The sequence below is a fragment of the Sorex araneus genome, chromosome 5 (assembly GCF_027595985.1).
Source record: "Sorex araneus isolate mSorAra2 chromosome 5, mSorAra2.pri, whole genome shotgun sequence".
NCBI lineage: Eukaryota > Metazoa > Chordata > Mammalia > Eulipotyphla > Soricidae > Sorex > Sorex araneus.
The window spans coordinates 193,315,179-193,439,471 of record NC_073306.1 but is presented as its reverse complement, the minus strand read 5'-3'; the positions used below and the strand labels follow the sequence as shown (position 1 = coordinate 193,439,471).

The 124,293-nt window shown below is 39.4% G+C and overlaps 2 protein-coding genes and 2 pseudogenes across 2 annotated transcripts; all 4 read left to right on the top strand.

The window, feature by feature from the left end:
• Positions 1–10,117: 10,117 nt before the first annotated feature.
• LOC129405044 (UDP-glucuronosyltransferase 2B31-like) lies at positions 10,118–31,092 on the top strand. The gene is made up of 6 exons (XM_055140005.1): positions 10,118–10,841; positions 11,977–12,125; positions 17,883–18,014; positions 21,696–21,783; positions 29,725–29,944; positions 30,813–31,092. The coding sequence occupies exons 1-6, from the start codon at positions 10,118–10,120 to the stop codon at positions 31,090–31,092; spliced, it is 1,593 nt and encodes a 530-aa protein (XP_054995980.1).
• A 6,659-nt stretch (positions 31,093–37,751) lies between these two features.
• LOC101549421 (UDP-glucuronosyltransferase 2B31-like) lies at positions 37,752–60,144 on the top strand. The gene is made up of 6 exons (XM_055140004.1): positions 37,752–38,475; positions 39,613–39,761; positions 46,009–46,140; positions 51,066–51,153; positions 53,470–53,689; positions 59,865–60,144. The coding sequence occupies exons 1-6, from the start codon at positions 37,752–37,754 to the stop codon at positions 60,142–60,144; spliced, it is 1,593 nt and encodes a 530-aa protein (XP_054995979.1).
• A 4,770-nt stretch (positions 60,145–64,914) lies between these two features.
• On the top strand, positions 64,915–84,503 carry LOC101547013 (UDP-glucuronosyltransferase 2B31-like; annotated as a pseudogene).
• Positions 84,504–91,290: 6,787 nt separating this feature from the next.
• On the top strand, positions 91,291–115,861 carry LOC129398777 (UDP-glucuronosyltransferase 2B31-like; annotated as a pseudogene).
• Positions 115,862–124,293: the final 8,432 nt, after the last annotated feature.

Below are 124,293 nucleotides of genomic sequence, written 5' to 3'. Positions count from 1 at the left end.
CTTTCTCACTAAATTTTCTCTCTTCCCAGTATACTTTATCAGGTCATTTGTACTTGGACACTTGGGATATTTCCACATCTTGGCTGTTGTGAATATTGCTGCAATGACCATGAGTGCAAATATCTTTTTGAAATATTGTTTTTGAGGGGCTGGAGCGATAACACAGCAAGTAGGGCATTTGCCTTGCACACGGCCGACCCGGGTTTGATTCCTAGCATTCCATATGGTCCCCTGAGCACCGCCAGGGGTGATTCCTGAGCTCAGAGCCATGAGTAACCCCTGTGCACCACCAGGTGTGGCCAAAAAATTAAAAGAAATAGGGTTTTTGAGCCTTTCAGTTGGATGCCTAGAAGTGGAATTGCTGGATCATATGAAAGTTGAATTCTTATTTTTTAAATAAGTATATATATTGTTTTTCAAAGAAATTGAACCAAATCTCCGTTGCTACCAAAAGTGGAAGAGGGTATCATTTCTTTGGATTCATGCCAACACTGGCTGTTTTTGCTCTTTTGTGTGTGTGTGCCAGCATTACTGGTGTGAGGTGACAGCTCAATATTGTTTTGATTTGCATTTCCCTGATAAGTGATGGGCAAATACTTTCTCCCAATCTGTGTGATATCTTTTTATGCTAGTCAGAATTTCTTTGCATGCATAAACTTCTTAATTTGAAGGTCCGTACATTTATCTTTGCTTCTATTTACTTGGCCAATATGATTCAAGGTGTCTTTAGATTCAATTGCTTATGTTTTGTCCAATTTAATTTCTGGATTTAGGACTCATATAAATTCCTGTAGGTCATTTTTGGGTTTTCTTTCTTGAATTGTCTTTAGTGCATGGTGTGATATAGGGGTCTGAATTAAGTTACTTTTTAACATGTGGCAGTTTTCCATACCAGTCTTTCCAGCATCGCTTATTGTACCTTTCCTTGCTCTGCTTCATTGTGTTAGCAGCTTTGTCAAAGATTAGTTCTTCATAAACCTGAGGATTCACATCCGGATTCTCAATACAGTTCCACTGTTCTAACAGTTTATTCCACTGACATACATTTTTGAAATTACTATAGCTTTGTGGTATGCTTCAAAGTTGAACCCTAACATTCTATACATTCTATAACCATTGTCGAATTCAATGACAAAGTAAAAAATAAGCAATCTATCACATCAGTCTTCCATCTTCCCTTTAGTTTCTTAAATTAGTATCATCCTTTTTGTTTTGTGTTATATCTTGACATAACCATGTTTTTTTTTTAAATTCATGTTTTCTAACACCTACATAGTATTCCATTGAGTAGATGTACCAGAGTTTCTTTAACCAGTCATCTGTTTTGGGGCACTCTGTTTTTTTCCAGATTGTGGCTATTGTAAACAGTGCTGCAATGAACATAGAAATGCAGATGTCATTTCGACTATACCTTTTTGCCTCTCCGGGATATATTCCCAGAAGTGGTATTGCTGCGTCAAATGGAAGCTCAATTTCTAATTTTTTTAGAATCGTCCATATTGTTTCTCAAAAGGGCTGAACCAGTCGGCATTCCCACAGCATTGAAGGAGAGTCCCTTTCTCCCCACATCCACACCAACACCGGTTACTTTTGTTTTTTGGGATGTGGGCCAGTCTCTGTGGCGTAAGATGATATCTCATTGTTGTTTTGATCTGCATCTCCCTGATGATAAGTGATGTTGAACATGTTCTCATGTGCCTCTCAGCCATTGGAATTTCTTCTTTGGGAAAGTTTCTGTTCATTTCATCACCCCATTTTTTGATGGGGTCGGCAGTTTTCTTCTTGTGGAGTTCAATCAGTGCATTGTATATCCTTGATATCAACCCTTTATTGGATGGGTCACTGTCACTGTCATCCTGTTGTTCATCGATTTGTTCGAGAGGGCACCAGTAACATCTCTCAATGTGAGACTTATTGTTACTATTTTTAGCATATCCAGTACACCACAGGTAGCTTGCCAGGTTCTGCTGTGTGGGCGCGATACTCTCAGTACCTTGCCAGGATCTCCAAGAGGGGCGGACAATTCGAACATGGGTCAGCTGTGTGAAAGGCGAACTGCTGTGCTAAAGCCCTACCACTGTGCTATCGCTCCAGCCCATTGGATGGGTACTGAGCAAATATCCTTTCCCATTCTGTAGATTGTCTTTGTATTTTGTATTTAACCATGTTTTTAGTGGCCCTCTCCTTCTAAAGAGCTCGTGTTGGGAGTTGGGGTGGGATTGGGCACACCCATTGATGCTCAGGGCTTACTCCTGGCTTTGTGCTCATTCCTGGTGGTGCTTGAAGGACTATATTGGTTCCAGTGTTCGAATGCAGGCCAGCCACATGCAAGGCAAGAACCTTACCCACAGTACCATCTTTTGGGCCCTAACACTCCTATTTAGAGCACAAGCTATGATGACATCTCAGAATGTAGTATTTCATTTGTAATTCTCTGGTATTTATTCTGATCCACTGTACAAATTGTTTAGGTCAATAAATTGCTTCGGCAACACAATTTCCTTTTAGTATCTATTTTTTTTGTTTCCATCTTTTATATATAAAGAGAATGTGATGAAATTAAAGCCATTTGAGCATGATCAGCCAGTGAAGCCTCTGGACAGGGCGGCCTTCTGGATAGAGTTCGTCATGCGCCACAAAGGAGCCAAACACCTGCGGCCCGCCTCCCACGGCCTCACCCTGCTCCAGTACCACTCTCTGGACGAGATCGGCTTCCTGCTGGCCTGCGTGGCAGCTGCCCTGTGGCTCATCACCAAATGCTGCCTGTGCTGTTGCCGGCTGTTTTCTAAAGCAGGGAAGAAGGAAAAGAGGCACTAGTTGCATCTGGGGTCCAGCGATGCTCTCCCTCACAGGCAGGACCCCTCCGGTTTTTTCCCAGGAAGAAGCTCAAAGGCCTGGATTCATTTCTCCTCTGACAAAAAAAAATACACTTTTCTGGTTTGATTTCTTATTTTGATATTTGCTTGTCAATTATTAACTACCAGTTAGATTGCTAAATATGTCATTCCAAGAAAAAAAATAAAGATAAGGTAAATAAAATTTTTCTGTGTTATATGTTATTGGGTAACATTGGGTTGTCCTTTGTCCTCCCTCAGGTTTATTGAGCTAGTCTCACAACGTCCCTGAGGCACACCTGTTTCCATCAGGAACTAATAATCTTATATTGCTTTTCTCTTTCCTTCATGTCACCTGCATGGTTTAGCAATGTCCTTTCTGTATAGACACAAGAAGACAGTTGATGCTATGCTTTGTAACATGGGAATTAATTGACTCCAAAATAATATTTACTCCTGAGCATCCCTATTTACTTGACTTAAACCTCAGCTGCCCTTTGTTCCTAGCACTCCAAAATCAGGGTCCCGAACAAAGGCACTGGATAGACCTAGGGAAAGCTGCAAGCTACCCTGGCATAGAAAGGAGAAAGAAAAAGACTAGGTGACAATGATGACTGGAAGTAGAGGACTATGTGACTACTATGAGACAAGTAAGAAGATATAACGAAGTGGAAGACTTCGAGGTCTGTGTGGAGGCTAGGATGATAGAACTATGATGATGGGGAATACAACCAAAACTAAGACTTCTTTGTGCAGTATGGGGAGAGATCGCACTAGGCTGGGGAGGAGAGAGATATAAACTGACTGACCACCTGCCTGGGGCCCAGACCCTGTTTCTCCGTTCCCTCGTCTATCCATCTGCTGTTGCCATGGGCCAACCTGGGAAAGCAGCTCTTGGTCAATGAAAGTTCACATCCCACGTGTCCCACCCCTTACCCCCACGCCTTTTTGTTTGAAACTCACAATATGTATTGAGGCATATAATTCAATTTATAAAAAAAAATAACTATAGAAATTACTGCAATAAATTTCAATTTCAAAATTCACTATGTGCAGATAAGCAATTTTAAACTATTATTAAAGGTATTATATACAATATTATTGCACATGACTCTGTATTACTTTCGATATCATGTATACTGTTTCATGTGTGTAATAACACTATTGTGTACTCAATATAAAAAGGGAATATTCTACCCTCATTTTCGATTTACATACGTAGTTGTGAGTTTTACTGTCCTATGCGTACAGTGTTCTGGGGAAGTGACAAAGAAATTTTACACAGATGCTATCAATGTCTCCTCTGGGCAGGGATGCTTTATCAGTGATTGATGCTAATGGCTGGGAAAAGATAATAAACTAAGGCTGCATTTTTAGAAAGTTGTTTTCCATTGAACAGTAAACATCCTGTCACTCAGAGACCAACAGGCTTCATGAGGACAGAGTTGCATGTCCTTCTCCTTCACTGGGCCCCAGTTCTTCCTGTCCCTCTCAGTCTCCAGAGACAAAGGACTGGCTTCGCTCCTGTGTCCTGGTTTCTGCTCCTAGGCTCCATCAATGTTCTGGAGTTGCAGAGAGCCAGACAATGACAAATCAGCAGAGGATTATTCAAACAAAAATGCCTTAGGAGAGAGCATGGACCTGTAAGGGCAGTCCACTCTGTTCTCTAAGACCTGCATCCACCAACGATCTGTGGAGTGAAAAAGGAAGGAACTTGCAAGTGCTGGGACATGCAGCCTTGGTTATCTGTCGTCTCCTGGCAGAAGGCAGAAGTGAAGTCAGGTGGGAAGGAGGTGCACGACCTTCAAACTCTGCTCTGGCACTTTCAAACTCGGCCCTCTCTTAAAAAGAGCTAATAATCCCTGGGGCCAAAGTCCAGGTAAGAACTAGTAAGGTCAGGTTGATAAAAGCTTCTTGCTAAAAGACTCCTTGTTATTAAAATGTAATCCAGGGCTGGAGCAATAGTGTAGTGGGTATAGCGTTTGCCTTGCACATGTCCAACTTGGGTTCGATCCTCAGCATCCCGTATGGTTCCTCGAGCACCACTTGGAGTAATTCCTGAGTGTAAAGCCAGGAGTAATCTAACCCATGAGCATCACCAGGTGTGATCCAAAAAAGCAAAAATTAATTAAGTAAGTAAGTAAGTAAGTAATTAAAAGCACAGCGGGAAGGGCATTAGCCTTGCATGCAGCTGACCCAGGTTCAATTTCTCCGTCCCTCACAGAGAGCCTGGCAAGCTACTGAGAGTACGCCGCCCACACGGCAAAGCCTGGCAAGCTACCCATGGCGCATTTGATATGCCAAAAACAGTAACAGCAAGTCTGACAATGGAGACATTACTGGTGCCTGCTCGAGCAAACCGATGAGCAACAGGATGACCATGATACAGTAACACAGTGATGTTTAAAAGTATAAAATAATGCACATGCTTCTGTTTGAGGGGTTACTAATGATGTTTGGCATGTGTGTGTTTCTGTGAGTGTGAAGAAAATAGTTTTGTTCAAAAGACATTTAGTTACTTGAGGGGGGAAAAAGGAAATATATGTGCTCAAGAGAGAACACAGATTCTCGAGAATTCAAAAAGCAGAGAAAACAAAGAAGAAATCCCAATGGTGAAAGGAACATGAGAAAATGCTCTACATCACTAATCATCAGGATGATGCAAAGCAACAATGAGATATCATCTCACACACAGCGACTGGCCCACATCCAAAAGACAAAAGCAACAGGTGTTGGCGCAGATGTGGGGAGAAAGGGATTCTCCTTCACTGCTGGTGGGAATACCAACTGGTTCAGCATTCTGTTTGGAAAACAGTAAGGATGATTCTCAAAAAATTAGAACTTGAGCTCCCATTTGACCCAGCAATACCACTCCTAGGAATATATCCCAGAGAAGCAAAAAGGTATAGTCGAAAGGACATCTGCACTCCTATGTTCATTGCTGCACTGTTTACAATAGCCAAAATCTGGAAAAATACCAGAGTGCCCAAGAACAGATGACTGGCTAAAGAAACTTGGTACATCCACACAATGGACATTGTGGATATTGGATGGATATTGATTTGGCATATTTTTCATCTATTTTATGCAGCTGTTAGAAAAGATGAAGTCATGAGATTTGCATATAAGTGGATCAACATGGAAAGTATCATGTTAAGTGAAACTGAGTCAGGAACAGAGGGACAGGCATAAAAAGATTGCACTCATCTGTGGAATATAAAGTAACAGAATGGGAGACTAACACCCGAGAGTAGTAGAAATAAGGACCAAGAGGTCTTCTCCACGGCTTGGAAACTGGCCTCACACGCTGGAGAAAAAAGCAGCTCAGATAGAGAAGGGAACACCAAGTAAAGGATGTTGGGAGGACCCATTGGGGCTGAAAAATGCGTGCCAAAAGTAGACCATAACCGAACATGATGGCCACTCAATATCTCTATTGCAAACTATGACACCCAAAAGGAGAGGGAGCCAAAGGTTATGCCCCGCCACAGAGGCAATTCGGGGTGCTGGGGACGTGGTGGGGGTGGTGGAAGGGCTACTGAGACCATTGGTGGTAGAAAATGGGCACTGGTGGAGGGATGGGTAGTAGATCATTGTATGACTGAAACGCAAGCATGAAAGTTTGTAAGCCTGTAAGTAAGTGTAACTCATGGTGACTCACAAATAAAAAAACTTTAATAAAGCAGAGAAAAAAATAGAAAAATGATTCTCCATAGATTTTAAAAATGAAATATATGATTCTTATAAATAGTACAAGTTATACATTATCTTTGGGGAGGGGGAACTCCAAACAATAATACTGAGTTATTTGTTGAAATATTGAATGCAATCAAAGTAAAGAGAAAGGAAAATGAGATTTATCAGCTACATAGGTGGGGGGATGGTCTGGGGGGTGGGGGAGGTGGGGAGCTAATAGGGAGGTTTACTGTGGTTCTTGGTGGTAGAATATGTGCACTGGTGAAGGGATGGGTGTTTGAGCATTGTGTAACTGAGACTTGAGCCTGAAAGTTTTGTAACTTTCCCCATGGTGATTCAATAAAAAAGTAAATAATTAAAATTAAAGTGATTGTATTTAATATGTTTTAACCCAACTTAAATCTTTAAACTAGCTTTTCTCCCAAGCAAATATCTACTTCAAATATGCATCTTACAGCACTGACGATGAGAACAATTACATACAACAAAAATTCTCTACAAATAAATTAAAAATTTTACCTAGGTAATTTAAATAAAGATACTTTAAACACCTATGGCCAAACTCACAGAAAATAGTAAGAAAGAAGTAGAAGTTATAGAACAAATTTTAATAGAGGCCAGAAAGACACGTTGGTGGGGTGCTGGCTACGCATAAGCTGAACCAATTCAATCCCAGCACCCCATATGATCCCCAAGTCTATCAGGATTGCTCCCTGAGCACAGTCAAGAGTGAGCCCTAAGAACTTCAGGTAAGTCCCCCTAAAATAAATGAAAGTAACTATATGCAATGAAATTCAAATGTTTACGTAGAATATTTCCCATTTCTTTCACTAGGAAGCCCTGAATCTATATTGTATCTCAGCTTATTACCTTCTTATGGTAATTTCTGGTAACACAATTTTATAAAACATAGTCTCATTTTAACTTCTTTCAGATAACCTAGGTCTTTTATTTTTCTAGAAAAATAAAAAGCCTTTTAGCTGATAAAAAAAAGGTCGGTGCATTATAGTCATACTGCCCTTATCCATGAATTTAATTTGAATGCATCCACATATGACCTTTATGAACATTGAAGAACATGTTTTTATTCACTGTTGTTGTTTTATCAAAGGGACACACCAGTTGTTACAGAACCTGTACTCTGGCAGATATTTGAAGACCTTCAATGGTTGCAGGGATCGAACTCAGCGGAGCTGGGGTCATAACAGACACCTTGCCTGCTGTGTGATTTTTTCTGTCTGCGATATGTGTTCTCATGTGTACAAGGAAGCCACAATTGGTAATTCTCACTCTGCTTCTCTGCTGTTTTCTCCTCACTCTTCCCAGACTGAAGACCTGTGTCTTCAGGTGGGTACCAGACTGACATGGCAGCCACACAGAGGGAGAGAGTCCTTTGGGGGTTTTGCACTGAAGATATAAAGCCAGCCACTATGTACCCATGACTTGAGATGGAGACAGAAAAATCCTGCTACTTACAAGGCAGCCAATGATAAATCCCAGACTTTGACACAGTGTGTAGTATAAAAAGGCTTATAGCCTTGTTCAAGAAAGCTCTGGGGCTTAAAGAATCTGAGTTACCCTCTGCCTCCTGGGGATATGTGACTGAGCTGTGTCCTGGCTGCCCATCAGCACCCATTCCTCTCTCAGAGATGCTCAGCACTCTCTCCAGCTGGTCTCGGTCAAGGAAACTTACAAAACTCTCTTACTAATTGATATTTTCACATTTGAGGGGCTAAGAAACACTCTCACTTCACAGCTTTTTCCGATCAAGTCCCTGCCTCCACAACTTCTTTATCTACTCTCTGTTGGCTACTTGACTGCTTCCAGTTTTTTGTAAGGTAAATATCACTGTATCACTGTCACTGTCATCCTTTTGTTCATCAACTTGCTCGAGCAGGAACCAGTAATGACTCCATTTGTCCCAGACCTGAGATTTTAGAAGCCTCTCTTTACTCATCTTTCCCAACGATTGGAGGCTCTATCGGGGTTAGGGGAATGAGACCTGTTATTATTACTGTATTTGGCATATTGAATACTCCACGGGTAGCTTGCCAGTTTCTGCCATGTGGGCAGGACTTGCTGGGTGGCTTGCTGGACTCTCCAAGAGGAACGGAGGAATCAAGGGTAAATAGTATTACACTAAACATACTTGTGTACATTCCAAAGCAGTCCTTCACAAACTTTGATTACATACATAGGAGTGGATTTCTGTGATTTAGAAATACTGATACCTTTCATAGATTTCACCCCTTCAGACCCAATTCATATTAATAAAGTAGGGGTGCTCCTATTGCCCACAAATCTATCCTCTGTCCTTTTAACATAAAGCACTCAAAAAGTTTTGTTCTTAATTGTGAGATAAGATTTTACAGTCTTAAATTGCATTTCACTTATATTCAGACCTGATGTGCAATATTTTTCTGTGCCCTTTGACCTATATATTTCAGTTTTGGAGATTGCATATTTAAAGAAAACTGTGTTTTTCAGAGAACATTTATGGAGTTACTCTGCGAATCATATGGCACCTGAGCCAAACCGGGCCATTGTCAACAGTCAAGTGGTTAGTTGCATGCAGTCAACCCAAGTTTTATCCCCAGCATGGCCTCTGGTCCCCCTAGCACTGTCAGCAGTAACTTCTAAATGCCACTCTAGGTGTGAAACTGGAGCAATGCAATTTGTAGCCAAAAAATAAATGAATAAACCAAGCAAACACAAAATCTCAGAGTACACTGGAAAACAACATGTAGTGCCAAGAATCAAAGACCTGATTTTCTGTGCCCTTTGACCTTTAGTCTATCTCAAATTAAGAGGAGACATATTGAAAGAAAACTTTATTGTTCAGAGAACTTTTATGGAGTTGCCCTGAGATTCATATTGTACCTGAGCTGAATAAGAGCCAAACGAATAATATAGTGAAGTCACACAGACACTTGGCTTGCAGTCAACCCAAGTTCAATCCACAGCATCCCCTCTGATCCTCCTAGCACTGACAAAAGTAACTTTTCAGTGCCAATCTAGGAGTGACCCCTTAGAATTCAGGTGTATCCCAAATAAAAACAAACACAAAATCCCAGAGTATACCTGGCCAACCACATGTAGTGCCAAGAAACAAACACGGGTTAGCTTCTTGCAAGACATTTCACTTACCTACTACAATATCTCAGAGCTCCTCTACAGTGCTTATAAAAACAAATCGAACAAATTCTCAAAGCACCACTTTTCAAACATTTTGATTGAAAGTAGAAAACAGCTTTTGCTTGAATTAATGTGTCGTGAAATGATACAGTGTCATCTCACTACCAGTACACTTACAAAAATATCATGTAATGGTAAATTGCACACTAGGTCATTTCTTCATTTCTTCATCTCTTCATAATCCTCAGAGATATTGAATACATTTACTCACAAACCAGGTCATCTAGACTTTGAATTTTCTAGGTATTTGAAATGTGCTGATTGAGGAAATCATGTACTTGCTTTGGAAATAAGTTATATATTAACTTTCTTCTTTATTTATTGCTCAGACAAGAATATAAGCAAAGCCACAGGAAAAAGTTGTTTTCAAAAAAGCCTCACTTTCTGCCATAATGTCTAGGAAATGGATATCAACTCTTCTCCTGCTGGAGCTGGGTTATTACTTCGGTTGTGGGAGTTGTGGAAAAGTGCTGGTGTGGCCCACGGAATACAGCCACTGGATCAACATAAAGACGATCATCGAAGAACTCATCCAAAGAGGTCATGAGGTGGTTGTTCTGACATCTTCAGCTTCCATTCTTGTAGATCCCAACAAAACATCCACTATTAAGTTTGAGATGTACCCAACATCTTTGTCTAAGGATGATTTTGAGGGTATTTTCAAGAAACTCATCAGTTCATGGACATATGATATGCCAAAACAATCACTTTTTACATATTTTTCAAAAATGCAAGATGCGCTTTGGGAATATTTTGATAGTTTTCAACAGCTTTGTAAAGATGTAGTTTTCAACAAGAAACTAATGAAAAAACTACAGGAATCAAGATTTGATGTCGTTTTGGCAGATCCCGTTGGACCCTGTGGTGAGCTTCTAGCTGAAGTACTGAAAGCCCCTTTAGTGTACAGTCTCCGTTTCTCCTTTGGCTCTAAACATGAAAAGTATGCCGGAGGACTCCCACTCCCACCTTCCTATGTGCCAGTTGTTTTGTCACAATTAACTGACCATATGACATTCATGGAGAGAGTGAAAAATATGATTTATGTGCTATATTTTGACTTTTGGAGCCACAAGTTAAATGAGAAGAAATGGGATCAATTTTGTAGTGAAGTACTAGGTAAGTCAGATTTCACTTAATAAGATTTCTAAAATAGAATAAAACCTGGGAAAGTTTTGATGATTTATTATGTATTTCTAAATGCATAAAGATTTAGATTTTATATACTAATGTAATATCATATAAAATGTCTGTCATGCACAAATTATTATGGAAAGATTTCAAATTTAGTGTGAATGTTAGAGCATTATGTCCCATAGTTTCTAGCACATTCCACAGAGTGATACGAAACAAGTTTAATAATTGTACATGTCAAAATGTATAAATGTCCATTTTTATTTGTTTACTGGATGCCTTTTAATTTAGACACTTGAGACTCTTGGGGATGTTGGGTAGAGATATATAAGCTTCAAGAAAAATTATAAACTTACTTCAACAATAAAATTATTTCATTTAGAAGCAAAGGAAAAGCAAAGCTGCAGAGTGCATTCATGGAAAGATCCAGAGTCTCACTCCTGGACATGGGTAAAACTTCCCCATATAATTTAGAGGGCTCTCTCAATTCGGAGAGAGAAATAAAGATCACCAACTCCTAAAAGAATGCATGGTCCATTTTGTCCTGGTTTTTGTTAGTTCACCACTGCAGGACATGCTCTTTTGAGTGCCATAAACAGTACACTCGATTTCTTGCTTCTGATGCAGAGCAGTGCCAAGAGGATACTCCTGGGTCTGTACTAAGGAATTACTCTGAAGTGCTCGGGGACCATATGGGGCTGCATGAATAGAAACTGGTTGTCTATATTCAAGACAAGTGCCTATCCTATAACTCTGTTCCTGATTCATAAACAGTTTTAAAAGGAGATTTACTGATTATTTTTTTAATTTTTTTCTATTTTATCTTATATTAAAAGATGTGACAACATGCTTCGAACATTTAAATTCTATGCGTGGATTACAGTTGCATCACAAGCAACTATAATCTACAATACATTTTATGGTAGATGACATGAAATTAAAACTTAAATGTATCTAGATAATTTGCATCAACAAACCACAAGTGATATTGTACCTTTGACTCTGTTGTAGAAAGATCATGGCAGAAAATTTCTTGGGATATTCACATTCCTTTTTTTCATTACCTTTACATTTATGACTTATTTTGTTGTTGTTGTTGTTTTGTTTTGTTATCTTTCAGGAAGACCCTCTACGTTATCTGAGCTAAGGGGGAATGCTGACTTCTGGCTCATTAGAACATACTGGGATTTTCAGTTTCCTCACCCAATCTTACCAAATTTTGAGTTTGTTGGAGGACTGCACTGCAAGCCTGCCAAGCCCCTACCCAAAGTAAGCCTGGTCCTGTTTTTTCTTTTTACTTTAAATTTCATCTTCAGAAATCAAGCAAAGGGGCTGGAGTGATAGCACAGTGAGTACAGTGTTTGCCCTGCACGCTGCTGGCATGGGTTCAATTCCCAGCATCCCATATGATTCCCCGAGCACTTCGAGGAGTAATTCCTGAGTGCAAAGCCAGGAGTAACCCTTGAGCATTGCAGGTGTGACCCAAAAACAAAACAAAAAAAAACAAAACAAAACAGAAATCAAGCAAAAAGAAAAGTTTATTTTAAAAAATAAGTCAGCGCTGTAGCACTGTCTTCCCTTGTTCATCTATTTGCTCAAGCAGGCACCAGTAACGTCATTTGCTCAAGTGGCCACCAGTAATGTCTCCATTGTGAGACTTGTTTTTACTAACTTAGCATATCAAATATGCCACGGTTAAAAATAAATCTACAACAAAATTGTTTGAAACAAAATATCAATTTTATTTGCCCTTTCCTATTCAAAAACCCTTCATTTGAGTCCCTAGGATTTTACACAGACTATTACCCTTTGAGTGGCTATTTTCAGCCATGGAAGAAGGCTGTAGCAACCCTCAAAACAAGCCTATATGGGGCTGGAGTGATAGCACAGCAGGTAGGGCATTTACCATTCACGCGGCCGACTAAGGTTCGATTCCCAGCATCCCATATGGTCCCCCAGCACTGCCAGGAGTAATTCCTGAGTGCAGTGCCAGGAGTAACCTCTGTGCACAGCTGGGTGTGTCCCAAAAAGCCAAAAAAAAAAAGCCTATAGAACATGGCTTTTAACATCTTATGGAATTCAAGACAATACAAGGGTTAAGTTACTGGACATAGAGGTAAATAGATAAAAATATAGATATATAGATTTATATATAAAGATTTTAATCATGTTGTAATAGAAAAGACTTATAATTTTTCTATGTTTAAAAACTGCCCATCATATAACATGCCAAGAAGATGACTTTTGAATGCAAAGGATGAGAAGATTTGTGATGGAAAGAAAAAAACCTAATATGATCTGAAATGAAACCAATTATTTTTTTTCTTCACTATTCGGCCCACACCCCATGCTGCTTCAGGTATACTCCTGACTCTGCACTAAGGAATTTCTCCTGGTGGTGCTCAGGGAAACATATGGGATGCCGGGAATTGAACCTGGTCAGCCACATGCAAGATACATGCCGTATCCGCTGTGCTATCATTCCAGCTATAAAAACATTCTGTTAAGATATAATTTAAAATCAGTATCCATTAAAAAAAATTATAAATTTTAAGATTGGTCTACTTTGGATTGGCAGCAACATAAAACTGAGATTGCATTCAAGATATTATTACCTTAAAATAAGAGCTTAAATATAAAATTCTAATAGCCTTAAAGCATATATCCTGATGATCCTAGTGAAATTCTGCATGATCCTTCTCTCTTCTCTTCTAATTACCTAACACACACATCATGGATTTGTAAGTTTATTGTGAACATCATGGGTGGTGGACTTTTGACCTTGAAAATGGTCAAAAAAGAGACCTTGAAAAGTCTCTCAGTGGTACATGCATTCAGATATTTAGGGGAGCAGACAGCAAGGACACCCATAAGCTGCTTTTCTATTGAAGCCAAACCCAATATGAACCCTGTACCACACAGAATCACTGTCTCCTGAGTGTTGTCTGGAGTGACCTCTGAATAGAGAGCCAATAGCAATCTCTGAATACAACCCCTGACCACTGAAGCTGACCTTGAGGATGGCGCAAAACCCGTCGAAACATACAGAAACAAGTCTGGCTGGCCATTTCCCAACCAGGTAATATATCAGGTGTTGAAAATGACCAAGAAGTCATGTCATGAACACACACAAGCATCCATGGACCTGACTAGACAACCGTGAGAGGATTAGACAACCATGAGAGGATTTTTTTCAGTCTGAAACTTACCAGCAGCCGTAGATGTGAGAAAAGTGTCTGACTGTCACACCCAGGCAGGGGTAGGTTTAAGAGCAAATGAATAGGATTCAATCCCATCTGGCACTAAAGTAGTATTCAAGAACATTTTGTGTCGCAAGAGTTGGAGGAGGCCAAGCAGAAAGACATGGTTCAGCATGTCAGCTATATGTGCTCTTCTGAGAGCCAATCTAGATGCTGTCCAACCATAATGGTGTGCCTCTTAGGAGTTCTCATGGGCAGCTTCAAGAAGCGGTGACCCCCAATGAGCATGCTGAAGGGATTTGATCAGGAGTATGTGGATTCCACTCGGTGGTGGTACTTACTGAGACCTGCAGCCTCTCTGGAATGCAGCAGCAGAAAGAGGAACTTAGAGATCCACACCTACATAGTAAAAATCGAATGCATTACAAAACTTTCACACAGAATCACAACCCCTAAACCATGTGAGGCCACGATAGGAATTAGAGGCCTTTGCAGTCTTCAGAGAGGACACGTGCAGGAGCGTTTTGTGCTTAGCACAGTGACTTACTTGCTGTTAGTCACATGACCTTTGGCAGAAGCTAATCTGCTCTACTACTAATACAGCAGCTTTAATATTTGTCTATACCCTCACAGAAAGCTTATCTCTTTTTCTTGGATAGGGGGAGCTGTGTTCAGCTATTTACTATAGAGATCATTTCATTGGAATGAAATACACAATAGAGGCTTTAGTAGTTCACCAGGATTTTTTCAACCAAAAATTCCAAGCTTCTATATAAACTAATGACTTTTACACTTATTTAGGCTGCAGGGACAGGAGAAGGAAGAGTGAAATGGAAATTATTGCCCTGTTTTACAGATTCTAATATTAGAAAATAAAATAAGATTTTAAAATTATTTTTCTACATATTATTTGCAAAATAAAAGGCGAATATAGTTAGCACCACTGATGGAGTATGTTTGAAAACTTTCCTGTAGCCAGAAATGGTATGTGATTCATGCTCAATTAAACAGTATGCATACTCCTTTAAAAATTAAAGCAGAAGGGGCAGGAGATGCAGGACAGAGGCAGAGGTGAATGCTTCACATGCCCGAACCCTGGATCAATCACCAACAACACATAATGCTGAATATCTCTGAGGGCAGCCCTGGAGGACCTTGAGCATCTCCTGCTAATTCTCTGAAGTCTTTAGAAGCACAGGTGGGGCAGTTCATGTCACTCTTCACATGGCAGAGCACTTCCAGACGCCCTTGCATTGAACTGCTGTCCACATTGGCAAAAGATCATTCTGAAAAACTCCTGGTCTCCTCAGCACCATGTGAGAGAACATGCCTTCCCAAGGTGAAAATTTAACTCCCTTTGCCTCAGTGATTTTATTCTTGGGTCCGTACCTAAGAACACAAGCTCATTCATGAAAAATATATGACACATCCCCTTTGCATGGATAGGGGAATGAACATTATCAAGATGGCGATAGTGCCCAAAGCACTATACAAATTTAATGCAGTCCCTATCAGGATACCCATGACATTTTTCAAAGAAATAGACAAAACACTCTTGAAATTTATATGGAACAATAATCCCCCACGAATAGCTAAAGCAATCCTTGGGAAAAGGGAGATGGGTGGCATCATCTTCCCCATCCTCAAACACTACTACAAAGCAGCAGTAATTAAAACAACATAGTATTGGGATAAAAACAGACCTGCAGACCAATGGAACAAGTTGAATATTCTGTCACAGAACCCCAAATCTATGGCCACTTAATCTTTGACAAAAGAGCAAGAAATGCAAAGTAGAGCAAGGAAAGCCTCTTCAGCAAGTGGTGCTGGGAAAACTGGATAGCTACCTGCAAAAAAATGAACTCTTACCTCTGTCTAATGCCATGCACAAAAGTCAGATAAAAGTGGATAAAAGACCTCAATATCAAACATGGATATATAAGGTTCACAGAAGAAAATGTAGGCAGAACTCTCCATGACACTGAAGCTAAAAGCATCTTTAAGGATGAAGCAGCACTGCCCATGCAAGTGGAAGCAAACATAAACAAATGGGACTACATCAAACTAAGAAGCTTCTGCACTTCAGAAGATACAGTAACCAAAATACAAAAAGAGTCCACAGAATGGGAAAGAATATTTACCCAATGCCCATCTGATAAGGGATTAATATCCATAATATCCAAGACACTAGTAGAATTGTATAAGAAAAAACCTCCAACCCCATTAAAAAATGGGGAGAAGAAATAAACAGAAGTTTCCTCAAAAAAGAAATATAAATGGCCGAAAGGCACATGAAAAATATGCTCCACATCGCTAGTCATCAGGGAGATGCAAATCAAAACAACAATGAGATAACATCTCAAACCACAGAGACTGGCAAACATTCAAAAGAACAAAAGCAACCAGTGCTGGCATGGATGTGGGGAAAAGAGATGCTCCTTGACTGTTGGTGGGAATGCCGACTGGTCCAGCCTTTCTGGAAAACAATATAGACAGTCCTGCAAAAACTAGAAATTGTGCTTCCATGTGATCCCGCATTACCACTTCTGGGAATATATCCTGAGGATGCAAAAAAGCACAGTAGAAATGACATCTGTACCTATATATTCATTGCAGCACTGTTCACAATAGCCAAAATCTGGAAACAATCCGAGTGCCCTAAAGCAGATAACTGGTCAAAGAAACTTTGGGACATCTACACAATGGAATACTATGCAGCTGTTAGGAGAGATAAAGTCATGAAATTTGCTTATAAATGGATAGGCATGGAGAGTATAATGCTAAGTGTAATGATTCAGAAAGAGAGGGACAGACATAGAAGGACTGCATTCATTTGTGGAGTATAAAATAACATCACATGAGGCTGACACCTAAGGACAGTAGATACAAGAGCCAGGCTGATTGCCCCATTGCTGGAAGACTGCTTCATGAGCAAAGAGGAGAAGGCAGATGGAATAGAGAAGGGAATCACTAAGAAAAATGATGGCTGAAGTAAAGAGTTAGGATGAAAGATGCATGCCGAAATTAGATAATGGACCAAGCATGATGACCTCTCAGTGTCTGTGTTGCAAGCCATAATGCCCAAAAGTAGAGAGGAGTGTGGGGAATATTGTCTGCCTTAGAGGCAGAAGGACGGTGGGAAAGGGAGGGTATACCTGGGATACTGGTGGTTGGGAATGTGCACTGGTGGAGGGATGGGTGTTTGATCATTGTGAGATTGTAACCCAAACATGAGAAAGCTTGTAACTATCTCACAGTAATTCAATAAAATTTAAATTTTTTTAAAATATATATATGTGCACACCTATATTCACAGCTGCTTTATTCACGATACTCAGTTTTGGGAAACTGTGTGATGACAACAAACTCTTGAAAATTGTAAACATAAGTGAGGTTCTCATGTGGTGGCTGAGAAGCTGGTGAAAGAGGATTGAGGGACAACCCTGAAGTGACACTGGGGAAGTGGTAGAAGGTCTCAGGCACTTTGACAGAAATGAAGGACAGCAACGTTACATGCCTAAAAGCATAAATGCAGTATTGCAATTATGTTAAATCATCAGAAAGATAATAATGTCTACAATGCTTATCATATGTGTGTATTTTGCAAAAATTTTAAATATCTCTTTTACTCTAATAAAAACATTAAGATGTTTTATTTGTGTACTTTTATGTAGAACACCTTTAGATATCATTGTATGTGTTGCCAGGTTTGAACAAAGAGCCCCAAATCTGGATGCCAAGTGCTCTATCCCTGAGTCACAACTCTGGCCCAATAACGTGTGACATGGTCTTGCTCCCCATGGAGGAGAAAATTCTTTCTTCCTAGGAAATGGAAGAGTTTGTTCAGAGCTCTGGAGAAAATGGCATTGTGGTGTTTACTCTGGGGTCAATGGTCAGTAACATGCCTGAAGAGAGAGCCAATGTGATTGCATCAGCCCTCTCCCGGATTCCACAAAAGGTTAGAATTAAAAAAAGTACTAATACTGTGTTAAATTTGCAATTGTAGATTATGGTTTATAAAAGATAATTGCATATTTAGGGTTTATCAACCTGTATAGTGTCTAAATTGGAGTGATGGATTGCATGTATCTATCCAGTTTTCCCAGTACCATTTGTTGAATAGGCTTTCTTGGCTCTACTTTCCATTTCTTGCTTCTTTGTCAAAAATTAAGTAATCATGTGCTTAAGTGTCTGTGTCAGTATATTCACCACTATTCCATTGGTCTGCAGGTCTGTTTCTACTGCAACACCACTGTTTTTGTTACTACTGCTTTTCAGTGCAGCTCGAAGTTGGGAAAGGTGATGCCACCCATCTTCTGTTTCCCAGGGATTGTTTTAGCTATTCATGGGGGGTTATTGTTACACATGAATTTCAGCAGTGTTTTGTCTATTTCTTTGAAAAATGCCATGGGTATCTTTATAGGGACCACAATGAATCTGTAAAATGCTTTGGTGTGTTTCTATTTTGATGATGCTAATCCTTTCGATCCATGAAAAGGTGATATATCTCCATTTCCTCCTGCCCTCTTTTATTTCTCAAGTGGTGTTTTGCAGTTTTCTTTGTTCAGGTCATTCACCTCTTTAGATAAGATGATTCTGAGGTACTTGATTTTCTGAGGCATTATTATGAACAAGATGTGTTTTTTAATATCCTTTTCTTCTTCATTACTTGTACATAGGAAGGTCATGGGCTTTTGGGTACTGATTTGGTAACCTGCCACTTTACTATACAAACCAATTATTTCTAGGAGCTTTTTTGTAGATTCTTAAGGATTTTCTAAGTATAGTATCAGGGCTTTGCAAACCATGATAGGTTGACTTCTTCCTTTCCTATCTGGATGCCCTTGATATCTTTTTCTTGCCTAACTGCTTTGGCAAGTACTTCTAGCTGTATATTGAATAGAAGTGGCCAGAGTGGGAAACCTTGTCTTGGCCATGCTCTTAGAGGACAGCTCTTAGTTTTTTCCCCAGTGAGAATAATGCTTGCTGTGGGCTGTGGTAGATGGCTTTGACTATACTGAGGACAGCTCCTTCAACTCCTGCTTTGTGGAATTTTGATCATAAATGGGTGATAGCTGTTGTCAAGTGCTGTTTCTGCCTTGATATGATAATATGCTTTTTATCTTTTCTTTTATTGATATGATGCATTTTGCTGATTGACTTGCAAATATTAAACCATGCTTTCATTCCTGGGGCAAATCCTACTTGGTCGTTATGTATAATCTTTCTGATGAGTCTTTGGATTCTATATCCCAGTATTTTGTTGAGGATCTTTGTATCTGGATCTTTGTAACAGGAATATAGGCTTGTAATTCTCTTTTTGTGTGATCACTGTCTGCTTTTTGTATCAGGGTGATAGTAAGCTCATAGAAACTGTTTGGAGTGTTTCTGTTTTGATAATTTCCTGGCGAAGCTGGAACGGGATTGGGAGTAGGTCCTCTTTTTTTCTTTTTACTATTTGAGGGGGGCGATTATGTGCTCTTTAAAAGTTTGGAAGAATTCACTAGTGAATCCATCTGGACCAGGATTTTTGCCTTGGAGGAGACTTTTGACTGCTATTTTAATTTCCTCCATAGTGATGGGACAGTTCAGGTATTCCTAATCTTCTTAGGTCAGTCTTATGAGATAATAGGAGTCCAGGAAACTATCCATTTCATTAAGGTTCTCTTGTTTCATAAAGATTCTCAAAGTAATCTCAGATGATACTTTAAATACCTGCGGTTTCTGTGTGATGCCCCCTCTTTCATGTCTCAATTTGTTTATTAGGATTCTTTCTTTCTCTGTGTGTCTTGCTAGTAGTTTATCGGTCTTGTTTTTTCTCATTTTACCAACTCTTGGCTTCATTAATCTTTTGTATTGTATTTGATGCTTCCAGCTCATTAATTTCTGCTCTAAATTTTATTATTTCCTGCTTCCTGTCTGTTTGGGGCTGCGTTTGTTGTAATTTTCCAAGATCTTAAGCTGTAAGGTTAAATTACTTATGTAGGCTTGTCTTTCTTTTGAAGAAATGCTTTCAGAGCTATAAACTTTATTGTTAAAACTGGTTTTGCTGTGTCCCCTAAGTTCTGGTAACCCATGTCTTCATTTTTTTTTGTTTTCAGGAATCTTTTGATTTGCTCTAAGTCAATGGTTGTTCAATAGTGGGCTATTTAATTTCAGATATTTAGTCTGATTCTCCATCTCTATGTGACTCACTTATATTTTCAGCGCATTGTGGTATTAAAAGATCCTTGCTATATTGTGTATCCCTTAAATTTTTTAGAGCTACATTTTGTGCTCCAGCGTATAGTCTCTCTTGGAGAATGTCCCTTGTGCATTGGAGAAGAATGTGTATTCAGCTTTTGGGGGATTAAATCCCCCCACACACACACACACACATACAAAGCCCTTCTTCCACTTCTTTCCACAAATAAAGTATGTCCTTTCTGAGCTTTAGTCTGATTGATCTATTGAGAAGTGACGAAGTGGCATTTAAATCTCAAACTGTGGCATTGTGTTACTATCAATGTCTCTTTTCAACTCGATGATCAGTTTTTCTAAGTATTTTATTGATCTCTCATTAGTTGCATATATATTTAGGACTGTGAGTTCTTCCTGATCAACAGATCCCACGATCATTTAGAAATGACCTTCCTTGTCTTGATATAGTTCTTTCTTAACCTCTGTATTCATTTTATTGTTGAAGATCTGGAGTGAACAAAAGCATAACATGGAGATTGGCAATTTCTAAATTTTAATTCAGATTGTGAGGAATACTGGGAAATGTCCAGATCAGAATCTATTGCTATGGATACAGAGAAGGTTGTTGTACATACTATAGAATTGAAGAAACGATAGTGGTACTTTTTGCTATGTGCAGAAGTGCTAATGGTCAGTGGGGAAATAAACTCGATAATCTTACATTTCTTTTCACTATGCATTCCATTTTTAGAGCCGATATTCATTCCTTTCCGATATTTCTGCAATTTTAAGCTGTAAAAATTATAAAATATCAGCCAGAATATAGAAAAACTTACTTCCTTAAGGTTTTTCTGATAAAGATCCTCATATTAGAGAGCCGCACTAGCTAACATTTTCCAAAATGTGCATGATTATTTAAAAATTATTGATTAAATTATTATTTACTCTAGTGAGCAATTGATGTTATGCAGCAATCTTTATTCAATCCTAAAGTATTGGTTGATAATGAAATAGTGAGTCAGATCTGATAATGATATAAGTAAATTCCTTTACTGAATAGTTATTTAAAAATCAAGCAATAATGAACGGTCAGTAAATTTCAATAATGATAAAGAAATATACCTATACCTTAAAATTTTTTGCTATCTCAATAAATTTTTAAGGTCTAAAATTTCATAAATGCATTAATTGATTTTTATAACCACATTACTTGATGTATCAATGTGAAGCATATTATATTTATATTTTCTTGATATAACCTAATCGCTGTGCATGCTTTTCTATTATAACTGTGTTCTAGCAGTATTTACTCTAACCACTTCTTTCCCTTTTAAAGTACCTTCTGTAGAAGGATTATAAATTTCACCAAACCATCTTTTGTCGTCTTAGCATTAAAACATGCAAATTCATCATTTAAAGTGTAACTAGTTGATTGACACCTTTGTCTTAACGTTTATAGGTCATCTGGAGGTTTGAGGGCAAGAAGCCTGAAACTTTAGGGGCAAATACTCAGCTGTACAAATGGATCCCACAGAATGACCTTCTTGGTAAGATTCTGGAACACACACACTGAAACAAGAATAAATCCTCCTGGAGTGACATCCATTCACAAGAAATGAAAATTACCACACATAGCAACAAAAATCGATCGACAAAATTTAACTAACATATTTATTTTTCCAGGTCTACAGTGGGAGGGTGATACGTACTACTTGGCATTTTCTAATGTTTATTTCCTTCTGGCCCCATCAAGGTATCACATTTTAGATGGCATTGTTTTCCACAGACAAGTTTTCTTTAATACTGAATTAAGTCTTTCTTCTAGTTCTATCTCCGGTTTCAATTCTTTCCTCTTCCTTGGGGGTCTTCATCACAATTGAAGCCACTTATTTTCTGCTAATGACTCTACTTCCTCTAGAAAAATGTCCATGGTATCTTTCATGAAATGAACATGTCATGAGAAATACGTCATCTTTCCTTTCCTCTAATTGCAGTATATTTCCTGGATACCTTAGACTTTCTATCCTGGACAAAGTTGCTTTACTATTCCTCTTAAGGAAGACAATGATAATTTTAATTTTCATCCTTTCGTTGCCCTCAAAATTATAAAATATCATCACTCCTTATATAGTCTTGCCAACATTTACTAAAACAAACAAAAATCCATACTTTTTAATATTTTCAAAGAATAAAGCAAGAATGCAAGGAAATGCAAAAGCTGCAGGGTGATAAGAGTTGGAATACTTAAGTTGTGTTTTCAATGATCTGAGTGGGATTCCTGGCATCACAGGGTCCCAGAGTCACATTTGTGTCAGTCCTCTGTGCCCCAGGCCAGCAGCCTTGCATCACCTGCCACTATATCTAACCCTCCCTGTCTGGACAATATCTCTGGAATAAAGGGCCCCTCTAAGATGAGGACGGCTACAAAAAACCATCATTCTTTTCTCAGTAACTGTGGTGTAATACAGTAAGAGGTGGCAGTATGAGGAAAGGTCCTAAAAGCAAGGTCTTATATGCTATTAATAAAACATTCACAGGATTTAAAAAACTTGAGCTACTCTGTATTTCCCAGGTTTGTGAAGAAAAAGATGTCCTTCATTTAAACACTTGGGCCTCCTAGTTATAAGGAACAAGAGAAAAGAAACTACTTTGGGAGCCAGAGGGATAATACAGCTGATAGGGTGATTTTCCTTGTACACTTCCAGCCCATGTTTGATCCTCTGCACCCCATATGGTCTCTCAGCCACAACATGAGTCATTCCTGAGCGCCGAGTCAGGAACAAGTTCTGAATGCTGCCTGGAATTGCCCTAAAATCAAAACACTTATTCTTATTTGATAAGTAAAATAAAAGATAAAAAAATAAAATGACTTTCCATGATATACACCTGAAATTCATATGCAATATTATAATGCCTGTCACTTCAAATATAAAAATGATCAAATACCTGAAAATTCTAAATAGGGACTTTGTAATAAAACAATATATATAAGGAAGCACAGTTCCATAGGTGACTCATATACAAAGGTAATTCATATAAACGTCACTTTCTGTAAGAAATAGCAGTTCCTTTGTGTATATTATTTTTTTTTAATTTATTTATTTTTAATTAGAGAATCACCGTGAGGGTACAGTTACAGATTTATACACTTTTGTGCTTATACTTCCCTCATACAAAGTTCGGGAACCCATCCCTTCACCAGTGCCCATTCTCCACCACCCGTAAACCCAGTGTCCCTCCCACCCTCCCCAATCCCATCTCCCCCCCACCCCACCCTGCCACTGTGGCAGGGCATTCCCTTCTGTTCTCTCTCTCTAATTAGCTGTTGTGGTTTGCAATGAAGGTGTTGAGTGGCCGCTGTGCTCAGTCTCTAGCCCTCATTCAGCCCGCAACTCCCTTCCCCCACATGGCCTTCGACTACAATGTAGTTGGTGATCGCTTCTCTGAGTTGACCTTTCCCCGGAACGTGAGGCCAGCCTCGAAGCCATGGAGTCAACCTCCTGGTACTTATTTCTACAGTTCTTGGGTGATAGTCTCCCACTCTGTTATTCTATATACCATAGATGAGTGCAATCTTTCTATGTCTGTCTCTCTCTTTCTGACTCATTTCACTCAGCATGAAACTTTTCATGCCCATCCACTTAACTACAAAATTCTTGACCTCCTTTTTTCTAACAGCTGCATAGTATTCCATTGTATAGATGTACCAAAGTTTCCTCAACCAGTCATCCGTTCTGGGGCATTCGGGTTTTTTCCAGATTCTGGCTATTGTAAACAGTGCTGCGATGAACATACATGTGCAGATGTTGTTTCGATTGTACTTTTTTGCCTCTCTGGGATATATTCCCAGCAGTGGTATTGCTGGGTCAAATGGGAATTCAATATCTAATTTTTTGAGAATCGTCCAAATTGTTTTCCAGAAGGGCTGAACCAGTCGGCATTCCCACCAGCAGTGAAGAAGGGTCCCTTTCTCCCCACATCCTCTCCAACAGCGGTTGCTTTTGTTCTTTTGGATGTGTGCTAGTCTCTGTGGTGTGAGGTGGTATCTCATGGTTGTTTTGATCTGCATCTCTCTGATGATTAGTGATGCAGAGCACTTTTCATGTGCCTTTTGGCCATTCGTATTTCTTCCTTGGTAAAGTTTCTGTTCATTTCTTCGCCCCATTTTTTGATGGGGTTGGATGTTTTCTTCTTGTAGAGTTCAACCAGTGCTTTATATACCCTTGATATCAACCCCTTATCTGATGGGTATTGTGTAAATATCCTTTCCCATTCTGTGGATAGTCTTTGGATTCTGGTCAATGTATCTCTTGCGGTGCAGAAGCTTTTTAGTTTAATGTAGTCCCATTTGTTGATCTCTGTTTTTACTAGATTGCTTAGTTCCGTGCCACCTTTGAAGATACCTTTATCTTCAATATCGTGGAGGGTTTCGCCGACATTGTCTTCAATGTACCTTATGGTTTGTGGTCTAATGTTGAGGTCTTTAATCCATTTTGATCTGACTTTGTGCATGGTGTCAGGTCAAGGTCTAAACCCATTTTTTTGCATGTGGTTGTCCAGTTGTGCCAGCACCATTTGTTAAAGAGGCTTTCCTTGCTCCACTTCACATCTCTTGCTCCCTTATCAAAGATTAGATGGTCATACATTTGGGGTTGTGTGTAGGGATATTCCACCCTGTTCCATTGGTCTACGGCTCTGCCTTTGTTCCAGTACCATGCTGTTTTAATTGTTACTGCTTTGTAGTAAAGTTTGAGGTTGGGGATGGTGATGCCTCCCATCATCTTTTTCCCAAGAATTGTTTTAGCTATCCTTGGACGTTTGTTATTCCATATGAATTTTAGGATTGCTTGATCCATTTCTTTGAAGAGTGTCATGGGTATATTTATAGGGATCGCATTGAATCTGTATAATGCTTTAGGGAGTATTGCCATTTTGACAACATTGATTCTCCCTATCCACGAGCAGGGTATATGTTTCCATTTCCTCATGTCCTCTTTGATTTCATGGAGTAGCGTTATGTAGTTTTCTTTGTAAAGGTCTTTTACTTCCTTGGTTAAGCTGATTCCGAGGTACTTGATTTTCTGGGGCACGATTGTGAATGGGATTGCTTTTTTCATGTCCCTTTCCTCTGCCTCATTGTTTGCATATATGAAGGCCATGGATTTTTGGGTATTGATTTTGTAGCCTGCAACTTTACTGTATAAGTCTATTGTTTCTAAGAGTTTCTTAGTGGAGGTTTTAGGCTTCTCTAGATATAGTATCATGTCGTCTGCAAATAGTGAGAGTTTGATTTCTTCCCTTCCTATCTGGATGCCCTTAATCTCTTTTTCTTGTCTAATAGCTATCGCAAGTACTTCCAGTACTATATTGAAGAGGAGTGGTGAGAGTGGGCATCCTTGTCTTGTGCCTGATCTCAGAGGAAAGGCCCTTAGTTTTTCCCCGTTGAGGATAATGCTTGCCGTAGGCTTGTGATAGATGGCTTCGACTATCTTGAGGAAAGTTCCTCCAAACCCCATTTTGGCGAGGGTTTTCATCATGAAAGGATGTTGGATCTTGTCAAATGCTTTCTCTGCATCTATTGATATGATCATATGGTTTTTATCTTTACTTTTGTTGATATGCTGGGTTATGTTGATTGATTTCCGAATGTTAAACCATCCTTGCATCCCTGGGATGAATCCCACTTGGTCGTGATGTATGATCTTTTTGATGAGTTGTTGGATCCTATTTGCCAGTATTTTGTTGAGGATCTTCGCATCGGTGTTCATCAGGGATATTGGTCTGTAATTTTCTTTCTTAGTGGTGTCTTTGTTTGCTTTTGGTATTAGGGAGATGTGTGCTTCATAGAAACTGTTTGGGAGATTTCCTGTTTTTTCAATTTCCTGGAAAAGTTTGAGGAAAACAGGCAGCAGGTCTTCTTTAAATGTTTGGAAGAATTCGCCAGTGAAGCCATCTGGGCCTGGGCTTTTGTTTTTGGGGAGGTTTTTAATCACAGCTTCAATTTCCTTAACATTGATGGGTCTATTCAGGTATTCCAAGTCTTCTTTGTTCAGTCTTGGGAGATTGTAAGAATCGAGGAATCCATCCATTTCTTTTAGGTTCTCCTGCTTTGTGGCATATAGACTTTCGAAGTAGTCTCTAATGATCTTTTGAATCTCACTGGTTTCTGTTATGATGTCCCCCTTTTCATTTCTGATTCGATTTATTAGGGTTCTTTCTCTTTCTTTCTTTGTGAGTCTTGCTAGCGGTTTATCAATCTTGTTTATTTTCTCGAAGAACCAGCTCTTTGTTTCATTGATCTTTCGGATTGTCTTTTTGGTTTCCATGTCATTAATTTCTGCTCTAATTTTTATTATTTCTTTCCTTCGATCTGGTTTGGGTTCCCTTTTCTGGTCCTTTTCTAAGGTCTTGAGTCGTGAAGTCAAGCTGTCTATGTGGGCCCTTTCTTCCTTCCTGAGGAATGCTTGGAGAGCTATAAATTTTCCCCTTAACACGACTTTAGCTGTGTCCCATAGGTTTTGGCAGCTCGTGTCTTCATTCTCATTTGTTTCTAAGTATTTTTTGATTTCTTCCTTGATTTCCTTCCTGACCCACTCATTGTTCAACATTGAATTGTTTAATTTCCAAGTGTTTGACTTGATTCTCCGTGTCAGTGAGTGGTTAGCTTCTATCTTCAGCGCATCGTGGTCTGAAAAGATGGTTGATACAATTTCTATTTTTCCGATTCTATTGAGGTATGTTCTGGGGCCCAGTACATGGTCTATTTTAGAAAATGTTCCGTGTGCACTGGAAAAGAATGTGTATTCTTTCTTTTGGGGGTGTAAGGCCCTGTATAGGTCTATTAGGCCTCTCTCTTCAATTTCTTCTTTCAGAGTCAGTGTTTCCTTGTTGAGTTTTGTTCTTGTCGATCTATCTAGAGGCGATAAGGCCATATTGAAGTCTCCGACTACTATTGTGCTGTTAGTGATGTCCTCTTTGAAGTCTGCTAGGAGTTGTTTTAAATATTTAGCTGGTCGCTCATTAGGTGCATATATGTTTAAGAGTGTGATTTCTTCCTGTTGAACATATCCCTTGATAAACAGAAAATGACCTTCGCTGTCCCTTTTAATCTTTTTCAACCTGAAATCTATGTTGTCGGATATTAGGATGGCCACTCCAGCTTTTTTACGGGAGTTGTTTACTTGCAGGATTGTTTTCCATCCTTTGACTTTGAGTCTATGTTTACTCTGTTTGTTCAGGTGTGTTTCTTGCAGGCAGCAGAATGATGGGTTTAATTTCCGGATCCATTTAGCCACTCTGTGTCTCTTGATGGGTGCATTTAGGCCGTTGACGTTGAGAGAGATTATTGTGATAGGATTTTGTGTCATATTTCTGTGGTGTTTGTTGTTTTTATGTGGCTCCACCTTGTCTTACAGTAGCCCCTTTAGACCTTCTTTCAAGTTTGGTTTTGAGTCTATGAAGGACCTGAGCTGTTGTTTATCCGAGAAGTAGTGTATGGTTCCTTCGAGTTTGAGTGAGAGTTTAGCCAGATAAAGTATTCTTGGTGAGGCATTCATTTCATTGAGTCTTTTCACTATGTCCCACCATTGTCTTCGGGCTCGGAGGGTTTCCTCTGACAGGTCTGCTGTAAATCTGAGGAGTGCTCCTTTGTATGTAATTTCCTTCTTTGACCTTGCTGCTTGCAGAATTGTGTCTCTATCCATAGCATCCGTCATTCTGACTATGATATGCCTTGGAGTCTTTTTATTCGGGTCTCTTTTTGCTGGTACTCTTCGGACTCCTTGTATCTGGATGCCTGCCTTCTCCAGCTCTGGGAATTTCTTAGCAATGATGTCTTTGACTGTGTTTTTTTCATTGGGGTTACTTCCCTGTGGTTCTGGTACTCCAATGATTCTTATGTTGTTTCTCTTGAAGTCATCCCCCAGGGCTCTGATTCGCTCTATAGCCATTTTGAGGTCTTTGGCCATGATTTGTTGTTGTCTATAAGTTTTCTGCAGCTCATCTTCGAGGTCGCTGATTCTTTCTTCAGCTGTAGTCATTCTACTGTTGAAGGCATCTAGTGAGATTTTTATTTCATCTACCGATTCCTTTATTGTGAGATTTCCGTTCGAAGATTTGAAATTTCTGCTCTCATTTCTGCTCTCATTTCTTCCTGAATTTTCTTGGTAGACCGTTCCAGCGCTTCATTCATCTCCTCCCTTAGTTTATTGGATGTCTGTTCCATGGTTGCTTGGAGTAGGTCGACTCTCCTCCAGATCTGCTCTCTAAATTGTTTATCTGAGAGGTCATAGATGTGAGTAGCCCCCATTGATGTTTCTGGAATTTTTTCTTCTCCCTCTCTTGGTGGAGGGGATTTTCGCTGCTTCTTCATATTGTTACGGAAGTATAGAGTTGGAGCTCTGTAGTTATTTGTTCCTTTTTCCTTCTTGTGGAAAGAGTTTTTTCTGATCGTGCTAAACTTCCCTTATTAACTGAGAGCTTTTATAGTGTCAGACTAAGCTAATGGCTATTTTGTGTGTTAGAGATCGCAAAAGTGAATTTTCAAAAACATACAAGTACTGATTGAGCTGAGGTAACAAAGAATAACTGCGGCCGCGTTAGCGTTGGCCGCTCTGAGAGGAGGCCACGCCCACTTTTAGACCACGCACACTAACATACAGGACACGCCCCCAGTGTCTTCCTGCGAGGGCGGGCCGCAGTTAGGGGGCCCGGGGAGGAGCCGGGGCGCAGAGGACACAGGCTGGGGCGGCTGGAAGGTCTCGGGGAGTCCAGGCGGCGGGAAGCGGGGCGCGGGAGGGCGTGGCCGAGGGTCCGGGAAGGTACCTGAGAGGGCGGGCCGCAGTTAGGGGGCCCGGGGAGGAGCCGGGGCGCAGAGGACACGGGCTGGGGCGGCTGGAAGCCTTTGTGTATATTATTAAAGAAGTGAAGTCACAGAGACCCAGAACACACAACTTGATTGCACACACAAGACCAGATCCTAGAGCTCGCTCAAAGTGACAGTAATGCAGAGGCAAGAGAAGCCCTCACACAGCCAAGCCAAAAGGATAAAAAAGAAAGAAAGAAGAAACTAATTTGTTTGTCCTGAATTCAGACTTGGCACTATACCATCTCTCTCTTCCCAAATTTTTTTTCGTAATAGCTATGTACAAGCCTTCCTTTAAAATGCAGTGGGTCATGACGATAGTATGGTGGAAAGTTAAATTGTCTTCATGTGACTGACCTTGGTTTCATCACTGCATCCCAAAAGGTTCCCTGTGCACTGCCAGGAGTAATCCAGAGACAGCCTGCAGTGTCCCAAATACCAAAGCAAACAAATAAACCAGAAATCACATCATCTGCATACAAAATCACATGATGCAATGGTACCATTTCAAGTACCAGTATAAGAGAGTTACTTATTGTGAAAGTGCTGTTGAATACAATGCAACATTGCAATATAGAAGACTTTGTAGTGAATTTCTAACTTCTTAAAATTCACTCGATTGTAGGTCATCCCAAAACCAAAGCTTTCATCACTCATGGTGGGACCAACGGCATCTATGAGGCAATTTACCACGGGGTGCCTATGGTGGGCATTCCCCTGTTTTTGGATCAGCCCGATAACATCGCTCATATGCAGGCCAAGGGGGCAGCTGTCAGGGTGGACTTTGAAACAATGTCAAGCTCAGATTTGCTCAATGCATTGAAGACAGTCATCAATGATCCTTCGTGAGTATCACAACATTTTAACAAATAATACCTATACACAGGAACTTTTGCCAATACATATTTATGTCATTTAAAAGATTAAATGTGCAATGAATAAGATGATGAAGCCCATCTTACTAACATTATCAACCATTTCTTTAATAGTTCTATTCACCCATTAAGTTATAATGTAACAGATTACTTTTCAAGTTTGCAGCTTAATGATCAACTTCAGAATCACTATAAAACAATTTAACAATCTACTAATCTAGAATACTTTAGGCAAGAATGGTTACTAAAATAAATGCAAATATTTCATAATGATAAATAACCTTCTTCATAAGGGACAATTGTCTCTGGTAACAAAAGGCTAGTTGCTAAAAACACAACCAATGTGTAATCATTAGTCATTAGAGAAAACATTAAATGAATTGTCAATAATATAAGATTTGCCAGAAAAATGACATTTTTCCTAAAACTTTTTTGCAGAACACAGTTTGAGATCGTAACCTAGATGATATAAAATAATTGAGAACATAATTTATTTCAAATATTCATACATGAACTATAAGCCAAGATACAGTTAATGAGGAAAATACGCATGATATACAGTATATTTTCTTAATCAAGTCAGCTAACTGAATTTCAAAGTATCAGGATGAGAACAAAATAAAGCATATTTATCCTATACTCCTTCTTCAATGTACAATAGTTATAAGCTGAAAAATTCCTATTAAACACTAAAATGCCAGTGAAAGACACCCAAATATACTGCTGTATCCATGGTCCTAAGACATCAGCTTCATTTTAGGGGTGAAGTTATAAGCCCTAAAGGGAACATTTCCGAAATCTCACTTCTCTCAATGTGCCCTTTGGGGCTCTTCCTTAGGTATAAGGAGAAGGCCATGAAACTAAGGGCAATTCAACGAGATCAGCCAGTGAAGCCTCTGGACAGGGCGGCCTTCTGGATCGAGTTCGTCATGCGCCACAAAGGAGCCAAACATCTGCGGCCCGCCTCCCACGGCCTCACCCTGCTCCAGTACCACTCTCTGGACGTGATCGGCTTCCTGCTGGCCTGCGTGGCAGCTGCCCTGTGGCTCATCACCCAATGCTGCCTGTGCTGTTGCCGGCTGTTTTCTAAAGCAGGGAAGAAGGAAAAGAGGCACTAGTTGCATCTGAGGCCCAAAGCTGCTCTCTCTCACAGGCAGGACCCTCCAGTTTATTCCCAGAAAGAAGCTCAAAGGCCTGGATTCATTTCTCCTCTGACAAAAAAAATACACTTTTCTGGTTTAATTTCTTATTTTGAAATTTGCTTGTCAATTATTAACTACCAGTTAGATTGCTAAATATGTCATGCCAAGAAAAAAATAAAGATAAGTTAAATAAAATTTTTCTGTGTTACATGTTATTGGGTAACATTAGGTTGTCCTTTGACCTCCCTCAGGTTCATTCAGCTACTCTCACAACAGTGCCCTTGAAGCACACCCGTTTCCATCAGGAACTAATAATCTTATATTGCTTTTCTCTTTCCTTCATGTCACCTCCATGGTTTAGCAATGTCCTTTCTGTATAGACACAAGAAGACAGTTGATGCTATGCTGTGTAACATGGGAATTAATTGACTCCAAAATAATATTTACTCCTGGGCATCCATATTTACTTGACTTAAACCTCAGCTGCCCTTTGTTCCTAGCACTCCAAAATCAGGGTCCCCGACAAAGGCACTGGATGGACCTAGGGAAAGCTGCAAGCTACCCTGGCATAGAAAGGAGAAAGAAAAAGACTAGGTGACAATGATGACTGGAAGTAGAGGACTATGTGACTACTATGAGACAAGTAAGAAGATATAACGAAGTGGAAGACTTCGAGGTCTGTGTGGAGGCTAGGATGATAGAACTATGATGATGGGGAATACAACCAAAACTAAGACTTCTTTGTGCAGTATGGGGAGAGATCGCACTAGGCTGGGGAGGAGAGAGATAAAAACTGACTGACCACCTGCCTGGGGCCCAGACCCTGTTTCTCCATTCCCTCGTCTGTCCATCTGCTGTTGCCATGGACCAGCCTGGGAAAGCAGCTCTTGGTCAATGAAAGTTCACATCCCACGTGTCCCAACCCTTACCCCCACGCCTTTTTGTTTGAAACTCACAATATGTATTGAGGTATATAATTCAATTTATAAAAAAAATAACTATAGAAATTACTGCAATAAATTTCAATTTCAAAATTCACTATGTGCAGATAAGCAATTTTAAACTATTATTAAAGGTATTATATACAATATTATTGCACATGACTCTGTATTACTTTCGATATCATGTATACTGTTTCATGTGTGTAATAACACTATTGTGTACTCAATATAAAAAGGGAATATTCTACCCTCATTTTCGATTTACATACGTAGTTGTGAGTTTTACTGTCCTATGCGTACAGTGTTCTGGGGAAGTGACAAAGAAATTTTACACAGATGCTATCAATGTCTCCTCTGGGCAGGGATGCTTTATCAGTGATTGATGCTAATGGCTGGGAAAAGATAATAAACTAAGGCTGCATTTTTAGAAAGTTGTTTTCCATTGAACAGTAAACATCCTGTCACTCAGAGACCAACAGGCTTCATGAGGACAGAGTTGCATGTCCTTCTCCTTCACTGGGCCCCAGTTCTTCCTGTCCCTCTCAGCTGTTTATCAGTTTCCAGAGACAAAGGACTGGCTTCGCTCCTGTGTCCTGGTTTCTGCTCCTAGGCTCCATCAATGTTCTGGAGTTGCAGAGAGCCAGACAATGACAAATCAGCAGAGGATTATTCAAACAAAAATGCCTTAGGAGAGAGCATGGACCTGTAAGGGCAGTCCACTCTGTTCTCTAAGACCTGCATCCAGCAACGATCTGTGGAGTGAAAAAGGAAGGAGCTTGCAAGTGCTGGGACATGCAGCCTTGGTTATCTGTCGTCTCCTGGCAGAAGGCAGAAGTGAAGTCAGGTGGGAAGGAGGTGCACGACCTTCAAACTCTGCTCTGGCACTTTCAAACTCGGCCCTCTCTTAAAAAGAGCTAATAATCCCTGGGGCCAAAGTCCAGGTAAGAACTAGTAAGGTCAGGTTGATAAAAGCTTCTTGCTAAAAGACTCCTTGTTATTAAAATGTAATCCAGGGCTGGAGCAATAGTGTAGTGGGTACAGCGTTTGCCTTGCACATGGCCAACCTGGGTTCGATCCTCAGCATCCCGTATGGTCCCTCAAGCACCACTTGGAGTAATTCCTGAGTGTAAAGCCAGGAGTAATCTAACCCGTGAGCATCGCCAGGTGTGATCCAAAAAAGCAAAAATTAATTAATTAAGTAAGTAAGTAAGTAATTAAAAGCACAGCGGGTAGTGCATTAGCCTTGCATGCAGCTGAGCCAGGTTCAATTTCTCCGTCCCTCACAGAGAGCCTGGAAAGCTACCAAGAGTACCCCGCCCACATGGCAAAGCCTGGCAAGCTACCCATGACGTATTTGATATGCTAAAAACAGTAACAGCAACTCTCACAATGGAGACATTACTGGTATCTGCTCGAGCAAACCGATGAGCAACAGGATGACCATGATACAGTAACACAGTGATGTTTAAAAGTATAAAATAATGCACATGCTTCTGTTTGAGGGGTTACTAATGATGTTTGACATGTGTGTGTTTCTGCGAGTGTGAAGAAAATAGTTTGTTCAAAAGACATTTAGTTACCTGAGGGGGGGAAAAGGAAATATATGTGCTCAAGAGAGAACACAGATTCTCCAGAATTCAAAAAGCAGAGAAAACAAAGAAGAAATCCCAATGGTTGAAAGGCACATGAGAAAATGCTCTACATCACTAATCATCAGGATGATGCAAAACAACAATGAGATATCATCTCACACACAGCGACTGGCCCACATCCAAAAGACAAAAGTAAATGGTGTTGGCGCAGATGTGGGGAGAAAGGGATTCTCCTTCACTGCTGGTGGGAATGCCAATTGGTTCAGCATTCTGTTTGGAAAACAGTAAGGATGATTCTCAAAAAATTAGAACTTGAGCTCCCATTTGACCCAGCAATACCACTCCTAGGAATATATCCCAGAGAAGCAAAAAGGTATAGTCGAAAGGACATCTGCACTCCTATGTTCATTGCTGCACTGTTTACAATAGCCAAAATCTGGAAAAATACCAGAGTGCCCAAGAACGGATGACTGGCTAAAGAAACTTGGTACATCCACACAATGGACATTGTGGATATTGGATGGATATTGATTTGGCATATTTTTCATCTATTTTATGCAGCTGTTAGAAAAGATGAAGTCATGAGATTTGCATATAAGTGGATCAACATGGAAAGTATCATGTTAAGTGAAATGAGTCAGAAACAGAGGGACAGGCATAAAAAGATTGCACTCATCTGTGGAATATAAAGTAACAGAATGGGAGACTAACACCCGAGAGTAGTAGAAATAAGGACCTAGAGGCCTTCTCCACGGCTTGGAAACTGGCCTCACACGCTGGAGAAAAAAGCAGCTCAGATAGAGAAGGGAACATCAAGTAAAGGATGTTGGGAGGACCCATTGGGGCTGAAAGATGCGTGCCAAAAGTAGACCATAACCGAACAAGATGGCCACTCAATATCTCTATTGCAAACTATGACACCCAAAAGGAGAGGGAGCCAAAGGTAATGCTCCACCAAAGGCAGTACGGGGTTCTGGGGACGTGGTAGGGGTGGTGGAAGGGCTGCTGAGACCATTGGTGGTAGAAAATGGGTACTGGTGGAGGGATGGGTACTAGATCATTGTATGACCGAAACGCAGGCATGAAAGTTTGTAAGCCTGTAAGTAAGTGTAACTCATGGTGACTCACAAATAAAAAAAATTTAATAAAGCAGAGAAAAAAATAGAAAAATGATTCTCCATAGATATTAAAAATGAAATATATGATTCTTATAAATAGTACAAGTTATACATTATCTTTGGGGAGGGGGAACTCCAAACAATAATACAGAGTTATTTGTTGAAATATTGAATGCAATCAAAGTAAAGAGAAAGGAAAATGAAATTTATCAGCTACATAGGTGGGGAGATGGTCTGGGGGGAGGGGGAGGTGGGGAGGTGGTGTGGAGGTTTACTGTGGTTCTTGGTGGTAGAATATGTGCACTGGTGAAGGGATGGGTGTTTGAGCATTGTGTAACTGAGACTTGAGCCTGAAAGTTTTGTAACTTTCCCCATGGTGATTCAATAAAAAAGTAAATAAATAAAATTAAAGTGATTGTATTTAATATGTTTTAACCCAACTTAAATCTTTAAACTAGCTTTTCTCCCAAGCAAATATCTACTTCAAATATGCATCTTACAGCACTGATGATGAGAACAATTGCATACAACAAAAATTCTCTACAAATAAATTAAAAATTTTACCTAGGTAATTTAAATAAAGATACTTTAAACACCTATGGCAAAACTCACAGAAAATAGTAAGAAAGAAGTAGAAGTTATAGAACAAATTTTAATAGAGGCCAGAAAGACACGTTGGTGGGGTGCTGACTATGCATAAGCTGAACCAATTCAATCCCAGCACCCCATATGATCCCCAAGTCTATCAGGATTGCTCCCTGAGCACAGTCAAGAGTGAGCCCTAAGAACTTCAGGTAAGTCCCCCTAAAATAAATGAAAGTTACTATATGCAATGAAATTCAAATGTTTACGTAGAATATTTCCCATTTCTTTCACTAGGAAGCCCTGAATCTATATTGTATCTCAGCTTATTACCTTCTTATGGTAATTTCTGGTAACACAATTTTATAAAACATAGTCTCATTTTAGCTTCTTTCAGATAACCTAGGTCTTTATTTTTCTTGAAAAATAAAAAGCCTTTTAGCTGATAAAAAAAAAGATCGGTGCATTATAGTCATACTGCCCTTATCCATGAACATAATTTGAATGCATCCACATATGACCTTTATGAACATTGAAGAACATGTTTTTATTCACTGTTGTTGTTTTATCAAAGGGACACACCAGTTGTTACAGAACCTGTACTCTGGCAGATATTTGAAGACCTTCAATGGTTGCAGGGATCGAACTCAGCGGAGCTGGGGGCATGACAGACACCTTGCCTGCAGTGTGATTTTTTCTGTCGACGATATGTGTTCTCATGTGTACAGGGAAGCCACAATTGGTAATTATCACTCTGCTTCTCTGCTGTTTTCTCCTCACTCTGCCCAGACTGAAGACCTGTGTCTTCAGGTGGGTACCAGACTGACATGGCAGCCACACAGAGGGAGAGAGTCCTTTGGGGGTTTTACACTGAGGATATAAAGCCAGCCACTATGTACCCATGACTTGAGATGGAGACAGAAAAATCCTGCTACTTACAAGGCAGCCAATGATAAATCCCAAACTTGAGTACATACCAAAGCAATCCTTTACAAACTTTGATTACATACATAGGAGTGGATTTCTGTGATTTAGAAATACTGATACCTTTCATAGATTTCATCGCTTCAGACCCAATTCATATTAATAAAGTAGGGGTGCTCCTATTGCCCACAAATCTATCCTCTGTCCTTTTAACATAAAGCACTCAAAAAGTTTTGTTCTTAATTGTGAGATAAGATTTTACAGTCTTAAATTGCATTTCACTTATATTCAGACCTGATGTGCAATATTTTTCTGTGCCCTTTGACCTATATATTTCAGTTTTGGAGATTGCATATTTAAAGAAAACTGTGTTGTTCAGAGAACATTTATGGAGTTACTCTGCAAATCATATGGCACCTGAGCCAAACCGGGCCATTGTCAACAGTCAAGTGGTTAGTTGCATGCAGTCAACCCAAGTTTTATCCCCAGCATGGACTCTGGTCCCCCTAGCACTGTCAGGAGTAACTTCTAAATGCCACTCTAGGTGTGAAACTGGAGCAATGCAATTTGTAGCCAAAAAATAAATGAATAAACCGGACAAACACAAAATCCCAGAGTATACTGGAAAACAACATGTAGTGCCAAGAATCAAAGACCTGATTTTCTGTGCCCTTTGACCTTTAGTCTATCTCAAATTAAGAGGAGACATATTGAAAGAAAACTTTATTGTTCAGAGAACTTTTATGGAGTTGCCCTGAGATTCATATTGTACCTGAGCTGAACAAGAGCCAAACGAATAATATAGTGAAGTCACACAGACACTTGGCTTGCAGTCAACCCAAGTTCAATCCACAGCATCCCCTCTGATCCTCCTAGAACTGACAAAAGTAACTTTTCAGTGCCAATCTAGGAGTGACCCCTTAGAATTCAGGTGTATCCCAAATAAAAACAAACACAAAATCCCAGAGTATACCTGGCCAACCACATGTAGTGCCAAGAAACAAACACAGGTTAGCTTCTTGCAAGTCATGTCACTTACCTACTACAATATCTCAGAGCTCCTCTACAGTGCTTATAAAAGCAAAGCGAACAAATTCTCAAAGCACCACTTTTCAAACATTTTGATTGAAAGTAGAAAACACCTTTTGCTTGAAATAATGTGTCGTGAAATGACACAGTGTCATCTCACTACCATTACACTTACAAAAATATCATGTAATGGTAAATAGCACACTAGGTCATTTCTTCATTTCTTCATCTCTTCATAATCCTCAGAGATATTGAATACATTTACTCACAAACCAGGTCATCTAGACTTTGAATTTTCTAGTTATTTGTAATGTGCTAATTGAGGAAATCATGTACTTGCTTTGGAAATAAGTTATATATTAACTTCCTTCTTGATTCATTGCTCAGACAAGAATATAAGCAAAGCCACAGGAAAAAGTTGTTTTCAAAAAACCTCACTTTCTGCCATAATGTCTAGGAAATGGATATCAACTCTTCTCCTGCTGGAGCTGGGTTATTACTTCAGTTGTGGGAGTTGTGGAAAAGTGCTGGTGTGGCCCGCAGAATACAGCCACTGGATCAACATAAAGACCATCCTCGAAGAACTCGTCCAAAGAGGTCATGAGGTGGTTGTTCTGACATCTTCAGCTTCCATTCTTGTAGATCCCAACAAAACATCCACTATTAAGTTTGAGATTTACCCAACATCTCTCTCTAAGGATGATTTTGAGGGTATTTTCAAGAAACTCATCAATTCATGGACATATGATACGCCAAAACAATCACTTTTTACATATTTTTCAAAAATGCAAGATGCACTTTGGGAATATATTGATAGTTTTCAACAGCTTTGTAAAGATGTAGTTTTCAACAAGAAACTAATGAAAAAACTACAGGAATCAAGATTTGATGTCGTTTTGGCAGATCCCGTTGGACCCTGTGGTGAGCTTCTAGCTGAAGTACTGAAAGCCCCTTTAGTGTACAGTCTCCGTTTCTCCTTTGGCTCTAAATATGAAAAGTATGCCGGAGGACTCCCACTCCCACCTTCTTATGTGCCAGTTGTTCTGTCACAATTAACTGACCATATGACATTCATGGAGAGAGTGAAAAATATGATTTATGTGCTATATTTTGACTTTTGGGGCCACAAGTTAAATGAGAAGAAATGGGATCAATTTTGTAGTGAAGTACTAGGTAAGTCAGATTTCACTTAATAAGATTTCTAAAATAGAATAAAACCTGGGAAAGTTTTGATGATTTATTATGTATTTCTAAATGCATAAAGATTTAGATTTTATATACTAATGTAATATCATATAAAATGTCTGTCATGCACAAATTATTATGGAAAGATTTCAATTTTAATGTGAATGTCAGAGCATTATGTCCCATAGTTTCTAGCACATTCCACAGAGTGATACGAAACAAGTTTAATAATTGTACATCTCAAAATGTATAAATGTCCATTTTTATTTGTTTGCTGGATGCCTTTTAATTTAGACACTTGAGACTCTTGGGGATGTTGGGTAGAGACATATAAGCTTCAAGAAAAATTATAAACTTACTTCAACAATAACATTATTTCATTTAGAAGCAAAGGAAAAGCAAAGCTGCAGAGTGCATTCATGGAAACAACCAGAGTCTCACTCCTGGACCTGGGTAAAACTTCCCCATATAATTTAGAGGGCTCTCTCAATTTGGAGAGAGAAATAAAGATCACCAACTCCTGCAAAGAATGCATGGTCCATTTTGTCCTGGTTTTTGTTAGTTCAACACTGCAGGACATACACTTTTCAGTGCCATAAACAGTACACTTGATTTCTTGCTTCTTATGCAGATCAGTGCCAAGAGGATACTCCTGGGTCTGTACTAAGGAATTACTCTGAAGTGCTCGGGGACCATATGGGGCTGCATGAATAGAAACTGGTTGTCTATATTCAAGACAAGTGCCTGTCCTATAACTCTGTTCCTGATTCATAAACAGTTTTAAAAGGAGATTTATTGATTATTTTTTTAAATTTTTTTCTATTTTATCTTATATTAAAAGATGTGACAACATGCTTCGAACATTTAAATACTATGAATGGATTACAGTTGCATCACAAGCAACTATAATCTACAATACATTTTATGGTAGATGACATGAAATTAAAACTTAAATGTATCTAGATAATTTGCATCAACAAACCACAAGTGATATTGTACCTTTGACTCTGTTGTAGAAAGATCATGGCAGAAAATTTCTTGGGATATTCACATTCCTTTTTTTCATTACCTTTACATTTATGACTTATTTTGTTGTTGTTGTTGTTTTGTTTTGTTATCTTTCAGGAAGACCCTCTACGTTATCTGAGCTAAGGGGGAATGCTGACTTCTGGCTCATTAGAACATACTGGGATTTTCAGTTTCCTCACCCAATCTTACCAAATTTTGAGTTTGTTGGAGGACTGCACTGCAAGCCTGCCAAGCCCCTACCCAAAGTGAGACTGGTCCTGTTTTTTCTTTTTACTTTAAATTTCATCTTCAGAAATCAAGCAAAGGGGCTGGAGTGATAGCACAGTGGGTACAGTGTTTGCCTTAAACGCTGCTGGCATGGTTTCAATTCCCAGCATACCATATTGTCCCCCGAGCACTTCGAGGAGTAATTCCTGAGTGCAAAGCCAGGAGTAACCCCTGAGCATTGCAGATGTGACCCAAAAACAAACAAAAAAAAAAACAGAAATCAAGCAAAATGGAAAGTTTATTTTAAAAAATAAGTCAGCGCTGTAGCACTGTCTTCCCTTGTTCATCTATTTGCTCAAGCAGGCACCAGTAATGTCTTTTGCTCAAGTGGCCACCAGTAATGTCTCCATTGTGAGACTTGTTTTTACTAATCTTAGCGTATCAAATATGTCACGGTTAAAAATAAGTCTACAACAAAATTATTTGAAACAAAATATCAACTTTATTTGCCCTTTCCTATTCAAAAAACCCTTCATTTGAGTCCCTAGAATTTTACACAGACTATTACCCTTTGAGTGGCTATTTTCAGCCATGGATGAAGGCTGTAGCAACCCTCAAAACAAGCCTATATGGGGCTGGAGTGATAGCACAGCAGGTAGGGCATTTACCATTCACGCGGCCGACCAAGGTTCGATTCCCAGCATCCCATATGGTCCCCCAGCACTGCCAGGAGTAATTCCTGAGTGCAGTGCCAGGAGTAACCTCTGTGCACAGCTGCGTGTGTCCCAAAAAGCCAAAAAAAATAAAGCCTATAGAACATGGCTTTTAACATCTTATGGAATACAAGACAATACAAAGGTTAAGTTACTGGACATAGAGGTAAATAGATAAAAATATAGATATATAGATTTATATATAAAGATTTTAATCATGTTGTAATAGAAAAGACTTATAATTTTTCTATGTTTAAAAACTGCCCATCATATAACATGCCAAGAAGATGACTTTTGAATGCAAAGGATGAGAAGATTTGTGATGGAAAGAAAAAACCTAATATGGTCTGAAATAAAACCAATTATTTTTTTTCTTCACTATTTGGCCCACACCCCATGATGCTTCAGGTATACTCCTGACTCTGCACTCAGGAATTTCTCCTGGTGGTGCTCAGGGAACCATATGGGATGCCGGGAATTTTACCTGGTCAGCCACATGCAAGATACATGCCCTACCGGCTGTACTATCATTCCAGCTGTAAAAACATACTGTTAAGATATAATTTAAAATTAGTATCCATTTAAAATGTTTTATAAATTTTAAGATTGGTCTACTTTGGATTGGCAGCAACATAAAACTGAGATTGCATTCAAGATATTATTACCTTAAAAAAAAGAGCTTAAATATAAAATTCTAATAGCCTTAAAGCATATATCCTGATGATCCTAGTGAAATACTGCATGATCCTTCTCTCTTCTCTTCTAATTACCTAACACACACATCATGGATTTGTAAGCTTATTGTGAACATCATGGGTGGTGGCCTTTTGACCTTGAAAATGTAAGAGTCTCTCAGTGGTACATGCATTCAGATATTTAGGGGAGCAGACAGCAAGGACACGCATAAGCTGCTTTTCTATTAAAGCCAAACCCAATATAAACCCTGTACCACATAGAATCACTGTTTCCTATGTGTTGTCTGGAGTGACCTCTGAATAGAGAGCCAATAGCAATCTCTGAATACAACCCCTGACCACTGAAGCTGAGCTTGAGGATGGCACAAACCCGCCCGTCGAAACATACAGAAACAAGTCTGCCTGGCCATTTCCCAACCAGGTAATATATCAGGTGTTGAAAATGACCAAGAAGTCATGTCATGAACACACACAGGCATCCATGGACCTGACTAGACAACCATGAGAGGGTTAGACAACCATGAGAGGATTTTTTTCAGTCTGAAACTTACCAGCAGCCATAGATTCAAGAAAAGTATCTGACTGTCACACCCAGGCAGGGGTAGGTTTAAGAGCAAATGAATAGGATTCAATCCCATCTGGCACTAAAGTAGTATTCAAGAACATTTTGTGTCGCAAGACTTGGAGGAGGCCAAGCAGAAAGACATGGTTCAGCATGTCAGCTATATGTGCTCTTCTGAGAGCCAATCTAGATGCTGTCCAACCATAATGGTGTGCTTATTAGGAGTTCTCATGGGCAGCTTCAAGAAGCGGTGACCCCCAATGAGCATGCTGAAGGGATTTGATCAAGAGTATGTAGATTCCACTCGGTGGTGGTACTTACTGAGGCCTGCAGCCTCTCTGGAATGCAGCAGCAGAAAGAGGAAGTTAGAGATCCACACCTACATAGTAAAAATCGAATGCACTACAAAACTTTCACACAGAAAGAATCACAACCCCTAAACCATGTGAGAACACGATAGGAATTAGAGGCCTTTGCAGTCTTCAGAGAGGACACGTGCAGGAGCGTTTTGTGCTTAGCACAGTGACTTACTTGCTGTTAGTCACATGACCTTTGGCAGAAGCCAATCTGCTTTACTACTAATATAGCAGCTTTAATATTTGTCTATACCCTCACAGAAAGCTTATCTCTTTTTCTTGGATAGGGGGAGCTGTGTTCAGCTATTTACTATAGAGATCGTTTCATTGGAATGAAATACACAATAAAGGCTTTAGTAGTTCACCAGGATTTTTTCAACCAAAAATTCCAAGCCTCTATATAAGCTAATGACTTTTACACTTATTTAGGCTGCAGGGACAGGAGAAGGAAGAGTGAAATGGAAATTATTGCCCTGTTTTACAGATTCTAATATTAGAAAATAAAATAAGATTTTAAAATTTTTTTTCTACATATTATTTGCAAAATAAAAGGCGAATATAGTTAGCACCACTGATGGAGTATGTTTGGAGACTTCCCTGTAGCCAGAAATAGTATGTGATTTATGCTCAATTAAACAGTATGCATACTCCTGTAAAAATTAAAGCAGAAGGGGCAGGAATTTCAGCACAGAGACAAAGGTGAATGCTTCGCATGCCCGAACCCTGGGTCAATCACCAACAACACATAATGCTGAATCATCTCTGAGGGCAGAGCTGGAGGACCTTGAGCATCTCCTGCTAATTCTCTGAAGTCTTTAGAAGCACAGGTGGGGCAGTTCATGTCACTCTTCACATGGCAGAGCACTTCCAGACGCCCTTGCATTGAACTGCTGTCCACATTGGCAAAAGATCATTCTGAAAAACTCCTGGTCTCCTCAGCACCATGTGAGAGAACATGCCCTCCCAAGGTGAAACTTTAACTCTCTTTGCCGCAGTGATTTTACTCTTGGGTCCGTACCTAAGAACACAAGCTCATTCATGAAAAATATATGACACATCCCCTTTGCATGGATAGGGAGAATTAACATTATCAAGATGGCAATAGTGCCCAAAGCATTATACAAATTTAATGCAGTCCCTATCTGGATACCCATGACATTTTTCAAAGCACTCTTGAAATTTATATGGAACAATAAACCCCCATGAATAGCTAAAGCAATCCTTGGGGAAAAGAAGATGGGTGGTGTCATCTTCCCCATCCTCAAACTCTACTACAAAGCAGCAGTAATTAAAACAACATAGTATTGGGATAAAAACAGACCTGCAGACCAATGGAACAAGTTGAATACTCTGTCACAGAATCCCAAATCTATGGCCACTTAATCTTTGACAAAAGAGCAAGAAATGCAAAGTAGAGCAAGGAAAGCCTCTTCAGCAAGTGGTGCTGGAAAACTGGATAGCTACCTGCAAAAAAATGAATTCTGACCTCTGTCTAATGCCATGCACAAAAGTCAGATCAAAGTGGATGAAAGACCTCAATATCAAACATGGATCTGTAAGGTTCATAGAAGAAAATGTAGGCAGAACTCTCCATGACACTGAAGTTAAAAGCATCTTTAAGGATGAAACAGCACTGCCCATGCAAGTGGAAGCAAACATCAACAAATGGGACTACGTCAAACTAAGAAGCTTCTGCACTTCAAAAGAAACAGTGACCAAAATACAAAAAGAGCCCACAGAATGGGAAAGAATATTTACCCAATACCCATCTGATAAGGGATTAATATCCAGGATATACAAGAAACTAGTGGAATTGTATAAGAAAGAACCTCAAACCCCATCAAAAAGTGAAGAGAAGAGCCATGATGATGCGTTATCCCTGTCTGAAGGCAGCAGCCTTCTGTGTGGATATTGCGGGACTGACGCTCAGCTCCCGGCCTGGCCTGATGTCTCGGCACCGTTTGAGGCCGGCACGGCCTGAGTGGAGCTTTGTGTTGTTTCCCCAATCTAGGCCTGGCCCCGTTCCTGGTGGAAGCAGCTACTCCGGAAGGTGCAGATGCACTGGCAGCTTGGACCCGGTGGGCGCCGCGTGCTGCATCGGTGTTAACTCTGCTTCCAGACTGTCTCCCTCACCGCCTGGGCTGCTGTCCTGACAGACTGACTGCCTCTTCCACCTCAGCCCCTGGTCCGGCGCCAGACTCCAGCAGAATGAGGCCGCTCAGAATCCCACAGCCGGAGGCCTGGGCTAGCGCTCTGCCTGGCCTAACCCCGGAGCAGTTGGTGACGTTTGAAGGCGGGGACTGACTGGAGGTTTTCTCTGAAGCATGAATAAATGGTCTAAAGTGTTAAAAAAAATGAAGAGAAGAAATTAACAGAAGTTTCCTCAAAAAAGAAATATAAATGTCCAAAAGGCACATGAAAAAATGCTCCACATCGCTAGTCATCAGGGAGATGCAAATCAAAACAACAATGAGATACCATCTCACACCACAGAGACTGGCACACATTCAAAAGAACAAAAGCAACCAGTGCTGCCATGGATGTGGGGAAAAGGGGCTCTCCTTGACTGTTGGTGGGAATGCGACTGATCCAGCCTATCTGGAAAACAATATGGACAGTCCTGCGAAAACTAGAAATTGGGCTTCCATATATATTGATCCTGCATTACCACTTCTGGGAATATATCCTGAGGATTCAAAAAAGAGCACAGTAGAAATGACATCTGTATCTATATATTCATTGCAGCAGTGTTCACGATAGCCAAAATCTGGAAACAATCCGAGTGCCCTAAAACAGATGACTGGTCAAAGAAACTTTGGAACATCTACACAATGGAATACTATGCAGCTGTTAGGAGAGATAAAGTCATAAAATTTGCTTATAAATGGATAGGCATGGAGAGTATAATGCTAAGTGAAATGAGTCAGACAGAGAGGGACAGACATAGAGGGACTGCAATCATTTGTGGAGTATAAAATAAAATCACATGAGGCTGACACCTAAGGACAGTAGATACAAGGGCCAGAGTTATTGCCCCATTGCTGGAAGACTGCTTCATGAGCAAACGGGAGAAGGCAGATGGAATAGAGAAGGGATCACTTAGAAAATGATGGCTGAAGGAACGAGTTGGGATGGGAGATGCATGCCAAAAGTAGATAATGGACCAAGCATGATGACCTCTCAGTGTCTGTGTTGCAAGCCATAATGCCCAAAAGGAGAGAGAGAGTATGGGGAATATTGTCTGCCTTAGAGGCAGGAGGAGGGTGGGAAAGGGAGGGTATACCCGGGATACTGGTGGTTGGGAATGTGCACTAGTGGAGGGATGGGTGTTTGATCATTGTGAGATTATAACACAAACATGAGAAAGCTTGTAACTATCTCACAGTAATTCAATAAAATTTAAAAATTTTTAAAAAATACATATATATATGTTCACACCTATATTCACAGCTGCTTTATTCACGATACTCAGTTTTGGGAAAGTGTGTGATGACAACAAACTCTTGAAAATTGTAAGCATAAGTGAGGTTCTCATGTGGTGGCTGAGAAGCTGGTGAAAGAGGATTGAGGGACAACCCTGAAGTGACACTGCGGAAGTGCTAGAAGGTCTCAGGCACTTTGACAGAAATGAAGGACAGCAACCTTACATGCCTAAAAGCATAAATGCAGTATTGCAATTATGTTAAATCATCAGGAAGAAAATAATGTCTACAATGCTAATCATATGTGTGTATTTAGCAAAAATTTTAAATATCTCTTTTACTCTAATAAAAACACTAAGATGTTTTATTTGTGTACTTTTATGTAGAAAACCTTTAGATATCATTGTATGCGCTGTCAGGTTTGAACAAAGAGCCTCAAACCTGGATGCCAAGTGCTCTATCCCTGAGTCACAACTCTGGCCCAATAATGTGTGACATGGTCTTGCTCCCCATTAAGAGAAAATTCTTTCTTCCTAGGAAATGGAAGAGTTTGTTCAGAGCTCTGGTGAAAATGGCATTGTGGTGTTTACTCTGGGGTCAATGGTCAGTAACATGCCTGAAGAGAAAGCCAATGTGATTGCATCAGCCCTCTCCCGGATTCCACAAAAGGTTAGAATTTAAAAAAGTACTAATACTGTGTTAAATTTGCAATTGTAGATTATGGTTTATAAAAGATAATTGCATATTTAGGGTTTATCAACCTGTATAGTGTCTAAATTGGAGTGATAGATTGCATGTAGCTGTCCAGTTTTCCCAGTACCATTTGTTGAATAGGTTTTCTTGGCTCTACTTTCCATTTCTTGCTTCTTTGTCAAAAATTAAGTAATCATGTGCTAAAGGGTCTGTGTCAGTATATTCACCACTATTCTATTGGTCTGCAGGTCTGTTTCTATTGCAACACCATGCTATTTTTGTTACTACTGCTTTGCCGTACAGCTTGAAGTTGGGAAAGGTGATGCCACCCATCTTCTGTTTCCCAGGGATTGTTTTAGCTATTCATGGGGGGTTATTATTAGACATTAATTTCAGCAGTGCTTTGTATATTTCTTTGAAAATGCCATGGGTATACTTATAGGGACCACAATTAGTCTGTACAATGATTTGGTGTGTTTCTATTTTGATTATGCTAATCCTTCCGATCCATGAAAAGATGATATATCTCCATTTCCTCCTGCCCTCTTTTATTTCTCAAGTGGTGTTTTGTGGTTTTCTTTGTTCAGGTCATTCACCTCTTTAGATAAAATGATTCTGAGGTACTTGATTTTCTGAGGCATTATTGTCAACAAGATGTGTTTTTTAATATCTTTTTCTTCTCCGTCATTACTTGTATATAGGAAGGTCATGGGCTTTTGGGTATTGATTTTGTAACCTGCCACTTTACTATACAAACCAATTATTTCTAGGAGCTTTTTTGTAGATTCTTAAGGATTTTCTAAGTATAGTATCAGGGCTTTGCAAAACATGATAGGTTGACTTCTTCCTTTCCTATCTGGATGCCCATGATATCTTTTTCTTGCCTAACTGCTTTGGCAAGTACTTCTAGCTGTATATTGAATAGAAGTGGCCAGAGTGGGAAACCTTGTCTTGGCCCTGCTCTTAGAGCGACAGCTCTTAGTTTTTTCCCCAGTGAGAATAATGCTTGCTGTGGGCTGTGGTTAGATGGCTTTGACTATACTGAGAACAGCTCCTTCAACTCCTGTTTTGTGGAGAGATGTGATCATAAATGGGTGCTAGTTGTTGTCAAGTGCTGTCTCATCCTTGATATGATCATATACTTTTTATCTTTTCTTTTATTGATATGGTGCATTTTGCTGATTGACTTGCGAATGTTAAACCATGCTTTCATTCCTGGGGCAAATCCTACTTGGTCGTTATGTATAATCTTTCTGATGAGTCTTTGGATTCTATATCCCAGTATTTTGTTGAGGATCTTTGTATCTGGATCTTTGTAACAGGAATATAGCCTTGTAATTCTCTTTTTGTGTGATCACTGTCTACTTTTGGTATCAGGGTGATAGTAACCTCATATAAACTGTTTGGAGTGTTTTTGTTTTGATAATTTCCTGGCGAAGTTGGAATGGGATTGGGAGTAGGTACTCTTTTTTATTTTTACTTCTTGAGGGGGGCGATTATGTGCTCTTTAAAAATTTGGAAGTTTTCATTAGTGAATCCATCTGGACCAGGACTTTTGCCTTGGGGGAGACTTGACTGCTATTTCAATTTCCTCCATAGTGATGGGACTGTTCAGGTATTCCAAATCTTCTTAGGTCAGTCTTGGGAGATAATAGGAGTCCGGGAAATTATACATTGATTTAAGGTTCTCTTGTTTCATAAATATTCTCCAAGTAGTCTATGATGATACTTTAATTACCTGTGGTTTCTGTTGTGATGCCCCCTCTTTCGTTTCTCAATTTGTTTATTAGGATTCTTTCTTTCTCTGTGCGTCTTGCTAATAGTTTTTTTTTTAATTCTTTTATTGATTCACCATGTGGAAAGTTACAAAGCTTTCAGGTTTAAGTCTCAGTTATACAATGCTCAAACACCCATCACTTCACCAGCGCACATATTCCACCACCAAGAATCACGATATACCTCCCCCCTTCCCCCCACCTCCCCAGCCCCCTACCTCACATGTGTAACTGGTAAATTTCACTTTACTTTCACTTTACTTTGATTACATTCAATATTTAAACAAAAAAATTCACTATTATTGATTTGGAGTTTCTCCCCCCTAACGTCGATCTGCTGAAAAGAAAGCATTTGGTAATTTGTTTTCCATTGATGAGAATGAAGAAATATGAGGTCAGGAGGCCGCACTAGTAGCAGCATAGTTTTGGATTTCTGTATTTTAGTATTTTAGTAACTAAGTCCAGAGAAATGTCTGTCAGGAATCGCAACATTGTAAGCTTGTACCTCTCAGCTACTTTATATTCCACATATGAGTGCGATCTTTCTATGTCTGTCTGTCTCTTTCTTTCTGACTCATTTCACTCAGCATGATACTTTCCATGTTGATCCACTTATATGCAAATTTCATGACTTCATGTTTTCTTACAGCTACGTAGTATTCCATTGTGTAAATATACCAGTTTCTTTAGCCAATCATCTGTTTTCGGGCACTCTGGTTTTTTCCATATTGTGGCTATTGTAAACAGAGCGGCAATGAACATGGAAATGCAGATGTCATCTCTACTATACCTTTTTGCCTCTCCGGGATATATTCCCAGGAGTGGTATTGCTGGGTCAAATGGGAGCTCAATTTCTAACTTTTTGAGAATCGTCCATATTGTTTTCCAAAGGGCTGAACCAGTCGGCATTCCCACCAGCAGTGAAGGAGAGTCCCTTTCTCCCCACATCCACGCCAACACCGGTTGCTTTTGTTTTTTGGGATGTGGGCCAGTCTCTGTGGTGTGAGATGATATCTCATTGTTGTTTTGATCTGCATCTCCCTGATGATTAGTGATGTTGAACATTTTCTCATGTGCCTCTCAGCCATTCGGATTTCTTCTTTGGAAAAGTTTCAGTTCATTTCATCACCCCATTTTTCGATTGGGTTGGCAGTTTTCTTCTTGTGGAGTTCAACCAGTGCATTGTATATCCTTGTTATCAACCCTTTATCGGATGGGTACTGTATAAATATCCTTTCCCATTCTGTAGATTGTCTTTGTATTTTGGTCACTGTTTCTTTTGAGTTGCAGTTTATCGGTCTTTTTTTTTTCTCATTTTACCAACTCTTGACTTCATTAACCTTTTGTATTGTATTTGGGGCTTCCAGCTCATTAATTTCTGCTCTAAATTTTATTATTTCCTGCTTCCTGTCTGTTTTGTGCTGCTTTTGTTGTAATTTTCCAAGATCTTAAGCTGTAAGGTTAAATTACTTATGTAGGCTTGTCTTTCTTTTGAAGAAATGCTTTCAGAGCTATAAACTTTATTCTTAAAACTGGTTTTGCTGTGTCCCATAAGTTTTGGTAACCCAGGTCTTCATTTTTTTTGTTTCCAGGAATCTTTTGATTTGCTCTAAGTCAATGGTTGTTCAATAGTGGGCTTATTTAATTTCCAGATATTTAGTTTGATTCTCCATCTCTGCGTGTGACTCACTTATATTTTCAGTGCATTGTGGTCTTAAAAGATCCTTCCTACATTGTGTATCCCTTAAATTTTTTAGAGCTTCATTTTGTGCTCCAGCATATAGTCTCTCTTGGAGAATGTCCCTTGTGCATTGGAGAAGAATGGGTATTCAGCTTTTGGGGGATTAAATGCCCCCCACACACACAAAGCCCCTCTTCCACTTCTTTCCACAAATAAAGTATGTCCTTTCTGAGCTTTAGTCTGATTGATCTATTGAGAAGTGATAAAGTGGCATTTAAATCTCAAACTGTGGTATTGTGTCACTATCAATGTCTCTTTTCAACTTGATGATCAGTTTTTCTAAGTATTTTTTTGATCTCTCATTAGTTGCATATATATTTAGGACTGTGAGTTCTTCCTGATCAAAGATCCCACGATCATTAAGAAATGACCTTCCTTGTCTCGATATAGTTCTTTCTTAACCTCTGTGTTCATTTTATTGTTGAAGATCTGGAGTGAACAAAAGCATAACATGGAGATTGGCAATTTCTGCATTTTAATTCAGATTGTGAGGAATACTGGGAAATATCCACATCAGAATCTATTGCTATGGATACAGAGAAGGTTGTTGTACATACTATAGAATTGAAGAAACAATAGTGGTACTTTTTGCTATATGCAGAAGTGCTAATGGTCCGTGGGGAAATAAACTCGATAATCTTACATTTCTTTTCACTATCCATTCCATTTTTAGAGCCAATATTGATTCTTTTCATATATTTCTGCAATTTTAAGCTATAAAAATTATAACATATCAGCCAGAATATAGAAAAACTTACTTCCTTAAGGTTTTTCTGATAAAGATCCTCATATTAGAGAGCTGAACTAGCTAACATTTTCTAAGATGAATATGTTCATGATTATTTAAAAATTATTGATTAAATTATTATTTACTCTAGTGAGCAATTGATGTTATGCAGCAATCTTTATTCATCCTAAGGCATTGGTTGATAATGAAATAGTGAGATCTGACAATGGATATAAGTAAATTCCTTTATCTGAATAGTTATTTAAAAATCAAACAATAATGAACGGTCAGTTAATTTCAATAATAATAAAGAAATATACCTGTACCTTAAAATTTTTTGCTATCTCAATAAATTTTTAAGGTCTAAAATTTCATAAATGCATTAATTGATTTTTATAACCACATTACTTGATGTATTGATGTGAAGCATATTATATTTATATTTTCTTGAATATAACCTAATCACTGTGCATGCTTTTCTATTATAACTGTGTTCTAGCAGTATTTACTCTAACCACTTCTTTCCCTTTTAAAGTACCTTCTGTAGAAGGATTATAAATTTCACCAAACCATCTTTTGTCGTCTTAGCATTAAAACATGCAAATTCAACATTTAAAGTGTAACTAGTTGATTGACACTTTTGTATTAACATTTATAGGTCATCTGGAGGTTTGATGGCAAGAAGCCTGAAACTTTAGGGGCAAATACTCAGCTGTACAAATGGATCCCACAGAATGACCTTCTTGGTAAGATTCTGGAACACACACACTGAAACAAGAATAAATCCTCCTGGAGTGACATCCAGTCACAAGAAATGAAAATTACCACACATAGCAACAAAAATCGATCGACAGAATTTAACTAACATATTTATTTTTCCAGGTCTATAGTGGGAGGGTGATACGTACTACTTGGCATTTTCTAATGTTTATTTCCTTCTGGCCCCATCAAGGTATCACATTTTAGATGGCATTGTTTTCCACAGACAAGTTTTCTTTAATACTGAATTAAGTCTTTCTTCTAGTTCTATCTCCGGTTTCAATTCTTTCCTCTTCCTTGGGGGTCTTCATCACAATTGAAGCCACTTATTTTCTGCTAATGACTCTACTTCCTCTAGAAAAATGTCCATGGTATCTTTCATGAAATGAACATGTCATGAGAAATACGTCATCTTTCCTTTCCTCTAATTGCAGTATATTTCCTGGATACCTTAGACTTTCTATCCTGGACAAAGTTGCTTTACTATTCCTCTTAAGGAAGACAATGATAATTTTAATTTTCATCCTTTTATTGCCCTCAAAATTATAAAATATCATTACTCCTTATATAGTCTTGCCAACATTTACTAAAACAAACAAAAATCCATACTTTTAATATTTTCAAAGAATAAAGCAAGAATGCAAGGAAATGCAGAAGCTGCAGGGTGATAGGAGTTGGAATACTTAAGTTGTGTTTTCAATGATCTGAGTGGGATTCCTGGCATCACAGGGTCCCAGAGTCACATTTGTGTCAGTCCTCTGTGCCCCAGGCCAGCAGTATTGCATCGCCTACCACTGTATCTAACCCTCCAGATTGTCCAGATATTGTCTGGACAATATCTCTGGAATAAACGGCCTCTCTAAGATGAGGATGGCTGCAAAAAACAGTCATTCTTTTTTCAGTAACTGTGGTGTAATACAGTAAGAGGTGGCAGTATGAGGAAAAGTCCTAAAAAGTCCTAAAAAAGCAAGGTCTTATATGCTATTAATTAAACATTCACAGGTTTTAAAAAACTTGAGCTACTTTGTACTTCCCATGTTTCTGAAGAAAAAGATGTCCTTCATTTAAACACTTGGGCCTCCTAGTTATAAGGAACAAGAGAAAAGAAACTACTTTGGGAGCCAGAGGGATAATACAGCTGTGCTTTCCTTGCACACTTCCAGCCCATGTTTGATCCTCTGCAACCCATATGGTCTCTCAGCCACAACATGAGTCATCCCTAAGTGCTGAGTCAGGAACAAGTTCTGAACGCTGGCTGGCTTTGCCCTAAAATCAAAATACTTATTCTTATTTGATAAGTAGAATAAAAGATAAAGGGGCTGGAGAGATAGCACAGCGGGGAGGGCGTTTGCCTTGCATGCGGCCGACCCGGGTTCAAATCCCAGCATCCCATATGGTCCCCTGAGCACGGCCAGGGGTAATTCCTGAGTTCAGAGCCAGGAGTAACCCCTGTGCATCGCCAGGTGTGACCCAAAAAGTAAAAAAAATAAAAGAATAAAAGATTAAAAAAAATAAAATGACTTTCCATGATATACCTAAATTCATATGTAATATTAAAAAGCCTGTCACTTCAAATACAAAAATGATCAAATACCTGAAAAGTCTAAACAGGGACATTGTAATAAAACAATATATATAAGGAAGCACAGTTCCATAGGTGACTCATATACAAAGGTAATTCATATAAACGTCACTTTCTGTAAGAAATAGCAGTTCTTTTGTGTATATTATTAAAGAAGTGAAGTCACAGAGACCCAGAACACACAACTTGATTGCACACACAAGACCAGATCCTAGAGCTCGCTCAAAGTGACAGTAATGCAGAGGCAGGAGAAGCCCTCGCACAGCCAAGCCAAAAGGATAAAAAAGAAAGAAAGAAGAAACTAATTTGTTTGTCCTGAATTCAGACTTGGCACTATACCATCTCTCTCTTCCCAAATTTTTTTCGTAATAGCTATGTACAAGCCTTCCTTTAAAATGCAGTGGGTCATGATGATAGTATGGTGGAAAGTTAAATTGTCTTCATGTGACTGACTTTGCTTTCATCACTGCATCCCAAAAGGTTCCCTGTGCACTGCCAGGAGTAATCCAGAGACAGCCTGCAGTGTCCCAAATACCAAAGCAAACAAATAAACCAGAAATCACATCATCTGCATACAAAATCACATGATGCAATGGTACCATTTCAAGTACCAGTATAAGAGAGTTACTTATTGTGAAAGTGCTGTTGAATACAATGCAACATTGCAATATAGAAGACTTTGTAGTGAATTTCTAACTTCTTAAAATTCACTCGATTGTAGGTCATCCCAAAACCAAAGCTTTCATCACTCATGGTGGGACCAACGGCATCTATGAGGCAATTTACCACGGGGTGCCTATGGTGGGCATTCCCCTGTTTGGGGATCAGCCCGATAACATCGCTCATATGCAGGCCAAGGGAGCAGCTGTCAGGGTGGACTTTGAAACAATGTCAAGCTCAGATTTGCTCAATGCATTGAAGACAGTCATCAGTGATCCTTGGTGAGTATCACAACATTTTAACAAATAATACCTATGCACAGGAACTTTTGCCAATACATATTTATGTCATTTAAAAGATTAAATGTGTAATGAATAAGATGATGAAGCCCATCTTACTAATATTTTCAACCATTTATTTAATAGTTCTATTCACCCATTAAGTTATAATGTAACAGATTACTGTTCAAGCTTGCAGCTTAAACCATATAAAGACTTATAAGAAATTGAAGAATATTCCTATGCCATAGAAATCTCAGAAGTAGAGAATGAAGAGCTTAAATTGAAATAACTACTTCCAGTCATAGTCAAATTCTAAAATGTGTGTATCATCAATCTCAATAAATGACATCTATTGGTTTGCTTGTATTTTTAAGTCATGGCCAGTCGACCCCGGTAAACCGAAGTATGATCCCCCGAAGTTGCCAGACTTACTCCCTAAGGGAGCAGGAGTGGGAAGGGGAGAAGCCTCTGGCCTGGCCCTCCACTCACTGCGGGATTCCTGCCCCTGCTGCAGCTACAGTGGAGAAAAAGAACCCAAGAAAGAACCCCGAAGAGGTGGGAAGTCTGGTGGTCAAGCAGTCTCTGTTTATTAGCCCTTACACAGGGGTATTTATACACCTTCTTAGGGTGGAATTCTCATGCAAGGCAGGTAGGCCTCCTTCATCCTGTCCCTAATGATTTGCATATCCTGTTTAGGGCCTCTTATCAGTATGGGCAGGTGGTCACAGTCTTGCCCCTCACCCTCAACCAGAGTGCCCGAGTGTGGAGAGTGCTGGAGTGAGCCCCTGGGTCTTTGTAAACAGGGCTGGCTCTTGCTTCAGGGGCAGGGGATTTGGTCAAAGTCTCAGGCTAGCTGCTGAGACCCCCAACACTTGTATAAAAGTGTTTTCCTAATACAGATAGTTAATAGATAGCATTCACCTAAACTGTATATTTTGAACAACTCCAGTAAAATTTAGGACATTTCAAATCTCACACACTTGAGGCCGGAAATATACCATGGTGAGTAGGGGTCTTGTTTGCACGCAGCTGACTTGGTTCCAATCTCCAGAATCCCAAATATGGTTCCCTGAGCGTTGGCAAGAGCAATCCCAGAGCCAGGAGGAAGCCTCAGCACTGCTGGCTGTGTCTGAAAAAATGAACAAAACAAAGACAGACCAAAATCTTACACACACTGTAAGACGCTTTGAACTCTCCCACTCTAATCAAACTTCAATTCAGATTCTATGTTTCTCAAATATTCTAGTAGGAACATTTTGTACAAATGAAACCATGTCAAATATGTACTCATATATACATCTAGCTTTCTTCATTTAACATAATGTACCTAATTGCTTTATTCATGTGGCAATTTTATACTGCTGAAAAATAGTTCTGGGTTGGCTATATCACATAACCTGTCCATTAATCATACATGAACTTTTTTTCTACTATGAATTTTATGAACTTTTTTATGCATTTATTTGTTGTTCAACAAATGTTTTCCTTTCTCTGGGCATATATCTGACAGCAGTTTTCCTTGAATACCACTGGCAGTTTTCCTTGAATATATGATGACATTTACAAAAAAATGTCTATCTGAAGTCCAGAGACGTTTTGATAATGTATTTTTCTTTTAATTTTTATATTTTTAAAGTAATTTATAAAGTATTTTGTAAAGTAATTCATGACATTGGCAACTATGGCCTGATCTGCCTGTTGTTCATCGTCTATAAGTTATTCACTCTAGTCATCATAAGTTGAACTGGAAGATCACCAGACGTGGACAACCATGCAAGCAAGCCTGTTTCCTAAAAGGATTCAGCACGATCGACCATATCCACACAAAGACCAAGCTCATTGAGGTTTTGCAAGAGTTCAAGGTGCTGCTCTGTCTAATGTTCGTGGATTTAAAGAAGGCCTTTGATTCTGTTGAGACTGAAGCGGTCATCAAAGCCATAGCCAAACAGTGTGTTCAAACTCAGGCCATCAGGATCCAACGTGAACTGTATTATGGATTTACCACTAGGATCTCACCATTCTGCAAGGAAGTGATCATCAATGTAAAGAGAGGGGTTCTGGAAGGTGACACTATTTCACTGAAACTCTTCAATGCCACCCTCAAGAATATCATGAGACAACTGGAATGGGAAAGTATGGAAGTGAAGATAGACGGTCGGTAGCTACACCACCTCAGCTTTTTCTGATGACATCGCTCTAATAACACCAAACATTAGCCAAGCAGCATGAATGCTGGCTGACTTCACTCATGAGGGTGGAAAGGTCGGACTGCAGCTGAATCTCACAAAGGCAACGTTCATGAGAAACGAATTAGTTCTTGATGTTCCATTTGCTCTCAATGGAACGAACTTCTCCAAACGCAGCAGTTATGTGTACCTAGGTTGAGAACTCAATATGACAAATGACCTGGCACCTCAGCTCCACAGGAGGAAGAGAGTGGTGTAGAATGCCTTTAAGAGCATCAAAGAAGTGGTTAAGAGGACAAAAAACCTCCGGCTCCAGGCACATCTTTTCTACTCCACCATTCTTCCTGCACTAACATATGCCTCAGAGACCTGGGCCCTCTGAAAACAGGATAAGAACGCTATTCAGTCTCCCAAAGAGAAATCTAAAGAGCTGTGTTTGGAATAGCATGTTTCACTCAACTGGGGGAAGGAATCCAGAGTTCTGACCTCCATAGACAATTGAGAATCAGGGATGCTGTCTTTTTTGCCAAGGTGTCAAAAATCACATGGGCCGGACACACAATGCAAATTGGAGATGACCATTGGACTAAAGGGGTTACTGACTAGATTCCACCAGACATCAAAAGGCAGTATGGCTGCCCACCTACAAGATGGTCAGACTTCTTCATCAAGACCCTGAACAAATGGTTTGAGGCTTTTAATGTTCCTGGAGCGAGCAGTCACCATTGAGCTACACTAGCACACGACGGGGACAAATGGAGATGTTACTGAAGCTACTTGAGCAAATCGATGAGCAAAGAGATGACAAGTGATACAAGTGATAAAGTAATTGACAAAATTTCATTACATTTAAAATTCAAACACCAACCACGCCACCATTACTTCCTCCCACCACCATATTTCAGATGTTTCCATCCCAAACCCAAATCCTTGCCCCAAAGCAGAACCAAAATAATATATTTTGTATTGTTTGTTATGAAAAAATGCTACATAAAAGTCTCCTTACAGGAAAGAGTGTGGAGATTGTTGTATTTAAACCCAAGGATCATTAAGCCCTTCTATAAGAGATCACTGACTTTAACCTTATTAAAGGTTGAGGCGTGTGTGTGCTTATACATATATAAAATATATATTATGTATTATATATTAAATGTATATTTCCCTCTAAGATTGGTTGCCTCCTACTACTGAACCTTATCAAATGTGGTACGGTAATCTTGGAGTGTGGGTAGGGTGTGTGGTTTGAAGTATCATGCAGCCGGGAACCAGGAATAGATTCATTCATGGGTGATGTTTGGCCCGAGTGTGTGGAGAGCCACCATGAGCATGGTGACAGTTAAGTTTTGGAGGGTTTTGGCAGCCACGTCTGGATCCCTTGGGGCGGGGAGGGGTCTCAACCACCCCGCTCCAGGGCGCCCCAAGTGAAACAGCCTGGCACGGGGTCAAGTGGCATGACTATAGTAAGTGCCATGTTATGGTCCCTTTGAGGGAGAAGGACTAACATTTTGATATTTTAAACATTAACTGTGAGATTTTTCCACACTATGGCTAAAGCGTTTTATCAGAAGTCTTTTCTACTAGCACAATCCCAGTAGGCATATACTGGTTTTCAGTTGTAGTATTGCTTTAAATTTTTCTTATACTTCAGTTATAAAGTTTCTTTTCATATGGCTAAGACATCATATATTCTCTTCTGAAAAATACATGCTAAATTTTTGCACGCTTTTAACCCAGTGTTTGTTTAAACCCATAATGAAGACTTGATGCTTACATTAAGTAGCAATATGGCTTCTTAAGATTAATTATTATAATCAATAACTTTTTTTGACTTTTTGGGTCACACCCGATGATGCACAGGGGTTCCTCCTGGCTTTGCACTCAGGAATCACTCCTGGCAGTGCTCAGGGGATCATATGTGATGCTGGGAATCGAACACGGGTCTGCCATGTGCAAGACTAACGACCTACCTACTGTACTATCACTCCAGCCTCTATGATCAATAATTATAATTAATTATGTAATGAAAATAATGACAGAATACAGTATATTATTTCAAAGCATTTATCATGCTGAGCAAATGATACTTCTGGTTTTTGACTGTACACTTAGAAACAGATATGGTTTTATGTCTGATAACATAAATCCTAAATGTTTATGCATTTTAAAGTATTTCTTCTTATGTATTTCATGTAATATGATAAAATTTGTAATGTTCAGTACAGTACTCTTAAATTTTTTTTTAATTTATTTATTTTTAATTAGAGAATCACCGTGAGGGTACAGTTACAGATTTATACACTTTTGTGCTTATACTTCCCTCATACAAAGTTCGGGAACCCATCCCTTCACCAGTGCCCATTCTCCACCACCCGTAAACCCAGCGTCCCTCCCACCCTCCCCAATCCCATCTCCCCCCCACCCCACCCTGCCACAGTGGCAAGGCATTCCCTTCTGTTCTCTCTCTCTAATTAGCTGTTGTGGTTTGCAATAAAGGTGTTGAGTGGCCACTGTGCTCAGTCTCTAGCCCTCATTCAGCCCGCAACTCCCTTCCCCCACATGGCCTTCGACTACAATGTAGTTGGTGATCGCTTCTCTGAGTTGACCTTTCCCCGGAACGTGAGGCCAGCCTCGAAGCCATGGAGTCAACCTCCTGGTACTTATTTCTACAGTTCTTGGGTGATAGTCTCCCACTCTGTTATTCTATATACCATAGATGAGTGCAATCTTTCTATGTCTGTCTCTCTCTTTCTGACTCATTTCACTCAGCATGAAACTTTTCATGCCCATCCACTTAACTACAAAATTCTTGACCTCCTTTTTTCTAACAGCTGCATAGTATTCCATTGTATAGATGTACCAAAGTTTCCTCAACCAGTCATCCGTTCTGGGGCATTCGGGTTTTTTCCAGATTCTGGCTATTGTAAACAGTGCTGCGATGAACATACATGTGCAGATGTTGTTTCGATTGACAGTACTCTTAAATTTAAAATGTATTTCTATTCTCATATTATTGTTGAATTAGACAAATACCTAAAAACATATTCTGGATGAAAATGTTTATTAATTTAAAATGTCAAAACAAAGATTAATATCAAAAAAATAAAGAAAATTGGCAATATAAAAAGAACTATAATGATATCCTACGTTTAAATAGGCATGTACTAGCATTAAATTTTTCCAGAATAAACTGGATAAAAATTTCAAACATGTCACAGAGTAATTAAAAATACACTTACATATGATTTATAACCATAGTTTTAATAAGAGCACAAGCACAATCAAATAATTGCACTAAATATTGTTAATTACAAAAGTAGAAAATGATCAACTTCAGAATCACTATAAAACAATTTAACAATCTACTAATCTAGAATACTTTAGGCAAGAATGGTTACTAAAATAAATGCAAATATTTCATAATGATAAACAACCTTCTTCATAAGGGACAATTGTCTCTGGTAACAAAAGGCTAATTGCTAAAAACACAACTAATGTGTAATCATTAGTCATTAGAGAAAACATTAAATGAATTGTCAATAATATAAGATTTGCCAGAATAATGACATTTTTCCTAAAATTTTTTTGCAGAACACAGTTTGAGATCGTAACCTAGATGATATAAAATAATTGAGAACATAATTTATTTCAAATATTCATACATGAACTATAAGCCAAGATACAGTTAATGAGGAAAATACACATGATATACAGTATATTTTCTTAATCAAGTCAGCTAACTGAATTTCAAAGTATCAGGATGAGAACAAAATAAAGCATATTTATCCTATACTCCTTCTTCAATGTACAATAGTTATAAGCTGAAAAATTCCTATTAAACACTAAAATGCCAGTGAAAGACACCCAAATATACTGCTGTATCCATGGTCCTATGACATCAGCTTCATTTTAGGGGTGACAGTTATAAGCCCTAAAGGGAACACTTCCGAAATCTCACTTCTCTCAATGTGCCCTTTGGGGCTCTTCCTTAGGTATAAGGAGAATGCCATGAAACTAAGGGCAATTCAACGAGATCAGCCAGTGAAGCCTCTGGACAGGGCGGCCTTCTGGATAGAGTTCGTCATGCGCCACAAAGGAGCCAAACACCTGCGGCCCGCCTCCCACGGCCTCACCCTGCTCCAGTACCACTCTCTGGACGTGATCGGCTTCCTGCTGGCCTGCGTGGCAGCTGCCCTGTGGCTCATCACCAAATGCTGCCTGTGCTGTTGCCGGCTGTTTTCTAAAGCAGGGAAGAAGGAAAAGAGGCACTAGTTGCATCTGGGGTCCAACGCTGCTCTCCCTCACAGGCAGGACCCCTCCGGTTTTTTCCCAGAAAGAAGCTGAAGGGCTTGGATTCGTTTCTCTTTTGACAAAAAATATTTTTCTGGTTTGATTTCTTATTTTGAAATTTGCTTGTCAATTGTTAACTACCAGTTAGATTGCTAATTATGTCATTCCAAGAAGAAAATAAAGATATCTAAAATTTTTCTGTGTTATGTGTTATTCGGTCACATTGGGTTGTCCTTTGTCCTCCCTCAGGTTTATTGAGCTACTCTCACAACAGTGCCCTTGAAGCACACCTGTTTCCATCAGGCACTAATAATCCTATATTGCTTTTCTCTTTCCTTCATGTCACTTGAATTCTTTAGCAATGTTTTTTCTGTATAGACACAGGAAGACAGTTGATGCTATGCTTTGTAACATGGAATTAATTGACTCCGAAATAATATTTACTCCTGGGCATCCATATTTACTTGACTTAATCCTCAGCCACCCTCTGTTCCTAGCACTCCAAAAGCAGGGTCCCCGACAAAGGCACTGAATGGACCCAAGGCAAGCTGTAAGCTACCCTGGCATAGAAAGGAGAAAGAAAAAGACTAGATGACAATGATGACTGGAAGTAGAGGACTACAGGAATACGATGAGACAAGGAAGAAGATATAATGAAGTGGAAGACTTTGAGGTCTATGAGAGACTAGGATGATAGAACTATGATGACATGGACTACAACCAAAACTACGACTATGCTTGTGCAGTATGGGGAGAGATCGCACTAGGCTGGGGAGGAAAGAGATATAAACTGACTGCCCACCAGACGGGGGTCCGGGCCCTGTTTCTCTCTTCCCTTGTCTGTCCGTCTGCTGTTGTCATGGGCCAGCCTGGGGAGGCGGCTCTAGGTCAACAAAAGCTTGCATCCCATGTGTACCACCCCCACCACCCGTGCCTTTTCTTTTGAAACTCAGAATATGTGTGGAAGAATATAGTTCAATTTTTTTAAAAAACTGTATAGAAATTACTGAGATAAATTTCAATTTCGAAATTCACTATGTGCAAATAAGCAACTTTAAAATATTATTTAAGGTATTATATACAATATTATTGCACATGGCTGTGCATATTACTGTGGATATTATGTATATACTGTTTCATGTGTGTAATAACACTAATGTGTACTCAGCATATAAAGGGAATAGTCTACCCTCATTTTGGACTTACCTATGTAGTTTTGAATTTTTCCATTCTATGTTTAAAACTATATAAAATAATGCACATGCTTCTGTTTCAGAGGTTATTAATGATGTTTTCATGTGTGTGTTTCTGTGAGTGTGAAGAAAAAAGTATTGTTAAAAAGACATTTAGAGACTTTATGGGGGAAAAATGGAAATATATGTGCTCAAGAGAGAACATGGATTCTCTAGAATGCAAAAACCAAAGAAAAAAAGGTAGAAAAATTATTCCTAATAGATATTAAATAATTAAATATGTGATCCTTATACAGTGAAAGCTACACATTGCTTTTAAAGTAATTGTATTTTATATGTTTTAACCCAACTAAAATCTGTGGAGAGCCGCCACGGAACCGTGCTTCGTAGATAACACCTGATACGGAATCAGGATGTCTCGTCACGCCACAAGCTGTAACTAGTTTATCAGCTGCAGACACTTGGGCCTAAGCAAGCAGCGAGGGGTATATAAGGAGGGAAGCTGCCTAGTTAGAGAGGGGGTTCCTCCTCGTTCGTCCCTCGTTCCTCTTCTTTCCCGTTTTGCTTAAGAAGATCTCTGAATAAATCACTGCCAGAAGAATCTCCAGGTTGCGTGTTTTCTTATAGTATTTTATGTTTTAACCCAACTAAAATATTTAAACTAGCTTATCTCCCAAGCAAATATCTACTTCAAATCTGCATCTTGCAGCACTAATGATTAAAACAATTACATGCCACAAAAATTCTCTACTAAATAAATAAAAATTTTACCTAAGTAATGTAAATAAGGATACTTTAAAAACCTATGGCAAAATTCACAGAAAATAGTAAGAAAGAACTAGAAGTCATAGAACAAATTTTAACATAGGGCAGAAAGACACATTGGTGGAGTGCTGCTATTCATAAGCTGAACCAATTTGATCCCAGCACCCCATGTCTATCAGGATTGATCCCTGAGCACAGTCAAGAGTGAGCCCTAAGAACTTCAGGAAAGTCCCCCTAAAATACATGAATGTAACTACATGCAATGAAATTCAATGTTTAAGTATAATATTTCCCTTTTCTACTAGGAAGCCCTGAATCTACTTTGTGTCTCAGCTTATTACCTTATTATGATAATTTCTGATAACACAATTTTATAAAACATAATCTTCTGATCTTAGCTTGTTTCAGATAACTAGGTCTTTTATTTTTTTAGAAATGGCCTTTTAGCTGAAAAAAAAGTTTGGTGCATTATAGTCATACTGCCTTTATCCATCATTCATCATTTGAATGCATCCACATAGGACTTTTATGAACATTGAAGAACATGTTTTTATTCAGGGTGTTGTTTTATCATGGGGGCACACCAGTTCTGTTCAAGACTTGTTACTGAACCTGTGCTATGGCAGAAATTTGAGGATCCTCAATGGAACCAGGGATCAAACTCAGCTGAGTTAGGGGAATGACTGACACCTTGCCTGAGGTCTGCTTCTTTGGTCTGTAATATGTGTTCTCATGTGTACCCAGAAGTCACAACTGGCAGTTCTCACTCTGCTTCTCTGCTGTTTTCTCCTCACTCTGCCGAGAATAAAGACCTGTGTCTTCAGGTAGGTATAGACTGACATGGCAGCCACACAGAGGGAGAGAGTCCTTTGGGGGTTTTACACTGAAGTTATAAAGCCAGCCACTATGTACCCATGACTTGAGATGGAGACAGAAAAATCCTGCTGCTTACAAGGCAGCCAAGGATAAATCCCCGACTTTGACACAGTATGTCGAATAAAGAGGCTTATAGCCTTGTTCCAGAAAGCTGTGGGGCTTAAAGAATCCAAGTTACCCTCTGCCTCCTGGGGATGTGTGACTGAGCTGGGTCCTGGCTGCTCATCACCACCCATTCCACTCTGAAATGCTCAGCACTCTCTCCAGCTTGTCTCGGTCAGGAAATGTACAAAAGTCTCTTCCCGATTGGGATTTTCTCATTTGAGGGATTAGAAACACTCTCACTTCACACCCTCTCTCCCATCAAGACCCTGCCTCCACAACTTCTTCATCTACTCTGTGCTGGCTACTTGGCTGCTTCCAGGTTTTTGTAAGGTAAATAATATTACACTAAACATACTTGTATACATACAAAAGCAGTCCTTGGCAAACCTTGATTACATACATAGGAGTGGATTTCTGTGATTGAAAATACTCATACCTTTCATAGATTTCACCATTTAGACTCAATTCATATTAATAAAGTAGGGGTGCTCCTATTGCCCACAACTCTTTCCTCTGTCCTTCTGATATAAATGACTCATAAAGGGCTGTTCTTAAGAGTGAGATGAGATTTCACAGTCTTTAACTTGCATTTCACTTATAATAAGACCTGATGTGCAATATTTTTCAGTGCCCTTTAACCTTCTCTACATCTCAATTTTGGAGATGTCATATTGGAAGAAAACTGTGTTGTTCAGAGAGCATTTATGGATTTACTCTGTGAATTAAATGGCACCTGAATCAAACCAGGCCTTTGTCAATAGTAAGTGGTTAGTTGCATGCTGTCAATCAAGTTCTATCCCTAGCATGACTTCTGGTCCCCCTAGCACTGCCAGGAGTAATTTCTAAACGCCAATCTAGGAGTGAACCTGGAGCAATGCAAAGTGTAGCCAAAAAATAAATAAAAACTAAACCAAGCAAACACAAAATCCCAGAATATACCTGGAAAACAACATGTAGTGCCAATAATCAAAGACTTTATGCACAATATTTTTCTGTGCCCTTTGACCTTCAGTATAGCTCAAATTTGGAGGGGGCATATCGGAAGAAAACTGTGTTGTTCATGGAACTTTTATGGAGTTGCCCTGGATTCATATCATACCTGAGCTGAAGCAGAGCTGAACAAAACATACAGTGAAATCAGACATACACTTGGCTTGCAGCCAACCCTAGTTCTATCCACAGCATTCCCTCTGGTCCCCCTAGAACTGACAAAAGTAACTTTTCAGTGCCAATCTAGGAGTGACCCCTTAGAATTTCAGAGGTATCCTAAAACAAAAACAAACACAAAATCCCAGAATACACCTGACTAACCACATGTAGTGCCAAGAAACAAACCCGAGTCAGCTTCTTGCAAGACCAGTCACTTGTCTACTGCAATATCTCATGGCACCTCTACAGTGTTTATAAAACAAGTTCTCAAAGCACCAGTTGTCAGACATTCTGATTGAAGTAGAAAATAGCTTTTACTTGAATTAATGTGTCATGAAATGGTACATTGTCATCTCACTACCATTACACTTAACTGTCATACAAAAATATCATGTAATGTTGGTAAATTGCACACTAGGTCATTTCTTCATTTCTTTATAATCTTCAGAGATATTTAATACATTTACTCACAAACCAGGTCACCTCGACTTTGAATTTTCTATTCACTTGAAATGTGCTGATTGAGAAAATTATGTACATCTTGTACTTTCTTTGGAAATAAGTTATACTTCAACTTCCTTATTGATTTATTCTTTGTACAAGAAGAATATAAGCAAAGTGACCAGAAATAGTCATTTTCAAAAAAGCCTCACTTTCTGCCATAATGTCTAGGAAACGGATATCAACTCTTCTCCTGCTAGAACTGGGTTGTTACTTCAGTTGTGGGAGTTGTGGAAAAGTGCTGGTGTGGCCCGCAGAATACAGCCACTGGATCAACATAAAGACGATCCTCAAAGAACTCGTCCAAAGAGGTCATGAGGTGGTTGTTCTGACATCTTCAGCTTCCATTCTTGTAGATCCCAACAAAACATCCACTATTAAGTTTGAGATTTACCCAACATCTTTCTCTAAGGATGACTTTGAGGGTGTTTTCAAGAAACTCATCAATTCATGGACATATGATATGCCAAAACAATCATTTTTTGCATATTTTTCAAAAATTCAAGATGCGCTTTGGGAATATTTTAATGTAATTGAAAAGCTTTGTAAAGATGTAGTTTTCAACAAGGAACTGATGAAAAAGCTACAGGAATCAAGATTTGATGTCATTTTTGCAGATGCCGTTGGACCCTGTGGTGAGCTTCTAGCCGAAATATTCCAAGTCCCTTTAGTGTACAGTCTTCGCTGTTCTCTGGGCTCAACATTTGAAAAGTATGCCAGAGGACTGCCACTCCCACCTTCCTATGTGCCTGTTGCTTTGTCAGAATTAAGTGACCGAATGACATTCTTGGAGAGAGTGAAAAATATGATATATGTGCTATATTTTGACTTTTGGAGCCAGATGTTAAATGAGGAGAAATGAAATCAGTTTTATAGTGAAGTACTAGGTAAGTCAGGTTTCTCTTGAGAATAAGATGTCTTACATATCATAATACACGGGAAAATGACTTTTATCATTTTAAGTGCTTGAAAATTTAGATTTTATGGACTTTTTGCATGTCATAAAATGTCTGTCATTCTCACTATTGTTATAGGAGGACTTAGAGCTTAAGATAAATTTTAGACCTTTATGACCTATAATTACTACAGAACTTTCTAGATGAACATACAAAATAAGTTTAATAACTGTAACAGTGAAAGTATTTAAGTGTCTACTGTTATCTATTTGCTTGCAGTAGGCTTTTCAATACAGACATTCCAGATTCTTGAGGATATTTAGTAGAGACATACAGGCTTCAGCAAAATTTAAAACTCATTCCAGCAATAAAATTATTTTATTGAAACAAAAGGAAAGTAAAGTGAAGAGTGCATTCTTGGGTAGAACGACAGGCTCAATCCTGAATCTGGGTTAAAAACTCCACATATAATTTGGACGACTCTCAATTTTTCGAGAAGGATAAAGATCATCAACTCCTAGAGAACGCATGACCCATTAAGTCCTGTTCTTTGTTAGCTCACAATTTCAGGGCGTACTATTTCAAGTCCCATAAGCAGCACATTTTATTTATTGGATTTGAGTTCACGCACATGAGTGTCTAGGGTTTATTCCTGAGCCTGAGTTCAGAGATTGCTCCATGAGATTTTCAAAGGTTTGAAATATGTGGGATTGCAGGGATAGAATTGATTGTGTGTGTTCAAGACAAGTGCCTTACCTGCTATATCTCTCTGGTCCTGATTCATAAACACTTCTAAAAAGAGGATTATTGAGAGTTTTTTGAAATATCTTTTCTATTTTATCCTATCTAAAGATGTGTAAAACACATGCCTAGAACACTTAAATTATATACATAGTTTAGAGTTGCATCACAAGTATACATTTTATGGTAGATGACATGAGATAAAATAGAAAAATTTGCATTATCAAACCACAGGTAATATTGCGCCTTTGACTCCATTGTATAACCATGGCAGAAAACTTCTCAATATTCACATTCTTTATTTTCATTACCTAAACATTTATAAATTAATTTGTTTTGTTCTGTTATCCTTCAGGAAGATCCGCTAAGATATATGAATTAATGGGGAAGGCTGATTTCTGGCTCATTAGAACATACTGGGATTTTCAGTTTCCTCACCCAATCTTACCAAATTTTGAGTTTGTTGGAGGACTGCACTGCAAACCTGCCAAGCCCCTGCCTAAGGTAATCTGGCCCTGTTCACTTTGAATTTCACTACTAGAAATCAAGCTAAAAGGAGAGCTTATTTTTTAAAAATTCTTCAATTAATTGAAACATAATGCAAACTTTACATTTCTCTTTAATGTTTTTTTAAAAAACTGAATTTGACACTACCTATAACCATTTGAGTGGCTATTTTCAGTCATGCACCATGTCTGTAGCAAATCTCATACCAATGTTTCTAGAACATGCCTTTTAGCATTATATGGAATATAAAAGAATACATGGGGTAAAGTACACAATATATATAAATACATATATATGAATATATAGGAAGACTTTTCATTGTGCTATAATATACAAGTTTAATAATTTCTCTATGTTCAAAAACTGCTCATCACATAGCAATGGCAAGAAGATAAATTTGTGACCACATAGTATGAGATGATTCCTGATGGAAAGAAAAAAATCTAAATGGTCTAAAGTGAAACCATTCCTTTAATTTCCTGGGTTTTGGGGTCACATCAGTGAAGCTCAAAAGTCACTCCCAGCTCTGCACTCAGGAATTACTCCTGGTGGTGCTCAGGGGACTATATGGGATACTGGGGATCGAACCTGGGTCAGCCACATACAAGGCAAATGGTCTCCCCACAGCACTATCATTCTGGACCTAAAACCATTCCTTTAAGATATAATTTAAAATTAGTATCCATTACAAAATGACTTTATAACATTTTAAGACATAGTCTATATCGAATTTGCAGCAACATAAAACTGAGATAGGCTTCTTTTCCTTAAAAAGAGTATATATATATATATATATATATATATACACATATATATATAATTCTAAAAGCCTTAAAGCATATTCCCGGTGATTTGAGTGAAATACTGAGTGAAGGTTTTTCTCTTTTAATTATCTAACACATGCATCATTGATTTATGAGCTTGCCTCTTTGTGAACCCAGAGGTGGTGTACTTTGGACCTTGAAGAGATAAGGGTCTCTCAATGGTGCATGCATTCAGGCACAAGCACAAAACACTTGGGGGAGCAGACAGCAAGGACAGGTATAAATTGTTTGTCTAGCTTCAAACTCTTGGACCACATTTGATTATTGTTTTCTGAGAAATATCTGGAACGAGCTCTGAATAAAGAGCCAACAGAAATCTCTGAATGAAACCCCTGATCACCACTGGTTGGGGTTGGCATTGGTTCAAAAGCCCACGCCAAACATGCAGAAACAAGTCGGGCTGGCCATTTGCCAACAAAAAAATACATCTGCTCTTGAAAATGACCGAGAATTCACTGTCATAAACATACAGGGGTGGTGGTATTGGGTCCGAATTTCAGATCCTTTTTATGGAGAGACTAAGTCCGCACACAATAATGCAAAAGCAAAGGAACTTTATTACTAGATCGAGCTAGGGTCCAAGTCTCACCCAACACAGTGGAGTCTGGACAAGGACCCTGATTCCAAGTCACGAGCAGCTTATATAGGTTTCAAAGTTAAGCAAGCACTATGGCAACAGTGGTCAGGGAACAGTTAAACAATAGTTTCCAGCAACAGTACTAGTTTATGGTTACATAATCTACTCATTCTTTACCCAAAAGACAATTTCTGGGGCATTTTGACTGGGGGCATAGTGATTGATTGAGCCCACCTGCTGGACCCAGGAACTTTCCCAAGGGGGTTCAGGTTGACTAGTTACACATTGTTTCATTGCTGGGAAACTAAGTCTGTCTCAGTTCCAGGAATTGAACCTGAGGCCTACCTGATTTTTCTCATTTCTGCTGCCTGTCATGGCGTCAGTTTAGCCCTTACAATGGGAAGGTGGTGGGATTGGTGTTTGAATATTAAATGAAATCAAATCCTGTGAACTACTTTATAACATCACTGTCACTCTCATCCCATTGCTCATCAATTTGCTCAAGCAGGGACCAGTAACGTCTCCATTGTGAGACTTGCTGTTACTGTCTTTGGCATATCAAATACACCACAGGTAGCTGGCCCGGCTCTGCTGTGTGGGTGGGATACTCTCTGTAGCTTGCCCAGCTCTCCGAGCGGGATGGTGGAATCAACCCGGGTCAGCCACATTCAAGGCAAATGCCCTTCCCGCTGTGCTATCACTCCGCCAATTTTATAACATAAAAAATTAAATTATAAAAAATGAATTAAAAAAACAAACACACGCAGGTGTCCATGTACCTGGTTAGACAAACATGAGAGGGGTTTCCAGGCCGAAAGTTATCAGCAGCCAGTCGGCGGCCATAGTTGCAGAGACCAGAATGGTGACTAGCAGACCTTGCAGGGGAATATTTAAGAGCAAACTGAAGATTCATTCCCACCTGCTATAAAGCTGCACCCAAGAACAGTCTGCGTCATGAGGACAAGAGGCAGGGCTAGCACACACCAGTTGGTCACCATTTCAGCTCTGAGAGCCAGTCCAGATGAAGTCACACAACAACTCCTGTGCTTAGACAACGCATGGGCAGCTTCCTGAAGCTGTGTTTCCAGGTGAGCAGGCTGAGGGGGGTTTGAGCATGAGTATTCCGTTTCCACTAGGTGGCGATAGAGCTGCGGTCTGGTAAAAATTGCAAAACTTGTACACAGAGAGAATGAAACTCTGAAACTATGTGAAGACACAGTAATCAGAGCCTGTATAATCTCCGGGCGGCCAGCCTCGACAGTTCTCCCCATCGCCGCCCGGGTTGGGGGTGGTCCCAGTCTGCTCCCCCATCTGGGGCGGCCCAGACCATGGGGCAGACGGAGGAGGAAAGAGGGAGAAGCCAGTTGATGATTAGTTGCCATTTATTCAATCTCTCATCACGCGCCAGTTCCAGTCTCTCTGAGCCCTTTCTAGTCTCACACTGGCCCTCATTCCTATCTACTCCTGTCTCTCCCACCCATCTCTTCGCACTCCATCTTGCTCTCTCGTCCCTCCAACTCTCTTCTCTCTCTGACTCCCTCGCACTGGAGCTAGATGCTATGCCCAGTCCAGCTGCAAAATCAACATAAGAAAGCCCTTCCTTTGCTCACTGCCAAAACACCACTTAAGGTGTTTTTCTCCTTCCCCCAGTCCAATAACTGAATTAACATCTTAATTAACATCTTAATTCTACTTCTTGATATTTATCAATTTTGTGTGGACACAGTAAGAGATATGTTGATGCTTATAGGGTGGCTCTCCTGGGAACATCTTTGCACAGACTCAGACTACAGGGCTCAGGCCAGATTAATCTTTCCTAACCCTAGCAGGGTCCGAATCCAGTTACTGCTTTTTGGATCATGACACCATCTGCCCATGACCAAGCTCTTAACTTGTAGTTAAGCATTATGGCACTTTGTTCAGGTCCATCTAGATGCCAGGGTAACACAAGCTCACAGGTTGCCCCAGTTACATCAGTTCCTCGTCTGGACCCTGTTTGGGGGTGCTATGAAGTAAGGGCAACTGAGGCTAAGGTCAAGAGAACGAATTCCCAGGAGGTAAATATCACTGAGAGTCCCTTAACTCCCACGTTACAGAAGCATAGCATTTGCTGTCTTCCTGTGTCTATATAAAAAGGACATGGGTCTGAATTAACTAAGCAAAGGACTTAAGGAGAAGAGAAAAAATATTTACAAGTCAACAGAGCACAAGGAAAGAAGTTACAAATAAATACAGAGGAATGGGAGCACTGTGATGGGAGTAACCCAATAAACCTAAGCTTCCGATGGCAAGGCAGAAAGGAGAAAACCCACTTTACCCTACAGGAGCCCTTTACTGAGTCCTTCAGGTAGAAGGCATGCAGGAAATGTTTTGTGCTTAGCACTGTGACTTACTTGCTATTAGTCAGATGATATTTGGCAGAAGCTGATCTGCTTTTCTGCCAGACACAGCAGAAATTTAATATTTTCTCATACCTCAAAGACAGCTCACCTATTTTTCTTAAATAGGCGAGCTGTGTTCAGCAAATTGCTGTAAATAATTTCACTGGAATGAAATATCGAAAAAAGATTTAAGCAGTTCACCAGAATTTCTACGATCAATAACTCTAAACCTCTTTATACCCCTAAAATCTCTTCCTCTCATTTGAGCCATAGGGCCAGGGAATAGAAAGAATGAAATGAAATTATTGCTCTGTGTTTCACAGGTTTTAGAAAATTAATTTTAGAAAATTGAGTTCTACATATTATTTGCACAATAAAAAAGAATATAGTTAGAACTCTTCGATGGAATATATTTAGAGCCTTCCCTATCACCAGAAATGTTACGTGATTCATTCACAATGGAAACATATGTCTTTAAAAATTAAAACAGAAGGGGCAGGAGATGCAGCACAGAGACAGAGGTGAATGTTTTGCATGCCGACCCTGGTTCAATCACCAACAACATAATTCTGAAATATCTCTGGGGGCAGCCCTGGAGGATCCTGAGCATCTCCTTCTGATTCCCTAAAGTCTTTATGACCACAGCTGGGGCGGTTCATGTACTCTTCACACAGCAGAACATTTCCAGACGCCCTTGCATTGAACAGTTGGTCACATTGGCCAAAGATCATTCTGAAGAGCTCCTGGTCTCCTCAGCACCACTTGAGAGAACATGCCCTGCCAAGGGGAAACTTTAACTCTCTTTGACTCAGTGATTTTGTTCCTGCACCTGTATCTAAGAATACAAGCTCATTCATTAAAAATATATGTGCATGGCGATATTCACGGCTGCTTTATTCAAGATACTTGGTTTCAGGAAAGTGTGTGATGACAACAAAACCTTGAAAATTGTCAACATAAGTGAGGTTCTCATGTGGTGGCTGAGAAGGTGGTGAAAGAGGATGGAGGGACAACCCTTAAGTGACAATGGGGAGATGGTACAAGTTCTCAGGTACTTTGAGAGAAGACAAAGGGCAGCAACCTTGCATGCCTAAAAGCATACATGCAGTATTGTAATTATGTTAAATCAATCAGAAAGAAAATAATGTCTACAATGCTAATCATGTGTATGTATTTAGCAATAATTTTTAAAATATCTCTTTTACTCTAATAAAAACAAAATGTTTTATTTGTGTACTTTTCTATAGAACACCTTTAGATATCATTGTGTGTGTGTGTGTGTGTGCGTGTGTGTTGCCGGATTTGAACAAAGAGGCTCACACCCTCATTCCAAGAGCTCTATCCCTGAGTCACAACTCTAGCCCAATAACATATGACATGGTCTTGCTACCCATGAAGGAGAAAATTCTTTCTTCCTAGGAAATGGAAGAGTTTGTCCAGAGCTCTGGAGAAAATGGCATTGTGGTGTTTACTCTGGGGTCAATGGTCAGTGACATGCCTGAAGAGAGAGCCAATGTGATTGCATCAGCCCTCGCCCAGATTCCACAAAAGGTTAGAATCAAGAAAAAGTGTTAATGATGTGTCTGTTAAGTTTGTAATTGTTTGCAAATTTCTGTTTTACAAAAGTGTTATAAATTTATATGGCCTAGAATTGGGATTGTAGATACATACATACAACTGTAAATATAAATGATAACGTCTATCTTATCCAATTAATTCAATACAAAATGTATATGTCAGTTGCTAAAATAAAACAAAGGGTACTGCTGAAGACCAGTAACACTGCAGTAACATCCAGAGAGAATAAAATATACTTAAGGGAAATGATATAATCACTAAAAAATTATATTAGTAATTTATAAATAAACTAACATATAATAATTTATGAATAAACTAATTTATAAATAAATAAAATTATTATAAAATTTTATTTATAATACTAATTATATTAGTAATTTGTGCAGGTACATGAAGACCAAATTCTAACCTTCATTTGAACTGGGTAGAATTGGTACTCTTGCACAGTATATAAATATGAGTAAACACCGGAAATATCAAAAAATAATTGAACGGTAATTTTAGTCAGGAATCTATAAAGCAAAATGGCTTCCTATAATATGTGCTTGTATGGTAACATAAACTCCTTCTCTACAATCTCTATGATTTTGAAATGAAGCTACTCAATTTGCTTCTCAGTGTGCAGTTCAGAGTACATCTAGATTAGCAAATTTCCTCCAAACTTCAAAAACACCCATAATGGTTTTGAACTAGAAGAAGGAAGTATGAATATGATAAGAAGCCAACAAGAAATGAGGTTTGTGTAAGAAAATTGTGATACACTCCAGATGATCAAAATTCCTAATAACTAAGTTCTGTCAGATAGAATGCACCCACAATATCTGGCTAAGAATCACCATATATTCACTGATATAGTTCTTTTTAGTCTCTGTGTTTATTTTATTGCTGAGGATCTGGAGTGAACATAAGAGAGCAAATAGAGATGGACAATTTCTACATTCTAATTTCGATAGTGAGGATTACTGGGTAATGCCCACATTCGAATATTTCATACTAGATACAGAAAAAGTTGCTGTACCTATGATAGAAACAAACAGTGGACATTTTTGCTGCATTGCAGTGGTGCTACTGGTCAGTGAAAAACAATGATCACAATCGTTCATTTTTTTGGCTATCCACTCCATTTTTTCGGAGCCAATGCTCCTCAAGTTCAACATTTCAACAATTGTCAACTCTAAAAATTGTTATGTATCAGTGTGCATATATAAAAAATTACTTCCTGAATATTTTGATGGGCCTGATATTAGAGGAGAAATGGAAGCTAATATATTTTCTGAAAATTATATATGCATGTTTATAATAAATCATTGATAAAATATTGTTTATTCTATCGAGCAATTGATTTTATGTGGATAATAAAATAAAACAAATCTGACACGTGGATATAAGTAAAATTTTTTATCTGAAAAATTAATTTAAAAATCAAATAATAATGAATGGTCAGTTCATAATAGTTGTAAAGAAATATATGTACCTTAATAATTTTATACTACCTCATTAAATTTAGGAAATCTGAAATTTTATAAATGCATTGATTATTTTAATCACATTGCTTGATGTGTCAATGTAAAACATATATTTATATTTTTTGGAATATAAAGTAAGCACCTGCGTGTATTTCTATTATAATAGTGTTCTAGCAGTATTTACTCTAAATGCCTCTTTGTCTATTAAAGTACCTTCTATAGAATAATTGTAAATGTAACTAAATCATCTTTTGTGGTCTTAGCGTTAAAACATGCAAATCAAACATTTAAAGTTTAACTAGTAGATTGACACGTTTTTCTTAACGTTTATAGGTTCTCTGGCGGTTCGATGGCAAGAAGCCTGAAACTTTAGGGGTCAATACTCGGCTGTACAAATGGATTCCCCAGAACGACCTTCTTGGTAAGATTCTGGAACGTGCACACTGAAACGAGAACACGCCCTACTCTAGTGACAGCCGTTCACAAGAAATGAAAATTACCAAACATAGCAACAAAATTTAATCGATAAAATTTAGCTAACATTTCCCGAGCCGCTGCCTATGCGCAGGTGTGTGCCATTCTCCATGGCCGAGTCTTTGTTTCCCATTCCAGGTTGGTCAAGGACCCCAGCTCCCTGTCCCACGCCCATGCCCTCGAACCCAGAGCCCTCCCCACCTCTGCTTCCCAGGCCCATGGGGCAATGCCCCTCTTCTCGAGTGCCCTCTCTGTCTTTGTTCCCCGTCCCAAGTGTGTGATCCCTCCTACAACCAGCACCCCACCTATGTGAGGTAGGGGACGTGGCCTCTGCAGAAGTGGGCGTGGCCTCTTTTGTGGTCCTGTTATTTTCCCCTTTCCTGGCACCCTGGACTCACATCTTCATCTCCATCACCTAACTCTCTGGAGAATATCCTGGCCATCTCAAATACATTAGGTCAATAGTCCAGTAGCCTATTCCTATTGCACTATAATACTGGCATCACAAGAAGCTCTTCAAGTCTAATGCAAAAGAACACATCCTCTGAGCTTTATTAGAGACCTCACATAGGCCGCTGAGGTACCCTGAGAGGAAGGTGAAACTCTAGAAGGGGGAAAGGTGGACACCATCGGCCAAGCTCATCCAGAAACCTTTCTCACAACTAGAGAGAAAGATTGATAGTGAACAGGAAGACCCCAGCACCATACTACTACAAAAACATGAAGAAACAGCGAAAATTCCCATCACAAGAAGATGATGAAATTTTTCAGACGCATTAACAAGCATTACACACAAATACAATCTCTTCCGATAAAGAAGTCAGAGATGAAATGTTGAAAATGTTCAGTCAACTCAAAGAAACATCTCAATAGACATTCAGTAAATTAAAAAGGAACATGATAGAAACAATGGCATGGACAGCCAAGAAAATACAGGAAGAAATGAGTGCAGAAATTAAAAAGCTACAAAAAGAACTGTCACAAATAAAAGACTCTGTAGATGACATTAAAAACTCAGTGGGTGTCCTCAATAGTAGAGTAGCTACAGCCGAAGACAGAATCAGTGAGCTTGAAGATGAGCTGCAGGAAGCTTACAGGTAACAACAAGCAGTGGAAAAAGACTTCAAAATAGCTCTTAGGCAAATCTGAGACTTAGGGGATGATTTCAAGAGAAAAAACATTACAATCATCAGAGTACCAGAAGGACAGGGAGACAACCTCAATGAAAAAGCCAAAGTTAAAAATATCATTGCTAAAAAGTTCCCAGAGCTGGAGAATGCAGGCATCCAGATCCAATGAGCCCTAAAAGTACCAGCTAAAAGAGACCCTAGTAAAAAGACTCCAAGACGTATCATAGTCAGAATGATGAATGCCACAGATAGAGACACAATATTGCAAACAGCAAGGTTAAAGAAGGAAATAAATTACAAAGGAGTATCCCTTAGACTTACTGCAGACCTATCAGAGGAAACCCTCCAAGCCCAAAGACAATGGTGGGATATAGTGAAGAAACTCAATGAAGTGAATGCCTCACCAAGAATACTTTATCTGGCTAAACTCTCGCTCAAACTTGAAGGAACAATATACCATTTCATGGATAAACAACAGCTCAGAAACTTCATAAACTCAAAACCAAACTTAAATAAAGACTAAAGGGGCTACTGTAAGACAAGAAAAACCCCTACAAGCACAACAAACCCATTCAGAAAGATAGCACAAAACTCCATGATAATAATCTCCCTCAGTGTCAATGTTTTAAATGTATCAATTAAGAGGCACAGAGTGGCAAAATGGATTCAGGAACTAAACCCAATATTCTGCTACCTACAAGAAACACATCTGAACAGTCAGAGCTAACACGACTCAAATTCAAAGGATGGAAAACAAACCTTCAAGCAAACAATTCCCTCAAAATAGCTGGGGTGGCCATACTAGTTAGTATCTGAGAACATATAGTTCAGGTTGAAAAAGATTAGAAGGGACAGCAAAGGCCATTTTATACTTGTCAAGGGATAAATATAGCAGGGAGAAATCACACTCCTAAATGAGTACACACCTAATGAGGGACCAGCTAAATACTTAAAACAACTGCTAACAGATTTTAAGAACATTGCTAGCAACACAATAGTAGTTGGAGACTTCAACACTACCCTATCACCTCTAGAGAGATCAACAAGATTAAAACTCAGCAAGGAAACTCTGGCTTTGAAGGAAGAGATAGAAGAGAGGGCTGATAGATATATACAGGGCTCTGCATCCCAAAGACAAAGAGTACACATTTTTTTCCAGTGCACACGGAACATTTTCCAAAATAGACCACGTGCCGGGTCCCAAAACATACCTCAATAGAATCAGGAAGGTAGAAATTGTATCAACTACCTTTTCATATCACCATGCACTGAAGAGAGAAGCTAATCATGAACAGACATAGAGAACAAATCAAACACCTGGAAACTAAAAAAATTAATGTTGAACAACGAGTTGGTAAGGAAGGAAATCAGGAAGAAATCAAATGATACCTGGAAACAAATGAGAATGAAGACATGAGTTACAGAACCTATGGGATGTAGCTAAAGCCATATTAAGTGCAAAATTTATAGCTATGCAAGCATTCTTCAAGAAGGAAGAAGAGCCTACATAGATAACTTGACTTCACAGCTCAAGATCATAGTATAGGACAAATAAAAGGAGCACAAAGCAGACAGAAGGAAATAAATAACAAAACTTAGGGCAGAATTAACGACATGGAAACCCAAAAAACAATCCAAAAGAGGGGCTGGAGTGATAGCACAGCGGGTAGGGCGTTTGCCTTGCATGCGAATGACCCGGGTTCAATTCCCAGCATCCCATATGGTCCCCTGAGCACAGTCAGGGGTAATTCCAGAGTTCAGTGCCAGGAGGAACCCCTGAGCATCTCTGGGTGTGACCCAAAAAGCCAAAAAAAATACAAAGGATTGATGAAACCAAGAGATGAGACAAGGATGTCTACTTTCACCACATCTGTTCAAAGTACTGGAAGTACTTGCAATAGCAATTAGGCAAGAAAAAGATATTAAGGGTACTCCAGTAAAAAAAAGAAGAAATCAAGCTCTCACTACTCGCAGATGATATGATACTATACTTAGAGACCCTAAAACCTCTACCAAGAAACTCCTAGAAATGATAGACTTGTATCGTTGCAGGCTATAAAATCAATACCCAAAAGTCCATGGATTTCCTATAGGCATATAATAAGAGAAAAAAAAACATGAAAAAGAAATTCCTTTCACAATAATGTCAAAATGGCAATACTCCCAAAGCATTATACAAATTCAATGCAATCTGTATAAGGATACCCATGACAGTCTTCAAAGAAAAGGAGCAAACACTCCTGAAATTCATATGGAATAATAAGCACCCAAGAATAGATAAAAGCAATTCTTTGGAAAAAGAAGATGGGAGGCATCACCTTCCCTAACTTCAAACTCTACTACAAAATGGTAATAATAAAACAGCATAGTACTGTTACAAAAGCAGAGATGCAGACCAATGGAACAGGGTTGAATATCCTGACACACATCCTCAAATATATCTAATCTTTGATAAGGAAGCAAGAAATGTGAAGTGGAGCAAGAAAACCTCTTTAACAAACTGGACAGCTACATGCGAAACATGGGCTCAGACCTATACCTAACTTCATATACAAATGTCAGATAAAACTTTGTTAAAGACCTCAACATCAGACCAGATTCTATGAGATACATTGAAGACAAGGTTGGCAAAACCCTCCACGACACTGAAGCTAAAGGTATCTTTAAAAGTACACATAAAGGTGACACACCATTGGCCAAGCAAGTGGAAACAGAGATAAACAAATGGGACTACCTTAAGCTGAGAAGCTTCTGCACCTCAAAAGATAAAGTGACCAGAATACTAAGACAGTCTACGGAATGGAAAAGGAAACTCACCCAATGCGCATCTGATAAGGGGTTGATATCAAGGACTTACAAGGCACCGGTTGAGTTCTACAAGAAGAGAACATCCAACCCCTTCAGAAAATGGGGTGATGAAATGAACAGAAACTTTCTCAAAGAAGAAATCCGAATGGCCAAAAGACACATGAAAAATTCTCCTCATTACTAATCATCAGGGAGATGCAGATCAAAGCAACAATGAGATACCATCTCACACCACAGAGACTGGCCCACATCCAAAACAACAAAAGCAACCGGTGTTGGTGCAGATGTGGGGAGAAAGGGACTCTCCTTCACTGCTGGTGGGAATGCCGACTGATTCATCCCTTTTGCAAAACAGCATGGACGCTTCTCAAAAAATTAGAAATTGAGCTCCCATTTGACCCACCATCACCACTTCTGGGAATATATCCCCGAGATGCAAGAAAGTATAGTAGAAATGACATCTACACTTATGCGTTCATTGCAATACTGTTTACAATAGCCAGATTATGGAAAAACCTGAGTGCCCGAGAACAGATGACTAGCTAAAGAAAACTTGGTACATCTACACAATGGAATACTACACAGCTGTTAGAAAAGATGAAGTCATGAAATTTGCTTATAGGTGGATCAACATGGAAAGTATCATGTTAAGTGAAGTGAGTCAGAAAGAGAGGGACAAACATAGAAAGATTGCACTCATTTGTGGAATATAAAGTAACAAAACGGGAGACTAACATCAAAGAATAGCAGAGGTAAGTACCATGAGGATAACTCCACAGCTTAGGAGCTGGCCTTGCATGCTGGGGGAAAAGGCAGCTCAGATAGGGAAGGGACCACCAACTAAAGGGTGCTAGGAGGCCCCGCTAGGGATGCTTCATGCTGGCTGAAAGTATACTATAGACCGAACATGATGGCCACTCAGTACCTCTGTTGCAAATCACAGCACCCAAAAGGATAGAGGGAGCAAAAGGAAATACCCTGCCACAGAGGTGGAATGGGGTGGATATTACAATATAGATATTACAATGTAAAATATTTTAAAATAATTATTATAATTACAATAAAAACAATAATTACAATATAGCATAGAATATTACAATATAGAAGACTCCCTAGTGCATTTCTGAAAATCTCAATGACATGAATGCATTAACTTCACCATGGAATTCACCTCATGATTCATTCCATTGCTTTATTTCTTTGAAGTTAAATTTACTCTCCTGTCATCATCATTTCTAGGTGATTTCAGTTACAGAAAATGTTTTCTCTTAATTTGTTCATCAGGAAAATTTGTTTTCATTTCCCACTCAAAATACTCAGTGTTCTTTGACTATTTCTCTAGCAGAATGAAAGGTTCTGAGATCAAAAAAAAAAACATTAATTTTCATTAGACTATGTTTTCTAGAGTATAATGATACATAAGTTCCTTAATTTGCCACTTCAGTTTAGTAAATCATTTTCCTAAAATTTACTCGATTTTAGGTCATCCCAAAACCAAAGCTTTCATCACTCATGGTGGGACCAACGGCATCTATGAGGCAATTTACCACGGGGTGCCTATGGTGGGCATTCCCCTGTTTGTGGATCAGCCCGATAACATCGCTCATATGCAGGTCAAGGGGGCAGCTGTCAGGGTGGACTTTGAAACAATGTCAAGTTCAGATTTGCTCAATGCATTGAAGACAGTCATCAGTGATCCTTCGTGAGTATCACAATATTTTAACAAATATTATCTATGCATAGGGACTTTGGTCAATGTATATTTTTATGCCATTTAGAAGATTAAATGTGTAATGAGTAAGATGATGAAGCCCATCTCATTAGTATTTTAACCATTTAATAGTCCAATTCACCCATTAACTTATAATGTGACAGATTACTGTTAAACCTTGCAGCTTAAGCCATGTAAAGATTTATAAGAAATTGAAGAATATTCCTAGTGCCATAGAAATCTCACAAGTAGAGAATGAAGAGCTTAAATTTAAATAACTACTTCTAGTCAGAATCAAATTCTGAAATGTATATATGGTCAATCTCAATAAATAACATCTGATGGCTTGCTTATATAAGGGTATTTTCCTAAGACAGTTACTTGATAAGATTCAACTAAAGTATATATTTTAAATAACTGCAGTTTGTTAAAAGTTTTGAAACCCTTATAATAGTAAAATGTAGGATATTTCAAAACTGTCACACACTTGGGTCGAAGAGATACCGTGGTGAGTAGGGGTCTTGTTTGCACGCAGCTGACTTGGTTCCAATCTCCAGAATCCCCTACATGGTTCCCTGAGCATTGGCAAGAGCAATTAATTCCCAAGCTCAGAGCAGGAGTAAGCCCCGAACACTGCGGGCTATGTCTGAAAAACAAACAAAACAAACACACAAAAATATCTTACACACACTGTAGGACACTTAGCACTCTTCCACCCTAATCAAACATCAATCTATATTCTATGTTTATCAATTATTCAAATATGAGCATTTCATATGAATGAAATCATGTCAAATATATAGTCATATACATCGAGCTTTCTTCACTTAACATAATATACTATAATATAAGAAATTTATTGCTTCATTCATGTGATAATTTTGTCCTGCTGAAAAGTAGCCTTTTGCTTGGCTATCTCATATAACTTATCCATTAATCGTACACAAACTTTTCTTTTCTCCACTATGACTTTTATGAACATTTTTGTTCATTTATTTGTTGTTCAGTAAGTGTTTCTATTTCTCTGGGCATATTTCTGAGAGCAGTTTTCCTTGGATATATGGTAACATTTATAACAAAATGTCAATCTGAAATCCAGAGTTTTTTTGACATTCTAAACATTAGTTTGAGATTTCTCCACACTGCAGCCAAAGTGTTTCTTCATAGGTCTTTATAGTAACATAATCCTAGTAGGCATATATTGGTTTCTAGTTGTAGTATTGATTCCATTTTATACATCATTTGCTAGATTACTAAATTAATAAATATTACTAAATTACTAAATATTACTAAATATCTTTTCATTTGATTGAGGCATCATTTACTCTTCCTCAGAAAAAATACATATTCCAAATTTTTACAAACTTCAAGCCCAGTGTTTTTTCTTAATAGTGAACATCAAAACTTCAGTCTAGGGGCTGGAGTGAAATCACAGCGGGTAGGGTGGTTGCCTTGCACATGGCCAACCCGGGTTCAATTCTCAGCATGCCATATGGTCCCCCAGCATCACCATGGGTGATTCCTGAGTGCAGAGCCAGGAGTAATCCCTGAGCATCACTGGGTGTGACCCAAAAAGCAAAAAAAAAAAAAAAAAGGCTTTCAATCTATACAATGAAATCTATAGAATCCAGTATATGATTTCAAAAAATTTTTTCATTGTGAGCACGTTGTATCCATAAGCGCAGATGTGCTTTTATGGATGATAACATAAAGGCTAAGGCTTTTCGAACCTTAAAAGAATATAATGTGGTGAATTTGTAATTTTTAATTCAATATCCATCAATTTAAAATGTATTTCTATTCTCATTATTATTGCAATAGAGAAATATTTGAAAACTTATTTTCTGGAATAAAGTTTTAATTCTTTAAAATGTTAAGAAAACAAGGACTAGTATTAAAAAACATAAAGAAGATTGGCAATATCAAAAGAACTACAACATTATTGTATATTTAAGTAGGCAAGTAATTTCATTAAATCTTTCTAGAATAAATTCCTTAAAAATTCCAAAACTGTCACAGTGAAATCTTAAAATACACTTATATGCAACTGGTAATACATATTCTAAATATGAGCACATACATATTTAAAGAATCATACAAAATGCTGTTTTATAATTTTTTGTACAGTATCCATCAATTTAAGATTCATTTCAAAGTATTGCAAAAGTGGAAAATGATCAACTTCAGAGTCATTGTAGAACAATGTTGCAATACACAAATCTAGAATGCCTTAGGCAAGAATAGTTACCAAAATAAATGCAAATATTTCATAATGGCAAGTAATCTACTTCATAAGATACATTTATATCTGGTAACAATAGAAAAACTGCTCAAAAGATAAAATCAACGTATAATCATTAATCATAAGAGAAAACTTTTAATGAATTCTCAGTAGCATAAGATTTGCCAGAATCATGAAATTGTCCTAAAATTTTTGCAAAACACAATTAGAGAATGTAATCAATATGATATAAAGTAGTTGAGAACCTTATTTGTTTCAAAAACTGATACATGAGCAATAGTTAATTTTCTCAAAATCTTGCAAATATATATACATTTAAATCAGAAATTCCCAAACTTGTATGGCTTACCATCCACTTCTCAAAGGAAAATTACTCAGCACCCCTTTTAAAATCTACCTGCCTAAACAGGTAGATTAGATTAGGCAGGTAATTTCCCAACAGGAAATGGCCCTCAGTGCTTCTCTTGCTACTGAAACTTCCAAGGGCACCTGGGGGCAGGAGTGACTGAAGTGGGGACAAAGGGTAGTATCACAAGTTTAGGAAATATTATCAAAGGTAATAATGAAGTTTTGCTCACATAAATATAAACTTTGCCATTCCCTTTATTTGGCATATAGGCAAGAGAAATAAAAGTAAACCTAAACTTGTGTGGAATGTAATTTTAACAACTATAGTTCAAACACACAAAACAATTTTTGATGCACAAAAATAAGAGTTCATTTCACAAAGGCAAATATATGCTATTTTTATGCAAGTAAAATTACAAACAAAAGTAAATAAACAGCAACAAATATACAACGAGCACAATAAAGTTCATACTGTAGAATCCACAAGAGAATACAAGCAAATCTATGCTGTTAAACGCTATGAAAACAATTAAGTTCTATAAGATTAGTGATTAAAAGGGTTCAATATAAGGATGTGCTTATCGGTACCTAGTACTTTTAGCATTATAGTCACTTCCCAGTAACTTTCTAACTCTCTTTGAGATTATCATCCTTTAATTAGAACATGCGCACTTGTTCTTTTGTTCATCTTTCATACCTGGAATATTTATGTGTGAATCTGTAGAACAAAGTAACAAAGAAGCACTTGTGTTGCATAAGTGGAGAACAGGGTTGAATGTGAGGCCCTGGGTTCAAGTGCCAGCACAAGATGGAATCCTGGGTACCACTTGGAGTGATGCCCCAGCACCAAGTCTAGAGTACCACTAAGCACACAGGGTGTGAGTTCCACTCTTCACTAAATAGCCACAACAAAGTAATTACTGGTTCCAGGACAGATAATAAATGTGCAAGGACAAAAAGGTAAATACATAAGGTCTAGTGAAGAGTCTTCTCATTCATATTGACATCATTCACCTCTAAATGTATACTTCGAGAAGATTACTCAAAAAGTTATTTCCACTGTGGCAGATCTAGCTTCAATAAGAGTGTATATAATTTCTTCTAAGAAGGGAGGGTTTTTTGTCATTTATTTATTTATTTATTTTTTAATTTTTTATTAGAGAATCATTGTGATGTATAGTTACAAACTTGTGAACTTTTGTGCTTGCATTTCACTCATACAGTGATTGTTTACCCATCGCTCCATCAGTGCCTATTCACCTCCACCAATGATCCCAGTATCCCTCTCACCATCTCCCCTCCCCATCCCCCACCACCCCACCTTGCCTCTGTGGCAGGGCATTCCCTTTTATTCTCTTTCCTTTTGGATGTTGTAGTTTGCAATAAAGGTATTGAGTGGCCTTCATGTTCAGTCTATAGTCTACTTTTAGTTTGCATCTTCCAACCTGAATGGGTCCTCCCAACATCCTCTACTTGGTGTTCCCTTCTCTATCTGAGTTGCCTTTTCCCCCAGCATAGGAGGCCAGTTTCCAGGCTGTGGGGCAGACCTCCTGATCCTTATCAAAAAAAGAGAGTTTTAATGTTTATCTTATACTCCTTGTTCGTTGTAAAATAGTTGTAAATTGAAAAATTTCTATTAAGCACTAAACTGCCAGTGAAGGTCATCCAAATATACTGCTGAATCCATAGTTCTATGACATCAGCCTCATTATAGGGGTGACACTTAAAATCCCTCAAGGGGGTCAGCAATCTCACTTCTCTCAATGTGCCCTTTGGGGCTCTTCCTTAGGTATAAGGAGAAGGCCATGAAACTAAGGGCAATTCAACGAGATCAGCCAGTGAAGCCTCTGGACAGGGCGGCCTTCTGGATCGAGTTCGTCATGCGCCACAAAGGAGCCAAACACCTGCGGCCCGCCTCCCACGGCCTCACCCTGCTCCAGTACCACTCTCTGGACGTCATCGGCTTCCTGCTGGCCTGCGTGGCAGCTGCCCTGTGGCTCATCACCAAATGCTGCCTGTGCTGTTGCCGGGTGTTTTCTAAAGCAGGGAAGAAGGAAAAGAGGCACTAGCTGCATCTGAGGCCCGAAGCTGCTCTCTCTCACAGAGAGGACCCTCCGGTTTATTCCAGGAAGAAGCTGAAGCGCCTGGATTCGTTTCTCCTCTTACAAAAAAAAAGCTTTCAGGGGCTGGAGCGATAGCACAGTGGGTAGGGCGTTTGCCTTGCACGTGGCAGACCCGGGTTCGATTCCCAGCATCCCATATGGTCCTCTGAGCGCTGCCAGGAGTAATTCCTGAGTGCATGAGCCAGGAGTAACCCCTGTGCATCACCGGGTGTGACCCAAAAAGCAGAAAAAAAAAAGTTTTCAGAATTAATTTGCCATTTTAAAATTTGTTTATCCATTATTTTCTATCAATTAGAGTTCTAAATATGTCATTCCAAGAGGAAAAATAAAGAAAAATAAAATGTATTTTACATGTCTTATGAATTGAGTTATGTGTATAATTTAATTTTTTTAACTTTTCAGAATTAATTTTCATTATTTCTATAAACCAGACTCCATACCAGGCTGTTTTCGCTTGGGGTGCCCCAGAGGGGCCCAGGTGAGAACCCTCCTCACCCCAAGGGACCCAGCTCCATAGCCAACCTCCACTGCCCAACTGCCACCATCGTCCAGGTGGCTTTATGTACAGACATATTATAAGACACTTCCTAGCCATTCTCCATAATTACCACACCATATCTGATGGAGTTCAGACAGTAAGCAACAAACCACAGAGAGACATAGCAAGCTACCGAAGGTATCCCGCCCGGATAGGCAGAGCCTGGCAAGGCTTATTTGATATGCCAAAACCAGTAATGCATATTCGATATGCCAAAAACAGTAATAATAGGTCTCTTTCCCCTGACCCTGAAAGAGCCTCCAATCATTGGGAAAGATGAGTAAGGAGAGGCTGCTAAAATCGCAGGGCTGGGAGGAATAGATACGTTACTGATGCCCACTCCAGTAAATTGAAGAACAAGGGGATGACAGTGATACAGTGAAAGTGATATTTCTACTAACAAATAATCAAATACTTCTACGTCTAGTGCTGGGATATGTACTAGGGTTCTCTGTGCACCCTGGAGAAGCCCTTGTTCTCTCTCCCTCTCTCTCTCTCTCTCCCTCTCCCTCTCTCTCCCTCTATCTCTCCCCCCTCTCCCCCCCTCTCTCTCCCCCCTCTCCCTCTCTCTCTCCCCCCCCTCTCTCCCCCCACCCTCACTCCCTCAAAATTTCCAAGTGAAAAAATAAAATCTATTTTAACTTCAGTGCTCACCTACTACTGAAACTCTTTGCTGTGAGGGCAAGAGGAGGATGAAGTCTAGGGCTGACTTCCCTTCTCTGCAAGGAGCAAGGCTCATGGAAGTCTCTTATCGGAGACTTTTCCCCAGCTGTTTCCCCAGCTGTTTCCCCAGCTGTTTCCGGTGACCAGAGTGGATCAGCAGCTACATCTTCTGGGGAAAATCTCTCATTCTGTTAACTGTACTATTTAACCTCTGTGAATGCATGTCTCTGTGAGCAGGCCCCTACTCCCTCTATGTCTCCTGTGTCACCAACCACAGTGGAAAGGACATAAGGAAAACCCACTAGCAAAAAAAACTTGAAGATTCTGGGGGTCTATGGCATAAACCCATCCCACAGGCCGAGTCCTTCCCCACTATCTGCTCTCAGTGCTGGAGGGGACTGAGATGTTAATGAGGTCAGCGGGCAGGCTCTGGTCTAAACCACTCACTAGGCAGAAAGAGCTAGTGAAAAGGAAAAGTTAGCTCGGCACAACTTTCTAATCTCCTAATTCAAAAGCAAGTTCTTCCAAAGCCACAGCACTCTAGATTAGGTTGGCACATAGCTGTGATCATGTCCGAGGCCAGGTCAGACCCCAGGGACACCTGGGGTGCGCTGCAGAGGTCTCTGATGGATGATGTGAAAACTTTAAGGGACCCTGGTCAGGGTATGGAGTGGTGTCCCCTCCTGCAACTTTTAGGGCTCCCTTGACAGGGAATTCGGTGGCATCCCCTCCTGCAAACTTGATGGGATTAAAGGCTCATTGCAGAAGTTACAGCAGGTAATGAAAAGAGACAGATGGAGATGTAAGCCACAGTTATTGAAAAAAAAAATCTCCATGGGGCCAGAGCGATAGCACAGCGGGTAGGGCGTTTGCCTTGCATGCGGCTGACCCGGGTTCGATCCCCGGCATCCCATATGGTCCCCCAAGCCCTGAGCATCACTGGGTGTGACCCAAAAAGCAAAAAAAAAAAAATCTCCAAAGTAGTTTAATAGACCCTGCAAAAGAGAATGCCAAAGATCCCCTCCTTTTATGCAAAAGAACAAGCCACGCTATCTGGCAAATTTAAAATGAAGAAAGAGAGGACACTATTTCTGTAACTTGCCTTTTGTAGACATCAGGTTCTAGTTCCACAAAAGTGATTGAATATATGTATTTCAATCAACTTAATTCAAAAGGTAGCCCCTTGGGTAATTCAGATGAAACTTGGTTTACTGATGGTAAGCAGCCTGGTTCATAAAGGGACTCAAAGCTGCACATGCTGTCACTAGTCTGACTAGGACAGTGGAAGACAAGTTTACCAAGGAGAACTTCCGATGAAAAGGCGGACATGCTCTTTCTTGAGGCTGCTAATAAGCTGAAGGACTTCCAAATAAACATATAAACTGGTTCCAAATATGTCTCTCTTAGTTCTAGATACACATGCAGTTATATAGAAATAACAGAAGACTTTTAGTAGCTATACTTCTCGAATAAAATATGGGAAAGAAATTCACAAACTGTTGGAGACAGTGCAGGTCCCCATGGCCGTTATTGCCCTGCTAAATGGCAGGTCCTTTTAACCATAGCTTTCCTGTTGGACTCAAAATTTAGGAAGAACCAAGCATAGTGTTAATCTGGGACCAGTGCACAAAGCAATTCAGGAATACGGGAATGGAGGTCTGCCTCATTCAAATGAAGAATTACCTCCAGATAAAATTCATCCTTGGAGCTGGGCTATCCTAAAAACTTGGAAGGCCAGATCCCCTTCAAGTAAATTGTTGCCTAAGTAGAAGGAACTTACCAAGTTATCTTGAGCACTCCCATGGTGTGAAACTTAAGGAATTTCTAGCTGGGTTCATCTCTCCAGGATAAAATCAGTACTAGCTACCCCAGTGATGATACTCCAACAGAGAACAAGGCTGCCTTCTCTGGTGACCTCATCAATGACGCAAATCTTCTTTTTAGGAAAAACTCATGAATAATCCTACGATCAAAGAGGTAACTCTCCCTTTACCTAAAATTGCTCATAATAATCATTATCATGTGAATGACTTTTATAAAAATAAAATATATTAAAATTGCAAAAAATGTTATCATTATTATTATTGTTATTATTGGCATGCAGCTGACCGAAACAGAGACTAACAGTTTTCTGCAGTAGGCCCGTCAGTGCCAAATCCAAGTGCATGCTGTGTGTGGAGGTTTATTCTTCTATCTTGCTCCTCGAAGTTGTCCTGGTGAGAGTCCTCATTTGAGGAACAGATTGGTCATCTCTTTTTAAAAAAAAAAAATTATTTTATTAGTGAATCACCGTGAGACAAAGCTACAGACTTACAGGTTTTCATGCTTACGTTTCAGTCATACAATGATCGAGTGCCCATCCCTCAACCAGGCACTTAGTTTTTCCCCATTGAGGATAATACTTCCTATAGGTTTGTGGTAGATGGCTTTGCAGATTGGCCATCTCTTCAGGAACTCAGAAATTTTCATGAGAAACAATTTTCTTTCTTTAAACATCTCTATCACCAGGTCTGCTGTATACACTGTTGTATACGTCTTGTTAGAACAGCACAAGATCTACCTTTCTTACAGCTGTAAGCTTCTTCTTTCTTCTCTGGATGCTCACACTACCTTCATCTTGGATTCCACATACTCTTCTACTATGTGAACTAGGTCCAGGCTCTAAGGCTTTCTTTAGTTTTTGGTCCCCTGAGCACTTGTAAACATTGTCCAGAGCTTCGAAGTCTCTTGTGTTTTGTCAGCATCATGGTTTTTGTCACATATACCAATAAGGATGATTTCTGGAACCTATTTTTTTATTTCTGTGGCTGTCACTTTTGGACTTATCTGAAGTACCTCAAATGGGCTCAAGACAAAGGAAAAGAGCTAAGTGGGTAAAAAATTTCTATCATATTTTTTGCTGTTAAAACTGAATCTCACTTCTCTATTTGTTCTACTTCACTATGAAAAGTCAAACTGCTTCTGTTGTGCTGCCACAACCACATAAAACTCTACTTTCTTTTGGATCAGTCGTTTCTTTGTCCTGGCTATCATGGAGTATGGATTTTTTGTGTGAGATAAAGTCTGATTATTACACTTCTTGTGGAAATTTAAATTTTGTGTTTTATACTCAGTATCTGTTTGAAAATTTTTAAATCTTCAGTCTCTTTGATGAATTGTTCCTGCATTTCCTTTCTTAGAGAGCATTTTATGTACTCTGTTGGTTTTCTTGGTAATAGGTTGTTTTTTGTTTTTTCTTTTTTGGTTTTTTTTTTCTCACTGCTGGTTTTCCATTTCTTGGTTCTGTATCATTAAGATTGATTTCTAAATATTTTATTTCTCATTCTTTAGACTGAACATTTGGGAGATTTGCTTCTATGTCCACTAGGTGGTAGTGTTGCTCTAGTTTTCCTTTTCAGGATCACTGAAAGCAGAGTTTCAGGATTCTGATTTGGTGGAAGCCATGAAGATTTCTTTTAATCTCTGTCAGCGGGGAGGGGGTGGGGTCGAGGGGGGTCGGAGACACAACAGAAGGAGCTGCAGGAGGCAGGGAGAGTCACAAGCTTTTTATAAAAATCCCTCACTAAATCCCTCACAGTCCTCTTATATAACTCTGTATGCATGGGGGCGGGGGGGGGGGGGGCGCGGAGGAAGTGGGGGGGGGCGCGTTAGCCATGTAGAGCCTGTCCTCTGGACAGGAGTTCACAGACCCAGATGCCACCAGAGTCTTCAACTTTAACGACTGTGTTCCTGAAGCTCTCATCCACTCTCTCAATTCTGCCCACTCCACAGTCGTTTGATAATCAAATTATAAGTGGCACAGATTAGTGGGGAATTCATTCTTGGCAAGATAATGTGAGTTGAATGAGATACTTTTATAACAGAGTGTGCGTTAAGACAGATGAGTCCTAATGCACTCAGATTGTTTCCAGATTTTGACTATTGTGAACAGTGCTGCAATGAATATATAGGTACAGATGTCATTTCTACTGTGTTTTTTTGCATCTTCAGGATATATTCCCAGAAGTGGTAATGCCGGATCATACAGAAGCTCAATTTCTAGTTTTTGAAGGACTGTCCATATTGTTTTCCAGAAAGGCTGGACCAGTCAGCATTCCCACCAACAGTCAAGGAGCGTCCCTTTTTCCCACATCCACACCAGCACTGGTTGCTTTTGTTCTTTTGAATGTGTGCCAGTCTTCGTGGTTTGAGATGGTATCTCATTGTTGTTTTGATTTGCATCTCCCTGATAACTAGCAATGTGGAGCATTTTTTCATGTGCTTTTTGACCATTTATATTTCTTTTTTGAGGAAACTTCTGTTTATTTCTTCTCCCCATTTTTTTGATGGGTTTGGAGGTTTTTTCTTATACAATTCTACTAGTGTCTTGTATATCCTGGATATTAATTCCTTATCAGATGGGCATTGGGTAAATATTCTTTCCCATTCGGTGGGCTCTTTCTATATTTTGGTCACTGTTTCTTTTGAAGTGCAGATGCTTCTTAGTTTGATGTAGTGGAGCTAGGGCCAAGAGTAAAATAGTTGCTTATATATATGTAAGAATATATGTGTGTGTGTGTGTGTGTGTGTGTGTGTGTGTGTGTGTGTAAGAAAAAATGTAGAGTATAATGCTTCTTGACTTACAGTCCATGGAATTATCCATCTCTCTCTCTCTCTCTCTCTCTCTCTCTCTCTCACAACACACACACACTCACACTCACACACACTCATACAAATTCATATATTAAGGATTAAAGGAAGAGCTGTTAGACTGTAGAAATTAGATTGTGTGCTCAAGAAAAGGTGCATTTTATGTGTTATCTGAAGTGAAAATTCAATAATTATTTACATGTACATCTTTTATTTTTCCAGCTTTATAGAGTAAACCAGTGCAAGTTTAATTCCATAAAAACTTATGCTTTGGCTTTTAAAAATTTTGTAATAATTTAGGCTTGACTTTGTTAGCCCATATATGTATGTTATATTAAAAATTATTGGTACAAACAAAGATATTACTCCAAGCATAAAATGGTTTTACTAAACAATGGCAGAAATGAAGACAGATTAGGTAATATATAATGATAACACCTATATTTGCTTTACTGAATGCAAGGCTAACAACCCTTTGGATAATTTTGGGAGGACATTTCTCTTAGTTCTGCCAGAGGGAGAAGTATCATAACCTCCAGAAAAATATCCACAATATCCACGGTATTTTGGATCCGATAGTTCGTGGATCTACACATGCAGGAAACCATTCTTTCTAGTCTCATGAACACATTAAATATGTCTGTAGATTAACTTTCACAAAACTCTTTTGCATTTTATCTTTTGTAAATATGCATTAAACACATGTATATTAATGCAGTTGTCTATGTACATTGTATCATGGCTACACATTTTATTATGTATAGATTATACTTTACATAATCAAAATACAGTTAAATCTTTGGCTATGCCATTTCAAGCTCCTCTCAGAAAGTTTCCTGGAATAATAGAATGAGACCAATACTCTCATCTCTCTAACTTCTGCTGCATGTTTTTCCTTTAGGAAGGCCCACCAAGTTATACTAGCTAATGGGGAAAGCTGATTTCTGGCTCATTAGAACATACTGGGATTTTCAGTTTCCTCACCCAATCTTGCCAAATTTTGACAAATTTTGCAGGACTGCATTGCAAACCTGCCAGGTCCCTGCCTAAGGTAAGCCTGGTCCTGTTTGCCTGTTGTAGTTGCTCAGTGTTTTCAAGAGTAATCATTAAACAGAGAACTATTCCTCAAAAATCATCATGTGTACACCAACATTATCTGTAGCCAAATCCAGGGTTTTCTTACTGCCACTGTAACACTAAAAACACTTCATTTGAGAGTCTAGGATTTCACACAGAATACCTTTAAATCAGGTGTTTTCTGTCACACACCAAACTTACACCAAATCTCAGTAAGTATTCTGTAGTGTCTTCTCTATTTTCTTTCATTTCTTTCAATAATCATATTCTTCACTGCATACTTCATTCACTGATTTCTTCCAATTTTGCATAGTTATTTGATTTTAATTTTTTCCTTTTGGTTTGTTTTATTTGTTGTTTGTTGCGGAGTCACACCTGTCAGTGCTCAGTTCTTTCTCCTGGTTCTGCACTCAGGGATCTCTCCTGGTGGCTTGGAGGACCATATGGAGTGACAAGGATCGAACTCAAGTTGACTGCATGCAAGACAGGCGCTCTAGCCCCGTACTCTCATTCCAGCCCAGTTATTTTATTTTTCACTTAGTAATTTTAGTATTTTATTCCTTCAGAAACAAATATTTCACTGGTTAATTTTTTTGTGTATACAAACATTTTTGTATATTTGTGTTGTGGTGTGCAGTTTCAACATTTTGTATTATTTATAATTGTTTTTAATGGGTCACAGAGATTTCCACTAGTAATATCATGTTCCAATATTCAATATTTTCTTATTTTCAAATCTGATATTAGGGGCTGGAGTGATAGCACAGCGGGTAGGGCGTTTGCCTTGCACGCGGCAGACCCAGGTTCGAATCCCAGCATCCCATATAATCTCCCGAGCACCGCCAGGAGTAATTCCTGAGTGCATGAGCCAGGAGTAACACCTGTGCATCGCCGGGTGTGACCCCAAAAAAAAATCAAATCTGATATTATTGCTTCTTTTTCATGACGTATTGCTTTGGTCAGGGCTTACAATACTTTGTTAAATAAGAGTAGTGAGGACTGGCGTAAAATTTCAAAGAGATGAAGCGCATGACTGACATATAGGAGGCCTTAAGTCAAATTTCCGATGCTCTATGGTCCCACTGATGACTCTGGGATCCCCCAAACACAGTTGGATCCAAGGCCCAGACTATAAGGTATATGCTGCTGGGTCATCATTACTGGGAGAGGTCCTGGGATGCCAGCACCATTAAATGTGACCACTATTAAAAAAAAAATGTGTGAGCAAAGGGATGGCTCAAAGTGTTAGAGCATAGGCTTTGCATGTGGAATACCAATATTTGATTCTCAGCATCAGATGATCCCCAAGAACCACCATGAGTGGATCCCCAAGCACTAAAATAGAAACAGTAGGTAAGCACGGCCAGGTACTGCCAGCACAGTAGTACATGACCCCCAAACTGAACATTAGTAACAAAGCAGTGGAGAAAGTGGGCATACTTGTCTTGTTTTGATGTTAGAGGAAGAATCATCAGGTTTTCATCATTGTAGAGATGTTGGGGACTTGTTCTTGTTTTAATTTCAACCACACCAGGTGGTGCTCAGCGCTTACTCCTGGCTCTGCTCTCAGCTCTCCTGGCTCAGGGAGCCATATGGGGTCCCTGGGTTAGAACCAGGATAGCAAGGTGCAAAGTGCCTTTCCAGATATTTTATCTCTCTGACCCTTAGCTATGGGTTTGTAGGCACAATCATTATGTTTAAGTATGCTCATTGTATAAACATTTTATTATTTTGCTTTTGTTTTGCTTTTTCGGATTGGGGGCCACATCCAGCAGTGCACAGGGCTTATTCCTGGTTATACACTCAGGGGTCACTCCTGGCAGTGCCTGGGGGACCCTCTGTGGTGCCGGGGATCCAGCCAGCATTGGCCATGTGAAAGGCAAGTGCCTTAACCTCTGGACTATCTCTCCAACTCCTTACTGAGAGTTTTAAACCATACGTGAATATTGAATCTTATCAAGTGCTTTTCATTCTATAAATGTGTTTATTGCTTTGCAGATGTCATACTAATCTTGTTTCCCAGGAATAAATACTACTTAATAATATATAGTTCTTTAAAAGCATTGTTAAATTCAGTTTTAAAATGTCAAAGATATTTGCATCTTCAAATATTAGCATGTGTGCAGCACTTTTTGTTGGTTCCCTCATCTGGTTTTAGTGGCAAAGCAATTCTAGCTTTGTAAAATTGAGTAGAACTGGGGCTGGAGCAATAGTAGAGCGGGCAGGACATTTGCCTTGCACGCAGCAGACCCGGGTTCGATTCCCAGCATCCCATATGATCCCCCGAGCACCGCCAGGAGCAATTCCTGAGTGCATGAGCCAGGAGTAACCCCTGTCTATCGTCAGGTATGACTCAAAAAAGAAAAAGAAATGAGTAGAACTATTACTCTTTCCTATAAATTAGAAGCATTTGAGAAGGCATTCGTCATGTATGTTCCTGACAGGGGTTTTATCCCCAGCACCCCATGCAGTTCCCTTGGTTCCACCAGGATGGACCCCTGAGCACAGCACCAGGATTCAATCCTGAGCACCACCGATGCAGCAGAGATTTTTTCTTCTTTTTCACTGTCAAATACATCAATGCATTTTTGAGTAGTCTCTTACGGTTCTTTTTATTATTATTATTTGGAGTGGAGGGGGTGTGTGGAGAGCGCACACACAGGGAGCTGTTTCTTGGGTTTACTCCTAGCTCTGCCCTCAGGAATCTCCAGGGGCAAGCTCAGAGACTATTTGCCAGAGTTTGAACCCAGGTCTGCTGTGTGCAAGGCAAGCGTTCTAGAGTACTTCCTCTCCATTCTCGGTCCCATATGATTCTTAGCCTTCTTCCATTTCTAACTGTATTGACTTTGTCCTTTCTCGTTATCACTGTTAAGTCTAATCAAAGAATTGTCCATTTAATCTTTTTTGGGGTTGATGGGGTTTTTTTAAACCGAAAGTTGGGTCAGGGAGGTAACCCAGCGGTCAGGGATGCATCAAGCAAAGGACAGGTTTGGTCCACACCACTGCACGCCCCACTCCCAGGACAGCCAGGTGTAGCCCAGAGGTACGTTGGGCAGCACTTGCATTTAACAAGGAGGCCAGCTGACTAAGTATTTCTGGAGTGGCAACCCCCATTCCACCCTCCTCGGCATCTTTTGAGAGACAACTGCCCCCTTAAAAAGTTGCGAGTATTAGTTTAATTTTTATGTGTTTTTGTAGCTTACAGTTTCTTTCTCTTAGCTTTGTTATTTACCTTTTACTTTTCCGTTTTAATGTCATTTTGCTGCCTCCTTTTTCCAGGTCAACTTCACCAGAGTACAATGTTTAGATTATGTTTGTTTTGGTTTGGTTTTTTTTTGAGACCACACCTGACCGTGCTCAAGTCTTACTCGTGGCTCCATGCTTAGGGGAGACCACTCCTGGCGGGGTTCAGGGGACCATATGTGGTGCCAGGGATCAAATCAGTGTTGGCCACATACAAAGCAAGCACCTTAAACACTGTACAATCTCTCTGCCTCTCGGTAGAATACAGTTTGTATTATTTTTTCCTTTTTTAGGTATTTGGATATTTCATACAATTCTGCAAAGTTTCTCATGAAAAAAAATGTTTTAGGTTTTCTTGTATATATAGAGAGAGAGAGATAAATAGGTATAGATATAGATATATAGCAGCAATTTTTGTTTTATAATATTCTTTTATACTTAATTTTTGACATTAATGTCAAAATATGCATCTCTTTGGATTCCTCTTATTTGAAAATCTCTGAACCATCTGGAAATGGAATCGTTTTTCGTTCCTAGCTTAGGGTCATATTCATCCATTATTTCACTTTCTGCCCCTTTTACTTTTCCTCTTACTGCATTCCATATGACTTTTTTCTTTTTTGGGGGGGAGTCACACCCGGCAATGCACAGGAGTTACTCCTGGCTCTGCACTCAGGAATTACTCCTGGCGGTGCTCAGGAGACCATTTGGGATCCTGGGAATAGAACCCAGGTCTGCCGAGTGCAATACAAATGCCCTACCCACTGTGCTATTAATGCTCCAGTCCTCCATGACTTTCTCTTTCTCTTTACTCTACTGACTGGATAAATAAATTCTGCTTTGTTATTGAGTTATTGAGTTCTCCAAGCTTTCTTGTTTTTTTTTTCCATTTTCTAACATGACTTGGGCCCCTCAATTAACATATTAAGCCAATTAGTACTCTCATTCCTCTGATTTCTGTTTCACACTGTCATATTTTGTAATTCTTTGTGGGATTCTCATTTTCTGTTTGAGTTCTTTTTCTGAGTATAATTATCATTATGACTTATTTTGTGTTCACATATAGTTAATGAATTTTGGTATGTCATTGTATTTAAAATTATGATTTATTTCATATGTTTCTGCAGATTAGATAAAACAGCTACAGATGTAGTTGACAGTACAACCTGAGTTTCTCCATGCAGAAGATGAAACTTGTGGATCAGCCTAGACGTCCTCTTTATTTCTTCTTAACTTTGTGAAAGTTCAACAATTTTTTTTTCTTTTTGGGTCACACCCAGCAATGCACAAGGGTTGCTCCTGGCTCATGCACTCAGGAATTACTCCTGGCGGTGCTCAGGGGACCATATGGGATGCTGGGAATCGAACCCAGGTCGGCCACATGCAAGGCAAATGCCCTACCCACTGTGCTATCACTCCAGCCCCAAGTTCAACAATCTTTGTTCCTTAGTTTATTTATTTAGTTTTAATTTTATTGTTATATTTTTAATAAAGGCACCACAGCTTACAAAGTTGTTCATAGGAGAGCTTCAGGCACACAATGTTCCAAAACCAATTCTATCACCAGTGTCACCTCCCCTCTGCCAGAATTTCCAATGTCCCTCTTCCCCCACCCCGATCTGGGTCCTTTTCAGGCAACATTGTTAAGCTTCATTATTGTAGTTTGAGTCTTCTGCTTGTAGTGTTGGATTTCTGGTCGGTATTTCACCCCTGGATTTCTTTTCTTCCCTGTTTCTCTCATTTCTGCAGTCTAGGGCCCAGGCTAATCTAGGTATCTCTGCTCTGGTACCTTACATTCCCTTGCCCTAACAATTCTATACAAGACATGAAAAGTGAGATCATCTAGCATTTGCCCTTCTGACATCACGATTACGATCACGAAATCCCGTTAATCACCGATTTCTCGGGCGGGCTCAGTAACATCTCATTTCGTCCTTTCCCTGAGATCTTAGAAGTCCATCTTGACTCGGCCCTCCTAACGATGTTGCACTGGGGGCTCTTCAGGGTCAGGGGAATGAGATTCAGCTTGTTACTGGATTTTGCATATGAATACACCATGGGAAACTTGCAAGGCTGTCCCATGTGGGCAGGAAACTCTCAGAAGATTGCCAGTTTCTCCCAGAGGGAGAAGTAGGCTAAAGATATCTGGAGCTTGCTTTTAAGTCTCTCTTTGGATGTTGGCCGTTGATGGGATTACACACACCTGGGTTCCTCTGCTGGTACCTTCATGCATGAGGCCTGTCCGAACGTGTGGAGAGGGTCCTCCACACGTTCTCCTAGCATGGCTGTAGCTAGGTTCTGGGGGTCTTTGGCAGCAGGGATCTCTGCTCGGTGTGGGGAGGGACTCTGGAGCCCATCCCCTCCGAGGGGCCCCAGGGAAGACAGCCAGGCATTCGGGCAAGAGACTCTGCATCACTCTTTTCTAAGAGCTTGCTTTTAAGTCTCTGGATGTTGGCCATTGATGGGATTACACACACCTGGGTTCCTCTGCCAGTACTTTCTGACAAACTTCACTTAATACGATATCCTACTTCCATCCATGTTGCAGTGAATAGCATGATTTCCATGATTTTACGTCCTTTATTCTTGATGACCGCTAATAGAAAAGGGTATGCCAAGATCTGCAGGTGTCCCATAGAAATACTGTGTAGATACACCAACAGGCACTACAGGCAGACAACACAGAACTGGACCCTGAGGCCATTTGCCTTTTTCTTGTGTGTATGTGTGTGTGTGTGTGTGTGAGAGAGAGAGAGAGAGAGAGAGAGAGAGAGAGAGAGACAGATAAACAGACAGACAGACAGAAACAGAGACAAAACCAAGACAAAGAGACACAGACAGATTCCTTTGAGCCTCTTAAGAACTGCTTCCTAGCCCCGGAATGATAGTGCGATGGGTGGATGGTTTGCCTTGCATGTGGCCCAACTATCTTTTATCCCAGGCATCACATTCCCCCACCCCTCCTTGCAGTAACCTCTGAATACAGCAGTTTAGGTCCCTAAAACCAACCAAACAAAAAAAAACCCTGATTCATTAGTTGCAAAATTATAGTGGTTCTCAAGCATGCAATTTTTTTTCTTTTTGGGTCACACCTGACGATGCACAGGGGTTGCTCCTGGCTCTGCTCTCAGGAATTACCCCTGGTGGTGCTCAGGGGACCATATGGAATGCTGGGAATCAAATCCGGGTCGTGGTCCAAAACAACAACCAAAAGAAAAATAAAAACTTAATTTAGACTCCAGGCTGCTTTCCAAATGCTCAGGTCGAGCCTCACTCATGAGTGAACATGTTCATGGATTGCATGCCACATTGCGGCCAGGCGACACATCATAAGACACTCCCTACCCTTTTTCCATACAGTCATAGAGAGAAATATATATATGCACATATATATATATATATGCACATATATATATATCTCAGAGAGCCTGGAAAGTCACTGAGAGTATAGCGCCCACATAGATGTCTGATCGGTATTTCACCCCTGGATTTCTTTTCTTCCCTATTTCTCTCATTTCTGTAGTCTACGGCCCAGGGTAATCTAGGTATCTCTGCTCCAGTACCTTACATTCCCTTGCCCTACAATTCTATACATGGCAGAAAGCCACTGGAGAGCTCCCTGTGGTGTATTCAATATGCCAAAACCAGTAACAATAACAGGTACATTTCAGGAGACCCTGAAAGAGCCTCCAATCATTGGGAAAGACAAGTAAGGAGAGGCTGCTGAAATCTCAGGGCTGGGATAAATGGAGACGTTGCTGTGCTGCTCTCGAGTAAATCCATGAAATCCAGGATGACAGTGATACAGTGATTGTTGAAAGTAGAATTAGCATTTATATGAATATACACAATTACCACACCTCACCACTGCCAAAGTGCCCAGGACCCTCACCAATGACCCAATATCATTTCTAGCACTTTCCCCTTCACCTCCCACCTCCTCTATTAGGAATCCTCTGTTTTATAATCCAAAACCCAGGGTTTGTCATGATTCATTACAGGCTGTTCCCATGGTTTATTTCTCTACATACCAAAGATGTGAGGTCATCCAGAATTTGTGGTCTAGTACTGTCACTTAACATGATACTCTTTCCAGTTCTATCCAAGTTTAATGGAACTGGAACATTTCAATTTTAATTGTAGCAGCATAGTATTCTGTTGTCTGTGTATATAACACAGACTCTTTATCCGATTATATGTTGTTAGACATCAAATAACAACATGTCGGGTTGTTTTAATATCATGGCTCTTGTACTTAGTGCTGCAATGGACATAGAGGTGCATAAATATTTACAAATCAATAACTGTGTGAAGAGGATGCCAAGTAGTAGAATTGTTGGCTCATATGGAAGCTCTATTCTTACATTATTGTGCAATCTCCAGTCTTTTTCATAGAGGCTGATGTCTAATGTTCTTTTATGGTGGAGTAAATTCTTTCTTTCTAGGAAATGGAAGAGTTTGTCTAGAGCTCTGGAGAAAATGGCATTATGGTGTTTACTCTGGGGTCAATGGTCAGTGACATGCCTGAAGAGAGAGCCAATGTGGTTGCATCAGCCCTCGCCAGATTCCACAAAAGGTGAAGTAAAATAATTTAATGGTGGATAACTACTAAGTACTATTAAATTTAAAATATACAACTAACAAATTTCATGCATGAATGTTAAATCATAATGGTATTGCTCACTTATTTTAGATATCAATATAAATTAAAAGATGCATAACAGATGCTAAAAAATGAAAACAGTAAAAATAATTTAGCTCATTATTACAGAACTAATTATAAATATAAATATAAATTAAATTAAATATAAATATAATCATATTTAAAAGGCACTATATGGAGATTACATGTTATAATAGTATTGCGAACTGATACAGAAATCACCAGATTTCATTTCATCGTGTATTCATTTTATTCATAGGTTATTAGTAATTTGGTCCGAGAGATAGCTCAGTGGGTCGGTGTTTGCCTTGCAGGCAGTAAAGCCCAGTTCAATCCCCAGAACCACATACGGCCCTCAGAGTCCTGCCAGAAAAGTCCCTGATCACAGAGCCAGGTGTAAGAGTGAGTGCCACTTGGCATGGCTTGAAAACAAAATTAAATAAAAATTTTAAAAATTAACTAGCAGTTAACAATTGTTACCTTCAGTATTTGACTGCACAGATGAATTCTTTCGTAAGTCAAAAATGTGAAGTACTAACAAAAGAACTTATAAAACAAGTAGTTATAAATAAACATCACCTTCAGGGAAGCCCCAAAAATAAACAATGCTGCAATCAGCAGATTAATTATAATGAATAGTTTCAACAAATAGACGTAAAGATCTTAGTTTTATGCACTACAATTATCAGAGTTCTAAAGTGTCTTAGTTATTTGAATTGATTAATCATAATAATTTTTATGAGTGTGTAATATTTAAAACATCATTACAAAACAATTATTCAAACTTGAATATAAAAGTAAGTACATAAAATGTAGATAATTCTTTTTTGCCATTGTTTTAGCAGTTTCCATTTAACTTATTTATTCATTCTGGAATGTCCCTAAATTGCCCAGTATTTGCAGAGACCCCTCTTTATAATACTCACACTTGGCCAAAAAGGCCAGTGGTACAATATAATGTCCTGGGCTAGCGGCCCTCTGGGCAGAATCTGGCAATGCTTGGCTTACCATAAACTGCCCCAAATCAAACCAAAATCTGCTATATGCAAGCAACCCCTGAATTATTTCTCTTACCCCACTAATTCTCATTATATCAGTTTGGTTCCAGGTTACACATGCTCTACAAATCACATTTAACTAGATTACCACAAAATTTCTTTTCAGTCTGACAATTTTGAAATTTGACTGTTTGAGTAACATTTGACTTAATCCTGACAGGTACTGTGGAGATTTGATGGCAAGAAGCCAGCTACCTTAGGGGCAAACACTAAAATATATGACTGGATTCCCCAAAATGACCTTCTCGGTAAGATTTTCAAAAACAAACACGGAAATGAGAATCACTCCAATGAGAATTAAAATACTTCATAAGGAAACACATTTACTGAACTCTTATTAATGCAGTTTTCAAAGTAAAACCTAGCATCAGTATATTGAGTTTCCAGTCTGAGGGGACAAGTAGCTATTTATTATCAATAGTATGTTCTTTATTATAAGATTCAAAATATATTCATTTTAAATTTAATTCTTTTTTCTTTTTTTTTTTATTCATGAGTCACCATGAGGATGCAGTTACAGAGTTTCGTGCCTGTGTTACATTTATACAATACTCAAGTACCCATCCGTCCACCAGTGCCCATTCTCCTCCATTGATGGCCCCAGGATCTCTACCCCCCCCCTCCATGCTGTCTCCACCCTCCCCACTCCGTGGCAGGGAATTCCTTATTGTTCTCTCTCTCTTTTTGGGTGTCATGGTTTGAATGTAGATACCGGGTGGCTATCATGTTCAATCTATAGTCTGCTTTCAACCCGCCTCTCCCATGCTGAGTGGATCCTCCACTACACTTTAGTTGGTGTTCCCTTCTCTGAGCTGCCCTCTCCCCCAGCATGTGAGGGCATCTTCCAAGCCATGGAGCAGGCCTCCTGGTACTTATTGTTACTATTCTTGGGTGTTAGTCTCTCATTCTGTTGTTTTATATTCCGCAAATGAGTGCAATTTTTCTGTGTCTGTCTCTTTCTTTCTGACTCATTTCACTTAGCATAATACTTTCCATGTTGATCCGGCTAAAAAGCACATGAAAAAATGCTGTTCATCACTAATCATCATGCAGATGCAGATCAAAACAACTATGAGCTACCACCTCACACCACAGAGAATGGCACACACCCAGAAGAACAAAAGCAACCGCTGTTGGCATGGATGTGGGGAGAAAGGGACCCTCCTACACTGCTGGTGGGAATGCCGACTGTTCAGCCCTTTTGGAAAACAATATGGTCACTTCTCAAAAAATTAGAAATTGAGCTCCCATTTGACCCAGCAATACCACTTCTGGGAATATGTCCTCGAGATGCAAAAAAGTATAGTAAAAGTGACATCTGCACCTATATGTTCATTGCAGCACTGTTCACAATAGCCAGAATCTGGAAAAAAACCGAATGCCCAAGAACAAATGACTGGTTAAAGAAACTTTGGTACATCTACACAATGGAATATTATACAGCTGTCAGAAAGAATGAAGTCATAAATTTAATTATTTCTTATAGATAATTTATTTAACAACTATCTGAATATATCTGCCTTCTAGTTCTCTCACCTTATTTCTATTCTTTCCACTTCTGTATGGATATTCAATACCATATAGTACTCCCTCTTCTACTACCACTGACGATGTTCTATCAGAAAACAGCCATAATTCTCTTCATGAAGCAATAATATATTTCATGGAAAATATTACCTTTCCTTATTTTTTTTGTTATTATATTTTTTATTTATTTTTTTTTATAATTTATTTATTTTTATATAGAGAATCACCGTGAGGGTACAGTTACAGATTTATACACTTTTGTGCTTATACTTCCCTCATACAAAGTTTGGGAACCCATCCCTTCACCAGTGCCCATTCTCCACCACCCGTAACCCCAGCGTCCCTCCCACCCTCCCCAATCCCATCTCCCCCCCACCCCACCCTGCCACTGTGGCAAGGCATTCCCTTCTGTTCTCTCTCTCTAATTAGCTGTTGTGGTTTGCAATAAAGGTGTTGAGTGGCCGCTGTGTTCAGTCTCTAGCCCTCATTCAGCCCGCAACTCCCTTCCCCCACATGGCCTTCGACTACAATGTAGTTGGTGATCCCTTCTCTGAGTTGCCCTTTCCCCAGAATGTGAGGCCAGCCTCCAAGCCATAGAGTCAACCTCCTGGAACTTATTTCTACAGTTCTTGGGTGTTAGTCTCCCACTCTGTTATTCTATATACCATAGATGAGTGCAATCTTTCTATGTCTGTCTCTCTCTTTCTGACTCATTTCACTCAGCATGAAACTTTTCATGCCCATCCACTTAACTACAAAATTCTTGACCTCCTTTTTTCTAACAGCTGCATAGTATTCCATTGTATAGATGTACCAAAGTTTCCTCAACCAGTCATCCATTCTGGGGCATTCGGGTTTTTTCCAGATTCTGGCTATTGTAAACAGTGCTGCGATGAACATACATGTGCAGATGTTGTTTCGATTGTACTTTTTTGCCTCTCTGGGATATATTCCCAGCAGTGGTATTGCTGGGTCAAATGGGAATTCAATATCTAATTTTTTGAGAATCGTCCATATTGTTTTCCAGAAGGGCTGAACCAGTCGGCATTCCCACCAGCAGTGAAGAAGGGTCCCTTTCTCCCCACATCCTCTCCAACAGCGGTTGCTTTTGTTCTTTTGGATGTGTGCTAGTCTCTGTGGTGTGAGGTGGTATCTCATGGTTGTTTTGATCTGCATCTCTCTGATGATTAGTGATGTAGAGCACTTTTTCATGTGCCTTTTGGCCATTCGTATTTCTTCCTTGGTAAAGTTTCTGTTCATTTCTTCGCCCCATTTTTTGATGGGGTTGGATGTTTTCTTCTTGTAGAGTTCAACCAGTGCTTTATATACAATTGATATCAACCCCTTATCTGATGGGTATTGTGTAAATATCCTTTCCCATTCTGTGGATAGTCTTTGTATTCTGGTCACTGTATCTCTTGCGGTGCAGAAGCTTTTTAGTTTAATGTAGTCCCATTTGTTGATCTCTGTTTTTACTAGATTGCTTAGTTCCGTGTCACCTTTGAAGATACCTTTATCTTCAATATCGTGGAGGGTTTCGCCAACCTTGTCTTCAATGTACCTTATGGTTTGTGGTCTAATGTTGAGGTCTTTAATCCATTTTGATCTGACTTTTGTGCATGGTGTCAGGTCAAGGTCTAAACCCATTTTTTTGCATGTGGTTGTCCAGTTGTGCCAGCACCATTTGTTAAAGAGGCTTTCCTTGCTCCACTTCACATCTCTTGCTCCCTTATCAAAGATTAGATGATCATACATTTGGGGTTGTGTGTAGGGATATTCCACCCTGTTTCATTGGTCTATGGCTCTGCCTTTGTTCCAGTACCATGCTGTTTTAATTGTTACTGCTTTGTAGTAAAGTTTGAGGTTGGGGAGGGTGATGCCTCCCATCATCTTTTTCCCAAGAATTGTTTTAGCTATCCTTGGACGTTTGTTGGTCCATATGAATTTTAAGATTGCGTGATCCATTTCTTTGAAGAATGTCATGGGTATACTTATAGGGATCGCATTGAATCTGTATAATGCTTTAGGGAGTATTGCCATTTTGACAACATTGATTCTCCCTATCCACGAGCAGGGTATATGTTTCCATTTCCTCATGTCCTCTTTGATTTCATGGAGTAGCGTTTTGTAGTTTTCTTTGTAAAGGTCTTTTACTTCCTTGGTTAAGCTGATTCCGAGGTACTTGATTTTCTGGGGCACGATTGTGAATGGGATTGCTTTTTTCATGTCCCTTTCCTCTGCCTCATTGGAAGGCCATGGATTTTTGGGTATTGATTTTGTAGCCTGCAACTTTACTGTATAAGTCTATTGTTTCTAAGAGTTTCTTAGTAGAGGTTTTAGGCTTCTCTAGATATAGTATCATGTCGTCTGCAAATAGTGAGAGTTTGATTTCTTCCTTTCCTATCTGGATGCCCTTAATCTCTTTTTCTTGTCTAATAGCTATCGCAAGTATTTCCAGTACTATATTGAAGAGGAGTGGTGAGAGTGGGCATCCTTGTCTTGTGCCCGATCTTAGAGGAAAGGCCCTTAGTTTTTCCCCGTTGAGGATAATGCTTGCCGTAGGCTTGTGATAGATGGCTTCGACTATCTTGAGGAAAGTTCCTCCAAACCCCATTTTGGCGAGGGTTTTCATCATGAAAGGATGTTGGATCTTGTCAAATGCTTTCTCTGCATCTATTGATATGATCATATGGTTTTTGTCTTTACTTTTGTTGATATGCTGGATTATGTTGATTGATTTCTGAATGTTAAACCATCCTTGCATCCCTGGGATGAATCCCACTTGGTCGTGATGTATGATCTTTTTGATGAGTTGTTGGATCCTATTTGCTAGTATTTTGTTGAGGATCTTCGCATCGGTGTTCATCAGGGAAATTGGTCTGTAATTTTCTTTCTTAGTGGTGTCTTTGTTTGCTTTTCGTATTAGGGAGATATGTGCTTCATAGAAACTGTTTGGGAGAGTTCCTGTTTTTTCAATTTCCTGGAAAAGTTTGAGGAAAACAGGCAATAGGTCTTCTTTAAATGTTTGGAAGAATTCGCCAGTGAAACCATCTGGGCCTGGGCTTTTGTTTTTGGGGGAGGTTTTTGATTACAGTTTCAATTTCCTTAACATTGATGGGTCTATTCAGGTATTCCAGGTCTTCTTTCTTCAGTGTTGGGAGATTGTAGGAATCAAGGAATCCATCCATTTCTTTTAGGTTCTCCTTTTTTGTGGCGTAAAGACCTTCAAAGTAGTCTCTAATGATCTTTTGAATCTCACTGGTTTCTGTTATGATGTCCCCCTTTTCATTTCTGATTCGATTTATTAGAGTTTTCTCTCTTTCTTTCTTTGTGAGTCTTGCTAGCGGTTTATCAATCTTATTTATTTTCTCAAAGAACCAACTCTTTGTTTCATTGATCTTTGGGATTGTTTTTTTGGTTTCGATGTCATTAATTTCTGCTCTAATTTTTATTATTTCTTTCCTTCGGCCTGGTTTGGAGTCCTTTTTCTGGTCCTTTTCTAAGGTCTTGAGTCGTGAAGTCAAGCTATCTATGTGGGTCCTTTCTTCCTTCCTGAGGAATGCTTGGAGAGCTATAAATTTTCCCCTTAAAACGGCTTTAGCTGCGTCCCATAGGTTTTGGTAGCTCGTGTCTTCATTCTCATTTGTTTCTAAGTATCTTTTGATTTCTTCCTTGATTTCCTTCCTGACCCACTCATTGTTCAACATGGAATTGTTTAATTTCCAGGTGTTTGATTTGATTTTCCGTGTTTGTGAGTGGTTAGCTTCTATCTTCAGCGCATCGTGGTCTGAAAAGATGGTTGATACAATTTCTATTTTTCCGATTCTATTGAGGTATGTTCTGGGGCCCAGTACATGGTCTATTTTAGAAAATGTTCCATGTGAACTGGAAAAGAATGTGTATTCTTTCTTTTGGGGGTGTAAGGCCCTGTATAGGTCTATTAGGCCTCTCTCTTCAATTTCTTCTTTCAGAGTCAGTGTTTCCTTGTTGAGTTTTGTTCTTGTGGATCTATCTAGAGGCAATAAGGCTGTATTGAAGTCTCCGACTACAATTGTGCTGTTAGTTATGTCCTCTTTGAAGTCTGTTAGGAGTTGTTTTAAATATTTAGCCGGTCGTTCGTTAGGAGCATATACGTTTAAGAGTGTGATTTCTTCCTGTTGTACATATCCCTTGATAAACAGAAAATGACCTTCACTGTCCCTTTTGATCTTTTTCATCCTGAAATCTATGTTGTCGGATACCAGGATGGCCACTCCAGCTTTTTTAAGGGGGTTGTTTGCTTGCAGGATTGTTTTCCATCCTTTGACTTTGAGTCTATGTTTACTCTGTTTGTTCAGGTGTGTTTCTTGCAGGCAACAGAATGTTGGGTTTAATTTCCGGATCCATTTTGCCACTCTGTGTCTCTTGATAGGTGCATTTAGGCCATTAACATTGAGAGAGATTATTGTGATGGGGTTTTGTGTCATCTTTCTGTGGGATTTGTTGTTCTTATGGGGCTCCTCCTTGTCTTACAGTAGCCCCTTTAGACCTTCTTTCAAGATTGGTTTTGAGTTTATGAAGTTCCTGAGCTGTTGTTTATCCGAGAAATAGTGTATGGTTCCTTCGAGTTTGAGTGAGAGTTTAGCCGGGTAAAGTATTCTTGGTGAGGCATTTATTTCGTTGAGTTTTTTCACTATGTCCCACCATTGTCTTCGGGCTCGGAGGGTTTCTTCTGACAGATCGGCCGTAAATCTGAGGGGTGCTCCTTTGTATGTGATTTCTTTCCTTGCCCTTGCTGCTTGCAGAATTGTGTCTCTATCCATGGTATCCATCATTCTAACTATGATATGCCTTGGGGTCTTTTTATTCGGGTCTCTTTTTGCTGGTACTCTTCGGACTCCTTGTATCTGGATGCCTGCCTTCTCCAGCTCTGGGAATTTCTTAGCAATGATATCTTTGACTGTGTTTTTTTCATTGGGGTTGCTTCCCTGCGGTTCTGGTACTCCAATGATTCTTATGTTGTTCCTCTTGAAGTCATCCCCCAGAGCTCTGATTCGCTCTATAGCCATTTAGAGGTCTTTGGCCATGATTTGTTGTTGTCTATAAGCTTTCTGCAGCTCATCTTCCAGATCACTGATTCTGTCTTCGGCTGTAGTCATTCTACTGTTGAGGGCATCCAGTGAGATTTTTATTTCATCTACCGATTCCTTTATTTGTGAGACTTCCGTTCGAAGGTTTGAAATTTCTGCCCTCATTTCTGCTCTCATTTCTTCCTGTATTTTCTTGGTAGACCGTTCCAGCGCTTCATTCATCTCCTCCCTTAATTTATTGGACGTCTGTTCCATATTTGCTTGGAGTAGGTCGACTCTCCTCCAGATTTCCTCTCTGAATTGTTTATCTGAGAGGTCGTAGATGTGAGAAGCCCCTGTTGAGGTTTCTGGTATCTTTTCTTCCCCCTCTCTTGGCGGAGGGGATTTTCGCTGCTTCTTCATATTGTCACGGAAGTATAGAGTTTGAAACTTGTAGTTATTTATTCCTCTTCCTTTTTGTGGGAAGAAGGGGCTCCGATTGTGCTAAACTTCCCTTATTCACTGATAGCGTATATACTGTCAGCCTAAGCTAATGGCTATTTTGTGTAAGAGTTTGAGATCACAAAAGTGAATTTTCAAAGGAATACACAGTACGGATTGAGCTGAGGTAGCAAAGAATAACTGTGGCCGCGTTAGCGTTGTCCGCTCTGAGAGGAGGCCACGCCCACTTTTAGACCACGCCCACTAAGACACAGGCCACGCCCCCAGTGTCTTCCTGTTGATGGGGGGGACTGGAGGGCGTGGCCGAGGGATAGTCCTCGTACCTGAAGGACTTGCGCAGTTACAAGCCGGTTCGGGAGACGGGGAGCGCAGGGCGGGCGGGGAGTGGCTTCAGAAACTCGGGGGACGCAGACGGCAGCGGGAAGTGGGGGTCGGGACCTTTCCTTATTTTGATCCCACTACCACCATCACATTTCCTGCATCCTTGTCACTATGCATACTGATGTACTAGATTCAGTGAATTCACTATTTAAGGTATTCCAATGGCCAGCTCTATTTTTATTTCTTCAAGTGGTATTATTTATTCAGAATACTCTTTGTTTGTTAAAACAATTTGTTCACCATGTAATCAAATCTTCATAATATAACACAGATAACATAACAATCTTAATTTATGTCTCCAATAAACAAGCATTGGGATCTGAAAGACAGTAATACATTTTATGAGAATACAGTTTATGAGTCGGACTGGAGCGATAGCACAGTGGGTAGGGCATTTGCCTTGCATGTGGCCTACCCATGTTCGTTCCTCCATCCCTCTTGGAGAGCCCAGCAAGCTACTGAGAGTATCCCGTCCCCACAGCAGAGCCTGGCAAAGCTCCCCGTGGCATATTCAATATGCCAAAAACAGTAACAACAAGTCTCACAATGGAGAAGTTACTGATGCCCGCTTGAGCAAATTGATCAACAATGGGAGGACAGTGCTACAGTGCTACATTTTATGAGTATGTTAGTTAGAACGAACTGTCTCTTTCATTACCTTACAATGTCTCATTTAATACTCACACGTATAACTAATAGAAATGCTGAAATTCATCTCCAAACTTAGGTCATCCCAAAACCAAAGCTTTCATCACTCATGGTGGGACCAACGGCATCTATGAGGCAATTTACCACGGGGTGCCTATGGTGGGCATTCCTCTGTTCGGGGATCAGCCCGATAACATTGCTCATATGCAGGCCAAGGGGGCAGCTGTCAGGCTGGTCTTTGAAACAATGTCAAGCTCAGATTTGCTCAATGCACTGAAGACAGTCATCAGTGATCCTTCGTGAGTATCACAACATTTTAATAAGTAGTAAATGCTGGTAAGGCATTTGCCTTGCATGCAGCTGACGCAGGTTCGATTCCTTTGTCCCTCTCAGAGAGCAAGCTACCGAGAGTATCTCACCAGCACAGCAGAGCTTGGCAAGCTACCAATGGCATGTTCAATACACCAAAAACAGTACAACAATGAACGTTATTAGTGTCCGCTCGAGCAAATCGATAAACAATGGGACGACAGTGCTACAGTGCAATATTTAAATAGGTTATTTTGTCAGCAGTGAGTGTGAGTTTAATTTCATTTGTAGAAAATTAATATAATTATTAACATATTCATCATATATTTGTTTTGTTTCAGTCATTCATTTCAAAAATACATTTTAACCATATTAATTTAAAGGTCGACTGTTTACAGCAACAATTTTCCTTTTCTTCTTTTCATATTTTGACCACACCCGATGATCCTCAGGGGTTATTCCTAATTTTATCCTCAGGAATTACTCCTGGAGGTACTCGGGCACCATATGGAATTAGGGAATTGAACTGGGTCAGCGGAGTGCAAGGCAAGTGCCCTTCCCACTGTACTATCTCTCCAGCCCCACCAGCAACAATCTTCTACATGAACAAATGCAGAAGAATAGCAAGATTTTTATGTGAATACTTTTTGGGGTTTGTTATTTTTTTGTTTTGTTTTTTGTTTGGGGCCACACACAGCGGTGCTCAGAGCTTACTCCTGGCTCTCTTGTCTGGGATCACCCCTGGATGATCACCATATAGGGTGGCAGGGACCCAAAACCTGGGTTGGCTGCATGCAAAGCAAGGCAAACACCCTGTCCACTGTGTACCATCGCTCCAACCCCTGTGAATACATTTTTTTAAATATTATAGAAGTATAAAAAAAGAGAATAAAAATTTTATAAAATATTTCAAATCAGTACCAAAAAATTTTAAAACTATAAATACTATTTCTCAAAATTAATTGTATAGCAGCAAAATTCTAAGAGAATTTAACAAGAGTAAGCATAAAAATTCAGCTAAATGCAAAATTCACATATATGCAATATGTTTCATATGCAAAAGAAATCTCACACAACTTGGAAGATATTTCACATTGCTACCCTAAGCAATCATTAATTTCTTTTCTGTATCTATAATTATTATCAATTACACAGTTCATAAAAACAGGACTATTAAAATGTCTTGTAAGTTTTTTTTTACTTCCCATATTATTTCTTAGTTTTATACATGTGTTTACATTGCTGAAAAATATCCTATGATATGAATATGCAACCTTTTCTGTTACTCATCAGTCAAAAACATTTTTGCTGTTTTTATATTTGGTATATGAGTTCTGCTACACATAGTTTACTGCGAACATATGTTTCCTCTTCCTTTGGGAAGATACCTAGAACTAGAATTAATTGGTTACATAATTATTTTAAAATGAAGTGTCAGATACTTAAATTCGTAATTTTGCATTTATGCCCCCTGTCTATTCCAATATTGATAAATTTTGATTTTTCTTCCTTTAATTAGCATGAAAATTAGCAATTATTGCTGAAAGGAAATTTTAAACTATATAATTTATGAACATATGTCCATGATACTCTTAATGAAGCACTAATATATTTCATGAAAAATATTATCTTTCCTTATTTTGATCCCACTACCACCATTACATTTCCCACATCCTTGATGGTGGGTTGATCATTTCATTTTCTTGACTGTGTCCTTTGAAGCATAGAAACTTTTAAGTTAAGTTAGGAAATATTAAATATATCTGTGCTTGAGGAAAATAATGTGGAATCTGTAGTGCCTAATAATTTTTTAATCCCCCAAATGTATTGATTTATATATCAAATGGGTTGGTTGAATGAGACTTAACTTAAAATAACAAAAATTACAAAATACAAAATAACAAAAATAAAATAACGAAGCAAATAAAAAAAAGAACATCATAGCTTGAAACATTAGGTCCTGTACAGAGACAGAGGAGGAGGAAGAGAACAGACCTTTGAAGGTCAAGTACAGACTCTGACAGGAAACAGGGTGGACTCAGTCGTCAAGACTCTAGGCTGGAGACCTGCTTGGAGTAGGTTTCCTGCCAGTACTTCTTCTATATTTAATATAAATCATTTATTTCATTGAATAATTGTGAGATAGAACATTACAAAGTTGTTCGTGATTAGGTTTGGGTCATACAAGTTCCAATACCCACCCCTCCACCAGTGTAATTTTCCAGAACTATTGTCTCATTTCCCTCCCACACCCCTCCAGGATACCCCCTCCTCTCTCTCTCTTTCTCTCTCTCTCTCTCCTCTCTCTCTCTCTCTCTCTCTCTCTCTCACTTTCTCTTCCTTTCCCTTCTCTCATTTTAGGCATTATGGTTTGCAATACAGATGCCCAAGTGTTATCATGTATATCCCTTTACCTACTTTCAACACTCAGTTCTTGTCTAGAGTTATCATTTCCAACTAATGTTGTCATAATGGACCCTCCCTTATCTTATCTACCTTCCAGCATTGTGGTAATTTCCAACCATTTTCCAGTCCTCCTGGCCTGATTTCCCTGGCCTTGGATGTTAGTTTCACACTATTTTTTTTTAATATCCCACAAATGAATGCAGTCATGAATGCAGTCATTTTATTTCTGTCCCTCTCCTGACTCATTTCACTCAGCATTGATACTTTCCAAGTCCATCCATTTATAGGCAAATTTCATGATCTCATTTTTGCTAATAGCTGTGTAGTAGTATTCCATTATGTAGATGTACCATAGTGTCCTTATCTAATCATCTGTTCAGGTTGTTTCCAGATTCTGGCTATTGAGAATAGTGCTATAATGAACATAGAAATGCAGAAGATGTTTCTGCAGTGTCTTTTTGGACCGCCAGGTTATATTCCCAGAAGTGATGTATCTGAGTCAAATAGAAGCTCAATTTCAAGTTTTTTGAGGAATGTCCATATTGTTTTCCAGAAAGGCTAGACAAGTTGGCATTCCCACAAGCAATGAATGTGGGTCCCTTTCTCCCTGCATCTGTGACAGCTCTGGTTGTTCATGTTCATTTTAATGTGTGCCAGTCTCTGTGGTGTGAGATGATATGTCATAGGTTTTGATTTGCATCTCCCCGATGATTAGTGATGTCTAACACCATGCACAAAAGTCAGATCAAAGTAGATTAAAAAAAAAAACTCAGCACCAAACCTGATTCCATAAGAGACATGGAAGAAAACATAGGCAAAACTTCGTGACATTGAAGCTAAAGGCATCTTCAAGGATAAAACATCACTGAACAAGCAAAGGGAAGCAAAGATTAACAAATAGGACTACATTAAACTAAGAAGTTTAAAGAAACAGTGATCAAGCTATAAAGACAGCCCTGGAATGGGAAAAACTATTCATCCAATACCAATTTGATAAGGGGTTAATATCAAGGATATACAAGGCACTGGTAGAACTTTACAAGAAAAAAATATCCAACCCCATCAAAAATGGGGAGAAGAAATCAACAGTAACTTCCTCAACGAAGAAATTCTGGGGGTACTTCCTAAAGGCTGGAGTTTTCCAGAGCTTGGCAGCATGCATGTTCAAAGGGGCATCAATGTTGGACTCTCCTAGCAGGCTCTGGATGGAGAGCAGAACGGTCCTGATGCATAGAGGGCGGGCCACTATTCTTTCCGAATGTCCAAGCAGATGTTGCCATGGGTGTCCATGTTGGGGGCTGTCTCAGGGTGTGAGAAACTTCACTAGAGTCGCAAAGTATGGGTAGCAGCTGGGGAACTCTGGGAGAGCTTTGATCTCAGGTCCTCAGAGACTGTGCTGGAGGCTCCATGGATGTTTCCCTTCCACTTGAAAAGGTTGTCGGACTCAGTGAAGGCAAAAATGCCTTTGTCACCAAACATCAGGAGGGTCATCAGCTCCTGCTGAACTGGGCCTGGCTCCTCTACTGGCAGCGGTGACACTGGCTGGGTTTGGTTCTGGGAGGCCGTCTCGAAGACAGGAGCGTTTAGTCTGCATCTGTCCCACTCCTTTTGGCTCAATTTACTCAGCATGATATCCTCCAGTTCCATCCATAGGGTAGCAAGTTGCATGATTTCATTTTCCTATATCCATTGTGTGTATGTGTACACACATACGCACACACTCACACAGTAAAATAATCTGATATACAAACCAGGTGTTTTTCATTTGTTTGTGGGCCACACCCAGCTGTGCTCAGAACTTACTTTTGGCTCTGCACTCAGGGATCACTACAGGTAGGACTCAGTGTAAGATATTTCTCATGGTGTGAGATATTTCCATCATTTGAGATGCTGGAAGTAGAAACTGAGTTAGCCCCATGCAAGGCAAGCACCTTACTCACTGTATTTTCTCTCTTCCCAGTATACTTTATCTAATCAATTGTTCTTGGACACTTAGGATATTTCCAGATCTTGGCTACTGTGAATATTGCTGCAATGACCATGAGTGCAAGTATCTTTTTGAAATAGTGTTTTTAAGCCTTTTGGTTGGATGCCTAGAAGTGGAATTGCAGCAGTGTTGGCCAATGCAGCAGAAGCAGGGAAAAGTATTTGCAATGCTCGCCTGTCTTTCGCCAACTACAAGACCAAGATGACTGCCCTCTGACATCCTGATGGATCTATCACATCTTCCAGAAGGGCAATGGAGAGGATTATTCACGACTTCTACTCGGATCTCTGTGACAGCCACGTCCATCTGCCCACATATAAAATTTCATAGAATAGATATATCGTTCCCAATGTCCTCTTTTCCAAAATCTGACAAGCCATTTCATTGGCAAAGACACATACAGCACCCGGTCCAGACAAGGTCAGACCCGAACACCTGAAAAATCTGCCGCCAGTACTTGTCAATACACTGGCTCTGCTCTTCACATGCTACCTGTCTAAATGCAAGGTTCCATCCCAATGGAAAACCAGCAGGACCGTTGTGTTTAACAAGAAGGGAGACATCCACGACATCGGCAACTATCACCCAATCTGCCTGTTGTCCGTCGTCTACAAGTTGTTCACTCAATTCATCCTGAATAGAATAGGCAGAACACTAGATGAAGGACAACCATGTGAGCAAGCCGGGTTCCAAAAAGGATTCAGCTCGATCGACCATATCCACACAGTGACCAAGCTCATTGAAGTTTTGTGAGAGTTCAAGATGCCAGTCTGTCTAACGTTTATTGATTTAAAGAAAGCCTTTGATTCTGTTGAGACTGAAGCGGTCATCGAAGCTTTAACCAAACAAGGTGTTCAAATTCAGTACATCAGGATCCTCTGTGAGTTGTATTACGGATTCACCACCAGGATCTCCCCATTTTAGAAGGAAGTGATCATTGACATAAAGAGAGGGGTTCGGCAGGTGATATCATTTCACCGAAACTCTTCAGTGCCACCCTTGAGAACATCATTCGACAACTGGAATGGGAAGGAATGGGAGTGAAGATAGATGATTGGCAACTATACCACCTCCGCTTTGCTGATGACATCATTCTAATAACGCCAAACATTAGCCAACAGCAGGAATGCTGGCTGATTTTCACCGCAAGTGCGGAAAGGTTGGACTGCAGCTGAATCTCACCAAGAAATGTTCATGAAAATGAACTACTTCCTGACATTCCATTTGCTCTCAATGGAACAAACATCTCCGAATGCAGCAGTTATGTGTACCTGGGTCGAGAACTCAACATGAGGAATGAGTTGGCACCAGAACTGAGCAGGAGGAAAAGAGCAGTGTGGAATGCCTTCAAGAGGGTCGAAGAACTTGTTAAGAGGTCGAAGAACCTCCGGCTCTACACAAACAGGATGAACACTATTTGGGTATCCCAAAGAGGAATCGAAAGAGTTATTCTTGAAATACCAACGTTTCACTCATGTGAGAGAAGGAATCCAGAGTTCCGACCTCCATCGATGACCAAGAATCAGACGCTGTCTCGTTTGCCAAGGCGTCGAAAATCAGATGGCCAGGCACGTAATGTGATTTAGAAACGACCACTGGACTAGAGCTGTTACCAACTGGATTCCACAGAAAGTCAAAAGACCTTGTGTCTGCCCACCTACGAGATGGTCAGACTTCTTCGTCAAACTTCTTCCCTGAACGAATTGTTTGAGGCTCTTCATGTTCCTGGAGCAAGCAGATACCATTGGGCTACATTAGCACGTGACAGGGACGAATGGAGACGTTACTGGCACCCGCTCGAGCAAACTGAAGATCAACGAGGTGGCAAGTGATACAAGTGATAGCTTTGTGGTATGCTTCAATGTTGAACCCTAACATTCTATACATTCTATAACCATTGTCGAATTCAATGACAAAAAATAAGCAATCTATCACATCAGTCTTCCATTTTCACTTTAATTTTTATAATCAGTATCATCCTTTTTGTTTTATTTTGTTGTATATCTTGACATAACCATGTTTTTAATGGTTATCTCCTTCTAAGGAGCCCGCGTTGGGAGTTGGGATAGGATTTAGCACACCCATTGATGCTCAGGGCTTACTCCTGGCTTTGTGCTCATTCCTGGTGGTGCTTGAAGGACTGTATTGGCTCCAGAGTTCGAATGCTGGTCAGCCACATGCAAGGCAAGCGCCTTACCCACAGTACCATCTTTGGGGCCCTCATACTCCTATTTAAAGCACGAGCTATGATGACAGTTCAGAATGTAGTATTTCATTTGTAATTTTCTGGTATTTATTCTGATCCAAATACAAGACACAGTACAAATCGTTTAGGTCAATAAGTTTCTTAGGCAACATAATTTCCTTTTAATATCTACTTCCCCCCCCCTTCCTTTAGATATAAGGAGAATGCGATGAAGTTAAGGGCAATTCAACGTGAAGCCTCGACAGGGCGGCCTTCTGGATCGAGTTCGTCATGCGCCACAAAGGAGCCAAACACCTGCGGCCCGCCTCCCACGGCCTCACCCTGCTCCAGTACCACTCTCTGGACGTCATCGGCCTCCTGCTGGCCTGCGTGGCAGCTGCCCTGTGGCTCATCACCAAATGCTGCCTGTGCTGTTGCCGGCTGTTTTCTAAAGCAGGGAAGAAGGAAAAGAGGCAGTAATTGCGTCTGAGACTTGTAGCTGCTCTCTCTCTCAGAATATGACTCCTCCAGCTTATTTGATCAAGAAAATCAGGAACAGGGTCCCTTTTTCCTACAATAAAGCAACTTTTTACAATTCAGCTCAATCAGACTCATACAACTTAATCAAAAGTTCTATGAAAGATATTTTCAACCTATTTTAGATTTTTGAAATATATAATACCAAAGAGAAAATAAGTAGGGAGTTTAAAAAAAGATCTGTGTGAAAATCATTTTATTTCAGTATACTGATTTTAAAATGATATCAAAAATTCTTATTTAAATTTGTTCTAAATATTATTCATAACTCAGGACTGTTTTAACAAAAGTTTTTTGATCATATTTGGTATCATTATATATATAATCAGAGTATTCTTACTTCTGTGGTGCAGATTATTTACTATCAATATTGTTAAGTATGATACATCTACACAATGAAATACTATACAGCCACAGTAAAAATGAAGTCATGAAATCTGCTTATAAATGGATGGACATGGAGAGTATCATGCTGAATGAAATGAGTCAGGAGAGACATAGAATTATTACACTCATCTGTGGGATATAAAAAATCACATAAGACTAACACCCATAGACAGTAAAACCAAGGCCCAGAAGGACTGGTCCATGGATGGAAGCTTGCCACAAATAGAAGGGCAGGGGGAGGACAGTTAGGATAGAGAAGGCACCAGTGACACAATGATGGTTAGAAATGATAGCCCTGTACTGAGTGCTGAAAGGAGGTAAAGGGATACATATTATAACCATTAAGTTATAATATATTGCAAGATAAAATGCCCAGAAGGAAAGAGAGAGAGAGGGAGAGAGAGAGAGAGGCCGAGGCAATGAGGTGGGAGGTAGGGAGGGTAATGGGAGGGAACCCGGGAGGATTGTGGTGGAAAATGTAAACTGGTGATGGAATGGAACATGGAACATTGTATGACTGAAACCCTATCATGAACAACTTTGTAACTTTGAATCTCACGATGATTCAATTCAAAAAAGTAATACTACTAATTCAGTAGTGCTAAATGAATCATCCCTTTTATTTTGTATGTCACCAATGTTGTTTAGCTGTCACTGTGTTTCTAGCTAAGTACAACATCTTTTTGTTTGTTTTTTTTTTTTTGCTTTTTGGGTCACATCCTTATACATGTAACTGTCCAGTTTTGCCAGCACCATTTGTTAGACTTTCCTTGTTCCACTTTCTATTATCAAAGGGAACAAGAAATAAAAATGATCATATATTTGAGGGCGTGTATAAAGATATTCAACCCTATTCCACTGGTCTCCAGATCTTCGTTCCAATACCAACCTGCTTTAATTATTACCGCTATGTAGCAGTTTGAGATTGGGGAGGGTCATGTCTCCATTTTTTTCCCCCCGAGGATTGCTTTAGATATTTGTGAGCGTTTGCTGTTCCATATGAATTTCAGGAGTGTTCAACCAATTTCTTTGTAGAATGTCATGGATATCCTTATAAGGACCACATTGAATCTGTATAATGCTTTGAGAAGTATTGCCATTTTGACAATTTTAATTCTCCCAATCTATGAGCAGGGGATATGTTTCCATTTCCTCATGTCTTCTTTTATTTATTGAAGTAGCATTTTATAGTTTTCTTTGTACAGGTCCTTTACCTCCTTAGTTAAACTGATTACAAGGTACTTCTGAAGCATGATTGTGAAGTTTTTTTTAAATATCACTTTCTTCTCTCTCATTATTTGCATATAGGAAAGCCATGACTTTTGGGTATTGGTTTTATAGCCTGAAACTTTACAAGTCTATTGTTTCTAGGAGCTTCTTGGTAGAGGCTTTAGGGTTCTCTGAATACAGTGTCAAAAAGATGTGAGAATTTACTAAAATCAATTGATTACACTAGACCCCAAAACAGGGGCATATAAATCAGTTTGCAATTGAAAATCATTCAGATGATTATTAGTTAAAAATGGCACTGGGAGAATTAGTGACGTCATTGCCACATTCCTCCCCCAAAGCCTAAATATTTGACATTGCATTACAGTTCTGAATCTCTCTCCTTCCAAAAATATTTTTTGTTAAAAACATGCATAACTTTCATGAAACAAGAAATAAGACATTACAAAAATCAATGATATTGAGGAGTTTGCGCAGGTGGCAGACAGAAGACAGTAGACTCCTCCCCACCTTTCTGTCCAGTGGTGCTCACAGGACATAGTTGTCCGGTGTAACCCAGATGTAAGGTTGGTATGCTTGGGGTCAGCAAGATAGTAAAGTGGGTATAGTACTTGCCTTGCACACAGCTGACCTGTGTTTGATTGCCAGCATCCCGAGGGTCTCCTGTGTTCTGCCAGGAGTGAGCCCAGAACATTGCTTTGTGTGACCCATAAATAAGAAAAGACTCTGTGCTCCAGCCTTTTGAGCCATCACACTCTGGTCCTTAAAGATGTCAACAAGTGAAATAAAGCCCTGAAGAATAGACTAGACAGCATAGGAAGCAGTGAGAAAGTCAAGAAGGCTATCAACTGAGAACATAGAACATATTCATACAATTTATACAACAGAATACTATGCCGTTACAAAAAAGGCAAATTTTTGCCATATGGAAGTTTTTGGGTTTTTTTATTTTATTTTTGGGTCACACCTGGTGCTCTGGGGTTACTCCTGGTTTTGCACTCAGGAATTATTCCTGGTGGTGCTCAGGGGATCATATGGGATGCTGGGAATTGAACCCGGGTCAGCCACGTGCTAGGCAAACACCCTACCAGCTCTATCTCTCCAGCCCCCCATATGGGAGGAGTTTGAGGGAATCAAACGAAATAAATGAGGAGGAAAATAGTACTGGCTGATTTCCTTTATGTGCATGAACTGATGACTAGATATAAAATAGAAGCCAGTGGTCACTGATATTAGAACAAAGATTACCTAGGAAGAAAGAATAAAAGATAGACAAGTGGAGGGGATAAGAGAGCTTTTAAAATAAATCAGCTTAAGAAAAAATATTTTTAAAGTTTATAAAAGGTGTCAAGAATTTACAACTGTTTTACATGCTTATATTGAAAACTTAAATTTTTTATTAAAGACTACATCATTAACAAAATAAAACCAACATCAGTAAAGAACTATAATAGTAACACTATAAACAATCATTGTCACTGTATCACTATAATCCCATTGTTCATCGATTTACTCCAGTGGGCACCAGTAACGTCTCCATTTGTCCCAGCCCTGAGATTTTAGCAGCCTCTCCTTACTCATCTTTCTCAATGACTGGAGGCTTTTTCAGGGTCAGAGGAATGAGACCTGTTATTACTGTTATTGGCATACTGAATACGCCATGGGGAGCTTACAAGGCTCTGCCATGCGGGCGGGATACACTCAGTAGCTTGCTGGGCTCTCCGAGGCATATACATATATATCTCCCTTATGATAATGTGTCATGTGGCCGCAGTCCAGGAATACGTTCGCTCATCTGTGAGGCTCAGCCCAAGCGTGTGGAAAGTGGCATGGAGCGTGGTGGCAGTTGGGTAGTGGAGGGCTCTCACCCGCCCCCCTCTGGGGTGCCTGGAGTGAAAACAGCCTCACGAAAAATCCGGTGGCATGGCCTCATTTTATGCTCCCTTACGGGAGAAGCAGCCATGCGTCCAAGCAAGGAAACAAGACAAAAACTAGGCAGTTAAGAAAACCAGAAAATAATAATAATAATGGAACCTGGGAAATAAAAATTGTAAAGCATACTTCTACAGAAACCCTGGCTTTTCTTATCCATAAGAGAAAAAAAAATACGTTTCGACCAATTTATAAAAAATATTCAAATTTGTAAGTCATTAAGGAAATGCAAGACAAAATTAACATTGTCTTCCCCCACCCTCCTGATTGCAGAAATTTAAGAGCTCTATAATTTGTAATACTGCTAAGAGTCTATGGTAAACACACAAATCTCATTTTACATAAATTGTACATATAGTGTCAACAATTTAGTAGTGTATCTGAAAATACAGAATAACCCAAAACAGTATCATTTCAAGATTCATCAGCCATATTAAAATAAAAATAAATTCATGAAATTATTCATAATAGTTGTAAAAGAGCATTTATAAATTTCCTAATTGTCCAAAAATAGTGAATACATTTTGACAATCTATAACATATAGTGATTAACAATAAAGACTATCCAATTTGTACAAATATAGGTATTACATTAAGTGGAAAATTTGCATAAATATGTACAGTATGTATAGAATGATCATTTTAAACCATAATAATGATTACCAATATGAAAAAAGTCTGGAATAGACATTAAAACGATAGAAACCATTCATGGAAATTAATTTGGAAAATCACACAATCACATCTGAAGCATTTAGTTATTGATCTTTATTCAAGGTGCATATATTCATGGATCATTACATTAAGAGCTTTTGGTATTTCTTATAGTATTACTTTACATAAAGAAAACTTTAGAAAACAAATCCAATCTGCTCCTAACATAGCTTTTGACTTCACTGTTGTAATCCATACCCTTGTTCATTGCTCCCTTATTTTACATGCTGTAACAGTACATGAGTGTTCTCATTCTCCCAGTCCTGTATTTATCTCTCACTCATTTTACCAATCTTGTATCATCGTATGAGTCTGTTTATACATTCTATTTGAATATGTTATTCACCTCCATAAATTTCAACTACTTGAAGGCAGATGTACTTAAAAACTACGTATCAGGGCTGGAGCAATAGCACAGCGGTAGGACGTTTGCCTTGCACGCGGCCGACCCGGGTTTAATTCCCAGCATCCCATATGGTACCCTGAGCACCGCCAGGAGTAATTCCTGAGTGCAGAGCCAGGAGTAACCCCTGTGCATCACCGGGTGTGACCTGAAAAGCAAAAAAAAAAAAAAAAAAAACAAAAAAACAAAAAGCAACTACATATCAAAGGCTATGTTAAGAAACAATAAAATCTTGCCATTTGTGACATGAACAGACACTGGGTATTATGCTAAATATAGCGCCATATGGAGAAATAAACATGATTTCATTCACCTGGAACATGAAGCAGCAAAACAGGGAAACAAATTTTTAGACACAAAAGTTCAGTTGTCATCAGAGGGTGAGGTGGTGGGAGAAAAGGCAGTTTAATTGTAAGGAAATGGGTCACTATTACATAGTACAGGAATATCAAAGGAAAATGCCATGCCTAAATCATGCATCAGTTTGTTCAATAAAAAAGTCCCCCAAATAAGCAATTCAAACCAGAAACAAAACCTTTCTCACCATAGCCCTACCAACAGAGATTGTTTCCATTAGTTTTGCTATGTATCATTTCTCACTGATGTGAGATTGTATTTCATTGTCTTGGTTTAGATTTCCCTAGTAAAAAGTGACAATGAGCATTTTTTTTCATGTGCTTGTTGGTCAATAAATGATCAGTGGACCACAGAGATGTGAGATATATATACACACACACATATATATATATACACATGCAACAAAATACGCAGCTTTAAGGAATGAAATCATACAATTCGCTACAATATGGATGGATGTGGAAGATGTCATATTAAATAGAGCCAGAAGTATAAACAAGGTATCACTTGTATGTGGTATTAGAGTAACTGGATGAGGAAATGCAATGGTTTAAAGGGGGGATGCCTAGATCGCCCTTGGCCCCAGAGTATAGGGAGAGGAATGAAACAGTGAAGGGGGTGGGAGGGAAGTAGACACAGATGAGAAGCAACGGGGACACGGTCAAGGGGACTCATGTACACCAGTGGTTTTAAGGAAGAAGTAGAGCTAAATATCTGAACCAGAGTCCACAACAATGACATCATGAGAACCAAACTTTAATAACCCATCTTAAAAGATGCCTGTCAAGATGGCAGGCTGGGGCTGTGCGGGGTTGGAGAGGGAATCTAGGAACACTGGTGGAGGGAAGTTGATGCTGGTGGTGAGACCATTGAAGAACATTTTATGATTTAAAACCAAGTATAACTAACTCTAACTCATAATGTTTTAATAAAATAAAACTGGGGGGGAAGGAAACAAGCTCCCATTCCAGTCATATACTCACTTGAAAACTGAGGTTAGCAGCATTCTACAATTTTCCAGAAAAATTTAAAACAAATTTACAAAATTACTTTAAATTACTTCAGAACAAGATCTAAGAGTTTATTTGAATACCTTATGGTCACTTATGGTCCCTCAAGCATAGCCAGAACTAATTTCTGAGTGCAGAGCCAGGAGTAATCCTTGAGCATCCCAAAAACACAAAAAAATTGGCAGGAAAAAATAAGTTATTAGTTTTTGAGCAGTATTTTTGAGTTGGAAAAGTTTTCTAAGGAAATTTGGGACTCAGGTTGAGTGCTGGAGCGATAGCACAGCAGGTAGGGTGTTTGCCTTGCACGCAGCCGATCCAGGTTGATTCCTCTGCCCACACGGCAGAGCCTGGCAAGCTACCCGTGGCGCATCTGATATGCCAAAAACAGTAGCAACAAGTCTCACAAAGGAGACGTTACTGGTGCCCGCTCGAGGAAACTGATGAGTAATGGGATGACAGTGACAGTGATCAATAGTTGTTTTTATACCTATTAGATGCCACACATAAATCAGAGAAAAAACACAGTCCAGGAAACACCAAGTGTATGGCTTTAAAAACAAAGAAATGGAAAATACCCTTTCACAGAAGACAGAGTATTTCATCTCCTAAGTTTTCTCTTCCTAGTGCAAGAATAGCTTGGGCCAGGGGTGGAGACTGCTCAAATGGCTGGGAAGCAAACCTTGCCTCCAGTATGATCCATCTGGTTCCCCAAGCATGGCTGGGTGTAGCCCATAATCACATGTACCTCATCTTTTATATTTTTGGGTGACATACATGGCAGTGCTCAGAGGATCATAATTAAGGTGGGGGAGAGAACTAATGTCAACTGCAAGCAAGGCAAGCTTAACCTCTACTATTTCTCTGGTCGCCTAATTCAATTTTTAAGGTGCAATCAAATTGCATTAGGAATTTTATTAAAATAAATGTTTAAAATTAGGATAAAATAATTCACACATGTAACTCACCCTTACTTCAGCCAAGGAACTCTAGGATAGTTAGCCTAAATGCTGGACACTCCCACTTTCCTTACTAATCTAATGTGGTATGCCATCATTTTGGTTTGGAGCTACATCCTGCAGTGCTCGGGAGCTATTCCTGGCTCTGTGATCGAGCAAGCCCTGGGAGTCTTTTAGGTACAGATGTTCAGGGTTTCAAACCAGGCTCAGTGGGTTGCAAGGCAAGTACCAAAAACCCTGTACTATTCTCCAATCCATCATAATTTTAATGGTATGACAAGAGTTCAAGTGGTCCAGGAAAGACTTTCTCAGCAGAATGAAGAGATACCCACAAAATAAATAAAATTTCAAAAGCTACACCTATGACAATTTAAGTGAAAATTCAGAAATTCATTCTAGTTTCCCAAACTAGCAACAAACACAATCCATGGACACCAAGACTGTATCAGAAATGGCTCCATGGAACTTAACATGGCTATCAAGAATTCTTGTGGAGAACTGAAAACTCAGTGGAAAACACATTCCCCACCTGAGCTTTGGAAACAGCAAGGTTCATCTTTGGGGCACTTAGAAATGACTGCCTGAAAAGTTCTCACAGCGAAAAGTAAAGCTATATTAGAATACACCCCCCACCCCTCAAACTTTTATGCAATACGTAACTGCAACTTCATACTACAGATTAGGGTTTTTAACTACCTCAAAATCTAAAATTAGATGTAGAGTACAATTACATCATCTCTTAGTGAGGAAGGCTGTCATAACTGGCCTCATGTAGCTATTCAAAAACTTGAATTTTAAACGTTTATTTGGGCTACTCTGCACAGAAAAAAAAAATAGCAAAATCAGGCCACCATTTTTCCTATGTTCCTGTAAATTTTCTCATAAAAATCAGGAAACTCTTTCGAAGACTAAATGAGCTGATACTATTCAGAATAATACATGGCACCAAGTACTGTTAGCTTTTTAGAATATAGAATACTAAGCTCCTAACCACTCAAAACACAAAGCACTGAGGCCAGACAATACAAAGCTCAATGATGGAGAGCTTGTCTCAAAGGAGGGAGATGCTAGCTTCAATCCCTGGAGTTACCAAAGGAAAACCTTCAAACCAAAATACAAAACATAATTTAACACTTCAAGAAAACCCCCTTAATGAGGAAGCATAAAAGGTTTTAAAATCCTTGTTGGGGTTCATGGGAGAGGGAGGAGGTAGACTGGCCATGGTGTGGTGTTGGAATTTTGTGTATGAGAAAATTAGGGAGAACTGTAACCTATGGAATCCCCATCAACAGTTTTAAACATTAGAAAAATAAGATCTTTGTAATCTAATGTGTCACTAGAGTATTTCTATTTTTTAAGGGCTATTGTGTCACATGCAGCATTGCA

What these genes read in the sequence shown, in the direction of transcription:
- LOC129405044 (XM_055140005.1), top strand. Translation starts at nt 10,118, where the DNA reads ATGTCTAGGAAATGGATATCAACTCTTCTCCTGCTGGAGCTGGGTTAT. An exon ending in ATTTTGTAGTGAAGTACTAG is followed by an intron (nt 10,842 to 11,976) that starts GTAAGTCAGATT and finishes GTTATCTTTCAG; the next exon opens with GAAGACCCTCTACGTTATCT. An exon ending in ACAGTCATCAATGATCCTTC is followed by an intron (nt 29,945 to 30,812) that starts GTGAGTATCACA and finishes GCTCTTCCTTAG; the next exon opens with GTATAAGGAGAAGGCCATGA.
- LOC101549421 (XM_055140004.1), top strand. Translation starts at nt 37,752, where the DNA reads ATGTCTAGGAAATGGATATCAACTCTTCTCCTGCTGGAGCTGGGTTAT. An exon ending in CCCACAGAATGACCTTCTTG is followed by an intron (nt 51,154 to 53,469) that starts GTAAGATTCTGG and finishes ACTCGATTGTAG; the next exon opens with GTCATCCCAAAACCAAAGCT. An exon ending in ACAGTCATCAGTGATCCTTG is followed by an intron (nt 53,690 to 59,864) that starts GTGAGTATCACA and finishes GCTCTTCCTTAG; the next exon opens with GTATAAGGAGAATGCCATGA.